Source organism: Varroa jacobsoni, unplaced genomic scaffold (genome assembly GCF_002532875.2).
Source record: "Varroa jacobsoni isolate VJ856 unplaced genomic scaffold, vjacob_1.0 contig00010, whole genome shotgun sequence".
Classification (NCBI taxonomy): Eukaryota; Metazoa; Arthropoda; class Arachnida; order Mesostigmata; family Varroidae; genus Varroa; species Varroa jacobsoni.
In genome coordinates this window covers 167-144,345 of record NW_019214395.1, presented here as the reverse complement: position 1 = coordinate 144,345, position 144,179 = coordinate 167, and the positions used below count along the sequence as shown (strand labels likewise).

The window sequence follows — 144,179 nt, the reverse complement described above, 5'->3', positions numbered from 1 at the left end:
CGCCTTCGAAGTTCTATGTATTATTTTTTTATGTTACGTCAATTATGTGCCATTGGCGCCATGCACCGAGTAGATCAATTATTGTTGCGGAGAAAGAGAAGTGCTCGGTTCACATGCCTTCAATTTGTTGTTGTTTGTTTCCGTATTGTCGTTGCTGCTGTTGGCTACCTACCTGTTGTACCAGTAAACCTTTGTTCGAATTACCTCTTCCTTCTTGATGTGTTTTTTCTCTCGCTTTTCATTTTTCATCACATACATCTCCGCCTCGCAGTTGTTATATGTAATTCGGAGATATTAACCCATCTTCAATACGTTATTATTATTATTAGCATCAACAACGGTATCAATGCATCCAGCAGTTATAGGTGAGAGGTTTGACGGACAACTGCCTATTGGTCCTTTTTTCGTTGCCTGCAGCCCCGATGTACGATAGCAAAAGTGGCCACCGAGTGGGTCGGCCCTCCTATTTTCCTTTGGCCATCACACCGTTCCTACTCGTAGTACATCTACTACCACTATTACGTCTATAATTCCTTCGTCGTTACTGTTTCTAGCAGCGCCATCACTTAATGTATAAGTGACGATGGCACTATTCATCAATCGTTATTTCGCTCAATTTCGAATATATAAACATGCAACTATGCTGAGTGTGACCTGCTTGCTACCCTGCCTGCTCGAATCAAGCAGACGATGAGTACTAGCATAACCAGCACCGTTATCCGAGCTAGTCAGACAGAAAAGGCCTTCAGGGAAAGGGCGTTCTCGGGAAAAGAACGCGAATGAGTTTTAGTAGGATGCAAAAATAGATTAGAGAAAAGGTTGGTTGGTTGTTACGGGGGAAAAGTCGCTTCAGGGAAAGCTGGGGCAGCTGAGGTGGCTGTTAGCGCCAGAGGACAAAAAGGCCCTCACCACTGACAGGTTAACACAACAACACCACGACCAATTAGAGCATGCTGCCGCTGCTGTTGCCAGCGTTGACAAATTGGCCCTTCTCTATACCTCCATTCCTTTACGAAACTAGTTCGTGACCGCGGTTGCAGCCGACGATAGCATACAGAGACTTTTTGATACCAACTAATGTTTGAGGTCTGAGGCAACAATGTGGCTAGTGTCGGTATTTGCCCTCAAGAAGTAAAAAAATCTATAACATCTAGCAAATGGCCGTAATCAATGACAGTAATTTTCGTTAAGTCAGCATACAATTTGTATGCGGATCGGCCAGGTTCGAGAATAATTCAGAGAGAGCAATCGTACGAAGCTTTAACTGTTTATGCTATTTTTGTATCTTTCAATTCTGACCACATATTACTCATGTGAAGATGTGTGAAAAAATTAACATATTTTTTGCTGTATTTTTTAAAGAAGAAAAAAATTGGTATCTTTCACAGACACGGTTACGGCTTGCAACCCTGATTATCAGAGTTAATAAAAGTTGTTTCTGCTTTTTAGATAGCTTCCGTACCCAGTGAAGCAAAGCAGCTCTATCGGTCCGCTTCAATCTCACGCATTGCATTGATTATTGACCTTCGACTTAACCCCAGTCTCCTCAAATTAAAAGCTGAGCCTTTTAGTGGAATACTGTCGTATTGCCGAGTGCTATCCTATAAACAGGAAATAGACGCTGAAATACTATACAATAAGGGAAATATTCATGCTCTATTCTTACAATAGAAATGCGTCTTAACGGAGGACGCACAACCAGCTTCTTCTTCGAAGAGTTCGAGGGATGAAAGGACCTTTTGGTTAATAGGTCAGACTGAAATATGTTTCATAGTTCGAGTCGCGTTAATAGTCGTATACGTCATGCTACCTACGGAAAGAATGGAGTCAAAGCAAAGCAAAGCTATGCTCAGCACTATAGAGTGTATACAAAGGCGCCGCCTCCTTTAAGATTACCTAACGATTCGTCAGCTGTTTGTGAAATCTATATAAAGATCAACTCTACGGTGCTAGTTCGAATTCAGTGTTTTTATAGTTTAGTATCGCATATCTTACCTAAACGCTTAGTATTTTCACTCAATTTTGTGGTGTACATTTCTTGCTGTAATAGAACCAAAATATGATGTCACCATTTGCAGCATTCGGTTCATCATGAACCCAACATCCCCGTACTCGTGGCCTATATTAGAGGTCCGACGTAAGCCTTGCATGTCCGCAAAAGACCCTAGAGATAATTGATATTGATGCTGAAGTTGTGGTAGTACGGTAGTGCTCGTAGCGAATGAAGTGGTTTACTGTGTAAGAGATAGACAGGATTAATCGGTTGTATCCAAGCTTTCTGATTCCCGGTGAACAGACACCAACCAGGTATCTTATAATGAATTGGACGAATAGATGGAAGCCACTTCGGCTTGTGTTCACTACGTCAGATCCAACCCACACTGAGTGGGATACGTGCTGGACCTTACAGAAGCCACGTACACGCGTATCCGTCGTCCTAGATCGGCAGGTTGAGTTCGACAGATTGGCGCTGCCGTCGTGCTGTTAGCTGCTCCTTTTCAGTCGGCCAACTAACAGCTTGATGGCAGAAAACCAACGAGACAGTGGTACAAGATTGGGTTTCAGGGTTCACCCTTATTTTGTACGCAGTAGGCCACCCGGAGACAACTTGGCAGCCTATCCCAAGTGAGCTTGATGAGCTGGCTCGTCCATACAGACACCAACTCTTTAAGCACATAACTCCGCAGATACGTGGAGGAAGATTTCACTTGATGGGCATCGTAGCAGGGCCTTCGGGCGTCGCATCCGTCACCTGTCGCAGTATTGTCAGTCGTAATTGTAGACATCAGAATACTTACGGCCAATTGCCCCCACTGAATTGGCACAGTATTCGCGAATCTTGAGGAGAGCGATCTCGAAAAGTGTCAGGAAAAGACACATTTTTCATTGAGGGGCTTTGTTTAATTATTGAATACGTAAGGCTAAGCGTTAGGTTCTCGACTCTTATTTCATACCAGGTCATGGAAATTGACAGTGTTACTATATAAACGAGAACATTAAACCATACTAGTGTTTCATTATTAAAATAATTAAAATTAATTAATAAGGATTAACAATCTATAATTTTTTCTTCCGTCTACGGTTGTATTGCACACATTGCCAATTTGTATTTATTTAATTATATTTAAGTAATGGTTACCCAAGTACCCAAATATAGTACAAATAAACTGATTGCATAGAGTGAATGTAATGTGAATTGCTTCTTATTTATATCATATGCCCCGTGGGTAATCTGGAGCACTCCTTTTTACTCTAAATTTTACATAGGTAGATCATTCTAAAAGGAAATAAAAAGTTTTGAACATGTATAATTCATATAAGTAAGAGCTTGGATTGGTGTAAAAAAAGCAGGCTTATGAGAATACTGTAGGGTCAAAAATATAACGAAGTAATTAACTTAAAAAAATGCCTATGTTAGTATTGATATTATTTTAGAAACCATACAAATATTTTTTTTTATTTAGGATAATAGCCATGTAAATACCATAAAGTCAATTACCATCAAAAACTATTTATCAATATTATATACTTAAATACAACGATCTTTTTAAATCTAAAAATTTTAATTTAAAATTTAAAAAAATCTGTAAAAATAAGGAGTCAAAGGCACAGAAGGTCGTGGGACCAGTTTCGATACCCATATTTTCAATGTGTATTAGAAAATCCATGGTGTAACCAAAATTTGTTCCCTTTCTACCTCTATTTGTTTTTTTCGAAATAGAGGAGGAAACTTATCTGTGGAGGCCTTTTAGATGTAAGCAACTAATTAAGCAGGTGCGGCCCGACACTTAGAGGTGCCATACTTTGTACCATTACGTGTACTGTTCTAACACACACACGCCTTGACATTGGACGTGAAAAGCCGTTCAGAAGGAGTAGTTCCTTGTCGCATACGTTTGCGTCGAAGTCTCGGCCAACGAATGAAGGCGATCTGTTTCCATGGAGAAAAGAGCGAAGATGTAAAGCTGACTGGGCCAGGCTTGAATTGAGATGTTTCGCGTTATGAAATGAGAGCTGCCAATACAACCTGGCACGGCTGAGAAAATAGACGAAAAATCCCAAAGCCAACGAAGACACGCAGCCGGACCTTTGTGCGGATGCCTGATAAGCTTCCCCTGCGCTAATTTCAATTAGATCAGCCAGGGGGACGAGCGGGTTTAGAGTAGTTCAAATGGCTTGAGCTTCCGGAGATTCCGGAGAAATAGGAATCCGGGCAAAAGGTAAACTCATGTGGAGACATCTTTGCTCATTCTGGAGCTACAAGCAGCCGGCTTGTACTCTGACGTCATTTGGAAGGGAGCAACTAGAAAGGGATAAACCGAGCGGTAAGAAATCCGTTGGGGGCTGTAAACAAAATCTAGCGAATCATTGCTGGCCTCCCTTCGTTCTGTCGCGTAGTATCCTACTTTCCCTCTCTTTCGCCACTCTCCTTGAACTTTATCGGGACCTACTTTTGTCCTTCTTAGGTTTTTCTCTCCCTGGCTTACCTTCATTGAGCCACTGTTTAGTCATCGGGGTACATGGCCTGAACGTTATCCTTTTTCTCATGGGATCAAATTCTCAGCAAAAAACCCAAGTAACTTCGTGGGCTTCAAGTTCGAGCACTGAGAGATAGAGAGAGATGATTTCTTTATTAGCTTAGGACAGTTGCGTTCCATTTGAACTCGCAAAGTTTTCAAACCGAATTCGGATAGCGATCGGCATGGTGAATGAAAAACTGATCGAGCTAAAGCTGGCTGGGTAGCGTGCTTTTGTGGCAAAAACGGCTTATTCTTTAAACTGGCCCTCCTGAAGCTGGTAAAGAAGGTGGCAAGGATCGAAGCAAAGAAAGGTCTCTCAACGCGTTTTCAATTGAATAAAAGCCGTAGAAAACAAGAGATTCAGGTACGCTGCGCGAGTTAATCTATGGGTAAAAATGACAAACTTGCACAAAATGCATACCTTGAAACTCCAATGAGACCCTGTAAAGCGTTAGACTTTTCAACCATTTCTGCCAAATGTTTTACATCCGTCGAACTCAATGGACAATTTTTAAGAAGCTATTGAGATTTAATTTAAGGGGACGAATTAACACGGTTGCCCGGTGAGTATTCTCAGTATGCCAAGACCTTTAGCCAGATGATTCCTGCATTCGCAGATGCGTGGAACCCAAAAACTAATATAAATGCAAGGTTCCCCTCACCAAGTAGTACTGCATCTAAAAGAAGCCTCCTTTGATTTTTAGCTTTCTTTGCTACAGAGTACTGTCGAACTGATAGCCCAGATGTTTAGAAAATGAGCATGGCAAGACCGATGGATGTGACCCCTGCGTACCGACGAAGCAATTTTTACCTCGTGAGTCTTCTACAGCTATCTCGTCGCTATGTGGCGGCTATCCTGTTTCCTTTGGTCGCTTTAGCTTTTTCGACTCCATCACAGATCTTGTAGCAACCGCCATCGCTGGCCGAACAAATAAATGGCTTGGCCATTTACAATTGTTGCATCCATGAGACCGTCCATGGTCAAATGGCAGGATGGCTTGGAGGAAAGCCGTTCCTTTTTCCTATGTCATCGTCGTTGACTACTGCTGCTGTTGGCTGCTAGGCCGGTCATCTTTGGCCACAGATACACATTTCTCGTTTGGTTGCCGTTTGGTTGTGTTCTATGTAGAAATGAAGAGAGAAGGGAGAAAAACGAAGACTCACGTCGTCTTTGATGTCTGCATCCAACACTGGAAATTGGTGAGTCTGCTAGACGTCCTCCAGTTCAGGCAACGACGCCAGCAACCTTTTCAGGTCACTTGCTCAGTGATTTGCTTCGTGTACTCGCTGGCAGATAAGCTCCGCCGACTGAAGTCGTGCCAGTGTTGGTTGGCTACTGGTTGAACCCCACGACGATAACGCCTTTGGCTGCCATTGCGTGTTTTCTTAGCAATAGTTGCAGCGGTAGGCAACGGCCAGCAGAATCGGGGAAGAAATCTTGCGTCTTTATTCGGTGGCTAAATGTGCGTCCCGCAGATACAAATGGTAGTCATAACGGGCTTTCGGAGGAGATTTCCAGATGTAGAAGACTACCACAAAAGAGTTTAGCAAACTTCTGTTTGGCTACGTATGTGTGTAAGGACACTTTCATTTAGCTCTTGCCTCTGTCCGTTTGCGTAGTTCCAGCCCCATCGAAGATCTTTCTTTATTATCCATTCACTAGTCCACATCCCAGCATCGCCTACCCTACACGAATCTACCCTTTGTCTGGTAGCCCTTGGTCTTTTGGTCGTAGTGTCCATCCGACCTTGCCAAATTGCTTGTACAACAAAAGAAGTCTTTTTTTTACTTGGCGCGTCGGTGTCACCCAAAGGGAGGCCGCGACCTAAAGGGGACCTTCCCTTGCCCTAGTTCTTCCTCTCTATCTATTGTTTTTCCCATTTCGATGTGCAATTTTGCGTTACCGCTGGCAGTGAGTTCGTTGCTTGAGCTGCTCCTACTATGTGAGTTGATCAATACCCGTTGCCAATAGAAATCCCTATAATTCAATGACCGATGTTTAAAACATCGACTCGATACCGTCCTGAGTTTTCCTTGTCTTTCTTCCGTTCTTCCTATTACTATCTTTTTGATTTATTACGTTGTGAGCTTGAGCCTTTATCGTTGCCCGGTCTCGAATACTTTCAAGTAGCGTATACTGATTGTTATGGTGCTTTCCAGTCGGTTTAGGACCCGCCACCGAGATATACTACCATACAGCATGTGTGAAAAAATAGATTAACTTTGTATGGATTGATAGAAGTTGTGCACAATGGCCTTTGCGTACATCATACAGCCGGATAACTGAAATCGACTAATATATATGTGTATATACGATGGGTGTCAATATATGAAAATACGCCGCTACTGAGTAAGTACACCAAGAGTGAACAATATTATAACCTAGTAACTAGTGGTAAAATGACATCTTTATTAAATAAGTTTGTGTGAAAGCAAAGATATATCAGTTCCTGCCGTTTCAGTTTTGTAACGTCGAAGGCTGTACAGCTCTTGAACCAGTTCAGACCACAGCAGGATAACCGGGAATCGCGTGAATCGATTTGCGGTTTTTATTTATAAAATACGAGTGCTCATTATTCATAAGTGAGTTTCTTTGAAAGGTCAAAGCAATTTGTGACAAAACAGGATCGTACAAGGCAGCGCCATGAGCATCCGTTGTGAATTTTATTTGTAACATTGTTGTTAGGCCTGTTTGAGGTTTGGATCCCAGGTCTCAGTGTGGTGCTGGCCATCAATAAATAACTATGATAGTAAAAAGAATTTTTATACATAATATGTCTATTTACAGCAGACGTTGTATAACATTATGGACAGTGTAATTTCAGAGCCTTCGAAAACAGCTATAACTATGTTCTAGAATATGACGGTAACGATTAAGGGTATCGCATAGTTAAACTTATTTTGTACAGTGTCTGAAGTTCGGTACCGATGACGGTTAGATGTGCCCTGTTGCTAGCTGCAGACTGGTAGGAAATACGGGTGCAATGATATTTGTAGTAATCAAATGCAAAAAGCCAGTTACAACTAGGAGTCCAAGCCGGAGCCCCATAACTGCTATGCTAAATGCTCTAATCGTTCGTCACTACTTTGTATACAGTTCGGTGTTCCTGTTAACCTTAAATAGACAATATAGGGTATTGAAGCAAACCTTTTGGCTTCATTTTTATGTTCACATCAACGTGTTATACACCACGGCTGGAAGTATTCCGGATGGCAAGACTGCAGAATAGTTAGAAGCCCCCTTATTTAACTTTTTGTTATGAAGTGAGTTAGGCGTGGTGCGACTAGAAGGAAGTTATTTGTCTGAATATATCTATGAATAGATCTGTTTCCATAGCAACAATTTTGAGCCACACCCCAAGTGAGAAAAATATTACCCGTTAAAACAGAATTAACTACTATTATATGTCGTCAACAATACTGCAAGTATTGCGTCATCAATAATTTAAAATAAAAAAAAATGAAACGCTATTTTTAACGATGCCATTGTTTGCTTCGTTTCTTCTCCAAAGAAATGACTGAAGTTACATTATCAGTATAGAAAGTCGAAAGCTCACAGTTGCTCATACTTGCGCTTAACATTAACGTAACGGCTCGTCTACGATATGCCACGTGACGTAAACAGCAAAACGAAATCCGTTGCGGAGCAAAACTTGTCCAAATAGCGATTCCCCTTCCTTGCGAGGGTACAACCTTCGAATAACTTTCGAATAAGGATATCTATATATTTATTAAAAGCATCTAGTTGGCAATCAGTTTGGTGTTTGTCGTTTTTGTTACTAAATATTTGGTTCTAGAAGTAAGGAACTGTAGTTGCTATATATTGCTGCTAGTTGAATTTCGGGATCTATACACAATATTTTGTTAGAAAAAGGTACTCTACCCAAAGGAAAATGTACTTCCTGATAATGATCTGCTAGGCTCTTTTAGAATTTGAGGACCTTTCATGAATATATGTTTATTTCGCTACTGTATATAATCCTACGCTTTCACTCCGTTTCGAATGTCTGCGGTTCGATTCCGCTTTGCGGCCGAGTTTGCCTGTTCTAGTTGTGTTGTATTGCTATCTTGATGAGGCAATTGGGAAAAGGCTGCCTATGGTTTATGTATTGCATTCTACGTCGAAATTACGGTGGTGTATAACAGTATTTAATAGACGATTACGTGAAAGTGCTCTTGTAGAGTCTCTTGAATTATCGGGCTGCACCCATTCCTAACGTTGGATAAACTTACTCTTCGAAGCCGGCTTGTATCTATTACCATGAACGAAAAAGATCCAAGTACGATAACGTCTAGAGTTTTATACCGAATACACAGGTAAAGACAGTGGTCACAGTACAAAAAGCCAATTTTGTTCCTTTCGTTAGAATGGGTGGCCGCCAGTGCCTGCCGTTCACGCATAACTCTGCCCAGGAATTTTTTTGCGGTGGTTTTTTAAGTTTTAAATGAGGTTTCAATTGAGTTGTACCATTTTAAGACTGATTATTATGAATCGTATTAGAGATGTATGCAAATTTAAATGGCTGCAAGTTAGACGGTAGCATTTTCCACATCTACAGCAATAGTACAGAAGTACTTGTTCTGTTTTTAAAAAAAAAACATCTGCTTAAAGACCGTTGTAGTAACAGTAGCAGTATAATAATGAATTCTTGACTTCATAGCGGCCAAATATATCTGAGGAAATTCTATGAATTAGTGATTAACGAATTGCTATTTCCTACGAGTTCCGACGTAAATACCGGATCTCTCGACAACTGCTAACTGTTTATATATACATCTAATCTAAGTTTAAATAATGTATGCGTAAATATTATTGCTGCTCTGTAATTCATAAAAAGCAATACATAACTTGCGTATGACATCGAATTCTTTACCGCGCAAAAGTCTGTTGAGATAACAAAAAGGGACTGGCACAAAACAACGTGGTTCTCTTACCACAAACACTGCGCAATTCGCCCGGGACGAAGGACGCAAGCGAAAACAAACTAGCCCTAACGGCAGCTGTGTCTGAAGGACGACTTTAGCAGCGGCATTTCCCATCCGCTCCCACAATCGCCCCTTGTATCAGAAGTTCGTTACCAAATAGCTGCAGCAATGCAAGCGTCTAAGAAGACGACAACGCAATTGCTATAAGTCTGTGCGACGTTCACTTCGCGCGGCCCTTGACTCGCTGCTTCTGTTCTTCTATCTGGCGTAGTCCGTTCTAGCCCTGTAATAGCGCTGAACCTAGGAAAGAAGTAGGCACTATAGCATGTTCTCGCTTCCCGCCCTCCCAATAGTCCCTTTTTATGCTTCTAAACCCGAGTCCTTAACTCCATCCCGCCTTTGCCCTCAAAGTGTACCCCCTATGTGTCGCCCGAGGATGCTAGCCTTTCTTAGATCCCTGTTCGCAATTGCGCGCCTTATGAGCCTCAAGGGAATCGTGACGTTCAAAAAGACCAGATCCTGCTTCTCGTCGCTAGTTCAGGGCCCTCGAATTTAGGTAGTCGCCAAAAATGAAGCCTTCCTCCTATCCGACGTCGTGTATCCCTTCGTTGACACTGCCTGTCGTACTGGCGAAATACATACCTTGTACATGACGTTACAGGGCGCGGGACTGGGTCGGCAAAAGAGAAATCAGAAGACGACAGGGGCAGACCAAGCGAATGACAAAAACGGGCAGGCGAATGAGCGGAAAACGGTCACTGGAGGAAGGGAGCGAGGGAAGAAATGACAGAAAAAAAACTGTGCAATAGAAAACACCGGCGGCGAAAGACCGCCCAACTCGTATTTTAGGTCCACAAATTTTATTGTTGTCAAGCACTAGCATGTTGTCGCGTGCTATATATATATGTGTGTCACCATGTAAAGACTGTGTACCATGTCTGCCTCATTGCGAGTTGCTATGAATGCCTACGTATACTTCGGCTATTTTTTCGTGATCTTTCTCTCCCTGTTTATCAGTTATTTATTTCTTTATTCTCGTTTGTTTTTATGTTCTTCGTTATCCTCCTACTGCTCCTGCTTTCTTCATTTTTCCTCTTCGGTTCTTCTGCTTTCCATTTCTCTCATTTTGTTTGGCGACTCTCTTCCACGATCACTGTATTGCTAACCGTATATGTGTGTGTATATAAATAGGTTATATGTCCTTGTTTTGACAATAAATTATTCTGCCCCTTGTTCTGCCGCCAGTCGCCAACACAGGTCATTCATCGCCAGTGATGACTGTACGGATGAACTGAAGAGGAAAGAAAATGGGCGGCAATGTCTGTTTCGCCCATCTTCTGCTGAAAGACAGCTGAGATTTTCATGTATGCTTTGGGGTAAAGTTGAGAGCGTGAAGCTAAGGCAAACATGATAGGGCAACAACCTCTATACAGGACGGTAGTGGCGAACTGGAAGATTGCGTAGGCTGCAATATCATTGGAAGGTCAAAAAACCAAGGAGTCCGCGCCCCATCCGAAGAAAAAGTAGCAGTGGAAGGCAGCGCGGTAACTTTCTTTCATCTTGGTATATATTTATGTAAATTTGTGGTAGTAGGACATAAATTATTAGAGGCAAATCGAATGACGAAAACCACTGCTACTATGATCCCACAGCCGCTATATTCTTCTATGTGAAAAAGTTCGCATTTTAGCAAAAAAGATTGCCACATGCGAACAAGGAGTAGTAGGTGAGAGTAGCTATCGTAGTGTCAGAAAGATACTTCGATGGAAAAAAGAATCGGTGGCATGGATCAGGTGAAATTTAAATAGGAAAATTGGTGCCGAAACATTTTTTCAAAGAGATTTCAGTGAAAGTAATGTACTTTTAAAAAAAAAAGTAGGGATTACTGGAAGATAAAGGCGAAGCCGTAGCCTCATTGGTGACTTCTAGTAGGATACTAAGAAGAGATGATATTGAAAAAATCAAGTTCGAAAATGAATTCAAGAGATTGGAGGATTGCTTGGCAAACCTCTCGGATGTCCGTCCTTGTCGACCTTCTGTTGTGCGGAGATTCGGTAATACCCAATTACCTAACTAGATTAGATACTGGCAGCTAGGTACCAGCAGCGAAAATTTGGTCCTGAACCCCTTTAGTAAGGGCTGGACCGATGGGGATGAACCGTATTACTTGAAACTTTCTTAAACATCTAGGTAAAGGTTCCTGCACGTTTTAGTGAGATCCGGCTGTTTCCGTTTCGCTCAGATGAAAATTTTCTTGTCGCTCGTTTCACTGCTCTGATTGTTTTCAATCAGATTTCTAGAAGAGTTAAAATTTTTATAATTCATAGTCGATGCAGCGGTAAGTGCTATTGTGGATTCCGTGCTGGGTGTGACAGGTAGGGTTGTTCCTTTTGACTTTTCAGTCTCGGACTGAACAACGACATCGTTCGATTCCTTATAATCCTCTGGTTTCATAACAGCATTGCGACATTGCTCACGAGATACATTGATCGGCCAATTGCAAATGAGTTTATCGGTATCCCACACTGTTTTGCTGGGGCATTTCTTTAGCTCTGGTTGACCGTGTACGCATAAATAGTACATCGCACACTCTGTAAAAAGAGGGGTGCATATATTTAAATGTTAGTACATTTCTATATTACTGAACATTGGACATACATGTAAAAAACACAAGAAAAATCAAAGATCGCTAGGTAATTGACCGTCCAGTCAGGTTAGCATCTTTCGCGACGTTTTGCTGTGAGACTACGGTCGCTTTCTTGAATGTATATCATACAAAAGATCAAAGTCGTGCATCTCCCCTTAGACATCTGTGAAACTGACTTACGTATGCGCCTCTTCGAAATGTCGCCTCTAAAAACGTATATTATTGATATGGCTCCGCGCATATAAGGCGTCCCCGTCTTCCGCTACAGCCACCTGAAGCTTACATCCATCGTACAACCTGCTACCTAACGCTGCTCCCAGCCATAGCCAACTGTCGTTGCTATCAGTCGCCTGTGGGCGAAGGGAGAGAAAAGAGAAGAGCAATCCGCGAGCGCAAAACTGACGCGGTTCTGTGGACTCTCTGGAGAAATCGTGACAGCTCAGTAGAATGTCAAGGCACACTCAAAGACGAACATAGGGCGATAAGGGACGACAGCTGCTACTATTAGAGTGTCTGTATAGATTTTCCTCGTTCCCACTGAAACTGTCTGTCAGCCGGCACGCAGGGATGCTCCTCTGAAAAATTTACCGCTAACGCTGTACGCAAGAGGCTTGACCAGAAAGTCTTGCTGTGTAAGCTTCCCCCATTGCAGCCGTCACTGTCAAGGAATGCAGCGGCGCACAAGAGTCCGCCATGGGTATACGTACCTAAAGCAACCAGAGACTAGTTACAACCAGCACAATGCGATCGGTACCCCTGTAAGCTTTGCTGGGCGACGGATTGAGCCCACGCAGTTGAGAGGCGGTTACGACGCATTTTTACTGCGCTGATTCGGCAGATGCTGGTCGAGATAGGGCGGTGGTAGGTGTCAGGTGAGACAGCTGCGTGAATGATTTACCTTTCTCGTGTGGGTAGAACATGAATTGCGGGTCCCTGCAGACCTTGGAGTCAGGCGGTAGGACGGGTCGTCTTGTCGTAGTCGTGGTGGACGAAGTTGACTTACTTCCAGAGCTAGAACCAGAGCCTTCGTCCATGGGACGTGACGTTGTTGTCGTCGTCATCGTCGTCGATGGAATTTCCGGCGGTTCGAAACTGTCCATAACTGAACTAATCATGGTCATAAGTGGGTTTTTCATACTATGGCAATCGGCACGGTAGTCGTCCATGTCGACAGCCCAAACCATTGCCCCTCCGTAGCCTTGCTTAATGATGAAGTCAAGTTTGATAGCTAGCGATTGTTCATCTTCGTACCCTACCCACTGGTCATCTTTATAAGCGTAGGGACATTTTCCAATATCGTCCCACTCCCGTTTCCATCCGTTGTCCTGAACGTTTTTGCAGATCTCGAAATAGGCGTGGAAACCACTGGCGTTAGTGTAGGGACCGGGCTTGCCACCATCGGTGTCCCAACGGCGGATGCCCGCGTGCAGTCCGTGATTGTCTTTGCTACCTAACGTATAGGTACGACCATAAATCGGAATACCAACGATCAGTTTGTGTTTGGGTGCTCCGCGCTCTACCCAAAGTTGGAGTCCGTCGCGCTGTAAATGAGGTCATCACAAAAGCAGCAATATAACTCATTTAGCATCTTCGCTTATTAAACGCAAATCTTCATCGCACAACTGACAATCCCGATTTCAGGTTATTTCGTTTGTAGAAAAACTATAATTATGCACACGTTCAAGCTAGTTTTCCGGTTTTGGTTTTATATATATATATATATATATATATATATATATATATATTCTGAATTCGCTTGGTTTCGTTCAAAAATTAATCAAACAAGCACAAGGTATACAAGCAAGACCTTAGTTACATTGCGCACGAAAGGTCTAAATCTATATTCCGTATCATCTCAGATCACTCTACACGAAAGAACTTTCTATACGAATTTCATAACCAAGTAACAATGTACATAAATAAAAATACTGCCATACCACATTGAGTTTCGCATAACCCCAATCGTCAAACGGTCGGGGGTAAAGCGGACTGTGAACATCGGTGAAGCCGGCCCAGTTACCTCGTAGATCGTAAGACATAACGTGAATATGATCGAATAGTTGAGCAAGGGCTTTGACCTCATATCCTTCATCTAAGCGAAATTTGGCGATTGGTACAGCAACTGCAAGCAATAATGGATTCACTCAATTATACAAAGTTTCACCGATAACACGTTCGCTCAGATGGGTGGGCTGGCTCTAACTGATCCTCGAAGCAGCTTTGGTTGGTTGGGGCATTCTAATAAGGGTCTGTCATTCTTTCAGAGAATGGCTTGCGCCGGGTGAGGGGACCCGTCTCGAGCTGTCGCCTTTTCGACACTACTTCCTTTCAGGCTCATCTTCCTAACGGATGTCTCCGTATCGACAGCCCATCTCCTTGCCAACCAGTTCAGGTGGCAATCCACTCGGCTAGCTACTATGCTCGTTCACTCGTGGTCTGTCACTACACTGTTTCACGTATACTGCCATTCTTAGTCTAGCTAGTAGAGCAGCATTCTCCAAAGAAGCGGTACGTCAGCAAGTGAATTCATTGCCCGGGCGCTTGAGCTTCGCCAGTCTGTCACAACTTACATCGTCTACCAATCTCATCTATTTTCAAATGACTCACCGGTCAGAAGGAGACGAGGTTCCTGCTTGTCGAATTCAGCGCGTAACTCTTGGACGAGTTTGAGGAAGTTCTCTTTGTCAGAATATTTGCCTTGGCGGTCGGATGCTCCTGGATACTCCCAGTCGAGGTCAAATCCATCGAAATCATGTTCCTTGACCCACTTGACTGCAGACTGCACAAACGTTGCACGCCGTTCTTTCGAGCTTACCATGTCCGAGTATTTTTGGCCACCTTCATCCCAGCCACCAATGGCTAGAATTGTTTTGAGATTCGAGTGCTTTCTCTTAAGATCGTTGAAGCGTTTATAACCGTCTGCAAAAAGAAACGAAGAGTATTGAAGAAAGGATAGGGGAAACTCAAGAGTGAACAACTTACAAAGTATGGAATTAGTGTAGAGTTTTTATTTGTCGATAGCGCTGCTCGATGCAGTTAGTACATTCGCCGGCGAGAAGTGCGTTTTAAATCGAAAATCTCGAACAGCCGCAGAATGAGAGAACGAAAAATGTCCCCGCCCATTGGCTACTCTCAAAACGCCTAGGCCTCTGGCTAACTGCAACTACAAAGTAGTATAATAATGTGACAGCGACTCGAAGGTGTCATATCCCTTCTGTCCTTACCACCGTCTCCTTCGTTGACTCGAATGACGTCGTTCTCGTTCGTATTCGTTTCGTTTCGTCGTTCGTATCTGTGTCGTTGTTGGCTTGTTCGTTATATCCTTCCCTTTGCCGTATTCTGGACTTAGGCATCCGACCGTCCGTTTTTGCCTTTGCACCCGAACCTGTAGCAGCCACCGCGCCACTGTTCAGTTTTGCCACCTCTTTTCCCTCGCCTGCACTTTCGCGTTTCATTTCATTCTTTCGTTTCAAATTGCTCGTTTCTTCATCGGCTTCATTCTCCGCTCATTCTGTGCGTTTCATTCTTCGTCGCCTCACTCTTTTTATGTCGCATTCTCCCTGTCCCATTTTTCCCCGTCCCGCCGGTTCGTTCATCGTTCACTCTTTTTCCATTGCCTCAAGTCTCTCAAATGAAATAAGACGAGGGAGCGGCAACGGCAGGAACGATGGAGGCTGTTTCTCTGTATCTTGTTGACTGCTTCTCCTGCTACTAGCCGTTTCGTTCAGCTGACTTGTGCCTGGTCTACCCCTTTGCCCCTTCCCCACTTTCTCCTATACATGTGTATATCCCCGGCTGATGTCCGCTGGACGTAATAGCGACGTAGCTGTAGCTGCTCTTCTTGGCAATCCCACTTCACGGCTGGTTGGCACAAGAGAATTTCGATGCCGTTTTGCTTGACGTAGTCGTCGGCCTTCAACATCGCTGCATCGCTGTCGCCAACACCACGACCGCTGCTGCTGCCACCTTCAGCACAAGCGTCAAATCTCATTATGTCATCGTCATATTGATACAAGCAGCCCACAAACAGCAATAGATGCTGCTTCTATTACGGCTGTTGATAGTAAAACGCTGCCGATGGCGCCAACCCATGCACTGCCGGAATGCATCCAGTGGAGGAAATAGGGAGACAGCGCTCGTTTTGAAGTTCGTCGCACAGCATACGGCCATCGCCACCGTTTCAGCTACTCCCGTCCATGTCCGTATCTCTATACCCTCTTTTATCTATACCAACCAGCACCGACTGCCTCAACCGACCGCAATCGAATAGTGAGTGGCTGGTTGCCCCTTGTAACCCTCATCCTTCCCTTTCTACAAGTATCACACTTGATCCGCTCGTCGGCTTCAGGCCCCCCTCTCGCGATCCGAAGCTTCTTTGATATCCCCTGCTATCGCCATCGCCTTTTCTCGTCTTTATGTCACCTTTCTCCCCCTCTCTAGGAACCCCTAGAATACTCATCCATATCAACCAGGCTGTTCTGCAACTTACCCCTCCACATGTTGTCTTTCCATCTCAACAACAGTAGTAGCAGCACTAGCACTAGTATAGCCTGCGGGCCTGACTCACCGGCAAGCCTAGTCTCACCTGTCTTCTGTTCGAATTTCGAAACGGTGACTACTGCAGATGCAGGCCATTGCAGGAAGGTGGGGTACACTCAAGCCAGTCACGGCTAGGTGGGAATAGTCCCTGTGACTCTTAAGTTCGGCCAAAATACGGTATAATAGGACATTTGCGTTTTACAGGCGCATGTGCATACCCTCTTGGCCTAGCTAAGCGGGCACCGTGTGCTGGTTAACATCTAGCCATTACAAAAGCCGAATGTACCTAAGCTTTTTCGACCATACAATATATCGCGGCTTCTTAGTATTGGTCTAAGGACTTCATTGTTGTCGCAAGAAGGATATGATATGGCCAATGGTGAGAGACGCTGTAATGGCTATAACGAACATGTATCTCACAAACGAGATATAGAGTTGTACAATGTAGTGAGTAAAGGAAAAAAATGTCTGAAGTATATGATGCTCTAGGGAACGAAATCTTGGCACCGTTATATTGTGGTCATATAAACTTTTTGATGGTGATTAGACCTTAGGGAACACCCTCAGCTGAAGTTGACTGGGAAAAGTTTAAAATGGACGACATCGCAAAAAGCGATAGACTCGTACATTATCAATTTCTCGTACGTTTCTGTCTACGTAGCCGAGTAATCAACAATACTGGGAAAAATTGAAATAGCTAAAGATAAATTGAAATATTTTTCATCAGGGTACGCATCGCATATATATATATAGTTTTCACGGTTTTATGGATGAACAAACGCACTTACTTTTCTCGATGTCCAAATTTGGGTCAATTGCCATCACCTCCCAGGTTTTGTTGCTCAGCCCAACGAACGAGTAAATAAGATGGGTGCACAAGTCTGCAGGAATATCTTCAATGTCGTAGCTATAAGGAGACGGTCGGTTGTATGCCCACGTCTGGTAGTAACATACCACCTTACCACGACCCACCGTTTGGCCTACAAGTCAGTAAGCATAATTAAATTGGAAAATACAGTTATTATCAAGGATGGCTTTTTTTTCAGTAGTGCGCTGCGTTCAGATAGCCTTAATATTACTTCGCAGAATGTGGCCTTGGGGCTTTAAGCCCTATATCATTTTTCTATATGCTGAGAAGTATGGTTTAGATGGGCAACTATTTATTGGAGAACAAATTTGTATTTTTTACAATTTAAGCCAAACTGCCGTATCTATTTTATTGTTAGTTTTCGGTTTCGAACGTGATTACTAAGAATTAGTAGCTTGACTATTTTGCGCAAGCGACATTACTCATATATTATGTAGAGCGACGACAGCGCTATTCAGATTTTAAATTTGTATGTGAGATATAACCCCTATGTGAAGATAATTGATATTTGTTTTTTACTTCTCTAGAATCTATTGATGCTCACACGATCTACCGACGTATCTCGGGAACTTCGCAATATAAGCATCTGAAAAGTTGGCCAAAAAAAGAGACAAATGCAGGCACTTTCTGGGCTTCATGCAAATGGGCTTAGATTTATTTCGATGCATACTGCTAGCGCAGGGACTACACGTTAACGAGATTCGTCAGACTCAGATTGAAAATGCAGTTTAGGTACATCCAGAGCAAATAAGTTAACATTATTTTTTCCTCATTATTTTTTTAAATCAGTCTTCTTGCTTTTTGTGTACGCACTCGATTTAACATATGTGAAGTCAAATCTGTACTTATCTAGCAATCTTCACGAAATGAATAGTGGTTATTAATCAGCACACATTCTCGCCTGTGATAAATCAATATTTCTTGGTAATTACCCCATGTCCAAATAGCTATATAAGATTTGGCCAATGTTTAATATAAATCAATTGCAATTTGTATCTCCTAATGAAATATTTTCTTCATATTTTATCAATCGTTATCCGACTGTATCTCCTATTGAACTGTATCTTTCTAATTCTGCAATTTTTCGCTATACTGATTTATGTTAGTAAGTTTATTTTCGGTTAGTGAGCACAGCTCAAAGGTATTAACTGAACGTTTCCACTTAGCATCAAGTCTCGACTGGAGTAACTTGGAGCAATAGGCATCACGAAAAGTCCCAAATGTCAGTCCACGCCTTTAACTCTTAACTAAATTTCAAATGAAAATCGACCTTGCCAGTTTTCATGCCTGATCCACGGTGAGGTAGCGGTGCCATTCACCCGATGGCTATAGTAGCGTGGCCATATCGTGCGGGCCCAAACACGCTAAGTGACGCACCATTGGAGTAGAAAACAAAACGAAAACCACCATATTAACCCCGAGCAGCTGTGTGAAGATTTAGCAACATCGAACAAATAAATCGAAGCCTGGAGGTGGCCAGGTCCATTGCTATGCCGTAGGAAAACTCAAAGTTATCCAAATATACCCAGTGATTCAAAAGTCCGCTATCGACATTTTCGTCTATTACTATGGTCGGGAGCTTCATTTTCATTTTTCATAACTCACCGTCAAGCTTGGACTCGCCGACTACTGCTGAGGAAACGATTCCTGGAAGGAGGAGAATAGTCAGTGGGGCCAGAATTTTCGGAAGGGCCATCCTAGCAGGGAGTCCAATGGCAGGTCGTTCAACGATGGAGAACATAAACTCTAAGACACGAGACCCTCTGGAGCTACGCCACTGTCACACCACTGCAGCGGACACGAGCTTAGCAATGGTTATATATGGAGCATCTGCCATGGTGTACCTCGCTCGCGGGGTTCATTCTTTCAGCTGTAGACCAGCCTTGCCATACGAGCAGTCCTTGCCTGGAAAGGGAAGAGTTGTGCGGGGAATACTTTAAGTCCATCACGTACCACGGCGTTGACTACAACGCCGTAAGCTGTTGCTGTTATTGTAATGAATGTTTTGACTTTACAACACAGCACAGTCTTCAGTAGTTTTCTGTTCCGCTATCCCGTCCAAAGTAAAGCTTGCCGTATCGGCTACGACATAAAGCGATTTTTCGCTCTCTTCACACATCGCTCCGGCTCCTGCTTATGCTATCGTCTTTGTTATTGTTTTTTGTAGTAGTATCTGCTGTTAATCATAGTCATCATAGTTTCAAGCGGGCCTGCTGCATAATTGGGTCTGCATCCATCGTTAGCGATTTGCTGCTCTGTGCTGATACAAACGATAACCCAGAAAACGACTTCCAATTCAGTAGAGACACAGCATCGAATCGGTCAGTTAACGGAACGTAGAAACAGCAGCAGCAGCAGCAGCAGCAGCAGCGTATAATATAGAGGGAAAAGATGAAAAAGGACAAAAGCAAAAAAAAGGAAACGAGAAGAGAGTGCGCGAAATGGCGTAAAAAGGGTAGCAATAGCGGGTTTACTCGCCGACTTTCCTGGCTGACTAGTCAGAAACGCGCATAAAGGGAGTGGATATTGGCAAGCAAAAGGTCAGAAATCCAGCGGTGGGTTCTGCAGACGCGGAGCCGACGGGCCGATTAATCCGTCAACGGTTTTACTGCATCGAAAAGGCAGTCGCAGCTGTTACAGGCAAGCATTGTGCGTTTCGCGCTGCTGCCGCTAGAGAAAACATTGCGGTCACCATTTAGCATCTATACCGTTTGTCCTAGCATTTTCCTGCGTTAGGAGGTGTTACCCCAGACGCAAAGCTTAGCGCAATTTCCTCAACGATCTTGGCCGCAAATCACATAGCCGTCAAAGACGTCTAATGTTTTGGTACTTATTATTATTGTTCACTAAGGTTTACTGGGTTATGTGATGCTTGCTAACGATGGGAGCTGAATGAACCTTTCGATATTCTAAAATCACAAAGCGAGGACGACAATATGGCAAAATTGTTTGGACTCTACAAGAATCTAGTGGTAAATTTTTGGTAACCAACGCGTTTCTTAAGCCAGCGTCGTCAGAGGCTTCGAATGGTCCACATGATGCTATTAATGATAAACAACTGGAAAAACGTGCTTGTTAAATCTAGCAGAAAAGATTTAAGCTAGCTAATGTTTGTTTCTTTTTTAGATAACAGCAGAAACGACGAAGTAAAAGCCAGAAAATGGCGTAAACGATATTCTAATTGCTTTTCAGTAACGCACATTTATTACGTGGTAAACACAAGAGCTACCCTTGTGTTGCTTTTTGGGGATCGATTTTATGTAATCTGCGCCACCTGCGAATTGGACACGACACTTAAGTTCGCACACCGTTTTATGTGACCTGGAACTATAGCTCAATCTGCATTACGGAAAAAAATCTCTTAGCAGATGCATTTCTATATTCAGTGAACTTTTGAAATACAACTTCTCACGTAATGACGTTTTTCATCGAGGATCGGAATGTAAAATAGGCGTCGACGATACAGAAATCTACCGCGATCTGCTAAAGCTGGTGACGCCCAGGAGTCAGCGATCAATCCTACGACTTCCAGAAAATCATAGAATATTGGTGTCGGCAGTTTCTTCATCTTTGAGAAAGTAGGGCATTGTAGCTTTCATCGAAATCATCGCCCTACGGCGAACTTCATCTGTGATAAGGAATAGTATAATAGGCATCACCGCACAACGATATTTAACCCTTCGTATTGGAGCTGAATTTACGCCCGTCATCGTCAAGTTACTCCCTAAAGCCAACCGGTGTGGGCAGTAAGCTTGCCGTGCCATTTCAATAGACGTCGACGGTGCTGGTGGCAGGATTTTCCGTTATTCACTTTGACCGAAACTCGCCCCGCTGCACTGGGAATGTCCCAGACTTTCGCTGGATTCATCTTTCGGCTGCCGGAGGTCGACCCATTTTCCAGAAAGCTTTGTTGTCGCAAAACGCTAGCGAACCCGATAAGAACAGCCAGTAAGAGCAGTTAAGAGACGCTTTCCAAAGTCAACGACGGATTTGCTGCTGTCTGGACAAAGAAGTCAGTTTTGTACAGCTCGCTCACAATCATCATTCTGTAGAAAAGTGTCTGCTTCCGGAAAAAGGCCACGGTTATTTGTCTAATACACGAATATGAACGAAGACGTGTAGAATCTGCTGTTTTTTTGTCTTTTATTGCTTTTATCTGACCTTCTTGACATATTGTGAATGGTTATGGTAAAATTGTGGCTAGGGAACATAGCTCAAACACATTTATGAAGCTATGACTATTTACTGGATTCTAGATATGAGAAAGCCTTAACATGAGCTTGCTATCGGCCTGAAAATGTATACATTACAGATGAATGTTTGATTGAAAGAGATATACAACATAAATTCATTCGGTCAATAATAGACAAATCATAATGGACAGTTTAATTTAACGACATGGCCCTTAGTCTTGCAAGCCGGTAATAGCTAAATACTTTTCCAAATTGTTCACTGCCTTTACTAAGAACCTGGCCAGTAATAATAATAAGTAATAATAAAAATACGTACTTTTTAAACGCTATTAAGAGGTTCCTATCAATTCAGGTAAAACTGAACTTCTCGAGTGCACTTGCATGAGTAGGACAAGGAATGACCAGACACAGTGTCGCCTTATAGAGCTTCAAATGCTTTACCAGGGGTAATAGTATCATAAAAGAATGGCTGAACTCAAATATTGGTTTAACCGCTGTATTTTCGAGTCAATGCTCGAATACAGAAGGTATCAAGCAGAAAATGCTATTGCGATCATTTACGACATCTCTATAGAGGAACGCGGTAGAGAAGCGAGAAGCCTCGTGTCGTGAAAGAATAACTAGATCACAAAGCAAGGGCCGCTGTGTGTCAGATTAAAAAAAAAAAGTGCAATATTACGGTGTTCTGCTGCGTTGCGGCAGGCAGACCTATTTTAGCTGTGAATATTACTTTAGCTGTGTATTTATTCTTCAAATCACGACCTTTTATGAAAATAAACTTCTATTTCAAAAATCAAACCTCTTACTGGTTTTCCCGTTATCACAATGGAGTGAGCATATTGATATAAACGCCTTACCATCTACCCAGCAGTCGAGGCAATAGGTCCAATCGACTTTGCAATTTTTAAGATACTTTGACTGTCATGATCTGAGTTTGCTGTTTTCGTTTAACGTTTCACAGGAATAGCATTCCTTTCAAAAGGGCAGCTATAAGGACGAGCTGTTGTGTATCGACAGAGTTTCTCTGCTAGTGCCGATGCTGCTGTTACCACAGGCAGTGACGAACGTTAGCAGTGGCGACCGGGCACTACTCAACATTTGTCGATAGAATCGAAATTGACACTCGAAAAGATGTTCAACTCCATAAGTTTTGCCATGGGCATGTTCCTGTCTCAGAGGCAGCACTAGGAATCGAACCTCCTACAATCACCCCGTTGTATCATTCTTTCCATATATGCCTTACACGAAAGCCAAGCTGCCAAGAGACTAGCAGCAAACGTTTGAATCCCCTAGAGGGATTCCCGTATTGTAGCAATTGGTCACGACTGCCTCCTCGTCGGCCCTGGGCACGCTTCTAATGGCCAGACAGCTTCCTCTATTTCCCTTTAGTCGTCTGTCTCGGGGGTGTCGGTCTCAATATATCAGCTAGACGCGAGCACGGCGGTCACTTTAAATCTTAATGTGTGGCACGGGTCGAAGCTTCACCGAGAGGCGACCAGAGATCTAAGAGGTGTTCCTATTTTGAGCAGACAAAGCTCGTGGGTTGGCTGGCCGGACGCCCACAGGTCCGGCTATCTTATGGTGGCGATGGTTGGATCAACGGGGTCTTCTATACTGCTGGTTAGATGGCCGTGGCGGTAGCATAGATGAAGGGATGGCTTTAGGCAACCAAGCAGATAGGCTGGCTGGCTCAGAACATGGTAAGGAACAGCGGGTCCATGTCGGGCTGTCTATTGCTTCTGTATGGGCTCACATGGTTGGTCATGTGGCGTGGTAAAACGTGGATATGAAAGCCTTGTGGGATAGGGGCATCTAGTTTAGGGTTGTGTGGAGGAAAGCTCTAGCAGTTTGTGGCACGTGATGAGGATAACGAACAGATGATTTCGGCGGAATCTCTGTGGCTGCTCTAAGTTCCTATTCTCGAACAAAAGCGTAGCGTTGCATTGGGCGATCGTTTAGAGATTGTATGTAGAGGGGGTTAGAAGAAGCTGAACTGAGAGGAAGACTTCAATCAAAGGGGACGGGGCAATCGTCTTGATTATTCGTGGTGATTTTTTCAAAGAGATCTTGCCCCAGCTTCCGAATTTCCATTCTATTCTGCTTGCTTAGCGCATTCAACTCAACGAGTCCAGCGCATTCGTTTGGGCAGCGACCACTCTTATAGCACGCTAACCCCAGCTTGGCTTCAATCTTGTTCTGTGTCCTGCCAGAAGCCGAGCCCCCTCCCCTGCGTGCGATCATCAGCTCGCATCATTATCAGCGTCGTCATCACCCTAACCACACCCATAGGACGGCAACGCAGAAAGGGGGAGAACCGCAACGCTTCCATGCACCATCGTATATACAAGAGAAAGAGCCGAGTACGTGGAGTCGGCCTTCTTTATAGTCGGATGTGGTCTTAGATATTGGCGAGGTATAAACACGCATGGAAATACCGTAATTGAAGGATAGAAGCGGAAGAAAGGAAGCCGCTGCGTGGATTAGGTACGGATCGGTGCTTAGGGTTGATCGTCTGCGGCTAGGATTTGCGGTCCAGTCAAAAAACGCTGTCTATTGGTCTTGTTTGGTTTGGCATTACCAGCTATATACTTAAGCCGCTAAGGCGACGGCTACATGAACGTACTATTGTGTTGCCGGGAGCTCGAGAACGCTTCTCCCAAAAGTTGTAAAGGATAACAAGAAGAAGAACCCCGAATAGTTGTCATGATATCCGTACTCAAGGTCTGGATGGAATTCTTTGCAGCAAAATTGCTAGCTATATTATAGCTATATATACCAGTCTATCCCACCTCCTAGAAAAGTGGGAAAGAACTCGGGTTTGATGAGTCTGCGAATCTCAGTCATCGATGACGCATGTATAGTTCACATTCCCGAAACAAAAAAAAAGTCTATGTCTAGTTCCAATTAGCGGGACTTCGGATGCTCGCTACAAGTACAGCAGAATTTCGATCTAGTACTTTTTTTTTGTATGTGAGTGGCAAACAAACAAGTTCAATGGGCTAAGATTAAAGGCATACGACTATTGAATGTCTGTGTTTTGAATATTCTCTAACAATTAACATTTTTCCAATAATAGTCCTTTAATTATACATACCATATATAAATATTAAAGCGTCTATACGCTGCGCGTCAATTGTTTATTACAATAGAAAGTATTCCAAGGCATCTTAAGTGGGAAACGCCTTATGGCAAGCGTGTTAAGTTGACACCAAAGCCAAAGGACATAGTGGCTGTGAAAAAGGACAAACCGAACTTCAGATTATATCTACTTAATAAACTAGTCAGCAGGGTATGGACTAAACTATTCTAGTTTAGGGTCCTGTTTTGTTTGTGCGATCTACAGGGGTAAGACCAATCTTACAAAGCAAAGTGTTGCATGTCACACCCTTTAAGGTGCAAAGTTGCAAGTAAATGACGCGCTAATCTCTACCTAAAATGATCTGTCCAGGTTTCTATTGTTATCGACGGCGGTCGAGTGTTACTTTTGTAGGTCTGCTGCTCATAGTTGTCATTTGTTCGAATGTTTTGCCAGATTTAACAGTAGAACTCGCACATTTATATACTGTGTAGCAGTAACCCGTATTACCTATCCGCGGAGCATCATTATCAGCGTCGTCTTGATTGAAATTGATCGCCGTCGCCTGAAACATAGCGAAACAGCAAACTTTTTTTTCCATTCTACAGACCATCAAGCATTTTATACATACAATAGTAATACGAACAGAAGTCGAATGATTTCTGTTCTTTCTGAAGTATCAGACATATTTAAAGGGCTTCGAAGCGGAAAATCAAAGCTGAATTGACAATGTATTTGTGGCTTACGGTAGTAAAATCCAGCAACAGTTTGATGAACTCTAAGACCCCATATCACGGTGTCATCTGTATGGTCTCCATGATGCTGGTAATTTTATTCTGATTGAAACATTGGCGGATCCGCCTGAGGTTTCATCCTCGTAAATTTATTCTATGCAAGTATCATAAGCTCTAATTCTCATCGATATCTTACCATACAACAGGCATCCTGCTGACGGCTTATCGACTTCACTCCGACTCCCGGCCCCATCGCTACTGAATCGCTTACTCAATGCTAACAAACTAATTTAGAACTGACAATGACCACCTCCCAAACTAGAATTTCACTCTAAGGATTATCATGAAGCGCACTTACGTCATCATGATGCGCCTCTTCCCCTTTTTCCCTTCTTTGTGTATTGACTTTTCTCTGCAGTGAAAGCTATTAGACTAAAGCGACCGATTGAACCTGTTGGCACAGATGGCCTACGAGTGCTACAGCAGGCAACGGCTGGCGCCTGGCCTTTTATTTTTCTCTGCCTTCATATACCTCTACTTCTCTGCCTTGTTCAAAAAACATTGCCAGAGGTTTAGGCTCAAGTTTAGCCGTCCATAAATTCGAGTGTCATAATACGCTCCTTCTCGTTGTTCGGACTTGAAGATGAGCTCCAGCAGCGAGCGCTAGACGCACTAGTCCGTGCTTTGCCTCTACCCTCCCCCCCCTCAGTAAAAACGAGGCTGCTGTTACATCATTTGAGGCCGTTGACGGCCTGCATCTATTCCAGGGATTCCCTTAAATTAGACGCCTACTGACTGAACGCCCACCGACCCGGGTACTTTTGCTTTACTTCTTCCTCCTGATTTTCTCTATGGCCCTCACGGTCCATTCATCGAGGTCGACTCTTACTACGACTCCCAAGAGCCGATTTTGTGACACATACGGGTCCACTTTTATTCACACACACAAACATACATAGAGTCACTTAGCTAACATTCGTCCAGTATCCCCTTTCACCCCGGAGCGCCCCCCGAAGTCGCCTACCATTCTCGCAGTCTAGTTTCCCATTGCTCTCATTGTAGAACAGTGCTGCCGCTATTGCTATCCAAACTTCTCGTAGACGTTCAAGTGCATTATGCTCCTTTTCCAACCGGCCGAGTTCTTTCTCTATTTTCATCGCTTTAGATGCCGCTGCCGCCGCCTCTAGCGTCATTCAAAAGCAAAGCAAGTCTATGCGTTGAAACAGGTCTGATTACCGCCCGTATAGCACTGGATAGCGTATGATCTTCGCTTCTTTCTCTCCAACCTCCTTCTGCTTTCCCATCGTTCCGTCAGTCTCTGTCCCCTGTACCCATTTCCCGCAAACACATTACAGACAGTCCCGTCAAGATTATGTCGGAAGATTGTTTTCTCTGTCTGTTGACTCTTCTGCATTTGCTCCGTTTTGCCTGCTGGCTGTTATGTTCTTCAAATAGGAAACATACTGTGGGGCACAAGAAAGATTTACACTACTGGACCCGGACTTTTGTGATTACAACGAGAACAATACTCTGACTGGAAATCGCTGGTAGCAACAGCGGCAGTAGCAGCAGCAATAGAAATCAAACGGAGGGAGAAATAGATTGAGGGCTGGAGCGTGGCGCAAGTTCGCGATCTCACTATGTGCCGTTGTTGATAGCAGAGCTCGATGTCTTCGAATGATTTGCACAGTTTCAAAAATTTGCGCCGACTTCAACAAGAGGAGGTTCTAATCAGGAGTCAAGAAATCATCGTGACCAATGTGTATTAATAAGTCAACAAATACCACTATTAGTGTCACACTGTTCATCGCCTATTGTGGTTTCTCGGGACAAAATTCATCGTATTTTGTTAGTTCTACGGACTATCCCGTTGCCAACGTTCTGACAATGTTCGTCATTCTTCGCGGATTAAGAGGAATTCGTTTTTCGACCCACAGGCGGAGACGCGCGAAAAAAGACATGGCAGTGTATCCGTCCATCCACCTCTTCCATGCTTTCACTTACCGACCTTTGCAGCTGCGTCTACCTTCATAAATAACGACTGATAAAATATCTGGCGGTGGGAGCTAGTACCGAGTCTCAGGGGAGGCAAAACGAGGCGGACCTCGTTGATGCAGCCTAATAGTGATGTGCAGATGCAAGCGCGCTTGTTAGTCGCGCTGCCAATATTTGGTGGAAAAGGGAAACAAGACACCTACGAAGCCAAACAGCAACATCAACTGTGGCACACAGATGAAGCACATCGGAGAGCCCCCCGAGGCGCGTTCTTCGTACCGACAACATAACATCGAGCGACAGGCGTGTTAGTGTGAAGTGCCAAGTCAGAGTACCCTAACTATGGTTTGTACTCGATACTGACCGCTACCATCGGCCATGGAAATCCGACTCAAATGAACGGATTATCTAGAAACATCGACAGCAAAAATGTTGATAGTAGCTATCGAGTCAAAATTAATTTCACCTTTTTATATCGATCGATCGACATGTTAGGGTTGAGCAGTATTGATAATGTAAGGACGAGTATGTTTCTCACAGCCAAAAAGCTTAACTATATCATTGCTCAAAGATTACATTGGCTGCCTTAAAGGTCGATAGCAGATATAGGTGCCGGCTAGCCAAAGATAGTACGTTTCCACTAAGTTATACATTGATAAATTTAGACCAAGATATTGATATTAGTAACGATTTGGCCAAATACACATTCATATGTGCCTGCTTGACCAGCTCGTATAGACCGATCGGGAAATATTACATTTCTCTTTCTTTTCCTGACTAGTAATCTATCAGCGGTTCAAAGACGGCAGGTATTACGGCAACGAACGGTAAGTCTACGATGACGAGATAAGTCTCCTTAGTATCTCTTCGTTCTCTTTCTTTTACGCTCTTTTGGTGGTAGCTAGCGTAGCGGCGTTCGTTTGCCGCAGTCGTCGAATAGTCAGTGCCAGGATAAAATCAAGGCCGTACGCGGTATCGCGCCGGTGCCCATGTCCGAGATTATTGGTCGACTCACCAACCGCGCGATCAATTCTTCATTCAGATATCCAGTCTAGAGAAAAGAGAAGCAGGACTGAGTTAGACCTCACCAGGGTACCTATACTGACTCTACCGCTGACCAGTTGCCAGCACGACGATCACTACCAACACCCACGATACGAATTGCGACCCTGCAAGACCATTATCGAATCAGCTCTATACTACTGCTGCTATTATCATTATTATTACTATTATTTGTATAGGGAAGACCATGAAAGAGTCAGTGAAATAATTTGCTATCACTAGGATATTCACCCTTATTTAGTACTAGCCGTATGGTGGGGGAAGTTACAAGATGGACCCGTATTACCTCACGTAGATTACAAGAGCTCTCTGTCCCTTGTCCACTGACTTCGTAACCGTTGCATCTTTGGGAGAGCTACATCATGTTTTATCGCCAAGCGCCGCTCAGGATCGTTTGCTGGTGATACGATTATATATTTATTTTCGAGCTAGATCGATACAGACTAATGTTTCTTTTGATGATCGGGAGGTAAGAAGGCTTTTACCTAGGCGAGCGAGAAATCGAACAAAGATTCACTAAAGCATTATACCTAGCAAGAGCGAGCCGCCTGAAGCGGAAACGCGAGTTGAAGTAACATCATCTAAATGCCGTCAAGAACGAAACTTAAACTAATAAAATTAGTAGATAACTGAAAGGTAATAGATAAGCAGTCATTTTCGCTTAGTCAAACTGGACACAAAAGAGGACCCTTGACAAAATGTATATGTCTACATAGCCCAGATACTTATGCCAACTTCTTGCTGCATCTTCACTAAGAAAATTTTATAAAACGAACACGGTACAAAAAGTGCGAATTCGTTTCATAGCATATTGTATGGCCGTCGTTATGAAAAAAAATTGTCCTATCGATCAAAGAGAAACAGTTATAGTGGATGCTAATAGCTAAGAGTAATGGTCCTCCACCGGCACTGCTACTACTAGTAAATAATCTCTATGTATAAGTCCCTAGAAGACCGCGTCCTATGCTTAATCTGTGACGCCTGTTATTGCCGAGTTCACAAATGTGACAAGGTCCACACGACGTTTAAAGGCAGCCTTCATCTTAATTTGCTTGGCGAGATAGAAGAACGGCGGAAAGAAAAGAGGAGGCCACGTTGAAAAACAAAACAAGCAAAAAACTTACGAAAAACCTTAACATAAACTGTCGTTGGTGGTCACGGAAGCCTATTCGTCTTCCTCAATTATGTTGTGTCACAGAAACTTGAAGGGAGAGAGAATGTGCTTGAAAGAAGTGATCAAGTGACGGCTTATTTTTCGTTTATTCATGAACGCTGCTTTTAATGTACTTACGACAACTCATATAAAGACGTGGTCAACGATAATAACGCTGAGTGAGGACGACATAGGACTGAAGCAAAATCGCAAATTAAATATAGAAAGGAATAGTAACGAGTGATAGAAAAAAGAAAAATAGGTACTGATAAACTTCGCTATGCTTACGTCTGTCGTTGCCGCTGCTGTTGTCGTTATCGGCAAATACCGTTGCCCTTTACGTTTGTCTGCCCGAAAGGCCAGCCGGCTTGGCTGGGCCTTTCGGGCCTGGCGAAGAACCATATGCTTCGGGAGCCAGTTCATAACAGCTGAAATTAAGGCGGAGGACTTATTAAATATTATGGTTCAAGGAAACGGGACTTGAAAATTTGAAGAACACAACTCGACGACAACCTACTCGGCGGAGCTGGAAGGTTGTCAAATAAAGTCGAAGTTTTTCTACTTCTCAATTTAACCCTGTCTCTTTAATTTCTTCCTACATGACTCCGATTTATAACGGGCTTTCAGCATGATCAACACCACACTCAGCTGGTAAAACAACAATTATTGTGTTGGCTATCATAGCCGTCAACACTATTGAGTCTGTCGGTCGCACGGTCGCAGTAAACAGGTTCCTTTTTTGGGCTTTGACAACAGCCAACCCAGCGCAACACTGGCCTCAGCTGCTTACATATCGGCCCGGCTCAAATAGCTTAATCTCGCAGCGCTAGAGGTGGTGCCGTCAGCAGTGGTAGCCGCCGTGACTAGCGGCATCCGCGGTTCCGCAGGCCGTTCAAGAGCGACCAGCCCTTATTGCACGATGGTACGCATCGTAAGCGAACGAGTTGGGAAGCTAAAATACCCAGTGCTCGCAAGAATTCTAGCCGTATCTGAGTTCGAACGCACTCATTTTCCGACAAAGTATTTTTCTACTGTAACGTTTTAGCGTAGCCTTACGTAGCCTGAGCGTAGACATACGTGAAAATCTCGGTGATGAGTTTCGACACCAATGCACTCGACATTCACATTGGCCCTTGTCGAACGGGCTGGGTCGTGATCTGAGTTCAGAGCTTTCGCCGCAGACCATTTACCTTTTCAGTGGCTGTCTCTGTTCAATGATTGTAGACGATCGTCAATGCTTTAACGGACAGCTCTACAAGACTATTGTATGTACTACAATTGATAAATGCGACTCGTTTATGTTGATCGGCTTCTTGACTCATTTGTCTGTTGACTATCTATTGCATTTGAGTATCTAGCTATGCTAAGCCTGGTTAGACGCCATGCTAGTTAAAGCCACACAGTAAAAAGCTGCGATGAAAATATAAAGACTAAATAGAAGCGTTTTCAGCTTCGAGAAAAAATTTACTACCCCAACATCCCAGCTGACGTGCGTATCTGCGACACCTGTAACTCTCCGGAGATCGTCCACATAGCAGTTAGTGCTTTCTGTGACAAAGAAGAAATAAGCGGCCTACTCGTTAGCGTTAGTGTGATGTATATACTATCTTGGCGTTGACTCGATAAACCAAGAGATTTCAGCTGAATAGTATCGTACAGCGATCGTCGTGACAATGCTTGAGCGCACCTATGGAGATACCAGCCCGCTGTGGGTTGAAGAGAGTGCGCAGTTATTGGACATCCTCATTCCAGTACTGCACTTCACTGGAGTTCTCACGACCATCGGTGAGTCACCCTATCTTGTCTCGGTTGTTTAATAGCCACTGGGGAGCCATCGCACCACACAGCCGGTCTCGACTGTTTCTGCCAAGATACTACGAAACGACTACTACCATTTCTATCTAGCACAACGTGAAACAGACATTCATTGGATCTCTTGTGACAGACGACAGAACGCGCCGGTCGGAAAAGCACCTTTCCAGAATAGCCTCCTTTGGTTCTTCACTCAGTATAAAGTCGGACTAACTACATGTGACACAACACAACAGACAAGAGATAATTGCAGTCTATTATGAAAAAAAAAACTTATGAGCACCTTGTAGATAGAATCTGTAAGGCATCCGTGCGGTAATGTATCTTTCCCGTAATATCGTTAGGAGGTACTTTAATAGTAGTCACTAATTAAGGATAACACGTAAGAGGCGTACATAATTTAGAGTGTCACATTAGACTTCTCGGTGCAGAACCAGGATGCTTCGGACGTAGGGCGGCCGAACTAAGACTGCGCACCTGACTTACAACAACCGCACGAAGGGACCGTGCACAGCTTTTGCTAACTTCGTTAAGATCAAATGAAAAGTTAGAAATCCATTTTTTATTTGTGGTCAAGCGATGAGCAAATGCTGATAGCTGTTCCAGGCGGTCCTGCATTAATTCTGCGCGCCCCAATAGCAACATAGAAGAAACGCACCCGAGATGCAGTGCCTGCGAAGTTCGTTATAAAATTTTAAGTGTCTTAACACTTTTTCATTAGCTTTCGAAAGTGTAGTTTCCATTAGAAGACATGTGAAGTTAGCAGATGCGACCCACTTCAATAACAGCTCTCTATAGTCAGGGCAACTAACTCTAGACAAACGCATATAGTATTCCAATTGCCCTTAAACTGCTGACGGCATCGAATAAGCTTTTCTAATTTTCCCTAATGAAGAAATTTGGTGGGCACTGTTGCAACTTTGAGGGTGTCGCAAAAAATGCATACGCGTTTCAAACGGGTCTTTGTATTATTTCTATTGTAAATGTAATTCATATTTGAGTTGTCTAAGAATCTGTATATAAAATATATAGCTTTTCCTCCTATCGTCTAAGTGAAGCATTCTGGTTAATAGGCTGCTCGCAAACGCCGAGCTATTCATTCATATGCTTCAGCAAACACTTTATTAGGTGTTACAGCGTATGCTTGCTCGATTGCGCCTCTTAAACGTATAGTTTTATCAGTCTTGTGGTGTTGGCCTTCCCCTTTGGAAGAGTCCCATCAAGACATGGTCCAGGATCAAGGTGATCGTGCGCAGGTGTTCCGTCCTGTTCGAAATTAACTTTAAGGTTTTCATCAGGGTGTTCGCGAAGGCGCGCTGAGAACAGACTACTTCAGTAAACTCAAGAAACTGTCAAGAAATAATGCTTCAATTAATCCTTTACTTGAAATACCACACCACACTGTAACTCCTGGTCAGTGTGCATAACGTTTTCGCATAACGTGCAGATTTACAGCTTTTTAATAATATAATTATGTCGATTAATCGTGCCATGTAAATGAAAAGCAGCTTTATTGTTTCGGACAATCTTATTCAGAAACGGTGCATTGTCTTCGCGTTTTTTTTACTACTATTCGTAAAATTGGTCTCTTCGGTACGGATCGTCTTCACGGATAGCATGTATCGTTGCTAGAAGGCAGCTTTTTTGCTACAACAAATAAAAATGTGATAAACACTTGATTTGATCGTTCTAGTCAAGTTCACGACCTAACTGTACAATGGAACTGAGTCAAACTGTCGAAGGGTATTTGCCCCTCCTTCATAAAGTTACCATATTCTATTAGCATTCTATTTTTTAGAACCCACATCAAAAGCAAAGCCTATTCAGAAGGCAACAGCAGGTTAGAGGCCATTTAGGCAAACCCGAGCGTCAGATTCGTTTCCACAATAAAGCGCCTCACGCCGCTAGAGTGAGTCACATTTACAGAAATATTTTACCACAAACAGTGGCCACGCGCCCGTGATTGATAAGTTTATAAAGCTCATCCTTAGTTTATTAGCGACAAAGTCCGCGTTTGATTATCGGAAACAGGGCCAGCGCGTTTGAACCTGAGAAAAAAAAGCGAAAGATCAGCAGAAACAGAGAAGACGATGCTTTCGTATGGTAGGCAATTTGTTGTAACGGTATGATTTGGTTTCGACCATTTTTTCTTCTCTTAGTTCTTTTCTTCTTGCTAAGCAATTCAGCCCAAGTTGCGTTCCTCACAGAAATTAGAGGAATTACGTAGTAGTGTAATACAGTCAAACTCCAGTCCGTCTGTTAATTGTTTTTCAGTGTAAATAAAATTCTTCATTATGTATATACACGTTACACTGCTTACTATACAAAACTATTAAACGTTAGCTCGTGAGTTTGAGAATGTAACGTTTAATAAGGATATTTTGTGTTTTCTAGGTCCATCGGACACCTAGGTAGTACTTTGACATAGCCAAATGCTCTGCGTCTCTTTGTTCGAACTCAAGAACATGCGTAAATTGTGTCCAAATTGAGGTACAATATAGGTTCCTGTTAATTTGAATATATGGTAGTGACGTTTTAATGTATAGTGTAGGAATACTAGTAAACAATCTGTCCTAATGGCGAGAAATGATGGAAGCTTGCTGTAACCCATAAGCAAGAGCGTCTATTTAGCCCGAGCCAATAAGCTAGCTTCTAGTGGCACGAAGTATGATCATTAAATCGTCACAAATTGTATTAAATTGCAAAATATTCATAGTGTAATTCAATTTCTACATATTCAATACAACATATAACGCGCAGCTTTGTTCAGTATTTTTAGGATTGCAAATCTGCGTTGGCCTATCTATACACTTATCGTTTACTGTTTTTGGTACTTTTTTTAAATACTAAAATAAACACGATTCTATTGCTACATCCAAGGTCAAGGCATGTGAGAACCACAGGAAGCGCAATATAACGAAAGCCGCTTTTAAACTCAAGGGACCTACTAGTCGCCAATATCCTTGCCATTGTAGTTTGGTAACCGGCTCATTTAGATGTGTATTATTAGACAAATGCTCGTCTGGAACTCTTGTAATGGACGGACCTGCGGTAACTAACTGGGCACTGTCGATAATTAAATCAGCCTTGGCCGAATTAAATTTTGCAGACAAAGGTTTCATTATATTTATTTGAAAAGGATCCTATGAGTGACCGGCTGACGTGACACAGGCAATTATTATCCCTATACAAAACCTTTTTATAGCAGTTACAAACATGGGCAGAAGTCGAAGACTATTGCCTTGCAGGACTCAATACTAGGCATGTGGACATTTCTGTCGACACGGTAAGCTTGTTCCAACAACAAAGTCATCAAACCTGTATGCAACTAGGCTTTTCTGAAGCATCGACAGACTTACTGCTTTACAAAAATAAAGTAAAATTGCTATCAGTTAATCTCTGGAACATGTCACGTACTTAAGTTTATTGGATAACTTCGCTATTGGGTAAGTTCATATTGTTTATTAGATTGGATTTAAAGTTGGTTGGAATCCTTCAGCATGTGCGTTTTTCATAGCACGCATTAATGAAGCAGGGCCAGATAAAGTTGGCAGAAAAGATTGATCAAATATTTTCCCGAACGCTTGGTTAGGAAGAGTGGAGATAGATAAGATGAGACGGCAGCTCGGAGCCTGTCAGCCCTCTCATAAATTTAGATAAAACAGCTCTTAGAGCATTAAGAAACACGCCACATTTGAATAGGTAGAGTTAACGCTGTTGGCATATAACTACAGACATCACGAATCATCTCAGCTAAAGAAGAAAATACATGTATCTCTATTTACTCGGATGAATAGAAGTAAAGTGGTCGGATCTGTGTCGCTGCCTTAATATATCGGAGATCATTTGCAGTTGCTGCCTGCTTGGCTTAGTCATACCGACCTCCCCATTTTCAATGCAAAAACTCTTTTCGAACGCCTTCTGAGAAATGGTCTCCGGCACACCTAGCAATTGGAGACAAGTTTCTCAGTTGAAAGCTGCGTTAAAGGGTGAATATGTGACAGTTAAGCTATAAGCTGCTTTCCAAATGGAGACTACTGAATACAGTAAACCGAGGTGCCGGGTTGAGCTGAATTTCAGTCCTACTTTCAGCTGCATGCGCCCTCCTCTGGAGAACCTTCGTACATCGTAAATTTCCAACGTTCTTATATAACTCAGCCAATGCATATATGATAGACATAGACACTTTCCGACTTTCGTGGAGCTAATTCGGGTGCGCAGAAAAGCACCAGAATTAGCACCAATGGCGTCAGCCGTTGCAAGTCCATTGTAATAACTATCCGCATTTAAAAACTTCTTCAGCCTTAAAAATACAACAAATATATTTTATTTTTCTGATCACAAATGCAACTTGAACGTTCTATGAGTCTCACCAAGCAGATTCTAATATTTGAACATAATTAGATATTAATGATACCTACTTGGCCATTTGCAGTTCTATGGGGAGTTTCGATTGAGCTGATCGTAAGACACAGTGCGCTGGGATTCTTCCTAACGTAAGTACCTTTTTTTTTTATTGCTCATATTTTACATAAACTAAAAGAGGTTCGCGGCAATACCACAAGTAATTCGTTGAAACATTTTTATGACTTATCACATAATATATATATATAAAACACAAAAGCAACTTTTTCCTGAAGATGTTGTCAATTTTAGTTGAAAAGACCAGCGAGCCTTTAAAGATTAATTTGATTTTCTATTTATTATGCCTCCCAGGGGTGCAATTACCATTAAGTTTATCCACTAAACCAGCCAGTTTATGCAAAAGGGAACAGCTTTTTATTTAAATGAGAATGCAGTCGTCCGTACGACGTCGTGACGTCCTTTATCATAAAGATAAGTCTTTGCATTATGAGCTCATATCTATTTGTAGGCAAAGCATGTGAAGGTAAGGAGAGCTTTGTCTGAAACGAATGAACTTAGGTTTAGGTAAAAAAAAAAATCGCGGAAGAATTCCCTTCTCATGTCCACACATACATTACTAGGCCAGATCTTACCAAGCAAGTTACTCTTGGTTTTTATAAAAGGCTAGAGAGCATGAATTAGTACGGTTGCGTAACGGAAATGTGTGAAGAAAAATGTCGTACCATGACGATATTGGAGCACTCGAGGTTACAGGGTCGAATGCACACGTACATAATAAATGTGTTCACTGTGGTTTACCGAACATGCTTCACGATTGCATAAATCTACTCGTTCTTATATATATATATATATATATATATATATATATATATATATATATATATACATAAAGAGAGAGAGAGAGAGAGAGAGAGAAAATAATATTTGAAGACACTTTTGTCGCTGACGGATTAAAGGATTTACAATCAAATTTTCACAAATTCCAAGGTGCTAATGGGCGGAAATTTAGAATAACTTGATTTTTTCTTTGAGCAGATTTTAAAAAGGCAAGCTTTAGTGTATGGCTAAGTATTTTTTGCATTCTATTGAGCTGCCATTAAACGATGAAGAAACAAAATAATGATAAATATAATTTTTCTATGATTATTTTATTTGTCCCAAAATTAGATTTTCAAAAAAAGACCAAAAACAAGTTATTCTTTGTAAAAATTGTACGATGGGACCTTAACAGCTATCGTTGAAAACAACCAATACTACAAGAGAACAACAAATCTATAACTAACGGTTTCGTCCAAAAAAGCCAATCCTTCAAAGCCTCCATAGAAGGAGCTGTCATTCTGGATAGAACAAGTGATGCGTTATATTGATTTACCGCCAAATTAGGCATGTCAAATACTATGATTCATGATCTTCATGAAGTTCTGCTGCGCAGTATGGGCCAATTATTGGCAAAATTCGAAAAATGAAGAAGAAACACAAATGACTATGCGTACACCGTTCCCCAGATTCAACTTAACCTTAAACTTATATAAATTACAATTAAATATAAGAAATTCCGCAATATGCCGGCAGTATAATCTTGTCCGAGTGATACGTTGTCATTTTTGTCAAAAGTAATTACTTATAGACGTTATTGATGATATGCGGTAGAACAACTAGGAACGTAGGTGATTAATTTTACTTAAAATATCAGCTTGTTGTCAAAATTGGAGAATATGTTTTGTTTTTTCCGTTTTAAAATAAAAATCCGAAACCAACCATGCACTATTTTGATCGATTATTTCTTTTAGACCATAATTCTGTCATTGTAAAATGTCTATCCTTTTTAGAAGAAACATTGTAAAAGTGACTTTTGCATTTGCATTTTGTTGAAGCTAAATGAACACTATTAAGAAGGTCCTGCTGAGGCCAAAGCGTACGATAGTCCTTATGGCGTAGGATCTGGGCTATATAACAAGTACATTCTAGTTCTTTTTATGTTTGCCGATCAGCTGAAGGAGTATGTGGTCTGGCATTGTTACAGCAAAAAACGATGTCTTTTTTTCTTCTCAGATTTGGATTGATCTGTTCCGATGACTTGCTGTAAACTTGTGAGTTATGGACAGTAGAAATCCAGGACATTGTGCACAGTTTTTAGTTTCTATCTTATCTAACACATTAGAACACCTTTTTATAAGCGTCAGCGTTGGTTTCGCTAGCGACTGTGGAGCACATTTTTGTTTATTTACACGTTATTGTTTCATATGCTCTGTTTCTCATCACCCGTGATCGACCGTTTTAGAAATAGCTCGATCTCGTTTCAGCTCTGTAAATTTACGTAGATGGAAATACGGTTGACTTATTTTCTTTGCATCAATTTACGTGACGCACAGCTTTTCGTGGCACTTTATTTAAAACACGTGATCTCAAGCCCAGCTAGGTAAAAAACGGTTAACACTTATTCTGCAACCCAAGATAACGCGTATGACCCGTCCTACAAAAGTCGAGTTGTATTCTGAGGCCACCTATTACCTTCAGTTACTCTTATAGAGTCAGTATCGACGGCAATTGGTTTTACACATGCTTCAAATGCAATGGCCAATATAAACCCATCCCCCTCTGGCTAGATGGGACAGCGGAGTATTTTTTTTTTTCATTTCATCGAACTTCTTTGTTGAACGATAAGAAAGCAAGTATAATATCTCTAAGAAACTTACTTCTGAAGACGCGTTCGTGCGAGTTACTCTCATCCTACTCAATACGAGCAAGGTAAAGTAAGATAGACCCATGTTCGCAGACAAAAATAATCAACTAAATGCCAACAAGGGCTTCACTGTATTGTACTTGCCACCCAATCACCGAGTTTCGGGTCTGGCGAACAGCTCTGAGAGGTTTTTTTATTTCTGTGGTCAAAGCAATAGACTATAAGATAGGTTAGGTTAAGTTATAAGATAGTTAGGCAAACTCTGGATTAGCTCACTCTTATTTTAGTATAAACAGGTAAATGAAGCTTCTCTATTTTTTGTACCTTTCGCACAACCATATCAATGGAAATTACCCTATATATATATATATATACATGTATAATGGTATTAAAAAGAAGCAAGAACTATCTCGCTCTTCTGATAGACGCAACGAGCCGAGAGAACAAAGGCAATTAGTATTCGTGTTTTCGGCAACCGCTATATACTACACGTGTTGAGCTATTAAGCTTACAACGTAGGAGAAAGCTAGCACAATCTGAGCAGTTAAGGATAACATTAGAAAATTAACATTAAAACAGGTCTAATTTTGGATTTGTTCGACGCGTTCAAATAGATAAATCTCATCGATCACATTAGAATCTAAGTCAACGTTATAGCGAGTGCTATGGTCTAAGAAATAAGGCCTATGGAGCGGACAGTCAATAACGATTCATCCCTTTCCGATTGCCGCTAAATGCCCCAACGGCCTTACCCTGTGGCAAAGTGTGTCGGATTATCGCTCCGCTTTATAATTGTACTGATAGGAAAAGGTAGAGCTGTTTGCAACGACGATTTCACTTTTATCGTTATTTGAGTTAAAGATCAATACAATCTTTTCAAACATTTTGGGAAAACATCAGCACATGATAGTATTTCTTACGTATCATCTTTTAAACCAGCTCAAAGAAATGAGTCAAACTTTTCAAAGTCGGAATTCATAGATCTAACGAACCCTTTGAAAGCCCTTAATAGATTCGAAATAATTACACAAAACCGTTACATCTACATTATGGGCTCTCATTTGTGCGTTTGTATCTGTTATAAGTGCATGTGTTAGGGTCGCTGTTATTCTGGCAAATTTTATTGAACGCTTTTGCCATTGGACCACTGAATACGTTCCCCTCACACTCAATTCCCGAACTTTTCGAACACATGCTGAGGTTCTGCTGAGATGATTGACGTTAGCGTTACATTTAGAATACATTAGTGAATATGGAAAAAATGCGCCCCACTTAAGAGACTGATATTTGTATTACGGTTTAATGAAAAAGACGCTGTTTCGCGCTGATTGTCATTGTGCTTTGTTGAGAACAACTATCAGAAACGGCGAAACACTCGGAGATGATGAAAGCGTGCTTCAGGACCGGCCAACTGCATCCGCTTAAGATGCGCTGCTTGACGCGATGGTAACTTTAGAAAAAAAAAAGAAAAGAAAGAAAGAAAGAAAGCGAAGTTTGATATTGAAGAGCTTGGGTCGCGTAGACAAGGGACAATCTCTTTTGAAGGGCAAATCTATTATTAGTACTCTATGATTGATAGTTAATGCGCAAACTCACTGTCGAGAGGCGAAACAATTCATGTGTGGTAAATAACAAATTAACTATTTTTTAAATATATCATTGCCAGTATAATGGAATTAAATGAGCACAATTGAAGACAATTCAAATATCGAATCTGAATGTGCTAGTATTTTACAGGTGGTGTACATTTCAACCGTAGCCGGCAAAATACATGTTGACTGTAGTTCTCTAAGGCTTTTGAGCTCATCAGGTCTGTCTGTTGATCGATCACATAGTAAACTGGACCAAGCCCCGCTAGTATTAAATGTATCTACCATTGATAGGTATTTGTCAATCGAGATATGTATGTATCGTTCACGTGTCGTCCCATAGAGCTGGCACGAGGTCGATGACTGAGTCCCCTTGAGATCAGACGGTCGCAAAGAAAAAGGTCTATAAACTGCAAGCAAGCTGCAGCAGAAAGCTTCATTGTAATCGCAGGGATAGGTACAAAGTATGCACACTTTAGCTTCTTGCATTGGTACTTTTGAATTAGCGCCACTCTTTTTTCCATTTCTGCCATTTCTGTTGAGCATTTCTGCCACTAATGTCATTTCTATAAAGCTAGTAGCTGGAGTGAATAACTATATGATTCGTTATTGTACAGAGTTTGTGCCCTGCTGACGACGGTTTTCGAGCTGGCGTTCTTCGTCGACTTCTGGTTAGAGATGCACAATAGATCAGAGGCCTGGCGTTGGTGGAGATGCGTCCGATGTTTAGATTTCCTCCCGAAAGCCGGTCTCTACGCAACGCTGGCCATCCTCTGCTTTGTGTACCAGCATGGAGGCGACATATGGCTCCCCATACTAGCAGGCGTAATGTCTATAGTACTTGCCGTGTAAGTAATCTTACATATGTTATACTTTTATGCGCAAAGAAGCACACAATATATAACTTACGCTATATAATTTTACACTAATAGCTACTGCTTACATGCAGTGCGTTACTTTCTGAATAATTTTCAAACTAAAAAACAACCACGAAATGCGTATTATTTAAATTTTATTGCTTGATCATATATCTTAACTTATTCACTATAATGATCGTTTTGAATAGGTTACTATCATTGTTTTGTAACTTGACCTATCTGTTTCGTTCAGAAATTACCTAATCGTTGGACTCCTAATCTATGCTCGCATCAAGCGCGAGCAAGACTACCCGGCGTTTGAGGTCGACCTATCGTTTCCCGAGCCCGCATCACTCATACAACAGGAGGAAATTATTCTTCTCTGATCGACAGACGCGAGGACTAAATGGGCAAGCTCTTCATTCTGCATCAATAAGTCGAAAAGCCGCGCGTCGGCGCTGCTTCCGCGCCTGCGAATAAACCGTTCCCCTTCGTGCTCTGACTTTCGCCTTGACACGACAGGTTATCTGGTCAACCTCCATCAGTTTACCAAGGAGTTTCTCCGATCACTCGCGCATCTCACCTTCAAGAGCGATGGTGGCAAAATCAACGCCAATGTTGAAACTTTATTTCAGTGCACTGCAAAATCTAAGCGATTTGGAAGGCAACGACCGCAAACTCTTCTTTTTTCTCATCCTTATGCATTCATCTATGTAACATATGTAAATATAAGCATTTCGTAGGCTAAACGAAAGGTTCGTCTTTTGTATTCTTCATTTCAGCCTCTCTCAACGTGCTTTCGGCCTTTTTTGCTTCTATCTGTTTGTCGAGGCCAGGTTTTCTTATTCGTTCCAGTCATTGTAGATTCGTACACATGGGTGAATGGTTCGTGTTTTCGTTTCGTTCCTGGGTGTAGTACCACGTAAGTGCGTTAGTGCCTGTATGTCTGTGTGTGGAGTCATGCGCTTGTGTGTGTACCAACGATGCAGCAAAGTTCGTTTATCGTCAAGAAGAATGGGAGCAGCCGTCAAGGGGGTTGTTGGAGCTGTCGGGCCTTGCCAAGCCTATCTTCTTTGCTATATACTCTTCCCCCCTCACTCGTCTCGCACTTCTTTCTTGGTCTTCGTAGAAGCCAAGTTACACCGCTCTCTGCTTTTTTCCTTATACAACCCCAGCACTGATTTTAAACCAGCCAAGGGAAGCCACCGTTGCAGGGACGGGATTCATTTTACCCTTTCCTTAGTTTTCTTCACGCGCTCCCTTTTATCTCGCATATAAGTCAAGGCTACAGGAGGGAGACCGAGAGACAGAGAATCACGAAGCTAGGGAGGTCGGAAAAGCAATGGCGGGGTCGGGAGTTCAATCCTCAGCCTCCCGTTAACTGGTCCATCCGAGTCGTCCTCCCTTACTAGCCGTTCTAGCTTTGTTTTGCCGGTTTTTTAGTCCCATCCCTCCAACCTACTCTTTTTTGCTTATTTTTTGAGCTTCGCGTCTTTCTCTCCGGAGATGTTTTTCATCTGCTCGTTATGGCTTTTTTCAGTGAAGTGCCAGGGACCGAGCAAAGGCGTGAATCGACACCGGCACCATCGTTTTGGGAACTTACCAAGCTGACTTCCTTTTCCATTCACTTTCTATTGATGGCGCTAACGTGAAACGGGTCGTTCCAGCTGCACGCATCCAGTCGCAGACAAATCTGAGGAAACGCAGGTGGGGTCACACTTTCAGATGCACACTAACGTAATAATTTTCCATACTCGTGCGTATTATACATGTACCCTTTTTAAGTACTTGTACACCGAGAAAAGAGTGCAGATACCCACCGTTCTGTCATTGCTACTTGTGCAGCCACGGCGGCAACTAACGCCGCCATCGCAGCTGTATAGACTGTGACTGGCTTGCAAAGACCTCTATCGCGATCAGCGCAGAAAGCGGCTGAAGAACGCCAGTGGGCAATGTGCAAAATAGTTACAGCTTTCACTACCGTCGGCTCGTTTTACAGTCACGTCGCCAAGGATTCAAAAAGCAAGCGTTGGCAAGAAAAAACTAGGAAAAAAACTCGAAGGGACTTAGGTGGCAAATAGCAACGGCAACAATGCGGTCTACGAAAGGCGCGGGCCGCGGGCCAAAACGGATGGATAATTAAAAGTTTAATGTAACGCTCGTTATCCCAAAGCGTTTGTGGTAGCGGTGTTGTTGTTCTTGAACTAAGCTACAGCCGTTTGTGCATTGTGTTTTCGCGCAACCTGTTCGACACTCTAGTCCTAACAGCAGTAATATCTATCACTATTTCACCGTGTTCTCGTCTCCGTCGTTTCGTCCTATATAAGGTTTTTCATCGCAGTCACATCCCTCGTTTAGTTTAGAAAACAGCGAGCACAGACCAGCATCGTCAGATATGGGTCGCCCGGACCGGACCCGATTCGGTCGACAACAGTATGCCGCAAACTCAGGCTTTCGTCAATGCTGCTTCGTCCAGCCCCCAATGAGTGGTTTTGATTACGAATTAGTCTTATCTTGTTGCTACTGCCTTGCCATATTCGCGGTCCACTAGCAACGACAGCACCACCCCTTTCTTTCGATCCAGTTGCTTCGTTTTATTGTTCCTTTTCGTCTCTCCGTTTCCACTTTTTTCTGTCTTACCCCACAGCCAGTTTTACTGCTACAAGCCGACTGCTATCGCAAACTCCAACTTTCTACATCCAAACAGCAACAACAACAAATACGGCCACCCGTACCATCACTGCCATTCCACTCCCAACAAACGTCCTTCTTTCTTGGCAACACCCAATTTCTTGGTTGGCAACGGCTTGTACGTCGTTGCGTGCTTCTTTTAACTAGTTGTCTTTGCTCGCCCTCAACTTAGCACCCTCAACCCATGCACAGCTCCATGTATTATGCTCTATTTCCTATAGGGGGGCCAGACCAGACAGGCCGTCCAGCCGGCTAACAAAACAGCGAGCCCGAGCTATTCGAGGCCCTCATCTTCTACAGCGTATCGGAACACGCTATATAAGTTACCAAGTGGGCGAATGGGCTTACTGCAACCAGCATCGGGAAGCATTGGGGGAAGCCAATGGCTGGCATCAGCGGTCTTTTTACTGTTGATGGTTACGGTGGCGTTGGTAATTAGATGCTGCTGGTGCTGTTTAAAGCGTAAGAGAGGCGCGGCCGTGTCTGGGCGCTCTGTAAAAGCTCACCCCCGCTTCCAAGTCTTCCGAATCTCTTGTGAGTCGAAACCTCCAAAAAGCTCAGCTGGCCTACTTGGTCCTAAGATACCGAATCCTAACTCGTCGTCCAGTGCAGGCAAATCCTGATCGTATACGCTACTCGTTACAACCTGAACCTCATGTGGAACAACGACGTAGGTGATATTAACGATAACAATAACAACAGATAATACTACGCAAACTGCACCCTGTGGAGGCTGGTGCTTCCAATAACGCCAAACAGTTAGAGAAAAAAGACGCGAAACTCTAAGGGTACGATGTACGTAGCAGTATTAGGCCTATATAAGTTTCGATAGAGCTAACAAAATTCATGTCTTAACTAGATTTATATTTGAAATATGGTAGTAGGTAAGACAGAGACGTTATTGGGATGATGCGTCGTAATTCTGAGACAAAATCGTACTGTATAAACGTATTTGCTAGCGTCAAGGGAACCGAATGTATTCTATTGCTTATATTCCTCTCTGTGAGCATCCTCTAATTAGTATTTGCCGTAGAAGAGCTGTACCTTAAAACTTTATTTTAAGAAAATCTCTATTTAACTAAATATAAATTTAGGTGTGCTACGCAAAGTGAAAGTAATTCCCTTTTATAATTAAAACGATAGTGAACCTTACGAGTCGTCAACTTTCTGGAGTCTGTTTCTCATAGGCTAGTACTGAGATTGTATCTAAACGAAACTAAATAAATTGTTTGCATTTATTAGAAGTGTTATTCCTGTGACCAATGTGAACTACTTACCTGTTATATAAACATGTTTTATTTAATCCGCAAATTACTATACAAACGATATTGGTAGCTTGTAAGCTTATTAGAATATCGCTCAAATGTGCTACACGTAAAAAAAGATACAAGAGTTCAATTGACTGTTTATATTCTGTTCTTCTAAACGGTTTTTAATTTCTACACAAAAGACCGAAACGTATCGAAAATGTTTTTTTGAACCATTTTGATGCATTTTTGAACTCTTTAATTCTACACTTCGTTGAGAAGCTTCCGATTTTACCGCTAAAAATAGTTTCGGATCCTTCAAGAGCCATACGAAAATTGGCAATAACATATCCAGTCGATTTGGAAAAACAGGAAGTGTATAATCTTGGCAGAGGTCTGTTTTGTCTGAACGCATTGAATAATAGTTTATTTTCGCTCAAATTGCAAAAATGCCACCGTGGTGGGTTTATGATTTGGTCTAGAAAAGGGTAGCTTTAGTCTCGCGCCAAAAATAGTGAGTAAACACACACACTTGGTACAACAAACAATTTACCAGAATTTGTCCGAATTCGAACGCTCTATCCTTTTGGTCAATGCACATATATAAGATGGATCTCAACGGGTTGAAGTGTCGTCATTCTTCTAGATTGTGAAGCATGCCAACTGGCTGAGATGTTTGTTATCGTCTGTAAAAAAATATGCACGCCAGCATGTGCGAACGCAGGACCCTACTATGTACCAGAAAAAATTTACAAGAAAACTTCAAATGAGCCAAAAAACATCCCTATAGACCCGACCGCTCCTGATTTCATTGCCACCAGAGTTAGAGCAGCTCGACCCACTAGGTTGGGAAGCTCTAGTTAGAAGAATTACGAATAAACCTCCATCCTTAGTTCGTTTTATGGTAGTTTGAAATTAGGTGGTCATATCCAAGTAGTTAAATGATTGAACCCAGCAGATATCGAACAATGCCTTTATTGTCCAGCCCAAATTAAATGTATATTAAAGAAATAGAAATTTCGATTTAGCCAAAAGAATAGAACGAGATCTCATTAAACGAAGTTTATTTTTGCTTGAAATCAACTCGCGCTCATTGATTATGTGCTCTAATTGACGTGAGAACCGTTTCGATAACTTGCAAGTTAGTTGTAACTACTCGTTTATTGCACGAACAAGCCAGCTAGCATTGTATAACTAGGCAAGGAGCCCACTTGAAGGGCAAGCAGCCACTAAGCCAGGGCACTAAAGTCATTGTGCTTATTACAAAGGTGCAACAAAACATCGTCTCTCTCGCTTAGGAAGGCTGATCAGTTTCCTTCTGCAGCCAGTACGCTGAGTATGCGTTAATCGAAGATTGTATTAGTCACTGGTTATGGCCGATCGTTGTCTACTGGTCACGAATAAAAAGTATAGACGAAAAAAAAAAAACGTCTGCAAACTATGTGTCCATGTTTGTGGCGCTCCTCCGCCTTCCAGTTGTTCTTTCACAATAACTATAGTAAATGGAGTTGTTCCAGTATGTTAAGTTGACAGTTTTGTTTATACAAGTGTTCACCACGACGAATAGAGCTCGGCTTCTAGCAGAAAAGCACAGGACCAAGCGTACCATGACGCACTAGACGTTGTTGTATCCTGACGGATAACAAGTCTCGCGGGACCTGTTAACCACCGCTGGCATACACACAAACACGTATCCACAAACATGCATGGACACCGAGGCAGAGTTGCATACGCACCATGGTCGATATACGTTGTATTCATGTGCCTATGTATGTTATACGCCTCTATTCTATGTATATTTTTGTTACCATCGAAAGCCGACTGATGAGAACTTTTCCTTGCAGATCTTTATTTTCCCAAGCGGCCACGATCTCTAACTACAGGTCCTACAGTATCCTATAGAGAAGGAAACGAGGCCAACGTAGTGAATTGCTTGAGAAACTCAATACGTTCGCCTCGTATCTGGAGGAAGATCCTTGCTTTTATTGATCAGGACAAGCTGTGCAGTGTTTATTAGGTGTACCTAACTAACGAGCGGATAATATGGATCTACCACCGGCTGACCGACTACAGCGAAAATTCATTTACATTGTGTCGAAATGGCGTTGTTTATTATTACGGATTAATAATCGTAGAGCCTTAAACTCATATGAATATAACTGTCTAGGTTATTTCTCTGTATGGAATAGCAATCCGCTCGGACACCAGAAGCAATAGTCGTGGCATGATGTGCATGAGCCATAAAAGTCATTTTTGTGCATGGAAGGCTATCCTGGTGGTATCAGAATGGCAACGTCCGCTCTTTTTTTAGAAATAAGTTAATTTATGATTATAATTATAGTTAAAATGGCGCTGATTATTTCTATGCGCTTGCGTGTGTAACTTTAAGCACGACGTTTACGTCCAACGGTCAAGAAAAACTGTTTATTTGAGTATACGTTCTTTAAAATATTTCAGTGAGGACGTGATTGGCGGCATAAAAATCATGTGCATAAAAACTGTAACTTTGAATTCGATGGCCATTAGAGTGATTCTCGTGGAACAAGGGATTTTGATCAACGGACGTATGAGACGAGTCTTGTTTAAGAAGGTACCTCTGCTGAAAGTCTTTGAACAGAAGTTCCAGTTAGTAACTGAGCGATTTAAATTTATTTACTTAGTGCTATTTATGGAGGTAGCCTAATATTTCGCTGAAACCGAATGTGATATGGCGTGAATATTTAATATGACCGATGATCGTATATTATGCAAATCGGGCACAATTTAATCCTAAAAGTATAAATATCCGTCTGTGTTGAGACAGCCTATTATAAAATAAGCAGCCGACGCACTTTCAGCAAATAAGTGCAACGATGTGGTAACGCGAATACCTCCGTAGACAAATGCTCGACAGTGAAAACTCTGCCATCACTTTATGATCAACGCGTTCTCACCAGACATGTATCGCCAAACGAAATTCCGAGTGATAGTAACCCTTTGCCTGTTTTTGCCTTTCACTTCCCATCGTCGCACCGAAGCCACTTGGCTCTAGCCGTCTCTTTTTTGTCGCATGTCTCCCTAACTGTCGTGCGGAACGAATTGAGCTTAAACGATAAGCCAGCAGCATCACACTACAGGCCCGTTGGGGAGTGTCCACGAACGAGTCGACCTGATGTCAGTGCCGTACTGACAGCCATAAGATTTTCGGCGTCTACTGGGGTCGGTGGAACAGGCTTGCTAGGGTGGGTGAAGGCTTCAAAGACTAAGTCCTTATGGGCGCTTTATGCAGATTCTTCGTCGTATGGGTCCCCGGTTGCTGCTTACTACTGACGCTGTTCGTGATGCTGCTGTTGCCATCGATGCGCTCGTTACCTACCCTGCGCAAGCGCCGCACTCGAGTCCCTATGACTGCTCCGTTTTTCCATCATTCGCGCTCCACGGGGCTCCGAAGGCGATGTTCGTCGCTTGCAATGGTCGTCTCGCTCATGGCCTGTCTATGATTACCACCACGATGTGGGAGACGACAACGAGGCGTTCATCCGATGGCTCCTACTGGCTGACGGCAGTGTAGTCTGCGACCGACAGTAGTAGAAAGGAACGGGACAGAAAACGAGCACACGGTGGGCTGGATAGGTCCTTACCGTGCACTGCGTCTGGCTAATAGGCTCCTTTTCCAGAGGGAACGATCGGCTTCAAAAGCACCAGCCGGCCGAGAGAAAGACCAAGCAGTAGGCGCTGCGTCCTCGTTGGCTCTGGACTCCCCCTGTTCTTCTGCCTCGCCCCGCTTGGCGTCGTCTTCTCTACCACGGGTCCTACTCGACCCCCGACCGATCCCGCAGCTTGCCTGTTTTCCGTCTCTACACTTCCTGTACTACCCTACAAACGCTGCTACCGTTGGCTAAGGCTTCACTGCATACGTTTAGCCTAAAAGAGCTGGGCGGCTAACCAACCGGCCAACTGGCCGGCCTTGCGTACAACGTATACGATACGCAGCGCGACGCAGTATACACTAACGGCACAGCCAGTGATACACCAAAGAAGCAGGAGGACGAAGAAAGCGGGGTTGGCGGCTATATAAGCTGGGCCTAGCAATGGACCCAGAGGCAGCCTTAAACCCCCAGAGCAAGCCAAGGATGCGTCTGAAAGGGTTTGGAAGAGGACAACGTACGGACCTCAAGAACTCCTATCCTTAAACCGCCAAGCCTCAATCACGAACAGCCCAGCAGTATCAACGTCGGCGGCATGCGCACTGACCGAACGACGACTGCAGGGACAAACATTGGCTATGCAAAGTAGAAGTTCATTTCGACTTTTCTCGACCTGCCGCCAGCCGGTTGGGCCGCTTGTCGAAAACTTCCGATCCAAGCAGCAGCAGCAGCAGCAGTAAGCGATACCCCGCAAACTGCAAATCAGCAGCGAATGGTGGCGATCCCCGTAGCTAACTAGGAAGTCGGCAGAACCGACCGTCGAAGGTTGGGTCCCGATCGCATGCAGGGGCAGCAATAAGCGTCAATACATGCAGACGACTTTGCAGCGTTCGTTAATGGCACACACGGCTTCTACATGAGCGAACATTTTGGTTTTACTACTATTACTATTACTGGTATCAATAAGGAAGATAGCGATACGTTAGAGAATATGTTATCAAAAAAGGCTTTTTTCATTATACAGCAAACTTGTGCTTGTTTTTGCTGGGGCTTTGCGTCGTACTGTATACTGTAATAGAAATAGTAGCAACAGTGACAAAGAGAAAAAATAAGCTTCACTGTCGACAGCAGCGACGGTATAGAAATATTATTAGAAGTAGCCAGTGTCATGTTTAAAAGAGGGCTGTATTTGAAAATCCCTAATATTATTACTATGCCCTAACGTCATCATTATTATTATTATTTTTATATCAAGAAAGTTGCAAGTCATAAATCGACATGTGCTCTGCCGAAGGACTTCACAAGTAGCCGTGACCCAAGTTCATGCCTGCACTCGATTAACGAGCCATTGTAAGATCGCGTGAACTTCACGAACACCTCCTCCGATTGCTGTCAGCTTCCAACCTGATATGAAGGTTTGCGCTCCAAAAAGCACCATCTTGACAAAACGCAGGCGAAACAGGCACTTCTGCTACTTCCGAACGTAGAACCTTTTCTCATTGGTATTGGCCTATATACGGGTCCGAGAAGCGTACTGTGCCGACAAACCGCGCGCCCGGGACAACCGCAGTCAGTTGCAAAACAGAGCTGGAATCAAAGACATCGAAGCAAATCAGAATCGCTCAGGACAGTCGCTTTAGACAAAATAGCTATTGTGCAGTGCGATTTAAAGGGAGCAAATTGAGCCTTGTTGCCCTTTAACGTGGGTGGTAAAATCCTTCGACCTGCTTCGATGCTTATGTTGTTCATTCATCCGTACTTCTGCACTGGGCAAGGCCCACCTAGTGGCGGGATATCAGTGCTTTACAAACAAGAATCATAGAAAATAAGTGTGGCACCTTCCGAGGATAGTATGTGGTAGTGCTGAAGAGCAATCGACGCAGAATTACAACAGTATATGAACGTGTTCCGAATAGCGAGAACATTATGATGTTGATTGGTATAATTATTATTGCTATATATACCCTTTCATCGCTGGCGATGCCTTTGGCACTTGCTGGCGACCTAAACATGGTAAATCGGACGAACCTTGCATGCACACATTGCTTGATTTGTTCAGCGACCTCATTTACTCTTCGACACGAAGATAGCTATGTTAGGAAATTACGTGGAACGATCGGTAGGTGACATATTCACGTGAAACTTTCGAACGAACAGAAAACCCAGTACATAGGTAGAGCTAATTGACTGAGTCGTAGAGCGCTTTGAGATAAAATATATCGGTCGAAATAAAATTTCATTCCAGTGAGAAGCGACTCTGCAAAGAATAAACGCCAGCTGCTTAAAATGTCGGGTTCAAGCAGACCTGGTCCCGAGCTAAGAACCCTAGTTCCGATTCCACACAACCAAGCCCTTTCCATTTGCGCCGAGATTCCTACCGGTTATTCGTAACTTACCTGAAGCTGCACCGACAACGCCTGTGATTGTCATACACACAAGCTGTAAGATGTCCTTCGGCGCATTATGCTGGAAAACTGGCCAAGCGTCACGTATGTATGTTCCCTAAAAAGCTGACATCGACAAATAATCGAGTAGGCTCGTCGGCAGTAACTTGCATTAGGGGAGGACAAATCAGCCATACCTATATAAAGAAAGCCATATAAAGAGGTAGCCGAAGAAAAATTGGTGTTAGAGTTAGTTTCACGGTATTAATCGAACACTTCAGAAGTATCTGCGCGGCGATGAACACCAGGTCCTCGTACGCTACTGTATGCAGCAATCGTTGGCGATGGAGTTCTCTCTGTTTGAGCTGCCGCGTTCCCTAGACCAGCTTCACTCCGGTTAGCGGGGCTAGGGCGGACCTGGTCCACGATGAAAAGTCCGACTGACATATTACCGTGCCGGACAACTATATCGAAGTTTTACTTATAGCATGAACGCCTGCCAACGAATGGAGATAATGCCCTCTTAAGCGTCATCCCCAAGGGAAAAGACAATCCGAACAACCCATCGAAAGTGATGGCAAGTGGAAGCTGTTGCTACTGCTGCAAGTTTTTTTGTCTATTTCATCATACCGGGTTTCTGGAAGTTTGATAATGCATTCTGACAGAGCAGCACCGATTTCGCGAAGGACGCTCTATCATTAAGTTATACGACATATTACTTTAGGTACACTATGTTTGTTGACGACTACAACAAGTGCTTCACAGAGAAGTTATGAACAGGATTTTAGCAAAGCTTGCAGCATGTGCAATCCTTAAAAACATTCTGCGTGCTATAAACGCGATTCTACAAGAAAACTAGCTTAGCATAGGTGATGAAGTTATTTATCTCAAATGGTTCGTGTTATCAATTTGCATAGCATGGCCTAAGTTAATTGTTCTTCACTCTGCTGCAAAATTATTTATGTTCTCGTGTTCCGCGTTTCCGGTGAAAACGCAGCCTTGTGGCGATGATTTTTGGAAAGAGTTGATTTGATGTCCAGCAAGCTCGTGCAAAACTCTCGCCATATACATATATATATACGCGGATAAAACGGGATTTGTGATGTACATGAACAGGACGAAGGCCGTAAAGTTCCGCCGCGGAAGTTGCCTTGCTGCTATCGACAGGTCCCCTGTAGGTGGAACGGCTTTGAGACAGGTGACCAACTTCAAATAGCTGCGTGTTGTTTTATCTACAAACGATAAAACCTAAAACGAAAAACAACGAGTAATAATGGCGAGCGTAGGTATACGAACTTTGTTCAGGCCTTCATTACGAGCGGCGCTAACTCTGTCTGAAATTAAAGTGGTTCCAATAGCTTCTTATGTAATCCAGATAGTTTGGAAATACTTTTCGTCGACGCAACTTGAAAAGCTTGACTGAGTGCCGACATGCGCCATGGGATTGCGTCGCTCACCATTGGATAAGCATGCGTACCTTCTAGGCGACACATCGCTATACGTAGGGAATCTGGTACGCAGATTCAAACTTCCCACTACCTTTGATTATTCGGCGAGGATCGATTCCGATCTTTACGATAGAAAAGCGTTCAGCAAAGAAGCCTGAATAGTGGCAAACAGAACTAACCAGTCCGCAGTTGTGAGTGTTGCCACGTTCTATGTGGTACGCTGAGTTTTCACCCGCCAGACGCCGCGTGCACTCGTCGGTAAAGTATGGTAGAATACTTTCCAGGTATCATGCGGCGTCATGCGTTGTACTACGTTGCCTGAGCAGCCTCTCTAAGCAGACGTATCAACTAGACAATGTTAAATATTAACTTGAAGAGCTCATGCAATATCGTTGAACACATATAATAAATACAACATTATTTATGAGATGAACGGACTTGTTATTGATATAACTTCTTGGTCCGTTTTAGTTGGCGTAGCACTCGAAGCACTGCTGTGGTCGCTACTAATGCCCTTATTTTGGGAACCGCAGCAGCAGCAGCAGCAGCACAAGCCTCTCGGGCAACCAATAATTGGGAAGGAATCATTAAGAGACGATAAACAGAAAGCGAAGGGGTAAGGGGCAGCCTTCACGGCAGTAGGACCACCGTGCTGCTTATTATTTTCTCGAAATCGAGTTAAGCCTGGTGAAGCAGCTGGCCCGTCCACTGGCGCGTACTTACACGAAAAATAACAGAAACGAAAACTAGGACAAGAAAGGTACAACGAAGATTAAATTCATATCAAATGGACTTGATTTGGGGAGCAGGTGGGTAAAAAATCTCGATAGGTTTACCGTTAACTGTGTACACCATGTACGTGTGTTGAATTTTGCTCATGATGGCCTAGAGTCTATAGGCCAAGTAGGAGATACAGGCGAGAATCGGCGATTAGTCTCTTCTTGATTTTATAGTGTTGAAGCTGAAGCGCTTCGATCTAAAGCGCATGCCTATGTGGAACAAAATAATGAGATAAAGTTTTAGAAACCCAGATTCATCTTTAGAACTATAGATTGTTCCTGTGCTTCGTAATTGGCGCGAGCTAAATAAATAATCAGCTAAAATAGTTATCGATACGATATTCCAAAGGTTCTTCTTCATTCAGCGACCTATCATACTATGTAGTTGCTTCTATCTTATATCGAACATTTTTTCTTTTCTCTTTATCAAATAGCATTATGCGAAATACTGTAAAATCATAGTCATTTTTCCCTACAAGCTGGCGGTTCGAGGTGCAGGCACGTATTTCGTTCGGCTTTGTAAATCTCTATCATACAAATAGATTAGAGTTTTAGTTTGTGGGCAAAAAAATAAAAGGTCGAGTTGATGTCGCGTGAAAAGATCTCTGCTCTATAAAGTCCGATGAGCTATTCCCACGAGCAAGTATTTCAATAAGCCAGTCTGTGGCTGATGATCTATTGAAAATACAGCTCTGTGCCCATAGGCAAGTGGGTCACGTAGCTGTCCCATAGTAGAGTTCATAGATGTACAATCAGCAGAATAGAAAGTGTGTCTAACGAGGCAATTAGCCTTACATTGGTTCATTTGGCGTTGCCGCGAAAAATACGTTATGCTACAGAAAAATTCACGGGATAGCCATCAGTGTTCCAATGGTTATTATGATTTCGTAGCCGAAATTATAAATGGGACCGAAAACTTAACTGAATTTCACAGTGGCATTACCAGCTCTCGGAGTTGTCAGGACTGAGGTCGTAGAAGCATTTTTTCTATAAATATAGAGTCAGAAGCTCTAGTTTACCAATAGGTACTCATTCGTTTGCAAGTTGACACGGTAAATCCTGTTGAGTGCGCGAGTAAAGCGGTTCTAGCCACTCAGTTCATCTGCTGAGAGCGTAGTTCTCTACTTCATCACACTGACGTCTTTAACACCGCGCTGAAAAATAATTTCCAATGTGAAGGAGTGAGTACATATTTCGAATTTAATGTATCGTATAATCACTGCTGGTACCTCACTATAGTATATAGCAAATCGCATTCATCCATTGGGCTTCTCACTTCTGCACTTACAACAACAAGCCACTCTAGCTATTGCTTTTATCTGTATCGGATTGCAGGCGTATGTTTAGCCTTGCTACGATATACATATTCCGGCTTCGATAGTGTAAGGCAAATTGTTCAAACGTGTTCTTCTTTTACAACACCCCAGAGCATCTCGGGCAATCAGATGTCATGACGAAGATACACTACGCAACTATGCTTGTACCCCTCGAATATCTATGTATGTGCGAAGCGGTAGCTGATTGTCGGTTAGGCCAAGAAACAGCAGGTTTAGGGAAACGCAGAAAGATCGATCAATATGGCAATGCCGCTCCCCCTAGCGCGAGCTCATCCTCTGAGCTGCGGCTCTCCTGCCAGAGGCCTGTCATCACTGCCTCTGACATTTGATCCTCTATAGCATTTGCTGGTTCGTTTCGCGCTCTTGCTTGTCCTGAGCTCACCATTGGGGTCCTCAAGAAGAAAGGACGGTTTAAGGGAGCTGAGCGTTGGATGTTGGGGACGCAGCGTCGCATCAGCAGCCAAAGCAGCAGTGGCAACAGCGATGAGAAGGGCAGCAGCCGCCAGTCGCCCAGGGACACAAACAACGGTGATGATGGCGTCAGTGGAAGAGATAACATTTTTATTTGACGGCGAATCACATTGCACGAACACGCATGAACCGGCAGCGCTCGAATCGGCCCTGTCGGAGAGGACAGCTTGAGTAGGACGGATAGCGGTCGGAGATAGTGGTAATGCTTTTGGCCGCTCTAGTCACGCTGCTGCTAGTGTCCGTGGTGATGTAATAACGATGCAAAGAGGAACTCTCGGCGTCCGCTGTGAATGTCGACGAAGTGGGCGACTAGATCCGTGGAAGAATGCAATGCATTTTGGGCTGGAAACGAGTTAGCCAATAGGGTGGGTTGCGCTGTGATGCTGAACCGTACTAGAGCAGGCCTAGGCCGGGGTCACTGATCTAATGTACGTCAGCCCCTCCCTGTTTCTGCTTCTCTAGCAGTCAATTACTTCAACGGTGGTCACGATAGCCCCCTTATAGCGGTCTACAGCAGAGTTTTCACGCTATAAGAGAAATACTTGAACGCTTTGATTTCGATATTCAATGAACTTGGAGACTTCTTCTAGTTGCTGAGCTAGTAACATTGACTAAAGACATGTGATGATTATTATCCATAACGGTCAAACTTATACAAGAACTACAATCTTATTCTCCCTTTACGTATAGATATTGCACACAGTAGATAGGTATACGATACGCAACTATACATCTTTCGTTAGCTGTAAATGGATAGGCACGAAAGCGGCTACTGTCGTCTTGTATCCTCAGAATTGTGTTTTTTCCTCTCTCCATTCTTTATAAAGCTGCGACAACGATATAGCACTAGTTAGAATTCTATGGTAAACTAGTGCTACTATTTGAAACAAAATTCGCGTAGGCGGCGGGAGAAAACAACTTAGAGCAACTCTGCCGGGATTCTGCTTGGCGACACAAAAGAAGCAAACGTTTGCACACTGCCGATGGCGCTGCATCCTTCGCTTGTTCGGTCGGTCTCGTAGTGCTGTCGAGGTAAGTATCTCATTTATACACATAGAATGCTGCCGCCGCCATAGCTGGCATTTGGCTAGTGCAAGTCAGTTGGACGAGCCGCCACCATAAAGGCTTCGCGAGTTCAGATGGAATCTGGAGACGGAGCCACGGAACAGGCTGTCAGGGGTGATGTCGTAAGAACCCGGGTAACAGCCGCATAGCCCGACCGTCGGCATAGGGACACAACGGCGACGCGAAAAAAAAAAGAAAAACGGACGGCAGCAGAATCTGGATCCGGAAACATCCGGGGAAACGGCAAGAGGGGAACAGGCGGGCAAGTCAATTCACTGATCGGGCTACGAAGGGGGTGAACAAACGAGTGAACAAAGAACACACTGTCCGCAAATGGCGTGAAAACGGAATAAAAAACAATGCGTTGCCTATTTATACCAATACGGAAGCATCGCTGCAGGTCCGCAATCCATGGCGTGCGTTGGCTTTGAAACCGCGCCAGCAGTAACAAATAGACGAGGCAATACGCCTGTTTCTTTTTCACCATACGTCCTAATATAGGTCCGCGTGAAGCATGTGCTTACGTATGAGATTCTTCCTAAGTATTCGACCCTGTTTGTATGAGTATGCCTTTCTATATCGCCTTTAACTGTCTCATGCCATCATTGCTGATGCTGGTGCTGCTGCTGATTTGGGTTAGAACAGTCGCTGAGGGACGAACCATCGAGCCCCGTGCGTTCCCATTTTTGGACTTAGTACACGAGGTGAGCCACTGTAGAAAATGATTGTGTCATCTCGCAGTTGGTACACCTTTGGCGATAATTGAGAAGAAGTCTCGTACGGACGACAAATACGTCAAGTGCGTACATAGGTATATAGATGCGAGACTTAGGCCGGCATAAGGGGAACAGTGCTCCAAACGAACGAAATAAACACCGCTACCTCTACTCACTTCCGGACGACCGCCAACTGGCTGTCCGGGCAAAAGAAGAACAAAACGGAGAATCAATGGCACCAGCAGCTGAGGATATTGCATGTCAGATATGTCTCTTTTACTCGTCGTATGTAATCTAATTGGATTCGTAGGTTGGCGACAGAGCAAGCCTGTCAAGTAGGAACAGTTTTGCGCCGTTCGTTGGCCAAGACGGATGAGGTTGTCATCTTTTCGGTTTGTGCCACCGAGAATGACATGTTCTCTACTCTGCTGGCAAGCAAAACGGCTTTCTCAGAGTTTTCGCGGAAAGCCGACTGTCAAGAACGGCGTCGAGGCTGATGAGACTTCTTGGCGCTGGTTTTCGTTTGCTCTCGAACTAAGACGGCAAGCTCCTGTTAAGCTCTTCCGTAAGTCAAATCATGGAGTCTGCCAGAATTGCGGTTACCGTTTTCAGTCGCTCGTGCTGACTGCTGTTATGCCTGTACAACTGTGGAATCGTCCGCTCAACGGGTTGGACCATTATTTGCTACATGTAAACGTCGAGCGTGTACCCAGCTTGCAGTGTTGTAGATGTTTGTGCTGTTACTTGTTTTGCGTTGTCATTGTTGCTGTTATTATTGTTATTCAAGCACAAGAGGCAAAGCAGTGGCGAAACAAACGATGAAGCACTTTAGCGTCCTTCACTTGTCATCAACAACTCGCTGTCTCGTTTCACTCGTCGTCACCGTTGTTGCTGTCGTTACTGTCGTGGGACTTACTGTGGGAGCGCGCACTTCCCGCAAGTATGCCTTTCTCATAATAAATCATTTATGTTCGTCCACGACTACTTGCGTCGTTATTTTCGGCGTTGTTGCTGTTGTTCTTATGCCTGTCGTCGTTCCATCTGTTACCATGGCTTCTTGAGACTGCGGGATGCGAAAATGCCCGGCGAAGAAAAATGAAGAAACCTTGTTCCTACTCCAAAGTGAGTCCCACATAACTCCGTGTTTGACGACACGACCAATGAGGCCGTGTTACAGTCGGGGGAACGTACACTTGGCCGCTGTTGCTTGATGCTTGGCCAAATAAACATAAGGTTAGGGAGGTATGTCTGGGATTAGTGCAGGATAAACAATTTAAAGCACAGGAAACGTTTTGTGACTAGGTGTTATCTTTCTTGGCGATCAGCGAACGAGGCTGCCAACATTGACTCTTCGCTGGTTGTAGGGGTGCGCGGCATTTCCAGAATAACAACTAGTTGACAGATATTCATGCTTCGCTAAATAATCAGCTGGGTTAGATCCGATACATGTTTTATGACTAATTAATTGAATTGTGCAATAAATGCAATGTGTAGTCTTACCTTTTAACGTTGTGTGGAATGACATCGCAAATCTCGTCCGACCCTTGATTTCAATACAGTGACCATCTGCTAGGCCTCTTTAATAATTTAGCACGAAGTTTGTTTGTTTTCCATCATACATTATTTTATGTCGCCTTTGAGCTTTTAGCAACACTAAGAGCGGTATGTATTTTGATCAGAAGGTCGTGTTGGTTATTTAGTATGCTATTAATATGTGTACCTTAAGCTACATTCATAAACATACAGAGTGATACCTTAACTGTTTAAAGTTTAAGTATCGTGTTCTGCGACCTTCTTGTTGGCCTTTGCACTTTTAAAAGGACAGCAAGTATGTTAATGCCTATAGCCTCTTGCGCAGGTTGCTACCTACCGTTTATTTCATTACTGTCATTGCAACCATAAAGGCAGGACTGTATCAAGGATACAGCAGTTGATTCCTCTGTTACTGCAGTTATCGCTGCTGCTGCTGCGATCAGGTACGACCTGCTTGCTTGTGAATCCTGCGAAACGACCATTTCACAAGTAAAAAAGAAAATCGAAGTGAACTCCCACCCATTCACTTCTTTTCTCTCATTTTTTATAATTCGAACTCCAACGTGTTGAATGACCAGGGAGTTTCGACAAAAAGTGGTCCCGCCCTTTCATAATCTCCCCAGCTCTTCTTTATTTCGTTTCCTTTTCGCAGGTCAAAGGAGAATGGCGTCGATGCCTGGTTAACGGCACGGCTCCCGACAGCCGAGCTGGCGGCCTAGGGACGTCAGCTCGACTGCCGGGCCTCGAAACCGGCCTAGGTTAAAGTGGTGCTAAGACCAGGCCCAACTCGTGCCGGATTTCGCGGAAGAACAAAGTGAGTAGACTGTTAGGAAATCAAGTTAGTTGCCGCCGCTATTGTCGGCGCAGCAGCGGGGCCAGCGCCGGCTACCGAAGCTAATGATGTTGCTGTTGCAGCTTGCCTCTGTTATTGCTGGCTTTGCAGTTGCTGTTTCAGGCCACAGCTGGTGAGTGGGCGCCTGCCACGGGAAGGTGATTCGGAAAAGGCGGAAAAGGACGCGGATCAGACGCAGAACGCTTTTAGCGAGGAAGGCGGATGAGGAACCAATGCGAAAGATATGTGAGAACGGGAGAACTATAAGCAGATTGTAGATAAACGGGGAAAGCTCAGTACGAAACGAAAGGAGAGAGGAACCCGGCTTTGCCAAAGAGGTCTTTTAGAACCATCAGGCAGCCAGCCGAGTAACTGGCCACACAAACGGTCTGTTCAATGTTTCGCCAGCATAGCGCGAGGCCGTTTGAGCAACGCAGCAGGCCAGCGACGGCCGATAGAAGAAGGGAATGGAAAATGGCCAGCAGGCGGCAGCTTCTCTTTACGTTGTGAGGTATGAAGCGAAGCGCAAATGGCCTCCTCAGACCAACGTCTTTCTTGCCCACCTCTCAGCTTTCGATCTTCCCGTATTCTTTCACCCAGCTGCCCAGCACCGATCCTCAAATCCCCTGCCATCACACTGCAAGGGTTCACTAGTTAGGCCAATAGGCGTGGATCAGCGATGTTGGGGGAACAAGGTGGGCTCCATACCAAACTATCATCTGAAATATGAGTCCAAAGGCCCTCATCGTAAGCTTTTGATGGTACGAACTTGTTGACCAGGGTTCGAGTGAAGTGTGGGGCCCCGGGAAAAAGGCAGGAGGAAACTACCTCTATTGCAATTCGAAAGTGGTGAAAATCGACTGCAGGCCGGAGCAGGTCGATTTCTCTTTTTTGAAACGCATGTTTACTGCACGTCAAGGGATGTCGAAGTATGACGGCGGATTCCAATAGCGACCTAACACATTTGCATTCAGCCTGTACATCATGATAAATAGTAAGAGTTGTTTTAAAAGTTGTATACATTGGTGATCTCTATGATCTGCCTAAAACTACTTTACTTTGAAAGCACTATTACCATGCTGATCGAGAGGCATAAGCACGCATGTAACTTGCACACTATTTTTTGAAACTTTAACTAGTTTAACATTCTTATTCGAGTTTTTCTGCAATTAGCAGGGGCGCTTTCAAATGTCGAATCGGTTGATTTCTAGCACTTGATGTACTAGTGCCGCTATTTTTTCGTTTACAAGCACGCAGACAGCCGATCACCGAAGTAGTCACTACCTGTAGTACTCATTTCAAAGCATGTAGCTATAAAAAGATGATGAATGTAAGCGTAGTATGTTAATATGTATACCTGCCGCCATTTGATTCGTCGGCTTCTTCTCGTTGAGTAAACTGCGGCCATGTTGTCACTTGTGAGAAAACTGTTAATCACTATTCGACTATCTGGTTATTCTACCGGCTATTGGAATAAGCTGAAGCCGGCCAGACAGGACAAGTCCATTTCCACGGGTTGATTTTCCGAGTCAACAAGCCGACGGCACAAATGCAACGAATCAACGAGTCAGCGACCAGCAAAATAACAGTCTTTACCATAGTTCTATTCTAATTTCGCTGTAGCAAGGTCTTTTCGTAGGACACTAGCAGGAGCAGCAACAAAAGTAGTAACGCAGCCTAACTTGCCACAGCTGCATTGAGCATTGTTCTGCCTTACATCCTATGTGTTATGTGTCTATCAAAATGCTAATGTGTTGCTTCTGCTGGGATAGAGTGATTCGCAAGGGACATGCTGATGGTCCCTAAAAGAAGGGTAAGGAAAAGCAGTAGGTAGAAGAGGTTAAGGACAAACAGACTAGGTCGATGCAGTGATGTCGAACACCAAAAGTAACTATTCGATTGAAACAGTCCTAATCCATTGAAGTTGGGTGGCTGAGCGGTGCCTAGTGTTGCCTAAGTGCACCAAAAACCGTTCCTGTTCAATCATCTTTTTCGCTTAAATAAAGAGGTGACCAACTATGGAGGAAGATATCGGGGGCGAAGGGCAAAATTCGAACTGTACGAAGCGGAGTACGTATAGCTGCTGAAAATGAAGTGATACATTTTTTCCAACGCCAAGTAGATGCCACTGTGATAAATTGAAACGCAGACACAATCTACACGTACGGGCCTACCAAAATGTAAATGAGCAATGATGTTTGCCATGTACCTGTGTGACAGAAATGTACGCGGGGTCCAAAAGGTGTTTTCTCCATACGTGGCAGTTATGACGCGGCTATTTTAAGCGTGGAAAATTAATACCGAAACTTGAATAGAAGAGAATTCATTCGTAAAAGGTAAAATGTTTTACTTTATTTTAGGCTGAGTCCAGTGCCTTCGGCGTACAAACGTATTGCCACTAAGCCAAGATGAAACATAACTGCAAAAACTAAGAACCGTGTCTTAAATCGTGCCGGCTGATTGATGGGGTATCTACTGTATTGAACGCTTTCAGGTCACCATCGTTCGCGCACGCACTCTTATCTACCAAAATATAAAGAATGATGAATTAATAGCGAACTCGAATAATATATTGGAGTCTAATGTAACCTGTTCAGCAATAGTAGACCTTCATCGGGATTGATCGTATAGATCACAGTTCATTGATGACTGGCATTATTTTATAAACCTATTCTTTGTTTTTGGTTATTCAGTTAACAAAACCGCTGAAGCTCGAGTAGTAAGCTGATACAAAAATTGCTTACTCGTACACATGACCAACCTAACTAATTTAAACACTCTGCAAGTATTATACTCTACCGAACCAGTGAAGAGCCGTATGCACCGTAATACGAGTACGTTATTCGGACTGCTAGACAAGTTCGCCCACGTATTTTCGTTTGTTTCTCCCAAAAATAAGGCTTTATCTGGCTGGTCGGATTCATCGACGAAAACATGCCTATCGAAACTTGTCCTGTTGTGATGAACCGTCTTGATAGAAAAAGTAATTATAGTAAGAAAGGATCGTTACGATCGAACGCTGTTCCCGTGTTGACGTTGCAGGAAATAATGACGCATTACCGTGACCTGCTCAACGGGACTGTAGGACGCCGACTCGGCCACTTTGATGTGTGAGTCAGCGCGTATCGCCTCTATGGCTGATTTACGGCCTATTTTGTTTGTGCGACTAATAAATTGATTGGTTTAACAATAGATCTTTATTCGTTTGTTAGATGATGAATAGTCAAAAGGATGGGATGTCGTCAACGCGCGATACGGTCACGCAAACATACACACACATCTATAGCAATTCAATTTACCCTGCTTAAATAATAATGAACATTATGATTGTTACGAAGTGTTCATTATCGGTCCGGAAATCAGGACCACTCTGTGAATGGTCAATGTTGGCTAATGAAGCTTAACGAACGCATATATGTTTAGGTCCTACCTTATCTTTTACATTTTAAAGAAAAATACATGCAATATAGATCTGTTGATATTATACATGTAGATTTCGACCCGAAGCTACCTAGCACGGATTTGAAAACGCTCTTAAAGTACATGTGTTCTTTGTAGAAAAGCTCAGAACTGGCTATTACGAGACGGAACATAGCTACTGGCACGTCATCCGCTAGACAGACAATGGATAACACTTGACTAATCATGATCCTAAAAACACATTTATCTGTTTGTTGGATGATCGTGAGCACCTGCTCACTTAATGCTGTTACCTTAAAAGCAAAGTTCCTGCAAATTATCAATAGAAGTTCAACGGTTGCCGGACTGATAAGCAAGTTCGAATTGAATAAACGCGTAGGATGCATGTCTACATGTTTATGACCAATGAAACATTACAGAAACATAAAGAGAAATATGTCTAGGATCACGAAGGTAGCCATTCCTCTTGTTGTCTTAGCAATCGGTTCGCTAGGAAATGCGTGTACGGTTGAAAAAGTGTGAGAGTAACGCGAACATGCGACCCAGTCGCACGATAATAGGGCGCTCCTAATAGGGTGTCATATGCACCCAGTCATGTACGACGCTTTTTTCGACAGCTCTTCCTAAATCGGCGAATGTTTTGAGTGTTCTGGAAAGAGCATCTGGTCAAAGGTGACAATAGAGTATTATCTGTTTTTGTCAACAGCTTATTTTGTTTTTTAATTTTAAAGCAACTTTGCTTCGTTTCGATGTCGAACAGAGTAATCGTATGTTCACTAGTAGAACAGGATTATCAGCATATTTTTAAGTATTCATAATATAAAAGTTAGTGCCAAACCAAAAATAGTTTCCCCAGCCTTACGCTACCTTGTTCATACTCTGCCTTAATGATGTCACGTTGATTTTCTAGAAGTTGGCCTTGAAAAGAATAGGTCGAAGGGATATATTGGCCAGCAGGATTCGTCCGCGTTGATCAGAGCACAACTTACTGACTGTGCGAAACCAGGGTCGACTCTTGGCGCTAAGGTGAAATAGCACACCTTCTATGAGGCCCGAATAAGATACGAATAGCAAAACCATTGCATAATCTTTTCGAAGAAAGCTTTTTTTTTTATCCTAACGAGTTGTGAGAAAGATTAAATAATTTTTAAAAATTTCAATTAACAGGCAGTGATAATACCCGAAAAAGTGGCTCAGCAATAGAGTAAACAGCTTCTAATATTTTAAAGTGAAAGCCATTGTGATGTACTATTTCGTTGTGCAACAGTCTCTATTTTAGGCCCGTTGATTCGTATGCTTAATGCTTACTCTCTAAGACGAATCTACTGTTGTGGAAATTTGACGCGCAAAGGGCCGGAGACCACTGCTATCACCAATCGAGAAGAGAGGAATCAATACTTTCTGAAAACGACCAAAACACTGATTCTGTCTAAACAACATGATATTTGTGCCAGCCAATAATCGGATATGCTGTACCGTTAGAAACAGTCGATTGTTTTTTTGACGTTTACTGGCTAGATTCGTCGAATTACGTGTATATATGACTTCAGGCCGACGGTGACCTTTGGATCGATTTTGGCCTCCGTCGCCACATGTTACAAGGAAAACCCGGCATTTACTATTACAGTCCGTTGAGCTTACTAAGTATCGAAAAGTCAGACTAAGGCGCTACGCTTCTGAAAAAGAAATAAAAAGAAAGTCGACGAGTCTCAAACAGATGTTGGCTAGACTGCCGTGCCACGTATGTCTATATAAATGCGTAAGTTTTACGTGGGCTCGTAACGCTGTAAAGCAGCAAGATCTTAATGAAGTCTATATAATAGGATACCGTATTATTCCCTTGCGCTATACGATAAGTATCATTTTAAAATGCGAAAACTAAAATTTACAACGCAATTAAGATATATATTGATATAAACAATTGGGAACAATCGTTCAGCTATAATACAGGCCTTGGTTAAGCGAAGTATCGCAATTTTGAAGCATCTGTCAACTTGACCCCTACAATTTGCTAATAAAACGATAGGCCGATTTCTATTAAAACGCCCCGGTGAAATGGTATTCCGTGTTTAACGTGTTAGCATAGATACTAATAATTTATTTACTACACAAACACTAACTTCACGAACATATGTTTTCATGGGGCTCACTGCCAGGACATAGCTTGCCTCTAACGGTTTCCAGCCGGTCAAACGTTTTCAGCACCTTAAAGACGTCCTCATCTGATTGCAGATATCTGATCTTGACTTCGGCAGGCCATGCTTCGAATGTTAACATCCTCACACTTCCTACACTTACGGTAGCTAGTTGTCTTACTACATCATCAACAATACTTTTATCAACAATTATTAGCGTGAACTGCTGAACGACGGTTTCTGTTTCTGGATCCTCGTTGGTACCCTCCGGTGAGAGGGATGTGAACAGCTTGTCATACACGAAGTCACGATTATGAAGCTCTTCTGGTACTTGCTTTACCGATAAGTCATCTTCGGCGAGGGCGCCGAGCTGTAGCATGATTATTTCCATTTGTTTGCGGGTGTCGATAATATTTTGGTAGGCAAACTCGAAGTCTAGGTTCGGAACGCGTAAAAATTTTCTATAGTTTTCGACAAGGTACCGGGCATCTGCTTCAGCATTTGTGCCGGATACGGTGCTTAGTACTACCATTTTGGCTATTTTATCCGACCGATCTTCTCGGCGGACGACCTCGCCACCGATGGCCACAACGAGCAGGAACGAAAGTCCGGCAGCTCCGATTAATACCAATACGGATAAACAAATTTTGACTGATTTTGAAGCCATCTTTGTTTACTGTTCAGTGGTAAGCCGTCGTGCAATAATGGCGTCTCAGCTGATAGATTAGACAATAAGTGATCGATTTGAGGTCGAGGTTGAGGAAAGCCAGGCAGTTTTTAGACACGTTCTATAAACGATATTTCAAATTAGTGAGAATGAGTAATTCTCTTGAGGAGATATGAGATCTTTTCTTGTATAGCTGTTCACATTCAGCTCTGCATTGAGTGGACGATGATCCTCGTTGCATCGAGAAATACCGGTCCTGTTAATCGCTATCTTATCAAATTGTACACTGACTCACCAATGAAACCGTACTAATGTCGATTGCTGTCTCTGTGGATGTTGCACGGCTGCTGCCGAGGGCGTTCTTAAGTCAATCCGTTATTGCAGTTGTCCATATAGATACCTGTCGTAGTATCCATTGTCGCTGTTACTTTAGTTTGCTATCACGTCACAGACAGCTACTTGGCAGTCTACTTGGCTGTAGTTCGTTGAATAGCACCACTCTATGGGCTCTTCTAGCAGTTTGGCGGATACAGGATGCAGTCACTGATTCGACCTTTCTGTCCCGCTAACAACGACAGACTGACGGCGAGACGAGCACAGTTAACGTCATGCATCACCTCCACTGCTGAGCTTGGGCTTACAACCCACTTTATACTGGCCACCAAGACACACCCACGAGCACACGGAAAAATAAGAATTAAAAGAAAAACAATAATAATACAGTTCGTGTATAGTGATATACGATTGTGGAGATACGTTTACGGTTATCGAGAACAGCCAGCTACTCCTGGAAGTTGATGACTGCCAATTAAACCAAGCGTTACTGCGCCTTCTGTTAGCGCTGTGGCAGCAAATATTGTGAGCGTTAAGCGGTTTGTTAGAGAAAGCGATCCGCCACATTCAACTTAGTCTTGCGAGCAGTGGTGAGAAGTTTACTAGCAAATGGGTTCGGGCAAGTCGGTTCGATCTGGATGAACTCTCGCTGAAGAAAAGAGAAACGCCTGAGCGTTGTCTGAATTTTGCCGCTGGTCTCCTGTTTATCATATCTATACCATGACACGCAAGCACTGCTCGAGGGTATATCGTCACTTTATCAAATGAAAGAAGGAAATAGCTTTACGTCCACGCTTTTGCTGTTAGAGGAGGGTAGTAGTGACATCGAAATTTGGGTATCGCTGGCGCGTGATGCTGTTTACACGCAGGCCAGACAGACGTACGAGCTTTAGGCAAATCTGGTTAACTATTTATTGCCGCGAACTATCTAGTGCTTACCAAGCTGCTAGAGGAGGAGCAGCCGTCGTTGTCGATAGATTAAAAGAAGCAGCGAGAAGCTCGTCATTTCTCGCGAGAATATTAAACCATAGATATATATATATATTCACTGAACGGCTGACGATTACTTATGCTTGATAATCAATCGTAGCCGACACTCTAACGCTATTTTATCGTGCCACAGACGACGAAGCTACTTGAGAGATTTGAAGCGCGCGGTCTGTTTGTAATGCTATGTTCATTGAAAATAGAAGGTTAATGGAAAATACTCGACCCTTGGAAACGGGTTTGACAGTATCTTGTGAAGAAGATCAAGATCGTTCTTTACTATAGGATCGGCTTTCATCCAACTGTAGCATTATTGATATGCATCATCATTGTAATTGGCGTATATGTTAGACATACGCTATATCGACGGTGCAGGATAGCACGCGTTACGCGGATAGTACGCGAAAGAGGCGTACGTACGCACTAACGAGGGCGAGCCAGAGGAAACAAAAGTTCGCATTGCGAGCGTGTTTTATTTACTGGCCCCTGGGTGTACTATTGTGTCATTTTATTTTTAGATAAACAATGCGAGACAAACATCGTACGAGTATATCACTGCCATATAGTTTCAGCTCTCTTTATGTTCGTAATAACGACGCTAATTATGACAACTATTTTTATTATTTCGATTTACATTTATCTTCAGTTTCGCTTGATTGCCTATCTATCGTTTGGCTTTATTTTAGAGTACAACAAATAAGTCCATCCTTCTTCATTTGAGTTTTTTTTTCCATCAGTGATTTTTTACTTAACCACTTTTTTTTTGTACGATGCTCCCAGCTACAGGTAGCCGGTTACGGTATAGATTCGTCTGACGCACTTGTCCCAACAGCGGGCACAGCACAACTACGAGATTTAAGCCTTATATTTTTTGTCGATTGATTTATCATCACAAAACATGCAGATAGCTACGCTTAAAAACATCATGCATGGTCTCGCTAAAAATTGTTGACTTTAATAGAGTAAAACTTGACTGCTTAGTTACGTGCTTACTTAATACGGAAGTTTTTGCAATTTTTACAAAAAAAAATATAACGTCCTTTAAAATACGTTTTTTTGGAATATCTTTTTCCTTCTGTATTGTAGCGTTAATATTACTGTTTAGAGAGATAGTTGTAAAACAATAAAAAAAAAAATACAGATAATTACCTTTAAGACCGACAGATTCCCTCAGTTTTCCATACATTTTTTAATACTTACCTTGCAGCATTATAGCCGGGCGTAGCTACCGAACCGTTTTCGCCCATTGGTAGACCCAGTAGAAGGTGCTTAAAATGCGCAGAGAAATGACAACTATATACTGGATTGTCGAAAAAGCATCTGAGCCAAACTTGAAGCACATATTTTACTTACTGTTATGTATTTTTTTAAAAGTATTGTTAAATTAACTATGCGCCATTTTGATGAACGGCCTTTTGCCATTTGCCCAGTAACGCTATAGCCATATCACTTGTATGGTTTGTAGACAAAAAATTGTGTGACAGGTGAGTTTGGATCCTTCCATTGAGACTAAGTTAGCATCACTAGGGAACTCAGTACTTTGAGGGTGCAAGATCTGCACTGTATGACAACTGCGTTACAATTTCAATCGTCCAAGCCCTCGAGTTTCGCCGGGTAACTAAAAATGTATGTGGTCTGGCATGCTCATGATTGAATATACAGCTCTCTGTTCACTAATTTCAGTCGATTTTTCTCAATGGCTTGTTGCAACTTCGTTACTTATCGATCGGAGGTAATCTTTTCGTCTGGCAGCAGCAACTCATAATGCGCAGGTCCTTTTTAATTTCATTTAACACCTACTTTGATGTCAGCCCGGCTTTTGCCAAGGGTCATGGGGCATATTTTTTTCATTTGCATGTTATATCCATAGGTAAGTTACTTTCCATTGTTCATGATCAACCTCTTCAAAAATGTCTGGATTTCATTGCGTTTCTATGCAAATTATTTTGCCTTAAATTGTACGTCACTCAAATATTGGACTTCTTTTATAACTAGTCTATTCGAATAATTTAAAATTCTTTTAGAATAGATGCCTAGTTATTAGGACGACAGTGTTTCGTAACGTTGGTCGACAACTACGAAAAGGATCTTTTATATTGAAAATTCCCAAACAAAACGGTCAGAACGATCTTTGGACCGTTCTCTTGTCGATAACGCATCTTATCATAAATGGCGCACATTTTTTTTATCGTAATAGGATTGTAAAGTACAGAACATACATTTTTGCCACAGTTCTGCTGAACTTTAAAGCGCTCGATCTTACAACTGAATTAGTGCACTCCAACAATGTTGGCAACAAAGAAAAGAAAAACTGTTTATACATTATATTCATGATAACTAGACGCGACTCAATATATATATATATATATATATATATATATATATATATATCTAGGAGTACGACCAATATTTTTCAGTTCCAACGTAATATTATATAATATTCCTTAACCCGTTCGTAATGGAAGCATAGAAATTCTTATCGTGAGAAGCTTGTCGAGTATGATGGGTAAACTGATAAAATGATTAGATCACAAACTGTAGTAGCAGTCATTGATGTGTCTTGTGTACGGTAACGATGGGCTGTTCAAAGGGTTGTTAAAGGATAATATGTCAAGGTTGAAGGCGGATCCTTGATCTATACTATGCTCTCGTCCTGGAGTTTGAAGACAGTCATCTGAAGGCTCCTTTAAAGGAAGATGGCCAATAAACAACGCTGCAGTCATACAGTTGACACAAAAGATCCTGGAAGTTGAATACCTCATTGACTCACTGATTCGAACAAGGAGTTATGGCTCAACGCTGCGTTTCAGCAACCTGCTCGGGCGCGGTATACGGCCTTGAGGACCAATTTTTAAACAAAGTCGTCGTCGTCGTCGTCGTCAGTGAAGAAAAGTGGTGTCTATATGCCAACTCGAATCAGAGATCATGAATAAATCACGAAGGGAGGCCAGGGTCGGATTTCACCACAAAAAAGGTTATGCTTTGCGTTTAATAAAACTTCAGAGGCCTGGTCTACCGGTAATTGCTTCCTACAAAGGAGGCAGCTTTATCGGAACGTTTATTCGGCCCAGTTACATCGAGTCAACCGGGCTATCAGCATATATGGTCCGACAAAGCTGCCCTCCTGGACTTCGAATGCGAGGTCTTGTTGCGCCCCCCGGGTTCTCCTGACCTTGTTGATTCTCACTTTCTTCGTTTACTGCCAATCTCCTTTATGACTTGATCTTCGGTGCGAATCAGGAACTCGAGACATAATCGTAAAACTTCTCCGAGACGAAGCCGTTTTTTTGAGACGGCGTATATTACTTGATGCGCAAAAACCTAGTATATGATGAAAATATGATATTTTTTTATTTAGAAAAGAATGGGCGGAATCTTTTTTCCGACCCAATAGTTGAAACGAATTTCGGATGTTACATAAATCAACTATACAACTACCCTCAGTCTATGTTTATTTAATGAGAACGTCATATTCGAGCTTTAACAGCCCTCTTGTCACCTATTGGCAGGGCAAATATACGCCTATCAGTAGCTAATGATAATTGTCTCCATGGCGGCGAATGCAATTCGAAATAAAAGACAAGTTAAAAGGTAAAGTAACGATTTGTATGCGAGTCATAACTAACTGTAGCGAGACTGATACCACCCCGTAAGTCAAATATTTCGAAGAAGTCACCACGTGCCCGCTGGCGGCCCACCCTACAGGGCTTTGCATACGATATCCTCCCCACTTCCGCGGTGGATCAACCGATCTATCGATTAGCGCTATTGGATTATTATGTACATCTTGAAAAAACCCAATTTAATGAATCAATTCCGTGCTCGACTTTCTGTTCTGTCTCCCGGAATCTAACGGCGCACAATTATCACCAGCAGAGCTGCTCCAATCGCTCATACACGCTCATAAATTGTTCATCCACGGTCCGAGTACTATCGACTGTGGTCATATTTTGCGGGTGTTTAGATCCATAGCACTCGCCAATTTCTTATGTATAGGGCGGTAAAATGTGACACATTGCCTCATTTCTCTCTAGAAGGCCAGTATTATCGCCTCGTTCGTCCGACAGAAATATATTTTGGCTCAAAATTCTGTAGATATGCTATGTTATAACAAAATAAACTAGTGGACTATAGTAACGATAGAAAAAAAAAAGCTGCGGCAGTAACAAACACTATATAATCAGGAAATATAGACTCGCCTGCCTAAGAGTCATTTTCGTTTACAACTGGTTGAAGGTCGTTCTCGTTAAACTCGAAAAGTCTAACGTAATACATAGATCGAAATGTTCAATTTATAAAATTGACACACACTTTTCAATCTTAACTGTAGACTTTTCATCATAAACGCCATCTCCTGCCAATGGCTTCCGCAGATTACTGCCACCAGAATTATTTCCTTTTTCACCCACAGTCACAGCAAAATTGTGTAATCTTGTAGAGTCGACCTCGAATCACTTTCTAACGAAAAAAAAAAAAAACTAAGCATCAATTAGTGGCAGCCATTGCTTTGCTCGGAATTGAACAGGACGACCGCATTTCAACTTCTACTTTTTCTTAGTTCCCTTTTTCAGTCAACGTAGTGAATAAGTGATACACTTGACAAGAATATATACCTCATATTTTTTAACACTGACGGTACACATTGTGAGGAGTGTTTATAATGTATAGATAATGAACTTTTCTGACTATCAACGCTTAGCTTTGCACAAAACCACATATAAACAATAATATCTCTCGGACACATATCAAATATGTGTGTAAATAGTATTCATGAAGAGCTAGCTTGATCCGCTTTATATATAACTTACTGTTGTTGTTTCTGTAAAGATCCTCAGACAATAGTGTGTTGATCTGGGTCTTTTAATTGAGATTACTCAGCTGGGCGTTATCACCGTAAGGTCCGCGTTGACTTCTGCGTTGAAAAGCGGTCTCGTCGTCGCTTCATTCGGGTTGATTTTCATCATTAGTGCTTGAATGTGCCCATCGCAAAGTCCAAATACGCAAACTATCTTTTCTGAAACGCTTGTGCACATGCAGTAGCTCCCTAACGAATGTTTGAATTGGAAGCATAGAAAATGACGCTAGGCAAAGCTGGATAAATCGGTCTGGGGTACGCAATTCTTTGTACAAATTAACTTGAAGGTTAAATTGGGGCAGCCCCTGTATCCACGCTGTCGGCAACTAACACGCAGATAAGCAAATCCATTTGCCCCTTGAATAATCGAATACCTGCTACGAAATGGATTTAAAATGCCCATTATTCCTATGAGATTGCTACTGACGAGGTCAAACAATTGGCTGATGTTTGCGGGATCCTCGATGATAAGTTCGGGATTGTCGAAGACATTTGTGAGATCTGTATCAACGCATCTCAAGTTGTTTCAAGAGATGGTCTATGAATAATCTTAAGCCTCACCCGTACAATGATCGTATTTAGCGGCCCGTTTGAACGGCGCTAAAAACTATTTGCTTTCTATAATGCGTATTGATCCGACATATTATATTGGTTTTCTTTTTATCCCTTATGATTTATCGCACATTCTTGTTGAACAGGACATGGGTGAGATTTCCCTGCGTAGAGAGAAAAATCCATGAGATATGACTGAGGACGTTTCAACAGATTTCGTAAGTTATGTAACTAACTTGTTATCTCTGCGACCCCGAGATATCTGCGAATTAGACATTTGACCGATATGCACGCATGCATACTCCGAACGCTACCAATGATTACGTTGAATGAAGCAAAAATGAGATCCTCGTCAAAAAAATTTTAAAAAAAGACGACGCAATTCGATCTTATCGTTAGTATCGTTTCCTCTATCAGCACGCGTATACTCTTTCGGTTTATGCATTAAAGGATATTGCATTTAATCGACTATATAAACCTAAAGCATTAAGCTCATAAATTCTATCGACCAGTCTGGTTCAGTTTAGATAAACATATGCACCTTCGGCGGTATTTGGCAATTTTCCGACATTATGCCGCTGCTGTATATTTTAGCTTGCAGCAGACAAGTTAGTTGATTTGTTCATTTTAGAAATGTGAAATAGGCTATAAACTAGGATAAGTTTTGATCTTGCCCCATATAAAGGAAGCATCGTTGCCCCACTTTTATTCATTATGTACTGCTGTATTAATTTGCGCAGTACAGGAATCGGCGGCATCTATATTTCGCTAACATGCTTGACATGGGCTTTTTAAGGAAGCAATACATATACAAAAAGCGAGTTCAAATTTCGAACGTAAAATATTTTCTGTAAATTTCTTAAAATCTACTAGCCTTTTAATATATATATATATATATATTTTTCTTTTTTTCTCAATATCTTGTCCCAGGAACAAAGTCGAACAGTATCGTGCATTTCGCCGGTTATATCTCGAGTCCTCACTTCATCCTCCCAAGAACAATTTTTATTATAAACGATCGCGTTGAATTCAGTTGAGTACACGCTTGCTCACTGTTATTCATGTCGCTTTAGTGCACGCATGTTTGTACGATGCGTATGTGTACAGAAAGTCTTCAAATTTTACCGGGCACAATCTCACTATATCAAACGCTGCCTATGCGTTGCGTCTATCAACATACCCTTATCGCAGTTTGCTAAGTCCAAGTAAGTAGCATGAAAACGCTCTGTCAGCTGCCGAAGCAGCACTGGCATTTGCAGCCCCAACAAAACTGACAATGTTTACAGCGCTAGGTATGTAAAGACTGTCTACCGTTCCGTTGGCCTTCTACCTTCAATAGGCCATTGTCGTGTTTCTCCAAGCAGCGCTTGATTGCTTAGTCACAACGCCTTGGTGCATGTACGATCGTGTTAACCCAGTCCTTACGGGCACAGCATGAGCCTATGCGTGTCTGATTGTGCGTGTGGACAATCAGTGCTTTACGTGGTGTTACTCACATTCTGCGTACACGTAATTGAGATCGACTTCACCTGACTCCCATTTATGACCGAATGTACGCAAGTCAAATTGACCCTTAGAGTGGCTTGCTGAGATCGATGATGGTCAGTGCAAGCTGAAATGAAAGCAAAATTGTTGAAGGTGGCAACGTCAGCAATAATGATGCTACTACCGTGGTTCTTGCGACAAAACAGCTGGCATGAGTCGAACCAATTTATTTCGCAGTAACAATTATTCGTGATTATTAAAACGATATTAAGATGAAGTGGTTAAGAGTTACGGTGGTTCTGCTGATGTTACTCGCATCAGTAGTACCCGTACGAAATGCTCATCAAGAACGGAAACATGTATGGCACTGGATAGAGGCAGACCTATCGACCAAAACAAAGACGAGTCGAGCAATCGAGTCCTTGGGTGGGCCGACCACCGAAACATCGCAGTCTTTCACTACGACCCCAATTCCCACTGAGGAGAGAGGTTAGACATACAAAATACATATAGGAAGGCATTACTTTTAAGCGTGTTCATACTGTAATGTAGAAATGCTTTCGTCTTAGGAAAAAATTATCTGCTTTTTCTCGGAACAACACAATCAACATGTTTTTATAGCCTCTTATACAGCTGACTGGCTAGTGTGCTACTCACGTGTACTAACTGTTATTACAAGGCCATTACAAAATTATATCTAGATTAAGAAAAATATCCAGCCCATGTGTATGTTTTCTACCGAAATCTAATTTACTATGAGTCGACTACACGTTAATAGTACTTATGTACTTCCCATATTTGAAGCATATTAATTAACACGTTTTTGCTTTTCTAGAGACGGGTAGTTCTAGTAGCAGGGAATGAGGTAAAGTAAATGAATCCTACAGCATTAGCTTACGATGATACTGTAATTATATCGGTATTTGGCTGTAAAGCACACATTAAAAAGGAAATACAAAGAGGTAAATAGGCATTGCTTGCATTGAATGTGTGCCCTCGAAAGCACAGGCTAAAACAGGCGGGCAAATCAGAGCCGAATGTGTCTTGTGTACTCACAGTGGCCTGTAACATAAGTGGGACAAAGGCTGGCTGAACACTCGCCTACGGTAAAGAACGAAAAGGAAGCAACGAATAACTCGAAAAAATCAGCTGATCATCAGGGTCTTGGTGCTGTTGTTGGTCCAGTTCGACTGCGGCTTCAGGCCTATGAAAATGAATGAAAAATCCCCTAAAATACGCTGGAAATGAAGCAGAAGCTCATAAACTGTTATAAAAGCCTTAAATAACTTTGGTAATGGCCATACTATACGAAATAGGGCGGTGCATGAAACTTGCTCGAATCCAGCTCTTACCATGCTAATACAAACAGATGGTATCATTCTAGGTGTGACCCGCCACCACTGGGGGCAACCTTGTACGACGGCCTGTAACTTGACGCTTGGCGAGATTTGTGACCAGTCGCTCAGAATATGTGCCTGTCCTACATACACTTTTCGATCCCGCAAAACAGGACACTGTAAAGGTGCTATATTTTACATTAAACGTTTCTTATTCAATGTGTGTATCATATTGGCAAGCGTAATGCCCAGAAACGCAATGAGGATAAGCTGACGCACGCTAACACCGAGCCCCTTAGTACTTGCCATTATCAGCTATTTCAGTAAAACTTCGGCTCGAAAATTTTCGCAAACGGCCACACAACATTCGGGTAACTTAATGATTTGAAAGGAAACCATTATATTTCTATTCGACGATAAACGAGCTTTTTTTTGCAGCCTGTAGTAGAAAGCCTTAGCTACAATGAAGCAATAAAAACAAAAGACGAATTTGCTTTCTTGGTAAACCTATTCTAGGTTCTCTCTTCGAAGATCATTTCCTCAAAATGATAACTCAAAGGTGTCTCGATTATTTTCAGCCCAGATTGCAGTGTATATACAACTCAATTCGGCGGATTTCGTGGCCCCGTTCAATGATATCCTGGAGAGGTAGTGTAAACCATATTATTACCTTCTATATCCAAACCTGAATACCACACTGCGCTCCAGAAATATCTATATATATACCAGCAATCTATTACAGAGTCCCTTGAGACAAATTCTAGTAGGAGCATTTCAAAGAAGGTTTTGGTTAACTAGGATCTTTGGTTCAATTGGATATAATAATTCCCTCTATGGAATAGAAGTTAGTAATAATATGCGCACGTACAAATAGACGATAACGGTGATATCGAGGACATTTTCCATTTGACCTAGAGGAAATTATCCTAGTTGTTTATTTTTATTCGTGTGTTGCACGTGCTGCATCTATAAAGAGGTGTTTTCCGTCCAAATGTATGAATGTAACATGTGTACCAGCGGTACAAAAAAAAACTGCAACATACATTACGCAGTTTCCAGTATAATAAACAAATAAAAAATTCTATTGAGTTAACTCTATGAAGAATAAACCTTCGTTACGTACTAACCTTTATTAGCTCAATACTGATAAGCTTATCATCACATTAGCTAACACCTGCACCTGTATAACGCTTGTTTGCCTTGCAGGTCCGAGAACATCGTAGAAGTATCACCACATGTTCTATTTGAAAATCAGAATGGAAAAGCAAGCACTACAATCTTTGTTGATGCCGCTGAATTCAGTAACTCCTGGGCGGATGACGAAAGAAACCTGCAAAGCTTACTAGGTTAGTTCCGACTAAATAAGCTATGTCTTCGAGAGCATAACCTGGTCAGTAGTTAAATTGGTTGCATTTTGTATGGAACGATTTCTTTTAAGTAGCAATAGAAAAGGTCGCTTAACAGCAAATTGATAGGGGTCACAGACATCCGGAGAGTAGAAAAAATTTGTTTAAAACTAGGTGTTGGTACTGAAGAGTTGGTAAAGTGGAATAAGGAAACCTTGTAGGTGCCTGAGCAAACGGAACGATCGTTTGAAGTAAACAGTGGCATCTCAGGTTTGGCCATCATTGCTTTTCCAGATAGCTCAGAGTATAAGAACATCCTGAATCTCACAGTGGCCCGCAATCCTTGTGACTCACCGAAAACTCGGCCCTGCAGCTCAAATGCACTCTGCATTACCAACCGATATAGGTATGTGTTGTAGAAAGAAAAGGTTTCTTCGAGTAGTCACGGTATTTATTTTTCTTCAATAAAGTAGAGAACTTTTTTTTTTCACTACGTAATCATTAGAATAGAATACATGTCTTCTGACACTAAAAACACAAAAAAATAATATATATCTATGATTTGCAGGTACCAGGTGGAATGCTTATGTCGTTTTGGGTATGAGGACTTATCGACCGGTTCTGGCCGTATATGCGCCCGTAAGTGGCTTTGACCGTTACACAAGAAATATTCTTGTGAAAATTATGGGAATTGGCTTTTAGATATGAATATCAATACATCACATTCTATCAATTAACAAAATCATAATTTTTCTTTCACGGCAATATGAGAACCTCTTTGGCACCTAGTTTACTAAGCTTTCTGGAACAACAGATGCTACACCAATTCGTTTGTCTAATGATTCAACGTTTGTTTATATCCTTTTATCTTCTTTCTGGATATTTATTTGCTTCAGTGTCGCACGCTCTCAAGTCCAAACCTGTGTTACTGTTTTCATCGACACTCATTATTTCAGGCGCACGATACACAGGTACCTAACAGCTGGCCTATATCATTGTCCCACGCTTTGCTTCTTCGTCTCGTTTCTTTTCTTCCCTACCGACTTTGCTGCATAAACAGTCCCTGCTTTCGCGTTCAGTGACATCTTCACTCGTCTTACCACTTTTTCTTTACCTTTTCTATACGATTTCATTACCTTCCCACCGTTTGTCCATTATGCACACGCGCCAGTACTCCACGTACATCGATGTCGCGCCCTTCGGAAACAACGAAAGCTCATTGAACGGCCGTTTCATAGCAAGGCTTTTGTGTGAGTGTAAGCCCATGTTGCGCTGTTGCACCGATTTTTCCCAAAACGTTACCGGACCAACATTGCCATAGCCGTTCTACGACTAGCTATCGCTACCTCTAGCATGTGTCGGTCCGATGATGGCAGAGTGCTATCTCGGAGAGGTCCGTCTTGCGCGAAGGCTTGATCCCTATCGCTTTTGCTTTCCTTGTTTCGCATACTGGAGGCGCATAGCCGTCGTAAGCCTCCCGGATGGGGTCTTTCGAGCGGACCGCCTTTCTATCACTATTCATCTTAGCCACAGCTGTGGCCTTCACTGCTTTTGCATGGGGCACGCTATAAGAGTCACTGCCGTCAGAGAGAAAGGCAGTACAACCTTAGGGTAACGGGAAAAAGCCAGGCCGCGTTCTTGTCCGTCTTAAAGAGAAGGTGTTGCTTGTCCACGACGAAAACACTGGCCGTTTGGTGCAGCAAATTAGCTGCAGTCCCATATATTACTACAGCAGCCCAACTCGCCGCCACCTCGCTCCGTCACAATATTATGCCGCTCCAGTTCTCTCAAATACTAACAGTTACCTAAGTCATGCGTTCCCTTGTCATTGCTCACACACCTCTCTAAGCCAGGGTCACCCATTCGTGTTTTCATCATGGAGACTAATTACCATGCCTTAATTTTTGCTGTTTTGTCTTTGCTTCACGTTCGCTTTTACCTCGTTGCTGTTATCTGCGATCGCTTCGCTTATTTGCCCATGGCTGAGGTCCTGCTACTGGCTTATACATGCAACTTTACTGGCGTGTCATGCGCTGATACCCAGGCAAACGGCGTTGTCTCAATGGAGGCCTGCCCTACCTCCTTCAAGACAATTTTGGCATAGAACAGTTACATTGCCGCTGTATGTTGTGGTTCGCTGGTGAAAACTGCGAACTGGATCTCGTGAGTGAGTAGAAACTATAATTTTTTATTGCTTATCATACTTCGCTAATACGCAAAGCTGTCTTCCTTAACACCATATCTCTTTTTATTGTTATCCCTTTTATGTTACGTTTTCAAAGGGGTACTCTATTAAAGCTCTCATTTTGTGTCACTGATCCGTAAGCCTGTGGATCACCTTGGCTGGTCTCATGGAGCTTGAAATCTCATTGAGTATAATCTTTCAGGACTTCTGGCCTATGTGGTAAAGTGTTAATAGATTGTTATCACATATTTCAGAAGTTGGTTTGACGGGCCTGACCATCATCTGGTTTGTTGTCCTTGCCGTTTGGTCTCATCTTCCGCGTTTCAGGACCTTATTTCATGGGTCTCTTCACAGTAGTTCAAGCGAAGTAAGTATCAGCATAATATCGGAAATTAGCGGGTCACCACAAGCGTCGTAAAATCATAAAGTCACTGAAGCATGAACGTAAACAAAGCTATTGCTATTATTATTCTGTTACATATCTACATTGCTAACATATACAGAAACACATGTATTTATCAACAATAACAAGTTAAATAGTGAGCAAAGACGTTTACTCTAAGGCTATACTTTTGATTTTGTTGTAAAGCAAGTAGAACTTTGCTGTTTGATCGTATGGAAACTAAGATTATTCTCTTTATAGTGGTTTCCTAGAAAAAATTTATATTGAGCATCTGTTTCCAAATGTCAATGTTTATATGGCTTAAGGGTGTTGCGATGAGTCAATAGTTGTTCTACCTACTCTAAAATGTCCTTTTGTGACGTCGGTATGACGTCGAAAAAAACAAACTTGTTACAATTTGTTATTGCTTATGAGAAATGTGATTCCAAAAACAACCCGTAGCTATTTGCCATGTGTTCTTTAACTTTTCTGTCAACATCTGTTTTCGACATAAGAGGATCTATTAATTGCAGCAACCGTTTACGGAAGTCATGATCCATTAACATACTACGTAGCATAAATTAAACTTTGTAACTTGCCGATGATTTTCCGCCATATTGTAACACGGAAGTTCATCCCCCCCCCCCCCCCCCAATACAAAATTTGTAGCTGACAGCGACCTTTGTGTGTCATTAGAAATGTATCCGCAACACTGGTAACCAGAATAAACCTATATATTTCACAAGCATATAAAATATTTGTTTTAATTTTGCCCCAGCATAGGAATATTTTTTGTTTTATTTTTTTAAGAAAGATGTGTTGTACTGGTTTACTTCAAGAATTTTACACGTGGCTAGCGTCTGTGAGCAGACTTGATATAGGAGCAACTGTCTCAACCCTTCCGCTTCGAATGGAAACCACTATGATTAGTGAGGCTAGATGCAGAGTATGTGCATCTACATACTATACATTCATATTGTGATATACAGTGGGCAGGAGAAAGACAGGGTCTGTGGGCAAACTGACGAAAGACGAACGGCTTGCCTTCTACGCTTACATCGTGGGATGTTTTTGTAGCCACAATCGGTATGAATTTTGTATTCTTTTGGTGGCACCCATGTAAACTCGAGTTTCGCATGAGCGTCTGTAAGAACGTACCTGATCTTAGACCTGTGCTAAGCTGATATAAGTTGCATACGAACGCCAGATCGGGTCGGAGGTCCCTATTTCTGTCTTGTTTGCCACCTCTATTAGCAGAATGCATTAAATTTATATATACATTTTGAGGACGATATCGACTGAGGAGAGATTAAATGCTAGATTTACATGTACGCATATATTATGTAACGGGTGTTTGTCTAGACTAATATATCAAAAAATGTGAGACGAATAGATATTCTCTATGCAGCTGCATCGGTAGTGATAGGGCTGGGTTATTATCCGATAGGGCATTTGTTTAGCACGCAGTGGGGTGTCAAACATTATTGGCAATGCGATAAACGAGCAGCAGGAATAACAGCTAAACGTCTACCCTTTCCCCCCCGTGACGGTTTCTCAGTCTCGAAGAACCTCTAAGCTTTAGGAGCATGAAGAACAATTGGAATAGGTCTGAATGAGAGGTTAAGCTTGGAAAGAAGAGGAACTCACGGTTCACTCATTGAGGACTCTCAAGAAGAGATGAAAAAGGGTTCGTCAAGTGGGTTAAAATATCCCCTACTATCAACTTTCTCCTTCTTTGAAGCTGCATCTGGTTAGCGTCGAGGAAAGCTTCGCAAACGGTGACGACAGAATAGTGGCTCAGATTTGCATACAGAACCGATTAACCCCTATCCCTTTACGAGATGATAGAAGAACGCGCGAGCCGAAGCGACGACGGCGTGGGCGCAAACAATGAAAAAGGTCGTATGGATAGTCTCTGGGGGTTGCGGAACCGAGCGATCTGTAGGTCTTAGACATGTGTGTACGAAAACTCATTGCAGATTCCATCATTTAAAAAAAAAAAAGACGAATTGTAGTTCTATATATTCAAATAAGTACACAGCGGAAGTTATAACATAGTTATGACTTGACTGAAATACGCCTCGGATCTGTTGAAAACAACGCAAACAGTCTCATGCAAAGCCATACAAAATGAATGAAGTTGTACCTCGAAATAGGAAGGTAGAAAACTATATGCTATTTGGAAAGAACATATAGAATAAAGTACACAACGAATGCCGAACTATAACGAGATGTACATGAGTAAGCTTGTGACAATATAGTATCTTATTAAGTCTTCGTGTGCGCTTTGTGCTGCAAAATAACAACCAATTTAATAATTCTTTGTAAAACAAGCCTTCATGCGCATTTTAATCCATAATTTCTTCAAATTCAATACGAACTAAAAGCAAGAAGTTCGCGACTATCAAACACATGCGGTTTTCATGTTCCGACTGTTGCATGGCAAGTTGACTCCTGAGGTATATAGCAGAGATAACCACGTAGTTAACAGGCTAATTCAACAATGGGGGTGATGGCCTGTGGATATTACACGTACCAAAGTACAGTTTGAGCACATTGGTACGGTCGCAATCTAACAAAATAACCAGCAATTCTTACCGTCCGCCTTAGTCATTAGTCTAGTACCATGGAATAAAGTTTGTAGATACCCTCCAAAACCTCCTGCTGAAAACACCAACCATATGTTAACATCTTCACGGCGAAAAAAAAACGCTTTGAAAACGGGTGCAGCCTTTGTATCGCAATCTAACACTTTCCTCCAGAAAAAAGTCGCCCAAAAAGAAGAGAAGAAGCAGGCAAATAAACTGTTTTCGTTTCAACTTCCGAACCGCTGCCAATTCTACTATCCACACCCACTTCTGCGCCGTTAACCCCTCCCCATCCCATCCCCTACGAACTTTTTTTCGTACCCCACGAAAGCTAGTGCGTTGTGGCTTCCTCCGTTGGCGAAAATGGAGTATTGTGTATGTTCGTTGCTAGAAACGATGCTTGGCTCTTTGAATTGAGACGGCGGATCTTTGGCATGTATAAACAATGAAACCGTGCCGGTCTACTGAAGGGGCAAGAGCGAGTATGTGTGAGGAGAAGAGGTAGTTCTTTTCGCAGCAATAGTAGCAGTACCGAAAGAAGGGAGTTTTAAAGCGTTGGAAAAAACAGCAGCTTTTTTTTTTTATAATATTGGGGTCATTTAGTGCCGAGAGGAGAGGAAAGCCATCAAGGCAACAGGCAGCGTGGGCAAACGAACCCACGAAACTCAAACAACAGAAGTCGAGATAAATAACCCGGCACATACGACGTGAAGAGTATATATAAAAGAAGTCTATCCTACCGTTGCTCCTTTTATTACCACTGTATAGGACAGCGGTATTTGTACTACAATTTACCAGTAGCATTCGAGGAGGAAAACAACGGCTGCAAAGGAGCTGTACGACCCGCTCTAGTCATAAGACTTAAACGTTAGGGGAAGCAGTATGACTGCGGCAGAAGTGGCCGACTAGTCACAAGAACGCAGAGCGCCTTCTTCTTCCGTAAGAGTGCGTATCGGGCGAAAACAAACGGGAAACAATCGGGATTATGCTAGAAGACCAAGATCTTCATGATGGTTACGATGCTGATGATTATGTTTTAACGTGTTGCTCGTTTATCTTCATTTGGTGATAATTTCCTGATATGTGCGTAGGTCTAGAATAAAAGTCAAATTCATTACACAACGTATGTGCCTGTTTTTAAAGTAACGTGTTGGTTTAAATGAATAGGTTTGGAGTTTGCAAGAAATAAGCATGATATTGGTACACCTATTGCACACGTATACTTTGTGACTATGAACTCATTCATGGCCGTGAGTCATATGTCTATATATTATATATTGCACCTTACAACAAAAAAATTTAGCAGTAATAACGATGTTTCATGCACACACAATGGGCGCGTGGAAGCCAAATGTGCAAGTGGGCACTGACAATAGTGAGTCATGATTTGATGTCTCAGAGTTGTATATTAACCCGTTCATAAATACATTGCGAAAATCTTGTTAGCGATGACCTGTGCTAGCTCTTAGAATAGGCCTCCCTGGGTATCAGAATCTACAGCTGAGCTTTATGCAATCCTAGTAGAAAGTATTGGAAGTATTTTATCGTTTCTGTGGAAGTTAATATCTTAACTTGACCATTTCGCTTTAGCCTTCGCAATGACTGGAGAGTTGAACACAAAGTACAATCTTATCCAAAGGTTATCATTTTAAGGGGGATTCAATGAATAATGTGTTTGATTATTCGAATTTCCATTACCAGTCTCCCACTGAAATATCTTCGACTCACAATTACGACACTCATATTCGTTGCCTCGTATGTATTATATTGAAGTTAATCATCAGGCACGCAGTAACGAGTAAGAACGTTTTTTGAGGGAGGCATTAACGTTAACGTTTTTCAGAGCTTCAGACAAAGGTTTTTAGATACCATCTATTAGGCTTAAATTTGCATAGCAATCTTTTAACCACTTTATGCAGACTTTTAGAATTTGATGTCCGGTACTGCCGTAAAGTATTATTTTAGACGACAACTGGCTTCCGCTGTAGAATGAAATGTGTCTACGCCCAATCTCGAACGTTGCGTGTTTCTAACTTTAGTAAATAAACACGTTGCCGCTGCGTTAAAACGGTGATGATTTAGTCATTTCGTTGAGGAAAAGTTGTAATAATCATTGATATCATTCAGTGCGTATCCTCTCGAGTACTCGTTCGAGCTTATGGATGACTAGAAAGAATAGTTAGTTTTTCTTGTGATAAACAAAGCATCCGTTGAAAAGTGGTCAAACAAATGCAAACAAAATTTTACTACCATGGACATCTCCTGCCTGAAAAACTGATCAGGCAGCATCTTGTCTGCGTATAACGAAATCCCATACAACTTTCGGCACTTTTCGTTTTCGTCCTACCATTCTTCCTTTTTGCCATCAGCTCTCGCAAGAAACGTATACTAGATATATTGGCTATCCGTCATCCTATTGAGCATTTCACATTGCGGTCAGTCCTTAAAAATATCGTCCCCTTTTAACTTTCGTCCTTCCTTCGGCATCTTGCCAAAAACATAGAAATGTGCTAAAGTGGCCTATGAGATGGCTTTGCCGCCCGTTGTTGCAGCCGTTTGTTGACGAAAAAGAAGAGCGAAACGTTAAATCAAATTGTGTTAGTGCACCCGAGGGAGTTACAGATACATTTGTGGTAGGCAGAGCTATCCGGTATCTTATGTCGACCAACAGCGGCTGCGGAAACACCATAGGCGCTATCCTTTGTGCTGATACTTTCATTGTGTCATCGCGATGACGGCGAATGAACGCCGCGGTAGATGGAGTGAGTAAGCGACCAGCAACCGCCCCTTGCTTGATGGAGGAGCCGGCTTGACCAGCGAAACTGTGGGGGGTGATCATCTTGCCACTGTTTGTTGCAATGTCTATCGTCATTTTCGTCATCTCTTGCCGCGTCTAAGGAGTTCTTGCGCGGCTGTCGACTAGCGTTTCTCAGATCCAATGCGACCCGCTATGGCAGCACTCATCAGAGATCCAGCCTCAGTGATCGTAGTTACAAAGACAGCAGTGGAAATTGTGGATCTATACGGGCAGCTCATGGTGGTGGTTGAGCAGAACGAAACCTACTACTAACCACGAATGATACTGGGTTGCATCTTTTTCCTCGTCTCTTAATAGCAGGGTAATATGATTTACGAAGCGGCGTCCCATCACGGCTTCGTGCGCGGTTCCAAAAGCCATCCAAAGCGTCGCAGGACCGCTGACGGGTAAGAATGGCATCGTGTAATGTTACTTTGGCTTTGTTGTTTTTAGTGCTAGTGTTTCTGTCGTTATAGTTCCTACAAAGATAAAGTTATCGTTGCCATCCAGCTTTGATAAAGTTGGCGTACGGGTACTGGTGGTCGGTCCTATGGCATCGCCGGAATATTCTTTACAGCTTTGAACCTTGTGCTTCTTACAGGAATGGATTTGTGGAAGATACACATACAACGGGCTAGTCGTTAGACGGCAACGATTGTAGCCCATCGTATTTATATTTATGATATGAACGTTGTCTCTGTATGTAGTTTTGCCGGGAGGTGTCCGACATACGAGGTAGCAATGTGTTGTCAATACCACGAGCCTGATATTACCTCGTAAAACGATACAGGCTAAAACAAACTTGTCAGCGATTGATAAATGGACGAGCGAATAACCAAGCTTACAGGCTTATGCATGTATCGACGGTACTTACATCATGTGTACACAGGTAGATAACGAAAGTAGTTCAGACAGCTAAAACGATTACTGAAGTACTTCCCTTGCCTAATATGAGCTACTCACTATATGGTCTATATGCTCGTACAGACAATCTGTTACATTGTACTGGCGGAGTGAAGGTCGTAAGGTAGCTAGCCAACTGCCAGAGCCATGTCTGCAACAAGAAACAGAACCAGCAGTAGAATTACTAGACGATGGATGCAATATCGTATGTAATGGGTAGGGTAAATCACTTAAATTCCGAGTTAGATGGCAAAGTGGAAACAAAATGACGGAGTGTTACTCCTAATAAGGCCTGATCACGTAAGCACTTCCTAATTTGCAAGTTCACTTTTGCGGTTGTTTTGTTTCGATGAGCGTTTGGAAGCAAACCCTTCTCATTATTTTCCGTACAATGTGCAGGGAACAAAAAAATTTCAGAACATCTGGGCGCCGTTAATTTCAGGTTGCTCGTTCTCACGACTCATCGGGTGTATCAGCACTCGTATGTTTTTAAATTCTTCATTTTCCCTTCGATCAAAAAGATCTTTGTTTCGTAGGTTAAAAAAGGACAAGACGCACACAATAACGAAAGTAGTACTAAAACTACGACAAATCCGCAGATTTGACTAAAGAAACATAGTGACGATCTTTACGTCGCCCCCTGCACATATATGCAATGAATATAATGCGTCGTTTGCAGGCATGCTTTGTAGTGTTCGGGCAATCCTGAGCAAATCTCGACACTGACACTCCGGGCAAAGCACTTCAGAGCTTATGTGTGTGCATCAATTCCCGTTTAACAAATCCTTTCATCCACTTTCTGTCGCCTTCGGAGAAACTTTTCAGCCGAACGCCATACGCGCGGAGGATTGGCAACGTGCAAGCAAACGCTGCGGAAGTACCGCTACCTATAACCTGCCCGACAGTGCTCGCAGGCCAAACAAAGGGTCCTCACAGTCAAGCAGATTCCTTAGTGCGGCGTTGCTTGAAGTCACGAAAGCTGAGCTGTTGTCGTTCGCCTAATCCGGTTGATGCGAAGCCCAGTGACACTAACTTTGGCGACGACAACCCTGCAACGGCCATGTACTCTATCCCTCTGTGATAGCCACGAAACTATTCCGAGTCCGTGACAGACCATCCACTGCATTTACCTAGTACCATTCTTTCAGCAAAAGAAGCCGACAGCTAGTCCCACACATTTCCCGCGTTGGTTTTCCGCGGTCGCACGCAACACCGCTTCTATTACTAAACGAACTAATATTTGGGATATGGCTCTTTATAGCACTGACGCAGACTGTGACCAAGGTCAGCTTCTTTTTCGATTAATACTATTGTATTTGCGACTGCAGACACGGCCAGTCCCAAATAAACGATCTAACAAAGCGTATGAAGTAGACAGACCGCGCTCACCTCGGATAGCCAATTTACTTACGAAGTTCACTTGTGCCAGACTAGGGCAATCTGTACTATACATTTGTGTTTTACTAAAACGATGTCGAATATGTTGCTTATCAAGTTTCGTTTACTCACGATTTCATACACAGTCCGTCTGTCTGTTCGCTCTGGTGTCAATTGATCAGAAGTGGTTCCATAACAACTGATGGTCCTAATGATCGTTCCAACGATCCTGATTATCTTTGCTGGAAGCTTCGCACTCTTTTTTTTTTTTAAATATTGTGCTAGTTCATGACCACTCGTCCTTCCTCCTGTTGGCTTGAGAATCGACATACCGGAACCATAGGTCTCGAGGCACGCTTTGTCCCCAATGACAAAGCCCATTTCTTCTATATAGAGTCGAGTGATTGCGAAGAGTGGGTCTTTTGTCTATTTGTCGCATTCTCCTTGGAAGTAGTCTTTGGATTGCGTTAAGCCCACGGGAATGTGTGGACATCAAAAACTTGCATTCTTCCTATGATGGACCGTTCCTCTATCCCCTGGCCTGTATGCCCAGCGTCGATGTTTTGCCGATGGGGGTTCATCGGCCGTCCATCCTGCCGCAGGCCGAAATACGACCACTTGTCAGGCTCAGCAGCTTAGCACAGCTCTGCTTCTGACCTTTCTCATTGGCTTAGTAGTGGCTGATGATTACCCAGCAGCTACTCACATGGTTAGATATCCTCTTAGCCTAATTTTTCCTGGACAATACTCTCCAGCACAGCCTATGGGTCCGATCGTCTCTTGAGTTCGGTTCATGTGTTCAGCTATGCTTTGTTCCCCAGCCGGCCTACTTAATCCCTGAGAGATCTCTCGCATTGTCATCGACTGCTCCATGCGGTCACCGGTCAGTCTGGCAGAAATTACAATGGGTCAATTAGTTGTGCGAGCTTTCGACCAATGTTCTGGATCTGAAACGTCATCAGCGATTTTCATCCTTCGCATTTAGCCATTTTTCGTGCCTCATGAGCAAACGACACAAAGCATGTCATTTGCCTCTCCTCCGCAATCGTGGATCGGACGTGATCATAGGTGGGCGATTGCTGCTCCTCCCGCATGGTCTGCAAAGGATACCCCGCATATCGACTTTGTAACATAAAACAGAGCGATCCGGTTGAAATGAACCCGTTGCACCTTCAGAAATAAGAGTTGCATATTTGAATTTAAACGTACAAGGTCGCTTTGCTAAAGCATCACCCCACTCTTTCCTCGATCATTTCCTTATATCGTAAGGACCATCAAACGACCTAGCCATGTTGAGTATCTTCTCTCGCCGAAGCGTTCGTAAAAACCAAAGTGCGAATTTTTTTTTCAAATATCCGTTTTGGAAAGCCCCACTGCACATACGTAAGCGTTCGTACACCGCGCTAGCCGATGGGCGACAGCAGGATGACATCCGTGAAGACGAGTGTTGTCGGATTTCCGGAGGTATTTCCGCTGCTGGCTGCGCTATCCTCTTCCGCCGGCTCCTGCCGATATACTGCTGGCGTTTGCCGACCGACAGATCGGGTCCACAGACCCACGGTATATTCTCCTTGTCCCTTTCTATATATATATATATATATTTCTCTGTTTCTATATTCTTGTTCTGTACTTGACTTCTTTTAGTTGCGCGCTTGCACGCCAATTCATTCTTAACCTCCACTACACTGACCTGTCACGGTAGATGTCGAGAGTCCTAGACAGCAAGAAACGGGGAGAGCAAGCAAGGGAAAACGTAGCTACACTAGATGGATTATGCCTAGAGACCCTTTCCGGCTTATGCTCAACGCGCTTTCTGTACACTTTCTATATAAACAGTTTTTCTTTACGCTTATTTCCACACTGAGCATTAAGTCGGTAAAGCCAGCTTTCTGCTTTGTGACGCCGATATGAGCAAAATACGACCTCGAGTAAGTAACGTACTATATACAGTATGCTATAAATATAGTTAGCGGGTACGCAAAACGGACGAAAGCGGATAATTTCAGCAAACCCTTCGCGAACCAGTACTTTTCGCGAACTAGGATGCTTTGGCTGTGTTTTGTGTGTGTACTTTTCACTTTAACGATTCGATCCTTTTCCATAGGGAAGTACGAAGCGTACGCGTAAGAAAGACTGCACAGACTGAATAGGGATGAGGGAGAGGAAACCGTCCAGGACAACAACCTGGAGAACTTGATTTTCCACCTGGTGGGTTCTTTGCGTCGATCCGAAAGGCGGCATAAATAACGGTAGCGGCAGAGAGCGGCCGTCGAGGTGGTGATGGTGGTGTGCATGTCGTGTCGACATGTTCTTACGGGTTTTCTTTTTCGTGTTCCTTTGACCTGCACTGCTGCTGCTTCTGCTGCCTTTTCCATCGTCTTCGTCGTCGTTTTTTGCTCACTCACAGTCGGCAGCGTTGTCCTTCTTCTCCAGTCTTATTTCCTCCCTCGTTGACGGAGGCAGACAAGCCTGCAGCCAAAGCGTGCATTACGTGCCCACTCACCCAATCAGGATAGCGACCGTTGGCAGCAACAGCAGAAGAAAAAGCAGCGGAAGCAGGCAACGGTGGGCAGACGAGTGTAAGGCGATAAAAGGACGACCGACCAATCGAAGAACGGCGACGTGCAGCGAACTGCGGTGGCCAAAAAAAGAGAGAAAGGGAACTTGCCAAGAAATGGTGAGCACGAGAGTCGTGGCTGCCTAAAGCTTGGGTGAATGGGCAAGCGAGTGGGAAACTGAGCCATTTCCAGTGGTGCTAAACGTTTCCCGATCGAATTGTCGATAAAATATGTGTTGTTAGATCTTCCCTGTACCCCCATCCCCTAACCGGCTCTATTCGCCTTGCTGGCACTGCATGTTCAAACATAGACGCATTGCTAGTACCGAGGAAAAATGTCGTGTATTGTAGGGCTACTCGGCTAACTTGGAGAACCAGGGGGCAGGCGTCATGCGCGTCTAAGTGTGTGTGTGCGTATGCGTGACTTGTGCAGCAGCTTATGAGTGGGTCGAATACTCTGCAGAAGGAGACACTGAAGAAACCAGGGGAATGCGCCTCTACGCAGTTTAGTAGTCGAAGTGTGAAAGACAACCAGTAAAGTACGAGTAACAAGCAGCTCACAATCGCAAATCATGGTGATGTAGACACGGTTTGTGAAGCAGATCGGTATTTGGACAGAGGCGGGGCACGCCAGTAGCAATATTAGCAGCAGAACCACTGTATCGGTAAAAGCATCATCGTACGCGTACCAAGCCCGTTTCCACGCCATCGCTGTTATCGGCGTTCCGTTGTTGATATACGAACGAACCTCTGTTGCCACGATGTCTTGCATGGAAAAACTTTAGCTAGGAAAGAGAGCTAAATACATGTCGGTTCGAGACTTGTCAATTCTTGGTCTTTTAGTAAGTCAAAAGCAATTGAGCCCCAAAAGCGGAGGAGAATTTTACAGAGGTAAGTGCCACTGAATTTCACGGCATTTGATTTAATTTTCGATTCGTTACTGTGAACTACTAGGGAGACATCAGGCTTTTGACGCAGATGATTTTTTTTAAGGATAAAAGTCTTTCAACATCAATGCATGTACGACGGGGACAAGATCGTATCTACGACATCAGCAAAATGCAGCAATATTAACGGCAAACGTGATTGCTTTATGGGCTAATATTAAAATTCAAATAATCTATGGACTAGCTTAGATCTCGAAATTTTACAACTGTGAAAATTTTCCACCCAAAAAAGGCCTGCATATATTTTTATTGTTTTTTCGACAAACTCAGGATTAGTGCTTTTATATAATTTTATATCACCAATATCAAATTATGTCACCGATTGTTTTTTGTGTTAAATATAATTGGGAATTTTTTTTACTAGGTCTTTCTTGCAGTTTCTCTTAACGTTCGACATACGACGTGATACAGCCCCATTTGGTTCCCAGTTCAAGGGCCATGATGTCCTTCTAACTACGAAGAAAAAGCACAGGATAAACAGATACAAGCGCTTGTCTATGTACAGCTCATATGATTCGTACATTGATGTTCACTGTAGCCGCCCAATACGTGTTCAATTTCTAACAGTGAAGGTTCGACTTTAAAAATACAGAAACGTTCATTTTGTCGTGGAATCTAACCAAACTCTAACCGTATTAGAAACTGGAAACTTAAGATTAGTCTTCCCCCCTGTCTTCTCTGCAAAAGAGCACCGTTAGAAGAAAACTGACAGTGTGCGAAATATAAATAACAATAAATCTGCGCAAAAACTATTGCTATTAACATACAGTGTATAAATATCACAGTTACTAATATAATCTATGTATAATTATTAATACTAATGATGTTTTACTATTCATTACTGTTGGCAGAAACCTCGGCGCGTCATAATTTTTTCCGCATTGCGGTTATTTTTAACGAGTTCTTGATCATTACTTTGCAGTAACTTCAAAAAACTAAAGCAATTTTCAGGGAAATGAACATATGAGCGGGGTTTATGAATTTTACACTAGTGTTATATTGCGCGCCTTTACTATAGCTTAGCATCTGCATTTCATCACGTAAAAATATAACTATCACTATAGCGTTGTTGCTCGCTAATAAGGCCATTAGATCATAACCGTGAAACTTGTTTTTCTAAACGATTCGTCCAAACAACTAATGCACGGATTAATTTTACGACGAGCATCATTAAAGCGTATACCGCCTACCTCGAAAGTTTCTCAACATTGAAAAGTCCTGAGTGTGTACTACATCACAATTTATGTCGAACACATTTTTCGGAAACATGCTACGTATGATCAGATAGAAGACGCTTTCGAATAGGGATTCATAGGTCCCTGTCATAGCGTAGTGCGTAACCTATTTGTCTGCCAATTTTAGGATTGAATTCGGGCGTAGACACAATTTGCTACGTGTGGGAGCCAGCCGTCCGGTGGAATGCCTGACGGCAAAACCGCATGTAAAACGTAGTTCCGTTAATAGGTAATTGTATATATATATATATATATATATATGTGACACATTAATATGCTATATACAGGCTCACATGCATCACGCATGCCATGTACTGTGTTTGCCGTTACTAGCACTGTGATAGTCGTGTACGGCCGCCTATGAACTGCTACCATGGTGGAAGGACGCCGCTTCCACGAAGGTTGTGCTTCCTTGTCTTACTATCATTCAGCTTTTGTACAGGTGTGTATGTTCACCTGGAGCAATGCGAGTCGATGGCCGATGGCAGTATATCGCCACTAAAGCCACTGCCTTAGCGGTTTCGCATTTTCATTCAGATGCAGTGAGAGCGAAAGATCCGGGTCCCGGGGCCTAAGAACGAGCAGATCGGGCTCTGACCCCTGGTACTGCGGCGGGGAAAGCGTACTCAGAAAAAGGTGAGCAAGTTCCTGTCTCTAACGAGCTAGCGGTGATTCTGCAGCAGCTTGATGCTCCTCCAGCAGCGTCATTTGAATATCAATAAAGCCCAGACACGTAGGGTCATAGCGGCCACACTTTGGCCGGGGCGAGAAAAATGAGAAAGAAGCTTCTAGTTACTTACCGAAGGGTGAGTCACATTGACTTCGTCCATGTTCATCGTATCATACACACTTCAACCATAAATTGCCCACTGCAATAGCAATATAAGTAGCAAAGAAAAACGAAGCAAAAGGGTATGTATGCGATACTGTATAGGACTACACATACGCACTGTACATGATGTATGTATCGATACATCAGTGTACATGTGCTACTTAATCCTTAACCGTTGTGGTCATTAAACTGGTCGACATCAAATAAATACGTCTTCGTTGTATCCTATCTGCGGACTTGTCGTCTTCTTTCTACTCACTCATTTCCAAAGCTTTAATACGGGCTTCTGCAATTGATGTGAGCTAACTAACTCAATGAAAGGAAGTTATAAAGATGAATTGGTTTTGGCTCAGCCAGTTGCTTTTTATGGAATGGACGAACAGGAACTAATAAAGGGCAGGCTAAGCTGGACTAAATGGTAGCCGAGGGCGGTCAGGTTGGGTCGACCTGAAATAGCTGGTGCTATATGCTAGCGGTTTCCGGGTACTGCACCGTTCATGCACAAGGCACGATAGAACAGTACGAAGACACAGATGTCTGTGGTTAGCTGGTCTAGTGATCTGTCCCGGTCCCGGGCGGTCGTTCATGTAGGAAGAAAATAAATAACAAGATAACAACAGGACATCCGACATATGGAGCCAAATGACGGTTGTTGTGCACGTATTAGCCCGCCCACAATACTCTTTGATTGAAGATCATTGGACAAGATAGGAGGAACTTAGAGGTAGAGGGGTGCCGTATGTAATAATTAATAAATTAGTATAAATACAGCAGCAAACCCATAAACCTATTGCCAGAAACACCTTAACGAGACACACCGTTTCTATTATTCCCTTGTTGTTCTGTAGGAATCTGCGTGCCTACTCGAAACGTTTTATTGTTGACATGTGCATACGGTAACTATGGTCCACTAGCATCAGCACTTGTGTGTGCGTGCATATATTTTCATTGCAGGTTGTACATTGGCTTGCGCAGCTATTTAGCAGGGCGGATCATTTTAGTTACTTTCTTTTAAACTATGCGCCACTGACAGACTTCCTGGAAATTATATACCTGGTCTTCGACTACTCACAACTATATACACCAACTAAATGTCACGAGAACGTCATGACTATATCGTTTAGCGCTAAAAATCAATGCTGAGTGATTAGGTTTCTGTTTTTTGAGGTTGGAGGCACTGTTAAAGCATATGGAAAATTGGCAAGGCTACAAGATTGTTATGAAACTGAATGAAGAATGGGAACAAAAGGTTGTGTACAATCTCGGACAAACATGATGCATTTTGTTGCTTTTCTTTAAACTGTGGAAAAGCAATTAAAGATTTTCCTTTTAGACTTAGACGCTACAATAGATGCGGCCATTAGCAACAAGTGCCGATTGGATAATGGTGACAGATTTGGCTTTCAATGCCCTGACACTCTGTCTTTTTTGTTTTATGTTAGTTCTTTTGTACTTTTAACTGACTAGTTACTTCCTAAGTTGATTAGTTTAAGTTTGATCTAGCTGCTCATAAGCATGAACCACCGCTATAAATATGACTAATTCTACAATACTGGCTCAGCCTGCTTTAAAGCAATTGTTCTCTAATCGCCGTATCGTGAGCGCACGTAATAATCTATAAACTTGAAATACTCCAAGTTGACATTGCATCAGCTTTTTAAAACAAGTATTGTGTTTACGCCCAATATCTAACGTCCATTTTACGTGCGCTACCAGGATCGTAGGCCTGGCACGTTTGAATTAAAGAATATATATATACACATCCTTCAATTCGTGTAGTAAGACTCGAAACATCTATTCAGTTATTACCTGTAAAAACAAACATAATACACGATATCAGTATGCGCCGCAGTCTTCTTCACAGCCTCCCAAGATCGTTTCCGAAATAGCTGCCAGCAAACGTTGATGAATAGTTTAGTCACTGCATCAGGGTAGCGTAGTAGAGTAAAGGAACACCATAAAACATATTATATTTGGCCTATATTATATCAGATACAGCTATGTAGGTATATCGATCAACGTAATGCAAAATAGAATTTGACAGGCGCTACTGCGATTTAGTTTGTTCGTCACTTATCATGATCCCGTGCCATTTTTAGCAAAATAACCATCTTCCACTATTTACCTCACCGGCATTCAATTCATAGCGTAATTTTATTACTCTATAGCTTCGTGCAACAATTTTATTGTCTTATCTATGTAGAGGTCTTTTTTCACGCTGGCTAAAAAATACTGAATCGCTGACAACATAAACGAGTTGACGACGATAGGTTAGACGGGACGCGCCATCTGAATTCAATGCCTCCCGTATCATCAACGTGTAGTTTCGCGTCACCCCACACTTTCGTTGTTACTAAAGGCTGGTTAGCAGGCAGCCTCTGTCTAAATTGTCTGTGGTGACACATCCGAGGTTGCCTCGATGGCCCTTATTTTTTGTCCCCGCCGCATTCCCTTTTACACGAGTATCAACGGTATGTGACAAAATTTTCTTCGTTATCTTGCAACGGTCAACCTACAACGACAGGACCAGCGGTTACCAAACCACTGACTGAGCGGGGCCTGGTTGACTACATGATGTTCACTAAAACTGAAGCCTAGACAATGGTATCTCAACATTTTTCCCATTCAGAGAAGGTAGCGATGCTGTTGGCTGCTGCCATATTAGGCTCGATCGTGCTCGGCATAAGCGACGGCTTGGCTCCGACCGACTGGCGTCCGGCAGCTAAAAATTGACCGGCTCGTTGATCAGCCGTTCGTCGTTTTCGCAACGAATCTATGCCGCCTCTTCTCCGCGCCGACTCGTCGTCGCCTGTTCCTGTGTAGCTCTTGTCCCTCAAAAGCCCTCTCAGTAATATCTTCATGCCCAACATTTTTCCGTCCTGTAGCATGTACTGGTTTTATACTATTCTCGTTTCCTTATGGCTCCTTAAGTTCGTTTCCCTTGCGTCCTCCACGAAAGATAGGAAAACTATTTTTTTTTCGTGGTTGTTCTCGTTCGGGGTTCTCATGCTCATCTTCATCTCACGTTCACGCCCACCACAGGCAAATGACCACAGGAAGACCCCTCATTTCATTGACTGCGACATCAACTACGTAAAGATAATCCTAGAATCGAGCTCGGTTAGCTCCTTCCAACGTCGGCGTGGCCTACGTATGCTGTTCGCAGGCAGCCCCTATCTTGTTTAGCTAGAGCCTCGAATCCAAACCGAGAAGCTAGTAGAAGACTTTAAGCTCGGAGGCAGTTCGCTGGGCGAGCTTGTCGTTATGAGTCAAGGCACGCACCCTCGGTGTCTACGAAGGCCTGCGAAAACGATGGACAGCGGGCATACAACAAAGTAGGGAAGAATCGCAAGAAAGAAGCGACAAGCTCACTCCACCATCGCTATAGACCTTCAGGCCTACAACGTACAAGCGAAATGTCGGCGAGGACAGCGATGGCGGCCGCCGCAATGTTAAATGTTACAGATAGTGTTGGACGACATACGACGATGCCGTGGACTCATCTTTTGGTTCTTTCGACTTCTCCGCTTGCTGAAGCGACAGCAACCCTAAATATATATGAAGTCACGGAATGCGATTTCACAATGATAAAAATAATAATCATCGTAAATTGAAGATAGCCCGTACTCTTGCTGGCAGCACGTTGTCATAACATTATAACGCTATTCCTCTCAACAAACACGTATCATGATAGAAGGAGACGTTGTCTCAGGAGCGTTCAGAAGAACTCTCCTGTACGCCTAAATGGTTTGTCTGGTTTTGGTAGATTTTCATATATTCCGATTGTAGCTATTTCAGTCACAAGGAGTAACTTATTTGTATATCCCTTAAAGTATTAAAACCAATACATGCAGGAACTTGGTTTGATTTCTTAGAGCTCGATCCGTAAAGATATCCTCCCGATTTTTAGAATTCTGTACTTTGAAGCTCATCATTAGAGGTGTAGATGATTGTAACATTTTTTTTTTAAACCTAGTCTGTACTTTTTAAAATACAGACGTACTGACAATGCTATTTCGGCGTCATCTTCAAGAACCATTTAAGAAATGAGAAAATTTTGCTACGATAAATATTCTGGCATATATAGAGGCCAGGTACATCAAAACGGTTTTTACGAAAAACTTAAAAAACCATTTCTTTAGTCTGCTTATGCTGAAGATACGTTAAGGTATTTCACCAAACATATTAGACCCTGATAGTCTCTGACTCTGATCTGGCCGAAAAATCGCGCTTATTATTGAAACTTTCACACCTACTAAACTCCTATGAATCAATAATATGAAGATGATAATACGGACCGAAAAATTTTCAATATGTTGGAATTACCTTAGCTTTTTTTTCTCAGGTCTTAATAGTTAGAACCCACAGACAAATGTCATTTGTCGACGCGGTGGCTTGAACGATCAACCTTCTGGACAAAAGAGACCCGGGGGGGGATCGCTGCTTAAAATCTCGCCAACAACGCGTACTAGACAAGCCAAATAAGGTGGCCAAATCAATAAATACTATCAGGAGTTGATCTACTAGCCAAAGAAATTGCATCTTTCTGGCAATTGGCGAATGTACCCATCTAGCGATCCTAAATAGCTAAGTTCATTTACAATACCAACAACAAAAGATTTGAAAAGCTAACATTGTCAACGGAAATGTTTGAAGGATTGGGCACATACTCCTACATACAGATAGCCAACACAATGTTGTCACATTTCTGTTCTAGATTGTTCTGTTCCACGGCTCGACACCACCAGACGTCAGATAGTAACGCCTTTTTTCAAAGATAATACTTGTAGTCGAATGATTCCACTTACAGGTGGCAAAGCAGAACGCAAATTCCGGTTGTTTCGAGCTGGGGTAGCTGGGTTTCTTGCTATACCTCGCTGGTGAACGGGTGGCGATTTCAATTTAAAAAGACATCACTCCAGCCCGCATCTCGTTTAATAACTGAAGCCAACCATGCGACTCGTTGGCTGAAATGCCGGCGTCTGTCCCTCTCTCACTGCCTCTACTACCGACCACCGTCGCCTTTACTACTGCTACTGGTGCAACAGACGGGCACCCAATTTCTAGCCAATGAAGCTCTGCGCTTCTCCTTGATTTCATTCCTTGATGCCCTCAATACGGCCCCGTCCCTCCTCGTCCTTCTCCCCGATCTCCCTGTTGCCTTACTACTAGCCTCTTTCACCCAATGTTGGTGATATAACTTTTACCGTCTATAAGGGAGCCCCACTAGCCTTGCTATAACCAAGCAACATTCTACTGGATCTTTCATCTCATCTACCCGCAGCTCGTTGTGCCTGCTAATGAACAAACATTGAGGTTGTGAGAACCAAAAAAATACTTGCGAGTCCCACCCGCAAGAAGGTTTTATGTTGTTGAACACAACACTGCCCCAGGATTACTGCGTAGAGACGGGCTTCGTTGGAAGAAAACTATGGGTTGGTTTTAATATTGCCCATACGTCTTACGTCCAAATGCTAAACCGTCACCATCTCGGCGAACAGCTGAACGTAGTAGTATGTGTGATCAGGCGAATTCTCCTGGCGGTTCAAGGATGAGGGGACGCTAGACTTAGGAGATTTCGTGGGAATGCCCTGTGAGCAAACCCTAGTGCAGGGATCCTGTAAAGCAGGGGTGGAGAACGAAGGCGAGCACTAAAATCGTTTCCGGGACTTGTCTGCGTCAAGCGTAACCGTGCGTCCAAGTCAGCTAGGGCTGCTTCTTTGGATTCAATAAAGTTATTTCGCCATCAAGCGAATTTCCCGCCCGGTCACCCGCTGCGTCCGTCGTCTGGTCCGAAGGGGCAAAATTAAAGCTTTGCTGCCTTTTCATCCTTAGCCTCGTCGTCTGTATCGTGGATGTGTTTCTAAAGTTCGGCCGGAGCCCCCCAACGAAACGGTAAACGTTTTCAAAGCTAGTCATTTTCTGGATTTGGCTGAGAAGGTAACTTGGTTTAGAGACGTGCCCGTGTGTCAGCCGTATGATGTGTGTGGCTTCTGGTGGGTATGGCGATGGACGAAAAGGAAGCAGACACCAACATTACTGGGCCCGAAACTGATATCCTGAAGTAAATAGAATTTAACAAAAAACTATTGAAGGAGCTAGTGCTACGTAAGATTTGACAACGCCTCGCAACATCTTTCCAACGTTGCCACCTTCTCGCTGCACTAAACAGAACTTTAACTAAATAAGAGCTCATGCGGGTGATGACACATGCCTTTGTCTAGATTAAGTAGTGCATGACATTAGCTTACATGATAACACGAAGCTTACCTCCAGATATAATAATTATATAAATAATTTTTAGATGAAATAGGTCCGTGATTTGGTACCATTTTCGGCGCAGAGGGTACTGCATACTCTAATTGTTGGAGTGCAATAAATAAAGCCTACGGTACTAACTGGACCTCATTGAAAAAGCGATGCTTTTGCTGTGCATTACCTGCAATTTAAGTCAGCATAAATATCTTGTTTTTTTCAGCTTCATGTCCGCTCCAGCAAAGTTCTGTTTAAAATTTTCAAACGAAAATCTGAACTTTCATTTCGTGGAAGTCCTTTACTATTACGGGTACCATTAAGTATGAAGAGTATATAAAAAAAATCGTATGACTATCGTATTCGTTGTTGTCGATGATACTGGAAATGTCTCATTTGCCAGCCCAATGATGCTGGTCTGCTCCGGCGTCATAGCACTTCTGTTGGATGTTATAATGACTTGCTATTTTTAATAGCGCGAGCGTTATGTTGAGACTAAAGCATATAGCTGGGGGCTGATATGTATCACTTCTCCTTAAAGTCGGTCTTTTCCTTTTTTTTTTTTTTTTTTCGCGTGAGAAAATATTACTTCGTAGCTTTTGAGAGAAATCAAATATTATAGAAGTTAATGAATGATGACGCGTTTAACACACATCAAACTATTCGATTGATAACGGTGGAATGCCTCAAGATGCGTGAAATTGTTGTAAAGGAATGAAAAAAAAAGTAGAGTACTATTCTGAACGAAATACAGTTTAACAACAAAAGGCTCTTTTATATCAGCTTAATTTATCCATATTAAATGAGACTCTAGAAAAATCGATTATAGGCCAAACTTGGAGTAGATGATATCGCATATCATCGTAGTATAGCGTTAAATACTGATATTTTTTTCTTGAAACAGCAAATATGTACTCGTAATTCACAACATAACATTTGTTTGACCTTAGCAAAGCTCTGTTTCAACGAAACGTTACTGAGGTAAGACATTCATCTCAATATGAAACTTATATATTGTATATTCATTCTCTTGCCGATTAAGGCGTATGGGTAAATGTAAAAGCGTGCCAACGATGGGGTTATCAAAATTGAGTGTGTCGCTAATTCCAGCATCATCCGTTGAAATGGATATTAATGCCTTTGTTTATGCATTGTTGGCATTGGGCCCATGAGTGGCAGTGAGGGTCTCCCCAATGTAACGAAAGAGAAAATCAACAAACTGGCGACAAAATAAGCTTCCCTTCCATTCCTGTCTGTGTCCTCTTGCCGATTCTGCGCCGTCTGGTTCTCTTTTCCTTTTCTATCAAAATACCGGGAGAGCATTTGGACTCCAAGCAAGGACTCCAAGTCGAACAAAATCGTTATGCTGTCTGGTGGATTTACGAAGGTCGCCGTTGTAGAAAATTGGCTTTTTACTTATGTTTCTCAACGTTGGTCGTGGTATTTTTTCGTTCTATCCTTTTGTTTGGTCAGGAATCAAATAGTCCGAGAAACCCCGGCAGCGTCTTTCTGAGCCGTTAGCCGCGCCCCTACTATTGTTCATCCTAAATGCGGTTGAAGTTCAAAGTTCAGAGCTGCTCCATTGGATTAGCGGAAAAGTGGCCAGTCAATCAGCTGCCGAAGCGGTCGGCCAATGTCGCAGATGTCACAGGTTCAACGGAGGGAAGCGATAGCAACAACCGGGGGCAAAAGTGGCGTCTGTTTCGGTGCAGCAACAGCAGGATCAAGAGCGGGCAAATGGACTGCTTGTCATCTGACTATGCGATGGGAACAGCCGAACAGCGAACCTACTAACTGTGTTAGGCCCAAACGCCAAGCGAGATCAAATTAAATCTGCCAAGTAGAGGGCTCGAGAAAGGATGAAACAAGATGTTGAGGTATGAAATTGGAAAGAGGGCATAACCGAAGAACTCAAAGTGGCCAACGATGTTGTAGTCTCTTTCAAAAAAGCAGCTCCGCCATCGACGCCTCGAACTCAGAATGGAAGCGGCAGCGGTTTGGAGCGGTATTTCGACGGGCAGAGTAGCGAGCAGCGGGCGCGGCGATAGAGTCAGTGGCTGTAGTAGCCTCATCACTACAGTTCTTTTGGCACTCCGTGACGTCACCTACTGTTGTTGTTATACTTTTCATTTGTTATTTCAGGAGTCCGTTGTGGCAGCGCCGGCGGCGGCGACAGGGGCAAAGAAGGAACGAAAAAAAACGCTGAACGGAGACTAACTGGCGGAGATCGCGCAGGAGAGCGAACAGGGTAAAAAGAAAAGGGGCCAGCTTTTGGTAATCCAAACGGCGTTGTTCTGGCTCGCGGTTCTGACGCCGCTTTGCTGGAACCATTTGCCTCGGGGCTCAATTACCGCCAAAAGCGGTTCTTTCTATTTTAGCTGGGGATGCAATACGGGAAAGTGGGGAGCACGGACGAGATGGCACCGAGGAATAAGATAGTCAGTTGACTCCACTGGCACATCGCAGTGGCAACAGGATCGTCCATAAAAAGACGAACAGCTACCGCTAAGCTGTAAGCTATGCCACCTCTAAGCTCCGAACTGTAGGCCGTTCACCTTCTACCGCAGGAAGTGAACACCTCTCCCTTCTTTATCAAGGTGTTTTGGCTGCGCCAACCACGAGCGGAACCTGGTGGAAAAGACAACAACCCATAGCCAGGGTAGCTAGCTTACTACACTGCCAGTTAGGGAACTGGAATCTAAGCGCCTTTCGTTTGAAGACAATAAAACTGTCTTAAAGGCGCCTTCCATTCCAAAGTCTTCCTTTCAAATGTGCCAAGCTTAGTGAAGCCTAGAATGAATCAGCGCTAGTACATCTATCTATAAAATCCCTATGTGCCATTCCTTTTAACTTTAAGACAGATACGTTTGTTAAACTCTCAAAACGCGGCTGACCTTCTCAATCTTCTTGTCTTAGAGTTGTGGGTCGGCATCGGCTTGAATTGCCTCTATCTCATAAGAAGAGACCTAACTTCGATTAGAAAATGAAGGCTTTACATTATATGATGTGCTATACACGCCTATTGATCAGTAAGAGAAACGTGGAATACTAAAGAAATATGGACTGCTAAGGAAACTCATGTTCAAAGGAAGTTACACTGAAAGGATTTAACAAGAGTAGTCTTTCATAAAGATTCCGCGTTAGTTTTTTTTCAGATTATTTTCACCAGGTATTAAGGGGCAGGCGCTATACACAGTATAGAATTTAACGATAACTCCCTACCGATCAACTTCAGATGTCAGTGATACTTTTAGTTGTTGTGGAGCAGTCAAATCGCTTTTAAAATTTACTTTTTAACACGTAGCGGTTTCATATAAATTCGACACAGAGATAAATGCGACCGACGCATTTTCGTACGCCTGAACAGAAACTACATTAGGGACTAGGTACAGTAAGGCGCTCATAAAGTTGCTTTACGTAAAGTATCTTAAACTGCTGAAGCAGAAGCTTATGTCACACGACATCTTATTGTCGATAACCTTGAAGGACGAAAATCACTTCTATAAGATCTCTTAAGGTGGACGTTGTGGTGAAGATCATACATTATCTCTGCAGTAGACTTCACGACAAAGTTCACATGAAGTACATTCAGATACAGACCTTATTTCTCTTTCATATTCAGAGAGCACGCCTATGCAACGTCCGGATACGTTCGCCATCTGAATGAACCCGACATGAAATGAATGTCGGCTCTGTGCATAAGGATCATATCATTCATTATCGACAAGACTGGCTTAGAATTGAATAACAGCGATTTTATAACCGGCACTCACTTCTACATCCTAATCCCCATCGTACGTATAACCCATAATATGTATAATCGCATTAAAGCAATATATACTAAATCTCTTATTATATGTATAATAGGCCATGCGCAATTTCATGCAGTCACTCATACTTACGGTGAGTACACACGTGCTGCCTAAATTTCTCGTCCCTTAAATTACGAACGTGAAAGAATCTGTCTCCTAGTGACTACTACTGCTAATAACATATGAAAATATACGGTTTACGGTCAGAAGTAAGAAGCTCAACAATAAATAGGCATGTGCTTCAGGGCATGGAGAGCTAACCGCTCATATACAGCACGGATATCGGGAAAACACAAATTAAGCCAACATTTGGTTTGTCCGTAGATCTGGACTATAACCTATATCACTAATTCAGATTCGGCATAAAGAAACATGCACATATTTATGACCTCTTTCGTTCTACGTCTGGCCAATTATACTGGCCAACTTGATGAAATATAAAAAACGACGTAAATTTGCGCCAAAGAGAAACGCGTTTTATTTGTCTTTAGATGACATTTTGAGCATCACGACCATTGAGATTTAAGGCACGGGTCACGTCGATCGTTTTCTATTCTCGAATAATTATTCACTAGTAAAATGCCGGTATATACAGACTAATAGTGTTGATACAGTCCGGTAATCATTGACCTTTTTTTGGTGCAATGGGTCCAGTCATAGATTTGTCATTCCTTAAATGGCTAAAAGAAACAAGTAAAATCTAATCATACAGATCGTCGACGAGTGTTTCGCGCCTCTTTTTTTTCTTGAAAATCCTATACTTAGTTCTTTTTTTTTCAATGTTCTTTCTTTGTCCGTTCACTGTAATAGTTACTGATCTCTACGGGAGCTGCGCTTGTCCTTTCAAAAGTGTTTTTTTTTTCTGTCAAACACAACAACGCCCCAGAGATTAAATCAGTTTAGGAACGGATTCTACACAGATTGCGCATAGGGTAGTCGATGTGTATGCTTAAGCGTTATACGTCGACGATGAAACGTTCCCACCGGTTCCTGTCCAATTCGTATGTACGAATTTACCTGGAGCGTTCTCCAGCTCATAGGTGTGAGCTCCAAAGAAGTCCCGTTGGGCCTGTATTCAGATTTTAAAAGAGTTTTAGGCCAAGGTACTAGAGGCGTCCGTTTTGGTAAGTCATATCGACGCTTTCCACAAAAGTATTATTTAATACTTGCAAGCTTCTACGTGCTTCCATAGTAATCGAAGCCGTGATATCTAGTGGCAGATAAGTTCCTTCGCTACCTATTCTTTTCATGTTTCACGTTTTCGGCACTAATGTTCTGTCTGCGATTTTTTCTCACATCACTTCTATGAGACACAATATGATAAGGCTGCTGAGAAATATTAAGAGTTATATACGGGGTGCTCTGTGAAAAGTAGGAATATATAGTTCTTTCATTATTCATCATAACCCGGTACTGATCGCGATTACAGATCCAATTTAGAAACTCCCCTCTAAAATGTTTCTTCCTTAAGCCGCAAGTAACTAATGGTAACCGTGCGTAGCCAGCTTGACAAATGCGAACTCGTTAGCGTGTCGTTCGTAAAATATTCTAGCGAACTAAATTCAAGGCTAAGGGTCCCAAAAATGTAACAGTCTCCAAAAGGCTAGTCGTTCGAGTTTCTCTGAGCAACTCCGGTGGCAATTGGTACCCTCATCTTCAAAACGCTACGACAAACAGCCTGCAAAAAAGTCGACCATTATTAGTTGACGTTCGCGTTAATATTCTTACTTGAATTAAGTTAGCTGATACACGCGCCGAACGGAAGCCGTCATAAAAGGCCAACGCTGTCGAGAAACAAGGTGTTGGAATGCCAAGCTGAACTGCGGTAGCTACGACCGTACGCCACGACGATTGGCAGCGATGAATGGCTTCGGTAAAGAAGTTATCCAGCAGAAGGTTCGTCAGCTCAGAGTTCTTGTCGAAGGCCTTTTTGATATCTTCTAGGAAACGACTGCGTGAATAGTACAGTACACATTGTTAAAGTTACTTAAGGCATCGGGCAACTGCGTTATCCTTCGGGCAGAGTATCCATATCATAGCCTAAACCGACCCGTTCACGCTGCAACCACGATAGTTGGAACTCGTACGGCAACGTAAAAATTAATTGGCTAGAATCTTAATTTCTGTTTTATATAGTAATTGATGTACACCATGAGAGATAAGTTACTCTTTTGCAATTTAGTTCTCGGTTCGCGTACCTGCGAATGATGCATCCACCGCGCCACATGAGAGCGATTCCGCCATAGTTAAGCGACCATCCATAAATTTTAGCTGCTTCGCGGAAAAGCATAAAACCTTGTGCATAAGAAACAATTTTCGACGCATACAGTGCCTTTCGAATGTTCTCAATGAACGCAGTTCGATCGCCCTCGTAAGTAGTCGTAGCGGGTCCACGCAACAATTGGGACGCCTCAAAGCGCTCACTCTTCAATGACGACAAACAGCGCGCAAATACGGACTCAGCTGTTCAAGCATAAAAATGAAACGAGCAACAATGAAGAAAACTGTGAACATTTCAAAAGGGCCTAGCTTTCTAAGTAGGTGATAGTTTGGCCTAAATTGTATGGCAATGCAGTATCCCAATATCTTCTATTTAGTTATTGCAACTTATCTTTACGTATATTTAACTAATTAACTTTCTCCAGCCAATGTAAACTGCGCTGCTTGTGTGTTAACAAATTTTCGTATAAAAACTAAAGTCTCCATTGATCTTTCTGTACATGTAAAACTGTCTTCGTGAACATGGCTGCTGTTCCCCACTGCGTTGGAAAATCGTCAACGGCAATCGAGGGCCGTCTCGTTGAACACAGATCAGCCGGAACACACATTACGCCAAACAGCCAATGGTCATTTGAATTTGTTTAATCGGCCAGTGATTAGTTATGCTTAGCCTTTTCGGTAAACTGATTTTCCCAGTAACTCGGAGCTGGCGGGGTTCATTACCTTACCACTTATATACTTTACTAAGCGATCTACAATGTTGACAGTCATCGAGATGGCCGACAGTTGATCGTTAATCGCTTTACAGTCTACCAAACCGTGCAGGTAAATGCGTACCAATGAGGGTAACAGGAATTCCTTTATCGAGTCCAGCAATTGCGGTCCATTTCCCTGTGCCTTTCTGGCCAGCCGTATCGCGAATTTTCTCAACAAGCGGTTCTCCTTTTTCGTCCTTGTAGCGAAGGATTTTACTGGTAATCTCGATAAGGAATGAATCGAGCTCTCCTTTATTCCATTCTTCAAAAACGTCAGCTATTTCATCAGGAGTCATATCTGGGATTAAAGGCGGAAATTAAAGTCGACACAAAAATACAAGCAGCGACAACGGCGATTGAGTGGAGTAAAGTTTCCATTAATCAAGCTTGTTAATACGCTCTCCAAATCGATAGGCACACATAGGAAGTCAGCTTCTAAATAACAGCCTAGCCACTCATGATCTAAGGTTCAATGTGAGAACACGGTTGAAAATTCCTATAGCAGTAGTAAAATAGTTGCAATAATTTATTTATTATAATTACCAAGGGCCTGCTTCATTATCTGATAAGCTTCACAGATAAGCTGCATATCTCCATATTCGATGCCATTGTGGACCATTTTTACGTAGTGGCCCGAACCTCCGTCACCAACCCAATCGCAGCACGGATCCAACAGGTCGGCTTTTTTCGAATCACTCACCTGTACAAGTCACAAGTATAATAATGTTCAATTAACTGATGGTCCACAACGTGGCCGAGCATATACTTCTTTTCAAAGAGTTGACCTAGCTGTTTTCATCGAGCCTAAGTAAGTAAGCAGAGCTAAAGTTGTTCGTTACATGTAAAAACTTATTTGCTTATGGACAATAAAGGACTTGTCTAATATGATGTATTCTGATTTGGTTTCATACGTACTTTAGCGGCAACGCTTTGGAAAATAGGCTTGATATGGGGCCAGGCGTCTTTATGTCCGCCAGGCATCAGTGATGGGCCGAAGCGAGCGCCCTCCTCGCCACCTGAAACGCCGGAGCCCACAAACAGGATTCCTTTCTTCTGGCATTCCTTCACTCGACGCTCCGTATCATTGTATTGCGAGTTTCCACCATCAATAATGATGTCGCCCCGTTCCAACAACGGGATAAGCTTCTGAATGAAATCATCCACAGCTGATCCAGCTAAAAATAGATTCAGTTTGCTGTTAATCAAGCGCATCGTTCTGAAAATGATCTATACAAGATGAAAGCATTTCAGGAAAAGTAATGTGTTCTCCTTCATTTCATATCTATGTTGTACGAAAGCACATTGTCTTTCTGGGTATCCTGGTCGAAGCAAAGATGCAAACATTGTTTTGGATAATGCAGCTTCGCCTCCAATTCATTTACTTCAATACTAAAGCCCTTCAAAAACTGAGACAGGCCATTCACTCGAGTACTCTACGGTAATACAACTCGCAAAAATGATAACACGGGTAAATGTAAAACCTACCTTTGACCAGGAGCATGACTCTTTTGGGTTTCTTCAATTTGCTGACCATATCCTCAAGACTGCAAGCTCCAATTACCTTTGTTCCTTTTGCTTCATTAGCAAGAAACTCATCTACCTTCGCTACGGTACGGTTAAATGCAACAACCGTAAACCCATGATCGTTCATGTTCAGGATAAGGTTTTGCCCCATTACAGCCAGACCGATCAGGGCAATATCTCCGCTGTACGATAAAAACAGCAGTTAAAACTATAATATGTGTGACGAGCTAGCATATATATGTACACTCATGTATGAAATACGCTCAATCGGATCTTCAGCGATAACTGAATCCGTTGCTCGTTTAAGCAGTCTCATTTTAATTTCTGCATGAGATCACAAAAAAATGTACGTCATTTGTCTAACAAAAACAAAGCACGTGAGTATGGATCTAATACTGACTCTATATGTTTAGCTCTATATGTTTAGCACTCGGACAGAACTTATTTCTATGGTATACAAGAATATATTGTTGTCATCAATGCTGCATATATGCTACATTCAGTGATTGTATCAGACTGATTAGGATGTGGTCATTCATACGTCCTCAATAGCGTCGCACCACAATAATTAATATTGTTATTAAAGGAACGTTCAATATTATATCGTGGATCAGATAAAGATATCATTAGGGGAAATTGTTATGGCGTCGTTTAGAGTACAAGGGGCTGCCCCTCTTCGAAGCGTTATAATCGTGTCTTAAACTTATACGCAAATATTTGTGTAAGCGGGGGCAAGGTACGCCGATTCAACTTCTATTTTCAGCTCTTCAGTTTTTTCTTTGTCTTCAGCCGTGATTGTTCTAACGAGATACTGTTATTATCTATTAATCTTATAGATGCGCTAGTGTCTATTAGATTAACGGACGCATCGGTCATCGTCTATTCTACAATCCATGTAGACAGAATTATATAATAAGCCTGATTGTGTGCTATGAGCTTGGGTGTAACTACTAAGGAACAAATCATAAAAGGCAAGTTTATTTATTATTTAGTACCTCCTTTCATCGAAACTCTAATAGAACGATGTTACGATTCATTCTCTTGCTCGAGTCCGGCCCACAATAACGTGGTTAAAACAAATATATCGTAGCCCATACACTATATACAAGTATTTACAAAGTACTACGATAAAACCTAGCAAACTATAAGATTAAGTGTGCAAACAATATAGCGTTTTAGTGTTAAATTCTGAAGCTAACTATATCGTGGTTTGCATAAATTTCTGTAGTTGTTCAGGGCCACTCTTTGCGCGCCGGAAGCCGACGTGTCACCCTTTCGTCCACCGTACCCTAATCCGAAAGGCTGAAGGAGTTTCAAGCAAACACCACACAAGTTCAAGCAACAAGTACATCCAGTAACAACTCATTTGGTTCTCTTCGCTTGAAAAGAAGTTGTGAACGGAACAATAGACGACCGCAACTCTGTCGTCTGTTAACTACTATAACGCTAGCTCAGATTCTGGATTTTGGTTCCGACCTTTCTAGTCAGCGCTGAGCAGATCATTTCTATTGAACGTTTATCACCGGTTGCATTGTTTACTGTTCAACGCTATAATGAGAGCAACAGTTACGGCGATAAAAGTCTCGCGGCGTAAGCGCTTAGGCGAACGCGCCGCGCGTATAGCTAGCTATACCGGATCGTCGAATTTTCGTCAGTCACAAAACACGCTGCACAGCGACTCTTGAGACAGCCCTCTCTGGTGTACAGTTATGATACAAATGCAATGGTAACTTATCAGAATTGAAGTATGTATGGCTGGTGGCATTGGTCAAGTCTTAGCATGATGCGTGCAGGTCCGAATGTGCATGTTTAGACGATCGAATGAGGTGGTATATTGATAATTTTGTTTGGAAAAGTATTGATATACAGATACGGATTAAAGTGGGTAGGGCGATTGTAATTAAATAGTATCCGCAACAGACCGAAAACACTTTCTTAGGTGTGACTATAAATTTCATACACACGACCGTTTTGTTTTTGTATTTGACAAACACCGCGAAGGGCTTGTGCTCATCTATACCGGCATTGCCATTGTAGTTAATATTAACGACCGCTTTAATTAAATACACAATCGATCTTTTGTTGGACTATTTGCAAAGACGCTTTTGACATACCTGTAAAGTTTACTCTATTAACGATACAAAGAACTAGTTTCCCAATAGTGGCGACTAACTGTATAATAATCGTTTCGATAGGTCCTTTATTTCAATTATTTAGTGATATAGAATAATATATATGTATATAGACACGGATCCAAATGATCTATTCCATTGTTTATAATTTTAACATACCCACATTGTGAATCCACGCACGCGGCCTTCTCGTCTTTTGTACAAAGCGCAGCCCCCATTCCTTGCTAATAATCTAGGCAAGACTGACTGCGAGCTTGAACTACACGTTTGCTCAAAACGTCCGTTCGTTATAGTTTATTAGATTAAATCACGCCTAAGGTCAGCTGAGATCACCCGTCGGGTATATCGTGCGCCACTGTCAGCTTATTGAAAACAATGGTAAACGTACCGTGCACGTACAACGTCCATATTCAGATAATCCGCACAATTTTTTTATATGTCATATAGCATTCGACTGAAAACTCTTCTCATATGGTAGCACAGTGTCTTGGAACGCCTCTTTTTCTATATTGGAGTTGTTTGTTGCTACTAGTTTCGACTGCGATGGGAAAATTTTTGGCCTGCAGATAGCTCGTTCCGTTTTGCCTAGGAGCAACGAAGATCCGCAAAATTGCGCAGTCGCTGTTATCGCAAAGGTACGTTATGCTTAGAACGGGTGAGTCGAAATGAGTTAGTTCCATACGATTAGACGAGGTGGCCGCGCTGGCGAGAAGAATGCTGTGCAGGTGACTGCCTCTCCTTGAAGGAAAGAAGATAGCGCCGCAAGCGGACCGCTAAGTCAAGCATCTTTGGCTCGGGTAGCCGAATAAACCAGGCAGAAACCATACGGCGTCTACCAAACTTCGAATGCAGTATTAGACCACTCACATGCTGCAGTCGGCTACTTCTGTAATTTTATGGCTGGCACCGAGTGCCCAGGTGGGCGTATCGAATAATACGCCCAGGTGCGCGAATCACACCCCCTTAGCAACACAAGGTTATTATGTTGCTAAGATCGAACGAACTGCGCTGAGATACAGAAATTAGTCTAATTAACACACAACGGAACTGGCCTTTATCAAACAGATTTGTAACGCTACCTCAGATCCGTACACGGATCTTACTCCACATTAGTCGACACTACAGAGAGTTTGTCGAACATCGTAATTAATTCTGACTGGGCCCCTGATGACCTGTCGGCGATAACGAGGCTTCCGCAGGGCCCACAGTGGTAGTGTGATGTGGTTTCCAGTAATAAAACGTAGGCCGGAGCAGGTCTTAATACTAATGACGCAATAGTTGAACGCTCTGTTTAACCTTGTAAAATAGGTTGACAGTGAGCCAAAGGAAAATGTTCAGTGGGAGGACACCGTATAATTTTCGTAGGGAACAAATCGGTGCACTGACCACTAGCAAAATTTACTTGTAAATTGCACAGGTGCCTGTTGATAGCAGAGAATAAATAAGAGGCTAATTTAAAAATGGCCAGTAGACTAGCACCATCGAACCCCATGACAACTGGACCACAATCCCCCCATGCTAGCTTCGTATCTTGGGTTTACCTGTGATTATCTCTGAGACAGCACTCCATTTGTCGTAACTAGCGGAGCATTAATATATAATTAAAAAGCCTGGCACCAATGTTTCTACTAATAAGCCTGTTCAGACAGAAAATTTTCAGATAAAGACACTTTGCTATGAGCACGCGTACATTTCCATTAGGCAATCTTGTTATGTTCGTCCACGCTTTAGGCAATCATTTATACAACAAAAATATTTAAGAAATGGTACGATGATCTACGAAATCCTTGTGCGCTTCCTTAAATTGAATAGAAAAAAAAAAGTTACTCAAGCTGGATCGAAGAGAAAGTTTTACATAGGCAATATTTAATATCATACTTAAAATCAATAAACACTTCCTGTAGTTTGAAATTTCATTTCGTTTCTGCTAGCCGCAAGAAGATTAGGTTCCCAAGTTCTACGCGAATCCAGACCTGACACTAAATTTTTTTTAATGACACCCCATCTATAGCTGCCTTATCCCACGTTAGCCCAAGGTGGTTCTGTGACCATCCGTATTTATACGCTGGTTGTCCAACTGCCTAGGTAAGACCTATTAGAATGTGATCTATGGTCTAAGTCATTTTTCCTTGAAAAACCGTGAAAACAAGCGTTAAACGAACCGTATCGGTAGCAGTCGTAGGAAAATTAAAACGACCTGGCCATGCCTCTCGTATTAAAAATCGCACAACTAAGAAAAAATATTACCCACATCGTTTGCGATTTTAAAATTGAAAGCAAAACAATAACCTAAAATTTTCCATGTACGCTGCACGAGGACGATATGAAATCTTGTTTTTTGAAGCAGAACTATCCATATTCCCAGTGTATCCAGTGTACGACACTAAACAAAGATCACTTTCTAAAGAAAATGGCCAAAAGTTGTAACGGAACGACAGACGACGATCTATCTAAAACTTGCTCGAAGAGCTAGTAAGCCAACAGTTCCGTACGAACAAGTCCTGAGAAGGTCACTCTTGACATACTAATTTTCCTATCATTGAATAAAAATACTTATAGCTTATCACAGTCGATGCTGAAAATTAACAGCCATGTGGGTAGGCTTGGAAGGGATTCGTTAGAGCTGATGACCTAAAGACGCCTATTGTTTGATGGACTGTTAACCATTTGTCTAGTTCGCGCGCGACAAGCTCTATATGCAAATGTCAATGGTCTACTGAAACTGATTTCAGAGCCTCATCAAAAAATCATAGGAATCGTTGGCTTATCAGATAAGCTTTTGTGAGGAAGTTAGCACAAGCCACTGGCTGAAACAAAATCGTAACGAGTATGATGAGGTGTATTGATAATAGAGACGGTTTTAATAACCTGGCCCATAATTCCAATAAACTGACCAAAAACATAACGACGAACTCCTGCAGTTAGTTATATGGAGCAATCGTCGAAGTCAATAAGCAAGGCTGTATGAGATATGAAAATGCAAGTGCCGGGACAACGCATGGAAAAAAATACCGGAAAAAGTATTTTTGATACAATTTGTAATAATAGCTAATTGAGAAACTCCGTACAATTTTCTCCAGCGGTACGATTCGCTCTTCTACAATCATGATCGGTGTTTTAGGTAATATCATAGAGCATAATTGTGACATCCTGTTTTGCATGCTATGGAAGGAGACCAGCGTCAATTTAATTTCCACGCACGAGTACTTCAGATTTTTCGCTTGTATCATCTTAAAGTGCTGTAAGTATCTGATAAATTCAACACCTTTCCGACAATCCAGGTTCTCCATTGTCATGTGACATTATACTTCACCATACGGTAGAATATTATTTTAGGCCATTTAATCGAAGACTTTTAGAAGAAGCCTTTAGTGGTATTATAGGATCCTAATAAATATAGATCATGGCTGATTAGTAGTCTAAATTGAAATTGCATCGAGTCTTGGAATAATGATTGCGAAGCTCGCACGCATTAAATACGCCAAAAACTTCTACACAGGCTTCAATTTGAGGACCATAGCGACGGTTAAATGCAGATACTCCATATAAACGTGCATTCGCTTACGCATATTGTTATAAGAAAAAAAAAACAAAAGTTCATGCAAATTAACACGCAGAGTTTAATTTTCTACACCTCTGTCCGTTGATATACGCACGACGCTGGTGACGCATGCATTAGCTAGACTTCCAAAACGCAAACGGCCAGAAACGAAATCATATTCAGCAAATAAATATATTACAAAAATAACTGTGACAGAGATCGATGTCTGATTATAAAAACACGATCGATAGAGCAAATGTATATGCGCAAACATTCTAAGACTCTCATATAAACAAAGTCCAGATGGCCAAAAGGTATTCTGTTTTTTGAGGTTACATCTACGAACGCACATAACAACGCTCCGTTTTACATTCGATTGATTTCCTAACGCGAACATTGAATTCGATATCCCATCATCATTCGAAGGAAACAACTTCATTACTGCTGGACTTTCGTGTTCGCGCCGTTTCGATATATATGCTTGTGAAGACCCGCCCCGAATATCAAACAATAGGGAAGTCAAAGGACATTGGCTCTTTAAGAATGGCATAGACGACAGTCTAAGAATACGTCGACTGCCAAACTGCTTCTGTTGGTTTCTATGTCATTCGAGGCGAGCGAGTAGGTGGGTGGGTGGGTGGGTGGGTGGTACCACGAAACGACTAAGTGAAGAGTTTAAACTAATATTTACATAACTAATTGGGAAATCGCAGTGCCATAATTCGACCAGCTAATAGACACAGTGGCAAACATGAAATCCAGTATCCATTCGAATGCCGAAGTGCCGTGTACTTTGGAACTTCATTAATTAGACTAAAATAATGATTTTTCAATATCTGTTCTAATACCTCCTCTATTTTTAACTCACTTCTTCGCTTGCCCTGGCAGCTTCTGGACAGCCATATATATACCTACCATTTGCGTTCCCATATTTAATTGGGCTTCTCGAAGTGAATCAATATTGGATTATACTTGCCCAGAGGACATGGAAAGTTTCGTCATTGCTCGCATCCTTGTCGGGAGGATATGCCGATTGAAGCTGACCTTCCTCGCTCAATTTAATGAGTAACTCAGGCACCGCAATGAAGCCTGACGTTGTGATCAACCTGGTTACTTTATGGCTGCCTGTCGAGATTAAACCATGCCTCATTTATGGGCTGTATACTCCAGGAGGGTTTTCGCTGGTTGAAGTTCCATAAACTACATGTGATATATAATAGCACAAAGATCCCAGCTGGCCCGGAGTTAATTGGCGGGAAACCCATTTCTATCTAGTTTTCGCATTTTCAGTATTTGAGTTATAATTCTTTTATTCGTTACATGTAAAACTTAGAGTTGGCCTGTGAAGCCTATAAAATCCAAGCTCTGGTTGTATGATAAACCTCCTGGATTGCGGTCATGCGACAGTTGGTCACCTGCTTCAACACTTTAATCTCCGTTCTTGAAACGTTTGCACCATTCACGTGCTATACTTTCGCTTATGGTTCATTTGCCTAACGTCTTCACCAATCTTCCACGGATTTACGTACCGCCATGGCCTTCAACGATCAAAGACCTTAGCCCCTACTGAGCATTGATTTTCCGGACTAAAAGTTTTTCGAACGGTTTTGAAGTCATTTTCTTTAACGTAAACTTACCGGGTTTTCATTGCCAACATTCTAGAGCACTTGCCCTCCAAGTTTCTTCTATTGGCGAGTAGTTCAAAACAGAAAATGAAAAAAAAAATTGAAAAAATCAATAATTTCAAGCTCCGCCGGATTCGCTATTCGGATGATAGCCTAATAAATACAGCAGGGGCGACACAAAAATTTATCCCGTAGTCAATACGACGAGCTTCATCCTTTAAGCACGACAGATTTTTTATTCGAAAGCTGTATGCCATTTTCCGCACGCCAATGTATTATTTATGAACTACGTTTTGAACAGTATATAGATATTTAATTTCCGGCAAAACAGCGATATGAGGTAAAAGTCGAGCTAGGAGCACCATTGCTTAACAGCTACTTTGCCACTTACGCGAACAGATAAGATACCTAGCCTGCATTGCCACTAGGACCGATTAGATATACTTGATAATGAGTAATAAATTTTTCATCGACAGCAGTATCTTTTTCAGGCTGTGTTTTCCAGTTCATCAGATAATTGCATCAGAGTAAAATGGTTATACAGATTTATCTATCATTGGTGAAGTTGATTTCATTAATATAGGTAGCCCGCAAGTTCTTTGCAACGTTTATATTTAACGACTCGTATTACTTATAACTATAAAGTAATATTAAAAACTTAAGTAATATAGACCGTCGCTTCCGAATTGTTTATTTTGATTTACGTTTACACAAATACGGTTTAAAAGAAATACGGATTACTGCAATCCTCGATCGCCTGTTTGCATGTGTCTTAAAGAATTACGCTGAGGCTAACACACAAAATTGAAAGGGTATCGTATCGATTGTAGTAAAGAGAACAAACCATTCTAAGTCAATTAGGTATCGATGCCAGGAAGAGTAAAGACCCAGCACAAGATTTATTAAGACGATGGTAACTTTTATTAGATCTAGTTGCAATATGACACATGGCTTAAGCTATATATTTCCGTTTTATTAGTATTTTTTTTTAAATAAATTGTTCTAAATAATCTCGGGTTATCTAACAAACGGCATCTAAAAATAGAAGTGATTCTATCGCGCCAGAATCATGCGAGCGTCCTATACTAGCTGGCGCTGATGTACTTTTGTAACGGGTGGGTGAAATCATGATATTTGAAACGCGGTCTTAGGTCATCTAAGACTGACTAGCTGACTCGCGATTTACATTGTTATGCTGTTAAGTTATGCACTATGCACATATGTTCAAATAGATCGATATAACCTTGAATATAAGTAGTACAAATTTATCTAATGCCTTTTAACATTAAACCCAATTGACGAGCAGTGTTACGGGATGTGGGCTCGTCTTGTGGGTGACAGTTTTGTACCTTTGAGCATCTTGGAGCGTGAAGGAGGCATTTACTATCTCTCAAAAACCCGCGTAGGTTTTCTTTGATCGGACCCATCAAATAACTTAAACGACTGTACAAATTGTGCGATGAAAGTTGCTGTAAAATTGGTTAACTTCCTCTGACTTCTTTCATGGATCAACTCGTGTCCACCACATTGAACATAGAAACTGGCCTGTCATACGCCAATAGGCAAAGCAGAGTTTACTCGAGGCTCTTTCGGTAGGCCCTTTTGCCTTTTCATCTATTGCTTAACGAGTCTACTCTGCCATTGGCCTGACAGTACATTCGCGCATACTGCCGTGCCAGCTGATCGGCAGGTTTGTGCGCATCGTTAATTCTCAGCAGAAATCGATGTTCCAAACAGGTACTGCGGTTTTCGACGCCGGACAGCCTTAAACGGACTTCATATTTGTGTAAACAACAGTAAGACCTCTTATTAAACGAAAAGACTCACTAAATCGTTGTAGAATATTATTTGCTTGGGTACTCACGTTGCTTCCGACATGGCACTAAGCTTACTCACGTCGAACTCCGCCTGTAACAATACACTACCAAGTACTAAGGGCACACGATTTCAATGTTTTTTGTGTTTTGCGTCCGGTAAGGAACATACAATTAAAATTAAATAAACCCGCACTTCACTGTTCCACTGCGAGACGAGTTCGTTTGATATCTACGTGAACAATACAGGAAAATGGTCGTTAGTTGGATCCTGCCGAATAACTCAATACAAGCGACCGAGGCGCCACCTGGCAGCGGAAAGGGAATCGCGCCACAGCCTCGCCGTCACCGGATTACGCGCAGACGGGCATTGAGACAGACTTTCTGCTATTCTACAATAACGAGGTGCTTGTTCGATTTGTGTGCAGTATTCCTGCTAGTTAACATGAGGGCACTGTGACTGATATAACGTCACATCCTATTGACGTCGCTTGACGAAAGACAAGGTGGTCTGCACGGCCGCACCAGAAAATATCATGCGGAAAAATAGTCAAGGCTAGACAACGATGCGTATAAAAAATTAAATAGTGTTTAACGCCTTAGAAAATCAACATGTACGCCCGAAGCAATAAGTAGGTTTTTAAGATCTGGAGGTGCTTTCGAAGCATCGAGTTGATAACTTAAGGGTTAACTATTTAACAAGTAAGAAAGGTTATTATTATGTTTTGAGTGTATATCACATGGAAATGTATGCTTTCTATAGTGGCATATATATATATATATATATATATATACAGCAAATAATTGTTCTATTTCTACCTATTTATACATAAAGATGTCATTAGAAATTCTTAAATTTTTAGGTGAGACACTATGGTTGTTCCGCAATCGCAACCAATAGATCTAGCAATTTTTATAGTTTTTTTTATTTTATAGTGACGAAGCGAAACATTTCCGTGGGCAGTTCACACACGGCAGCAATGGACATGAACCCAGTATAAATATCTAATATTTTCCTCGTCCCACGAAAGCCTTACTCCCACACTCGCAAAGACGTTTTAAAGAGTCCTACTTTAGTAGGAAACAAACACAACGTTTCGAATATATAGAACAGTAATAAGATTAATTTTCACGTCAAGGAGTATCCACCAACTAGACACCGGTGGAAATTACGTGAGAGTGAGTAACTTTAATCAGGCATTATCGCATAAAATACGTTGAAGTAAACTAAGAGAAAAACAAAAATTCTGAGTGTAAAGTTTGTTTGCGGTCAAGCTTCATTCTGGATCCATCAGTGAGAAGCGTTTTTAGGAGAGGCTGGCTTAAAACTCGAAAAGTATATTTCGTTACAATGCATCTGTCTCAAAGCGTAACTTTTAAACAATATTATCTAAAGTAAAGATACAAGAATGGGCGCGTACGCCGATCCTGTATAGCTCGCAAGTTCTCTTTACCGGAGATTTGTTTTGTTAGAAAATCATCCAAGATTTGCACACATGTTTTGCTTTCATAATGTTTACGTTAATAATGTTCTAATATGATATATGTACTAATTAATAGTATGTGTTAATAATAATATGTGCTAAAGTTTTTTATTTGGGTAAATACCTTCTTAAAACCGAACGTGTGACACACACTGAAAATATCCAGTTATTCAAAAGCCTTTTATTAAGAAAGTGAAAGTCAACTCAATTTTTTTTACTGTAGGAATCTCCGCTAAGGCTTGCTTCGATGATTAACGAGAAAATGACCAATTAAACTATGCAGAAGTAAGAAATATTTGGAAAATTTCCCAAAACAATCAATAGCGTAGTCGCTGTTAATTTCAAAAGGGTCGCATGTAACTACTGGGAGTTTACCTTTTTCACAAAATATCAGCTGTGTTATTTCTACTAAGAATGGCAAACTTTTATGTACTAATCGTGTACACAACAGATGGGATCAGCCCTCTTTAAACCTTGACTAATAAATACATGATGAGTCTAGAAGTAAGCAACTTAAGTCAGACTCCTAGCCTATATCAGATATTGTGCGCAATAGAGACAGCAATCTATTTCCGTAACGTGCCTTTAGAGACCTGAAACATCAAACGTATTGGCGGAATACACAAAGCTAAATATCTTGGTATCAGGTACAGACGGGGACAGGCAAAAGGGGTCCCAGTTTTGGTAGATGCGTGAGAGCCAAACAACTTGTCTATAATCTCTTAACGTTGTCAATAAGCCCTCCTCTTTTTAATTAATGGTTGTGCGCAAGTGCTAATGGTGTATGCGGGCTAAATCATTGCAACGTTCTGTCACGCAGCTGAGGTTCGAAATGCAAGCAAATTATTTAAAGCATCCCCTACTATTTTAATTGCACTATTTAGGACTCACGCCAAAGTGTGCATGTAAGAGCATCTCTAGTTCCAGTAATAGACCTTCAACTAAGCAACTTTTGCACTAACTCTATTTATTATTCATATTAATTTAGTTCCCATAGGATTCATAATGAGACCTCATGAGAACCCCAAATAATGTACGCTTTCTTTACAACGTATTTGACTGCTTCTATTGCGTTCGCCTTTTCATGGTGGATCATAAACGTTCGAGTCTCTAACGCTGAGGTGACCTGTTTGCAATGACCTTTGAGTCAACCGATCTCTATTATTAAATTATCTAATATAGACAAGAAATACAACCAGGGGTTTTAGCATATGAATTAATATTGCATACATTACCTACGAGTAAAACTCTTTTGCTTGTTCTACGCAAGTAAATGATATTTTTCACTCAAAAACCTGATCATGATGGAAACGCTACCATTGCGTATTTGCTGTGTTAAACTTCTCGTTTTGTTGCGATCATTTCCATACAGAGGGTGACACGTAATGGAAGATCAGCATTCAAATATAAAAACGTATTAAGCTGCTAATATTTTGTATATCGAATCCAAAAGACACCTCAGCAGATGGTACAGGTAGATTCTTTATGTCCATACGCTGGACTCTAGTTTTATAATAAATTTCAATCGATACTTGATGCATTTGTCAAATTCTATTGCCAACAAACATTGCGCAGTGTGCCACTCTGGTCGCCACCTAGTTCTGTGCACTCTTGAGACTGATTTGAAGCTGTACATCGCCGATATGCTTAGTAAGCTGTGCGAACTACCCAAGGTAAAAAGCCAGAAGGAAAGTAGAAGCTTGCTTTCCAACTTGTAACTCCAGGCCTACTTAGTTCACATTGAGGCCGACTTGTATTCTGAAAAGCTCAATACCTAAGAGTTCTAACTAATCGAGACAAATTAACATAAATATTATTTGTTTTTATGCGCCAATTACCGTATTTACTCGGCCTAGCTCTGAACCACCTTATGCTCTTGAGAAATTTAAAGAAAAACACATGCATATAGAGCTAATTGATTGTGGCCTAATCTTATGATCAAATTTCGATAATTTATTGAAATATCTTACAATTATCCTTTCGCATCTACATGAAAGTACGCTGATAAATAAGAGCCATTTTTTTTACAAAGATCATAACAGCTAGTCCAACCATTTACAGAATACTGTATTAAGGTCTTAATAAAAATAACATGTCAATATCATTGCATCGCTAGCCAGAACCTTCAAAAACGCGTTAGATATGATCCGGGGCATGTGGGTAAGATAAAGTACGATAAAACTTGAACACTATTAGAAAGAGGCAAACTTGAAAATTACAATAGCTTAAGATCGTACAGACGTATGTCAGAGTCATCGCAGTCAATGTAAAATTATCATAATACTACAATTAGAAACACCGTTCTATTGCCTAGACTAGTCGAATTCTAGATGTTCTAATGCAGTCAGTGCACATTTGCCCTTCTCCATATGAATATCTACCCACTGTAATAGTCTTATTGAAAAAAAGATATCAGCATTTAAACGCGGATTCGTCGTGCCAACTAGCGTCTCCTTGGCACATCCGCGAATAGAAGGATATGCACACTCAAGAACAAAAAAAGCCAGAATCCATTGTTCAACAATAGCGTGGTACAAGTTTAGTTGGCGAGTGCATGAAAGATTTAGCAGTGAGCCAATATGGCTAAGGTAAAGAAAAATCATAAGTGTTCGTTAATTTATGTGGTGTGTCCTTTTCGAAAGCGCATTTGCCAGTGCCTCACTTGACCTCAAACGATTTCTCAGTTAGCATTGGTACAATTAATAGTAGCTCGCGGTAGCAGTTTTATGATGCAAGACTCTAACCAGTGAGAAAGGTGGACTTACTGACTGTAATTTCCAGCTTGCTGTCGCCGCATTACTCCTGACAAATGATGAAATTTTAGTACGCCAACCTCTTTTCTTCATCAATCCCTCATAATAATTAGTAGGCTATAAATTTACTAAAATTGTCAGTCGAGCCATAGCTGTCTTAATTAGAAATATCATTGTTGGACACAGGGTGTTGACTCGGCGGTTCGGTAAACTTTGCCCCGGTGCTTCTCTCCTAAAGCCACTAATTGGTAAAGTCAAAAAAGCTATTACAGAACATTTCTCTAATTAACCAAACGTGAGTCGTGTAAACTGAGAAAATTCGCGCTGTTTTGTAGCTAATTGCAATCGTTCAAAATCCAGTCGTCTGGAAAATAGAGCTCGAAAGCATATGAATCCTTCGACAGGTCAACAACATTCAGGCGAATGAAAATGATCAGCAAACGCCCTGCGTATATAGTAGGCGTGGCTCACATGTACATATTATAGAGAAAAAAAAAGAAAACAGTTTTAGTAACAGGGTAATGCATACGAACACTTAACAGGGACGGTGAGCCACTATCAACAAGCTATTACAATAACTTGTTCTATCTAAAAAAGAAAAACTAACAGTGACATAACTATTTGGATTATGCAAATCTACACGAGGGAAAATTTACCTTTTACCAATTTGCTAAAGACGCAGTTAAAGGTCAATGCAATTATGGTTCATAGTATTGATCGACTTTTGTCCGAATACATAAAAACGCGGCTTCTGATCAAAGATTAGTTCGAATTATTCCTATGAGTGCGCGCAGCTGGTAACGAATATAAGCCTAGTCAATGTTAAACAAATGCAGTATTGATTCAGTGCTACCGGTGCTCATGTTTCGAGGGCGTAAATAACGTTTGTCGAACCATTACTCTGGCTGGAAAGGATCGTTCAGTTCTTCGACAATAGCGTATTTTACGTATATGCACTCTGGGATGATTTGGCCATTATTCGAAGATTCCCTTATTCGGCTTTACCAAAACAGCATCGTTTATCATAGATTTGTCTGCTAGTTTCAAGCATAATAGATCTATACCTCTGAAGTCGACATAAAATATGCCGTCATCAAATGCCGAACTGATCAAATGTGGAAAACGAGAGAGCTATGCTGCATGGATGTGTTTGTTGTATTACATCGTGGGATTATGGGCGGCTATGTCTGTCCTAGTGAAGGGTGGAGCTTTGTCAGAGGATCGGCCTGCCGTGGCCTTCTGTCAAACTAGCAGCAAAGACTTCGCCCAGGTATCCTAAGCACGCAGTTAAGCACATTAAAAAAAAACACCACATAGTTACTCTGTCCTATACGGTCCTCATTTGGCAGTGTAACAGAAACTTTATTCTTAAAAGCCGAACGTGGGTTTTAAAATGTGAATCGAATGTTGTTCGTAAGGGCCTTAAAAAAGCTCCGTTATCCGAAGTGCAGTAACATTTAACAACCGCGTTTGTAACGTGTTACACAAATAATCTATACCCAAAAGGTTTTGCAGTGTCCTATGACAGGCCGAGTAATAAAATGTATTACTATAGTTATCATACGAAAGTTTGATCTGTGGAACGGTGTCGAAAATAGCCTATGAGAGACATGGCAAATCTCATCGGATTTAGTTTAGTCAGCTAGTGTGTCAAACCCGGGTACTTCAGTGCCACAGAAGAAAACACTTCGTATGTTTGTGTACTGCTGGTCTACTAGTACTCTAAAATCTCAGAAAATGCAAACTGCTAGCCGATTATAGTGATCCACTGACAATTTAACAAACGAAAACATCAAAATACATGGCGATAGCTTATTAAGTAAAATGGAAGGCCGGCGTTCAACATGGCTAGTTTAACTGACATACGAAAAAATGCTACTTTTCGAAGAAACGTTTTTAGGCCTTTACCGAAGTCGTTGATGTACAACTAATGCTGTTACCGTTCGCGTGGTGAGTTTGATGGAGATCGTTAAGTACCGATAGCAATTCTTTGCCTTCGTTTTTTAAGCTGTGCGTCGTTTGTGACAACTGTATCAATGAATACCCGACCAACGGTCCCTTCGGAAGTTACTAAGCACCGTTGCACACCGTTCTGAAATCCTCAATATTAAAAGCAATAGCGAAATTGGCTTCTGATAGCCGTTACGCAAGGCTTTCCTTTTATGAACTTTTATATTTATGTTTATTTGAAAGTGCCTGCTTCGAGTATGGGTTAAATGCAACTAGCGACAAGTAGATCTTAAAACAGTTTATGTCACCCTTCTCTGATTAATGAAATCTTCTCTGATGAAATAAGATGAATGAATACCTTCGTAGTTATTATGTGATTGATCATCACCCAAGTCAGGTTCCCTTTTTCTCAGGAAGAACAGTTCAGTGATGCGTAAACCTAAATAGAGCGACAGGTATTAAATAAATAGAGCTCGCTTCCCTAGTGTGTTGAACACTGGCTATTTGAACCGGTCCTTTTGAATATTTTATTGTATTTAATTTTATTGTATCTAAAATCGTTCATTATCTATAATTAATAAATAGTACGATTTATGGAGCTCCAATTTAGCGCGTCGAAGTTTAGGTAATATTTACACTGATAGTTCTGAAAGCTAGACAGTATATAGGGTTATATAGCTATCAGAGGCTATTCATCACATCTGTTAGCGTTAGCTCCTGGGTAAATCATATTTCAATAGAGCCCACCTATGAAGATAACCATTCGTTCGAAACATCGTTCGTCTTTTGGCACACCTATAAACCCAATGCTGTGGACTAAATCGTCGATGCACAGTCGATGCCATTAGTGATATGGCTAGGTATCATTTCGGCAGCTGATTACTACCACGTTACGTTCGTGGATCCATTCTATACGTATTTTGCACATAACTTAAAATTGTCAGTTATTCCAGTTGAAAAAGCTATGCGACACATTTTTTAGAGGCCTGCCAGGCATTAGTGGACGATTCGTATCGCTGGCCTTCATATAGTGCCTTATTTGATGTTAAATAAAACCAAATGTAAATCTAAAACTTACCGTGGATTAGTACACAAGCGCAATATAATATATCGCATAGAAGGTATTACACATCATTATGATATTTATGAATTTTGCTATTTGTTCTCACAGCTTCTGATAGCTGGGTTTCAAGCGACAGACCCGAGCAGAGGTGGATCGAATAGCATCACGCTCAGAAACCTGACCATCTCGATTCCGATGTTCAAAATTCGTGAAATTGAATTGAAAAATACACAAAATTTCTTCGTCAATGAAGACTCAACCATCACGTGCGACGAGAACGACATTAAAGTGAATCTAAGTTTTGGTATGAGTGTAACAACGATAAGTGGTCTGATTACCTTTTGATCAGAATGCTCTATGACTGCTGCCTCGACCCTACCTAAACATCACGAACGACAGCTCTGTTCCTAAACTATTGACGTATCTGTTCTCTAGCTTGAACAAATCTATTAAATGACTCGAGCATACACCATATGTGAAATAGAATCGATCAGTGTCAAAATCCTTTTCTCTGTCCACTGTGCTTTTGTTTTCTTTCTATACTTTCGCGGCCTACGTTGCTCACTGTCTGCTGTTTCGAGTCATCTAAATGCTAACTGCACGCTGTGTTGAAGGTATGCGAGATCCTGAAATTATTCTAAAAGAGAAGCCTGGATCAACTGGAACCTTTTCTGTAACCTTGTCGTACTTCGAGGCAGAAGCAATAGCCACGTTGCCGCGTAGAGATACGAAAATTATTGTGGACGCGATCAATATCCTTCGGATGGATCATATCAAAGTTGAGGTAAATCAAAATGATTTTGAGTGGACAGTTAGTTAGGCAACTGTAACACTTACGGCTGTGCATTGTAGAGAAGACTAAGGGACGCGCAATGCATTGTTTATAGTACTTGAAAACACACACAGTACCCACAATGGCTGAGTGAACGAATAAGACTGTCAAACGAAATCATTCGAGTCTCTGTGATTTTAACTTTGTACCAAAGCAATTGTTTCAAATCAAGTACAAAGCAAAAGTTCCTCGCAAGACTGCCCAGTACGTACGTACGTACGTACGTACGTACGTGCATATCATACGCACAATTCAATGTTCAGTGGAAACGAACACTGATCAGTTACCTGATCATCAGATCTACAGAGAAGTAGCGTTCATACGTTTTGGTAAATTCAGACTAACCTGACCTTTCAAGTAACCCGTTTGCTGCTAACGAGCCTCTACTGCCAAACAACAAACTAACAGTAAAGTAACGAACACTTCAACTACTTAACTTGTTAAACATTAAAAAAAAGTATAGATAAGTTGACCTGATTATCTATTGTCTCGCATTTGGCAAATGATATGTAGCTCTGTTATTAACAGATAACATTGATCGTTGTTTTCAGGTGAAAGAAAACAGCAGAATCAACAGTGATACGATAAACAATTTACTTAAAAACATACCTAAAAGGACGCTTACATCAGTGATTTCAAAATACATGACGAAAGCCGTTCAGGACTATCTTTATAGCAATCCTTTCGGGATATAGCTTGCTCGGTGAAGTTCCGCGTTCCGATTTCAGGACGATGCGACTTGTTTGTGTTGGCCCAATTTCACCTGTTAGTTAGGTGATTAATAAAATATTAATGCAAAAGTCGAGGCATTGGCGTATTGTTTACCATATCAGTCTCATTTTACTCACTTAGTGCTAGTCGATTGTCAGAATACGAATATTCAATGCATGATGTACGTGCGGTATCACCTTCCTTTCAAATATTTTCCGTTCATTGATGAAAAAACGCATGAAGCCGCGATGGTCAGGGTAAGGCTTGTCAACCTCCAATAGCACAAGCGTCAAAGGCACCGTTCCAGTTTCATGCCCACCCGTGCATCCTTTTTCCAAAAAAATCTGTGTTTCCACGTTACGACTAGCGTCATAATATAATATAGAAATAACTGAATACCAAACAATGAAAGCTCTCTTACTAAACCAAACCTGTCAGTTTCAATTATTTTTTTTCTTCTGTATTTAAACAGCCTATAAAATGTTTCGGGAGATAATTTTTCGTACAATATATTTAGTACGTACTGGAATAGCCATAAAGGCATGAGACTATCGATAATAGGTGTTCTGATTTAAACTCGTGTTCCACGCGCATTATCATGAAAAGGAAACTAGTATTTCACGGCACAAAACTTGTGACGACGGTCTAGAGTGACTACTTGATAGCAGCTTCCAATTAATAGAAGCACACTTAGCGTAAGCGTTCTTTACGATCACTGCGGTTTCACTGCCGTCACAATCAAGCAAATATATCAGGTAGATACTCGTAACGTAATAATAATATAACGTTAAAGTTAGTTAAGCTTTATATACATACCAATCATCTATTATTGTATTGACACGCGGAAATTTAGCCATCGGTCGGAAAGCGACAGTAACCCTTCACCTTTAATACTTGTCACCAGAGTAAACAGTGGCCATTGCTTTGGCCTATGTGTTGTTACGGTTGATGCGGTATCCAGCATCGTTTGTTTTACTGCATACTCACTGGAGATTAACTGACATTGTCTTCCCTGGGATAGACGGAAAGCGAGCGGTGATATCGTTCTATTTTTACCGCGATCGCTATGTATAAATACTATAGGTTTCTATATGTCATTGTCGTTGGCTTGGACGAGCTACGCATGTAAGAATAAGGCCAGCCGCATCTAAATAACGCCGATAAGCCCTTCAGTTATACAATTTATTGAGTGGCAATAGATTTTTTTCGTCCTTCTGTTTGACGTCGCGGTTCGAAGGACCGTTATTTCTACTATATATTGTAGCTATGAAATGCTGTGGAATAGTGAAAACAATACCTAAAATGTCCCTATAAATTAATGCCTCAACAGGTCTACTGTAAAAAATGCTATATTCCCTTTTTTGAAGAGTATGCGATCGAGTGGCACCGGTGAGGACCGAAGGTGACGTTCCTTAATATCTCAGTTGTATTTAAGGCTCTTTTATTGTACTGCCCTAGAGCTAATTTAAGAATGTAGTGGCATGCCGCATGCGTCCTCAACACCGTAACTTGACTACCAGGTACATAAAGACACATTATTAAAAATGCCCATATTACTATGCTCTGAACGATTCGCTATTACTAGATAGTTTCCTTGGCTGAGTCACTTATACAATGCTTGGAAAAGCCGTCGTTGAAATTCCGAATATTAGATCCGTTTTTAGTTAGCGACTACTGAGTTGAATAGATCAAATGAGAATTGATCAAGGAATACTTTGAAAACGAAGCAGATTAACTATACGTATTTGCAAATCCTTCTTCTAATTATAGATTTGGGCTGTAGGTATTAAAACCAAGTGAGGACAAAAGCCCAATAATCCACATCTAGCTAGACTTACCTTTCACGCTGGAACTCTAGCCTCTATGTTTCGAGTCTTGCGCCCGATATAGCCGTTAGGTATTTTATCGGAATTCCATTAAGATTTAGATATTAAGGTTAGTTAGTAGGAATAACATTACCCACTAAGCGATCACTGGAACCTAAACAAACCTAGGAGTGTTTCCATACGTTTGAAGGTCTTGCTTTTAGTTGATCGGCGTCCGATTGGACTCCGCGTTCTGGAGATTGTCACGGTGCCTACAGTTTCCTCTAGCCGCCTTTGCAAATCAAACAATGGCTGCTCCGGTGTGATCTTAATAATAATAATACTAACTGAAGACATAGTTGTGAGATTGTAACTAGTTATACTCTCTTTGACAAACGACATAGTAATAGTTAAACACTGGCCGAACTGTAGCAGGATCTTTATGCGCTTTTTTTGCTCTATGAAGAGACTACGCTATAATATCTGCTAAGTTATGCAAGTTGTAGATGCAGTTCTGCATGGCTTTTTCTGCAAGATGTGACGGTTATCTTTATGCTGTTTATAGAATTTAAGCAGGCAGTCTACGCTATTGCTTTATTTAGCCTACCTGAGAACGGCCTTCTTCACACGCGATTCCGCAAGGCTTCATTCCCGTCCAAAAATATCATGGCTGAATTTCTATTTGTAGATGTCGTGTGCTGTTCCTACCTTATTTTCCGTCTTCCCCACACTTTCTTTCTCAGGACTTAACTCCCGGTTTCTTGCAGGTCGCGCCAAGGCTCGAAAGCTTTTAGACTCAGACAGCCACAGGCTGGAGCATCCGACGTTGTCACCGCTTGAAGTTGGAATAGGATTTTTACTCGCCGTTATCTCTAGAGCAGGAGACATAGGGCGAGATAGATGAATCGGTCATTCAACCGCTAAAAATACGCTCGTACATGTGGGGCGACCAAACAGAAATGTTTTTTTCTGAATGACGTCATCACCGTGCCGAATTGCACCGCGTAGCTTTGTATGTCACCAGGTAAGAAGAAGAAGAATACAGTAACCAAAAAGACAAAGTCAAAATGGGCAAAAATAGGAATGAAGACATGAATAAGATAGCGAACACGTTATACCTAGGCATCAATCTAGAGGTTTGGCAAAAGGGTCAGATGGTCTTTGCCTTCTGTTTGAAAGCGGGTAAACAAAATTCGTGCTAACATAGGACCCGTTTTTCGGTTAGTGCCACCGAAGCCGCCATCTTCTTGCTTTGAATTTTACTGTATTTTAAATTTCAGCCTTCAATCCTATAAAGATCACCTAAAAAAGCCGTTGCGCATGCAACACAACACGCGAGTCTATAACTGGATTGGCCTAAGTCCTTGCTGCGTTCTTAGAATTCCCAGCAACGTAGTCGCTCGCATGTCTTTCAAAAGATTCGTACGATCTGCTGGAATAATTCAAGCAAACCTTGACGAAATACAGAACTAAGAGATGAGCTTCATTTATAACTGGGCCCTGTAAATAAACAGTCACGCTGGTAGATTAATTTAGTTAGAGGAAAGCTGTTAACTGCCTAAATAATGACATGGTTATGTGCGGATTGTAGGATTCAGAAAGTCAAGATTTTATCAATCACTAGAAAGGTGGCTAAGGCACATTTTAGGACCCCTGTATAACTTCTTCGAGGCGTGGTGTTCGTATGAGTTTATATCTAACTGCTCGTACAAGATATTTATTCCAGACGTTGCAGGAACCTAGAATTGTACTTGTATAGACTTTGACTACAGACTGCAGCTTCATACATTACGATTAAATTTTCAATTCCCGTCCGTATTTGCTGAACATTTTTCATAGGAATGCGCGCGACTCTATATATTATTTATTCAAATCACTGAAGCACCTACTTCGCGCAAATTTAATCGAAAACAATACGAAACGACACAAAATAAAAGTTCAATTAAGATAAATATTTTTCATATCTAAAGAGTTGGATTGCTGCTGCCCCCTAGTGTCGTACTGTAAGTGCATCAAGGATATAACCAACATTAACCTTATGCAGATTACGCAAGTGTCTATCAACACCTGCTCTTGTGTCGAGCCAACAACCGACAGCGCGTCGTTAAAGCCATCCTCTTGAACGACGAAGGCAGACCGATCACAGCTGGAAACACTTCAGCTCGTTGTGTTGGCTATTTTCGCTGACTAAACGCACTGGTGATGGTAACGCTAGTGGTGATGGTCTTATTTCTTCTATTAGTTCGGCCAAATCTATCCCACGACCCAGTCAACAACTCAGGTAACTAACGGCAGTTGTGTCGATCTCATCTACTACCAACATCAGTAGCAGGAGCATAAACCGCCCCCGGGGTCGAACCGTTACCGATCGCGCCGAAGCCGTTAGTGCGTCTCTCCGGTCCGGAACACTTGTCCATCCCAACGACTTGCGGAGCTTCCGGGTAATCCATGTTATCGGAAGAAGGGGAACGCAACGGAGCAGAAGCAGAAAGAGGGACTATGACTACAACGAGAAAAAGAAACAGACGCTGAGAACTTCCAGCCGATCGTAGCATATAGCAGTTTTGTTCAAACAAATCTGCTTAGTATAACTATCCCCGACGCTCTCTGTATTTACAAAGGCAATCCTGGCAACAGGATGATACAATGCAAAGCGTTTCCATCAAAAAAAAAAAAGCAAGAAAAGACGGAAAGTCTCTTTTTACTTGAAATTTAAACCAAAAGCCGTCATTACTAAAAATGCATATGCCGATAGTTTACATTTAGATTAAAAAAAAAATTTATGCAACGTGTCACAAGTACCCTAAGGCTACTATGTTGTTATCCGATTTCGTTAGTATTTATCTAAAATCCAGCAGTTATAACTACTGTAGTCTTTTAAATGGTTTCATTTACTCGTATCAGAGCAGCCTGTAGCATGCCTATAAATGGTGCTAAAATATCTGTTACAAATGTGTTGCGTAAGTAAATCGGCTTTTTACTGCTGTGAAACAAAGACTCCTGAGCTGTCCAGAGAGATGCTTCGGCTACTTCGTACTTCTGTCAATAACTATTCAATGCTATATGTAACTAGCCCTGTTACTGCGTGTCATTACTTAGAGCCTTAATAGGAGCGAACATCATCAGAAGCCATGAGATACTGTTTACCATAAACTTGAAATGTACGCATTCCAGATCCGCTTACACCGAACTGCACCACTAGTAGTCTCATAGCCTATATAAATTGCCAATGCGATACTATTAGGCAACTGGTTAGCGGATCCATGTTACGAAATGAGGCAACTGGCAAACGACATGGACGAGCGACGGGAAGAATCCTCTTCCCAAACAGAAGATCTCGTGCAGCATCTCGCCTTTAGAGCGTATTGGGCGGTGCCGCTGGCTGCGAAAGCGAATGCAGCACTCGTACTGGTAAGCGGTCGTGATTTGCTATAGACGCTGTTTTACTATTCCGGGCGGCCGTACACGACGGGAATCGACTGCGGACTATCTTCTATCGCGTTTTCCAATTTCCGAATTCAATATCGGTGACAAAATTCAGTTTTTCTTTGCTTACGCCGGAGACTAAGTGTGCGCCAGTTGATACGCCGCTCCAGCTTAAAAACGCCCAGTAGTGATGAGCCCATCGGAGCTAATGAAGAACTCAACGTATGCTTCGCGTAGGATGGCCGTAGTCTCGCTCACGCAAAACCATTTGCTTCGAGCAAAAAAAAACGCTAGCGCCGCTGAAATCATACATCTAATATTTAAAATCTAAAGCATACCGTAATGACAACAACTTAACTTGTTCTCTGTTTGCGGCGGGTCTATGCGCAAACAACTGGTCCTGGTGCCTAAATATTTGGTCTAGGGAATCCTGGCGTACATGCGTGTGCAATAAGACAATTCGCGAAAGACGTCTACATTTGTACATGAGCTGATCAGCGTCCCCTAGGGTGCTTTGATGTCGCCAAAAAGAAGGAGCAATAAGCAAAAAGGAAGGAGGAAAATAGCAATGGCTTAAATACAGCTGGAAGAAACTACAAAATCCGGAAAATGGTACGTGACGCGATCCATATAACAGCCTCCATTATCACTCTGACGCACATACTTTCGCAATATTCTAACGTGTGGTTACGTTAGAGGACAAACTTGTCACGTGAACAGCTTCGAGAAGGCTTTGTTTGTAAGTATTCCGGCAAAATTCCCGTATGCTTACTAGTTCATATTCGTGCGAAGTAAACAATTACGTAGCCTAAGGTTACCTTAATTAAACAAGGCAAACAAGTTTTACAGCGCTTCCAGCAGTGGCTGAAGCCTTCCGCCGTTGGGCTATCCACACAACTGACACTGTCGATGATTAGGCCCAGCTGGACAAACGGCACTCACAACGCTATTCATAGCAATTCGTTGAATTCGACTGTTGAGTGTGGCTGCCACTCCCGAACGTTACCGAAATACATATCTTTATATACCCACGTATTTTTAGTCGACGAGGGTGAGTCACTGCCACCAGACCAGAAATAAAAAAACGTACGCCATTACAACTACGTAAAACTACGACGATCCACTGCCATGGGGGTTACGTTGTTTTGCTGTTGTCCAACTCGCTGTTTATGATTGGCAGCATAAAATATTTATGCTGAAACGGCTCAGTTTGCGACTCCCTATTACCGTTGTGTTCCCATTGTATTTGCGATCACCGCAAAATCGCTACGAGTCGCGTTGGTTAACCGCATTTGATCGGTCGAAGCGATAACAGCAGGACGGACACGGCTTTGCTATAGGCCGGTAGATATTCTAGTTTCCGTTTATGTTCAACGTGAGTGTTATCAGTCCTCTAACTCCGTTGAGACGCGACGAGCGTTTGATACTGTCCACCATACAAACGCTAATGGTAATTGTCACTGTTGTCAAGCCTCCATTTTTCGCTCCTAGTAAATTGCTGCTCGATCGATTAATTTGTGACTCACAACAGCCCCTGTTGACGCTGTCAGGATTTTCTCGTCAAGGCAATGGCTTAACTTCGTCAAATTCTATTCTCACAGTTTCTGCGGGCCGACAATTAGCTACTAGTCAGTTGGAGTAACTTGTATTTTTTCTTTCTTAATTGCTGAAAGAAATCCCAGTATCTGAGGGGCTGATTAATGTGACATTCGGCAGCTGACGTGTTTTGCTAGAACAGTTCGCATCTGCCCGTTTAGCTAGAACCCAGCTGGCCCACGCCTAGATGCCCAAGGATCAACTCTGTACAGCGAAATCTTGGAAAGCCACTGACTTTTTGAAAACTATTAGAAACTATTGGAAACTATTTTTACTAGCAAGTGCGATACGGTCGCTTGAGAGGGTTGGACCTAAAATGAAAACGGGAAACAGGACGACAATAAGCATGCTTATGAAATTATTCCCACTGTTTGGATGTGTAGAACGTCTAGAAAAAACACAATGTAAAAATAATATGATGTTAATTTAATTGGTAAGGTTGGCTGTGGACGAGAGTGATCCGCCAACCTGATACTTACCTTTAAATGTCGTTCAGAATTTGTCGGATCTGCCTTGCTAGCAGATTCGTATTTAGAAAACAAATCCAGAAGTAAAAACTCTCGCGGAAGTGATTTAATAACTTTAAGTGAGCCAAAAAATGGCAATCTCTGGATGGCACCCTGATTAGCGTGTTTCATACATACGTCTTGCTTGGCATCTTACGTTTACGCCCGTCACACACAGACGAAATAAGTCTCGGCGAAGAACTTGGAAGGCCAATCTAAGTTTGATTAGTTATAAACTATGCTTAGTTACTGCCAGAATGGCCTCGGTTTTAGATAAGCCAATAAGACATCAGGCTCATGAGTTGTCCGCAATACTTGCGCGAAATTTTGCTAGTAGAAGGAATATTTCCCAGAAAACGTCTGCATTGTGTTTAATATCTGTTTTTTGTTAATGATTATAAAGAAAAACAACCGTGAAACATAACGTGGCCGTTCTAAGGGACGCATCGAATACATCAAGGGGTTGTGCTACTTTCACCTTGTTGCTTTTTAGCACGTTAGATATATATATAAAACTGGTATAACTTTTATATAAATTGTCGAAAGCGAATACTGCTCTATATAGCTCCTTGTGTAATTCGCAGTCTAGCTGCGTACAGGCTCACTTCAAGAGCAGCTCGATTGGAAAAGCTATTTAAGTATTTGAGTTAAGGCCTGGGCTTACAGTTGGCGTTTCATCGTTTTCAAATATCTTAGTCCAGTCTCGTGTGGCCAACAAATGTGAAACTCTGCAACGAAATCAGCTTTTTAATAGGTTTACGCATATGAGCAAAGCGCCCTGTGGGTCTTACCATACCAACCCGCCCAACTTCGATGCACGAATGCCGTCCAGAACCGGCCCAGGTGCTACAAGGCTATAAAGACAGAGCGGTTGAAGGTAGCTCTCGAGTAATTGGGGTTACTGTAGTAGACAGTAGTCGCTAACATTGCCAACAGCTGAAAATTATTTTTATGAAAGCAACGAGTTCATTTCATTATCTGAAGAGTTCACAATGCTCTTAAAAAACGCTAATGAAGATTTTGCGATCGGTAGCTTCCGGGGTCGAAATACATCTCTTAAGACGCAATTTTTATTACGACAAGTTTGCGTCGAAGGTATGATGATCAAATGGGAAGAAAGTGGGTGTTTGTTCATAGTTAATCCTATTTCTTCCTAGTTCTCTAATGAAATAAGTGATGTGCTGCACTTAAGCGTCTCGAATAGGTATACGCCTGAATTACTAATACGTTACAAGATGCACAGTTAATTTCAAACAGGATATTGGGAAATACGAAGGAATGGTATTAGTATTACAACTAACCGCATAGAGTTTCTGCCTGGTGCAAGTTTTCCTACTTAAACTGAATCTTCTTGATGCAGGGATGCTTGGGTGAAATACTACATATCCTTCATTGGAGACTAACTCATGCTGGCAGCTTTTCTAGAATGTTTCAAACGGGATACCGCTCATATAGCAGCCAGTAGACCTATCTCTATCTAGGCCCGGTATAATATGTGCTTAATCGGTTTCAATTAAGGCTATACGTTACCGGAAGTTTATTGTTTAAACGAATTACTAGGTCTCACGGCGCTGATTTCTTCGAATGTTTCATCAGTAAAGCCGGCATAATCTAAAACCCCATATTCAATTAACTGGAATTTAACCAGCCGCCAAAAGCAGTGCCTGACGGTATAAGTATCAGACATTTAAAAGCTATTATCTAACAAACACTCGGTTAAGTTAGTTTTTTTAGGGCCAGTTAGTTCCTGCGCTACAACTTCCAGTGTACTACTTAAAATGACAGGTTAAAGAGATTTTTTCCTATGCCTTCGTCTGTTTTATTTGCGTATCACTATGTATTTTTACGCGGCCTGCAGCTTGCGAAGCAGACGAAAACAAAAAGGGTCTGCCGTCGAAGTTACGTATCGGTTCATTAGTAGCTCCCAGCCGGTAGTGAATGACCTATAACGAGTGGGTTTCCAAGTGCTAAATGCGCGCCGGGGTGCTGAAAGACGTAGAACCATCAACCAGTTTATCATGCCGTAATGCCTGTGTGTATATACCTGTATGGGTGTGTACAACGCAAACAGACATCACCAAAACATATAAAGGATAACTGTCTCTATGCGTTGTATATGAAGCAAGCACTCTGGCAAGGTGTTGTTGGTCCCGCCGATTGGCCAAACTGAAAACGCGTTTTTGCTAGAAGTTCCAGCAGTTCTGATGTGCACGATAACGGAGCTGACTGAGCCCTTTCAACATCAGCGGCCCCTACGGTCGTTATTCCTTCTATCCATTCAGATAGTATGGGCGGCAAGTCATATTTCTCCTCGCTCAACGGTACCATTTGCGTTTGCTCTTTTCGACTTCTTCCAACCATTTTGCTGCAACCACTGCCGCCACCATTGTCGCCTGCTCTGTTCAGGTGACGCCGCGTCGCAGGTTGACACGTTGGACATCCGCCGAACAACGTAGGCGCGCCTTGTGACAACCCGGTGGACAGCCGGCGCTTGCCGTCACAGTTCACTGCAGTGGCAGCAATAATTGTTGCTGCTGCGAACTTAGCGCCCCAGCTGCAAGTAGCCATTGGTGAAACGACCTTTGACGATGCCTTCCTATCGTTAGCAGCATACGTTGTTGCCCTTAGGGGCTCGCTAAGCGACAACTGGTAAGGGCGCAAACTTTGACGAACCACTGCACTATAGCCAAAGCTTGAAACTTTCGACTTAGCTAGCCAACCGTGACTCTAACGGTATATCACAACAGCTGCGAAAGCCAACAGGCCCCAATGCGGCAAAAGCTTCGAGGGTCACAAGTGGCCAGGACACCCGTTGCCCTATTCGATTAGTACAGATACAGCAGGGCAGGCAGGCAGGCAGGTATGCAGATCTAAATAGACTGGCTCGCTCTTGAGCCTCTGCGGGACAAGTTTCGTCATGACTTTATGGCTTCGCGATGGGATAGCTGGCTAAGGAACCATTCATCTCATAGGCGGCGCGCGAGGAGAGTTTGCCAGAGGCTAGACATCGGCGCCGTAGCCAGCAATAGTGGGCCGGCGGTAGGGCTAGTGGGCGAAACAACTTGTTATAGAGTCGGCCGGTGTCCGTTCATTCGTTCTGTACGTTGATGCTAATATGGCCGTCGCTGCAATAGGCGACCACCGCTGATCAGGTTGAGAATAGGGCGGACCGAAGAGACGCTAGCCTCCGTTAAAATACTTCGCTGGCGTTGCTGCTGCTAATTCTTTTAACTACCAAAATGTTAACTATCAAGTAACCAAATGACCCGTTGTTCATACAAGAGCGACTCATCAACAGCTTAGCACGTCTGTCGCGGCTGCCCGTATTGCCTGAAACGCCTATCAAAACCGATTCAGCACTGAAAAGGACTCCGACATCGGTCAAATACCATCTGTGGGACCGCACAAAATATACACGTACCGTCGATAATCATACAACTATTATACTGAGCACCAATAATTCATCTAGGAAGATGACTATTAGACATATTTGAAAAAACTAGGGCACACTTAGCGAAAATCAGGTCATATTTCTAAAAGACTCTGGCCGTAAATCTGCGTGCGTATGAAAAGACTACACGTAACTCGGTTTTTTTATTGTAATTTTTATAGATATAAATGGTTTATTTCTTTTTTTTTGCTTCATCATCCATCTTCGCCCGTCTTCTCCCCAACGTCACTATTCATCACATCGTCTTCGTCTTTGTCATAACCATAATTTATTTTAATTACAAAAGGCAATAACACCTATCGAGTGTATTAAGTGTCGAAATCTTGTATGTGTGTACCGCTTTTATAGGTAACCGTCTTCAAGAGGTTTAGTCACCTGAATCACCTTCAGCTACGACTAACGGGTAGGGACCCGAAAAACACCGCCAGCTGATTGTCTCTGGCTTGGCCAGCTATAAGGCGCCTATGGAAAATTTCATCACGCCAACACGTCAACTTCTCTTAATTAGTGTGCAGATAATTCATCCCACCCTATCACCTGACATACCAAAATCTGCAGCAGTTTGTCCTTCGCTCATCAGCTGTAGCCTGTATAATTAACTCTTTCTTTTCCTTCCACTCGATCCCATCATTTCGCACCAACCTTTCAGGCCTATTTCACTTGCGCAACACTCGTATGTGTCCTACACATCATCAGTTGATATTAAATTACAATTAATAATATTGTATGTAAAGGTAATATTCCATGCTATATCGATCACACCTTTTCGTGGGTACCGTCTTTTGTTTGTTTGTTTGTTTGTTTTATATAAACCCACTTGGACGCACTATTCGCCAAGTGGATGATGCAGAGTAATCCTTGATGAGTTTTAGGCTTCAAAAGAGAAAGAAGCAACCAGGCTAAGTAATCCGTTTATTCAGTGATGACGGCCAATCGAATAAGCGGATTGTGTGGTTTTCTTAATTTTAGTTGTTGCCGTTGTTGCAGTGGTGGTAGATAGTAAGTTTGTGATTAATTAAAAGGTCGGCGTGCGAATAGGGCATGCATTACTTAGTCCTCTTTAGCGACTTGTCCGGGAATCTTGCTTCGAACCTGGCCAAATATAGACCACACTTTGTCGAGCTGCTCGTCGATTTCGGTCTGGTATTCGAGATAAACTTTGGGCAGGGTAAAGAGGCCGATCCAGGACAAAATGACAAGGGTAAGTCCGTTGAACCAAGCACCGATGTATGTGACAAACCAAAGCACGATGATAAGCTTGGCCGACTCGATCAGGTCCTCGATGAGCAGAAGCGATCGAAACCTGCTGATGAAGTTCAGCGTATTTGAGAATAGCGATTCGCCGAATTTTCGCGCACGGTCGGTGTCGGAAAGCGCCTCCGGAAGAGGAGTATCAAGCAGCTCTTGGAACGGATGGGCTTCCTCTGTTTTGTTCACTTTCGACATGACGAGCTTGTAGACGCGGAAGCCAAACGCGCTACAAACAGCAGCCAGTAGAGAGTAGGCCAGCACCGAGATGAGTGAGAATTTTGAAATCGAAAGCAGAATGATGAAACCTAAGCCAAGGGCAAGTCCCGACTTCTGCGGGTCCCTCCAGTAGATAAGGCGCTGGCATGGGCACGACTCGCACTCAGGCTCCTGCGAGCCGAACTTCTGGTTCTTGCGGGGAGCCATTACTGTGTTTGAAGCTATGAACAACGGGCCGGTTACTGTTAACGGAACTGGTAATAGAAGTTAAATGTGTTTGATTGGTCACGCTTAGTTGGTTACTCGCTTCTCTACCTGGCGGTCTAATCAGACTCCGATAGAGACGACCGAGAGCGAACTGCAGTTACTAATGCCGTTCCTGCACATACACACACATGGACCACCGATCCCACTCCAATGAACAAGATTCACTATTGGGCCTCTGCTGCACGCTGCTGCAATTGTTCGGCGATTGTAGCGCACTCACATTTGGCGACCTATGGTACCGTCCGCACGGGCTGTACTGCCAAAGCACGTCGTCGAGTCAGTGTCTGGCTCCGTCGGGTTGGGTGGCTGGTTAGTCGCTGAAACGTGGCGCCGTCCGTTAGTTTTGACGGCTCCTGGGACGACCCAACCGGCTGCTATTGGGTCTCGTACAAAAAAGGCTCTGACCGTCGCTGTCCTGCTGCCTCACTTTGTGCCGACGGCCGTGATGTTATCCGCCCGTTGTCAGCTTCTTTCGCTGACTGCTGATGTAGCTTCCGCTACTGCTGCTGCTGCTGCTGCTGCTCCTCGCCAGCAGCAGCAGCAGCAGCAGCGCATCTATGTGCCGCACTCACTCACCACTACAACCACAGCGGCTACAGCAGCCAGACAGCCGCCATTCAGTCGTTTGTTCGCTGCCCAGTTCGGCCGACCACTACGACGACTATGCGGCAGGGTCTATACGCTCGGTCTGCCTTCTTTTGCTGGCATTCGGCGTTGTGGTTGCCGATGCTGCTGCTGTTGTTCGCTAGACACAGCTACCAGCTGTATTACCTACGATGTCGGTTTCGTCGCGTTAAAACAGTGAGAAAGAAAGCTTTTGCTGCTGACGCCGTTGCGCCTATCCGGGAAAGCAGAGGAGAAGGAAAAAGAAAGCAGGCTTTTTCCCTTCGTAATTCTGTGTCCGTAACACAGCTCTGCCTCGAGGGCTGCTTATCGGCGCGGTGATGCTCAAGAGGGGCGATGGGATGAGACACCAGCTGGCCTAGATATCGTACAGACTACATTACTGCCTCATGTTCTGTAGCGAGTATGTATGGACCGACTAGTAAGGCTGGCGCCTGTTTTTCTAAGTCAGCAGTCAACAGGCCAAACAGCCAGACCTAGCCTGCCCCGAGTTACCGTGCCGTCACCTAATCAGCTTGGTAAAGCAGCCTCTAGCTGGCCGCTATGCTAGATCGAGCCCATTATTTGGCGTTTGTCAGAGGAGGTTACAGGAATCGCATCTGCAGAAGCAACAATACACCATCAGGGTAATGGTTGAGTCAGACTGACGACAGCCTTTGCTTTGGTCGGCTCTGCAATTAGAGAGACTTAGCGACGGTTTGTGACCAACAGTAAACCAGCGATGATCTCACAAATACAAGATATAATCTTCTTTTATTGCCAATCGCAAGATCGTGAGTGGCTTTAATGCGATTTGTTCGCTGTGAGAAAAGCCTCTATACGTGTGTTTATTGAGACCGCATTTAGCTAAGGCCTAAAATGCTATTCATACGTACTGCGTTCATCGTTGCACTCAGTAGTGTTAGCAGGAAGTATTTCTTGACATAAAACTGTATGTACTTTTGCATTCACGGTCAGCCGATGTCCTTGAGAAGTAACAACCTATAAATCCGTGGTGGCGTTCTGCTAAAGATTGTAAAAAGCTGATATTAGAGGGCGTGCAGCCTCTCGGATCCTCCAAGCGGCCTTGCAACATACGAAGACGCGCTTTTCATAGAAAAACAAAAAAAAAAAAGACTTGGATCGCGAATTCGAAATACGGTGATTAGACGTGAAATTTGCGAAAGGTCAAATCGGGATCCAGGGGACACGATGTACTTTATCCAGTACTTACGACGAAACCTTTTTTTGCAGAACGTGAACGTATACTTCATGGGTACGTTGAGAGCTAACGGCAACATATCCATCTCTGCTTGTATGCAAAACTATGACGCTAATTGCGGTTAATTCACGTCAATTTGCAAGGAGATGTGTGGTGCTGTAGTTCGGGCACTAGGAACTTCTCAAAAACTTGCCCTTTTTTGGGATACTACGCTTTCACTGTGAATAACGTGACCTGTTTCGGAAGGTAAGAGGCTATCTTAGACGTAACATTGAGCACATTGGGATAGCTATCAAGCGCCCATGATGTAACGATCTGATTATATTCTGCTGCAAAAGATGTCATCTTGAAAGACATTTTCCTTAAACTTCTGCAGGCGAGAGTTTGAGCACGACACTTTCTGAACCTGCTACCAGGCCGTACTGTCTTAAAAATTCCTCAGATTTAGGATCACAAAAAGCCGATATGGCATAAAATTGCCCCACCGGTTCCAGATTCAACAGCAGAAGATGAAAGTAGGGTTTGTAAGGAGAATGTCTTCTTCTGTTCCCGGAGAAGTTTGGGAGCGGCGCTTAATATTAGTAAGGGCTGGGCAGAGACAGCGGTTAGGTAGTCCAAGAAGTAAATTTATGGAGCAAGCTGGATCATCTCATTGCCGAGGTTATAGGTAAACGCGTACGCATCCCCCGAAAGCGTCCTATGCGAGAATGTAAGCAGCCCGTGGCCAGTGTTTTTCGGAGATTTAAAATTATTTTATGAAGAGAAAGGATCACACGTATAACGCATTCCACGAAATTTGCAAGGTCGGAGGCGGTGGTGATGAAAAAAATTGTCGTTATCTTGACGACATGAGCGCCTTCTGCCCACTCGCGAGAGGTAGACACAAATATGGCACTGCTGCTTCGTACGGTTCCTAATAGGCAGATAGAGACACGCTTTTGGATAACCGAACAAATTAGTAGGTGCTGGCCAAGGTTCATCGCAAGTTATCCGCGGAGGCCTAGCAGTATAGCGCTGACGCATGCTGACACGCTGTCAAGCTAGCAATAAAGTAGCTTATTGTTAGCGACCGCTGTTGAAATCGAAAGTACGTGAAAATATACGTTTAGATCTTATGATAAACAATAGTTTATTAAGCTCCGGTCAGACAAAGTTTCTTAAAGCTGCTCCTTATGCTAGATTTGGCATGCTATAGCAGTAATCCTAATAATAAAAGGCGAGTAGGTAATCAAGCTGATCCGCAGAGGCCGACCGCATTGGCTCTACGAGCACCAGTGCTGCCGCCTGCCCCGCACCTCTTGGGCCATAACATTACAAGCAATTCGACAACGAAGCTTCCACGTTGAAGAAGATATCTACAGCGGCAAGCTCTCTATTCTCGGCGAGCGACGCCATCTAGCGACGTGCGTCGTCGACTTTAGTTAACAACATGCACTCTCATACGAACAGGCATAACACCGTGCGGACCTGACGTCGTACAAAATGTGACATGCTGATGGGCAAGATGGCAGCTGTTAATAGTCAGCATCTTGGCGCTGCCGTCGTTGTCGCTGCCGTCGTCATCATTATCATGAACGTAAATATTGGCGCCCGTAATGCCAACGCAATTACAACAGAACAACTGGACGAAGGTTGGAGGGAGCGAGGAACGGCGACGAGAGATCGTAGAAACTCAGAGAAAAACATATGAAGTTATTTTTTAACTCGATCGACTTACCCATGTTGTAGTGTGCAGAATGAATAAATGAAATAAGCCTGGAAACAGCGGAATAACGGGTAAAATGAACGCAGCAGATTCGAATGAATGCCTCAAAGCAGGCAGTAAGCTAGAAGTTTGCAAGTGACTAATCTGTATGCAATTAAAGACGCCTAGCGGCCATATGTTAGCCATCTAACATGTTTAAATACGTTCTCAATAATCGTTTGTAGAAATAATGTTTGCTAGTCAATGATTAATTCGGCGGTGAAGTTATAGCTGCCTGACGCGTTTGATGCGTTCAGAACGATATATGTGTCATCATTTTGGCAGGGATTTGAATGCAGCCTATGGCATAAACGGAGGAGAGGGATTAATATCAACTCGTTCTAACGCCCAGCGCGGGATCCATCGTTAATTATTGATCAAGCCGAAGTTTTGATGTTCAAGCCGAAGATGTGTCAATGTTAGATTTCGGGTCAGCGTATATGGAATCGGCGCAAAAACAACGAGTAGATTAAGATCAGGTCTTCTTGGACTGAAGGCATTTAATTTATCATACGCTTGTCGAAGCATAATTAAAGGCAACATTCCGACTGCTTTGAGGAATACATGTCGGCCTACTTCCTAAATTCTTAGGCATCTAAAATTATACAAAGTTCCAAGTGAAATCTACTGTCATTCATACAATTTTTGTAAATACGAGCCTTCCGGAATTTCGGTGATACTTCAGCACGTACCCAACTGAAAGGTACTTGTGACAACACTTTTGCAGGGCTGTTTATTGATATGTTCATATTTATCTAACAAAAATATTCTAGTGGACAGTAGCACTTTGGCCGCTGTTGAGCACCGTAGACATTTTGCAGAGATCTCCGCTTGCAGCCTATTAACGGTACGCGAACATGCGGTACCACGAAAAGTACTTTTCGAATCCCTTTGTTTGAAACATCTTAGGCATCTATCTAGGCAAAGTCTGAACGCGCTGTTCTAAAATACGAACGCAGCACGCATTATCAACATCACAATTAATAATCTTAAACGGCGGTAACTACAAATGACTGTATGTAGCTAACAATGTACGGCATACGCCTGCCGATGACATTACGTTTGTTCAGAAGCACGCGCACATAGGGCGCCTCGAAACTGAACTACAAGAATTGACGGGTTCGTTACATAACATTATATACGAAGTGTTTAAACTCGTCTGAAGTCAGTAAAGCAATATTATATAAATTAGGTAGCATTATTAAATTATGTGATACAAGAATGTAAAAATCAAACACAGAGAAAAACACTAGTTAAATGGGTATTTTGGTGAAAAAAGGAAGGTTGGCATTATCATGGCTCACATTCAGCTAGGTTTAGAGAATGTATCAGTTCGGATGTGTAGAGAATGTATCAAACGGATCGCTGCGTGTTGAATATCAATAGAGCTACTGTTTATGCCGAACGTGTTTCATTGTGTCATCACGAAATCCGTTGAAATAGTTTATATGCTACTAACTGTTAAACATAAAACTTTCATCATAGTCAACCGTGATCGTTAACGTATATCAATCAATTATATTTTACCATTGCTAAAGCCATATGGATCAACAAGCCAGTTTAGAACCACATTTTAAGTATTAGTCGGTACCTTTAAATTGTACTATCTCTAAGTGGTAAAAGTCATAGATAACTCTCGACGTAGGTCCGTTAAATGCGAAAGATGGCCACTAAATGTTAAATTCGTTTGTAACGACCCAAAAATACTCCGAAAGGTCCTCGCGAATTTTATCAATGATTTACTGGCACTTGTGACAACTCTGGTTCATTTTGCTGCCGTGCTCGGCCTCCTAAAAAGATTGGGACAAATTCGTTATTTATGCATCTATCTAAGTAACTGCGTCTATTCACGAGATTATACGGATGTATGGAGCATAGGGCGAGGGTTTCGATAAGATGACACATGTAAAATTTGCCGATGAAGGATAAATGTTTATTATCATTACCATTATCTTTGCATAGCAATATACAAAATGGATTCTAGTTTTTGACTTTGCCGATTAATGCCATTGGGGTGTTCGCGTTGCCCTATCATTGTCAGTGTTGCCTACAATCTGATAGGGGCTGTATTCTGTTTTCAAATTGCGATAAAACAATCTAAATACAGTTCTTTTGAAACCGCAATTCTTGATCGGACCAGCAATGACGGACTCATCTCCATCACGCCGCCACTTCTATTCATCTTCGTCATTGTTCATTAGGTTGACACAAGTATTTTGTAAAATTAATCACAGGCATCTCATGAAAACGGAAGAAAGTCCTGTCCCATAGCATGTTGTAAATAGTACATACAGGGGAGTCAAATACGTCGAAACACTAGACCACTGCTAGATTTTTATTTAGTTTGTCCTGGCTTCCGCTGTTCCCGCAAAAAATTCGTTTTTACTTCCCATTTGACCAAATGTGACACCCCTAAAAATTTTGTGAATTTTCTTAAGCACAGTAACTTTAACTATATGAAGTTCAATAGAAGAATAGGGTCTCTGATTTCAAATGCGTAATTAGCCATCCGTAATCAATCGTAATATCTCAACATGGTCTTCATTTAGATGACATACAGATGAGCGTTGGCAGATTCAAGGTTTCGGAGATAACAATTAAGCTCTCCGTCCGCCATGCTGATTCTGGTGAGAAAAGCACCGAACACATAAAACCTGATCAGTCCTATTGACGATGGTCAGCATCACCGTCGTCATCAATCTGATCACACCATGTTTTTAGAATAAGCTTAGTCCTCCTATATACGTATTGGCATGTTAATTCGGTTGGGTCCGTGCTGTCCGTTGCAATTGATCTTGGAATTAGTGAGATGAGACCTCGTGTGAATACTAATTTGAAGGCATTCGTCGTATGTTTGAATTTTTTGTCGTTTAGAAAATCCCTTGCTTCTCGTCCACGTATAGCAGTAGTCCATTCATATGATGGGAACAAATATATAAACTTTTTGAAATTTCGCACTATCGTTCGGAGCGTTCTTTCTTAAAGGCTCCGATAGTTTAGGACGCCTTTTATCCCTTTTCAGTATTTTCCATCAGGTAGTTTGCCCTCGCCGACCCCCGAGAAAAGTTCCATCAGTGCCAAGAGTTGGCGGCACCTTATTGCTTGTCAATGACTACGATTGCAAGTGCGACAGTGACAAACAAACTGTACAGAGACTATGTTTTATAGTTCCATTTTTATTGCCTTGTGGTAACTGTAAACATAATTAATCCCCTTTTTTAGCAATGTTTACTCGTTCATCCACAAAAACAGCATTCTATATCCTGTAGATATTTATCCAAAGTATGCGTTTTGGACCTTGTCAACAATGCTAGAGTCGGTGTATATTATTTCTAATCATTAACAACAATGATAATATCTAGCGTAACAGTACAGTTATATACTAATAATTATAATATACTCATGTGTTTACTGCTAGTGGCTTCTTTTCATCATATCTGTGCTTGTGTGTGTCCAACCACTTGTTAATACCTTCATCTGTTTTTCATTGTTTTACACTCTCGATCATAATAGTTTTTCGCTTACCTGCTCTCTCTTTTTAGTTTTTTTTTGGCAG

At 42.3% G+C, this 144,179-nt stretch overlaps 6 protein-coding genes and 2 long non-coding RNA genes across 14 annotated transcripts; 5 read left to right on the top strand and 3 right to left on the bottom strand.

Annotated features, from left to right (window-relative positions):
• Positions 1-10,284: 10,284 nt before the first annotated feature.
• On the bottom strand, positions 10,285-30,506 carry LOC111270579 (endochitinase). 4 transcript variants are annotated; one of them, XM_022850858.2, is made up of 8 exons: positions 30,231-30,506; positions 30,002-30,141; positions 25,280-25,334; positions 17,421-17,612; positions 14,701-15,012; positions 14,031-14,215; positions 12,992-13,634; positions 10,285-12,037 (listed from the first exon to the last, which is right to left on the bottom strand). In XM_022850858.2, the coding sequence occupies exons 2-8, from the start codon at positions 30,134-30,136 to the stop codon at positions 11,685-11,687; spliced, it is 1,875 nt and encodes a 624-aa protein (XP_022706593.1). In that variant the 5' UTR covers positions 30,137-30,141; positions 30,231-30,506; the 3' UTR covers positions 10,285-11,684. The 4 variants fall into 4 exon arrangements, with proteins under 4 accessions (XP_022706593.1, XP_022706595.1, XP_022706596.1 ...); XM_022850860.2 differs by lacking the exons at positions 25,280-25,334; positions 30,002-30,141; positions 30,231-30,506 and adding exons at positions 18,045-18,864; positions 19,106-19,389; XM_022850861.2 differs by lacking the exon at positions 25,280-25,334 and having other exon boundaries at positions 30,002-30,506.
• A 62-nt stretch (positions 30,507-30,568) lies between these two features.
• Positions 30,569-44,948, top strand: LOC111270580 (uncharacterized). 2 transcript variants are annotated; one of them, XM_022850863.2, is made up of 5 exons: positions 30,569-30,978; positions 31,164-31,498; positions 35,961-36,021; positions 40,780-41,010; positions 41,273-44,948. In XM_022850863.2, the coding sequence occupies exons 2-5, from the start codon at positions 31,387-31,389 to the stop codon at positions 41,403-41,405; spliced, it is 537 nt and encodes a 178-aa protein (XP_022706598.1). In that variant the 5' UTR covers positions 30,569-30,978; positions 31,164-31,386; the 3' UTR covers positions 41,406-44,948. The 2 variants fall into 2 exon arrangements, with proteins under 2 accessions (XP_022706598.1, XP_022706597.1); XM_022850862.2 differs by having other exon boundaries at positions 30,569-31,498.
• A 28,366-nt stretch (positions 44,949-73,314) lies between these two features.
• On the top strand, positions 73,315-79,587 carry LOC111270581 (uncharacterized). Of its 2 annotated transcripts, XM_022850864.2 has the most exons (8): positions 73,316-74,071; positions 74,967-75,104; positions 75,498-75,567; positions 76,126-76,265; positions 76,560-76,671; positions 76,834-76,904; positions 78,310-78,432; positions 78,705-79,587. In XM_022850864.2, exons 1-8 carry the CDS (start codon positions 73,855-73,857, stop codon positions 78,866-78,868), a joined length of 1,035 nt encoding a protein of 344 aa, XP_022706599.1. In that variant the 5' UTR covers positions 73,316-73,854; the 3' UTR covers positions 78,869-79,587. The 2 variants fall into 2 exon arrangements, with proteins under 2 accessions (XP_022706600.1, XP_022706599.1); XM_022850865.2 differs by lacking the exon at positions 74,967-75,104 and having other exon boundaries at positions 73,315-74,071.
• A 9,024-nt stretch (positions 79,588-88,611) lies between these two features.
• Positions 88,612-90,816, top strand: LOC147752112 (uncharacterized). The gene is made up of 2 exons (XR_015314998.1): positions 88,612-89,945; positions 90,366-90,816. It is a non-coding gene; the product is annotated as an uncharacterized LOC147752112 (long non-coding RNA).
• Positions 90,817-102,586: 11,770 nt separating this feature from the next.
• On the bottom strand, positions 102,587-116,007 carry Pgd (phosphogluconate dehydrogenase). Of its 2 annotated transcripts, none has more exons than XM_022850870.2 (8): positions 115,794-116,007; positions 106,593-106,813; positions 106,023-106,282; positions 105,651-105,807; positions 105,190-105,405; positions 104,331-104,595; positions 103,861-104,083; positions 102,587-103,201 (listed from the first exon to the last, which is right to left on the bottom strand). In XM_022850870.2, exons 1-8 carry the CDS (start codon positions 115,805-115,807, stop codon positions 103,082-103,084), a joined length of 1,476 nt encoding a protein of 491 aa, XP_022706605.1. In that variant the 5' UTR covers positions 115,808-116,007; the 3' UTR covers positions 102,587-103,081. The 2 variants fall into 2 exon arrangements, with proteins under 2 accessions (XP_022706605.1, XP_022706604.1); XM_022850869.2 differs by lacking the exon at positions 115,794-116,007 and adding an exon at positions 108,923-109,417.
• LOC147752111 (uncharacterized) lies at positions 106,825-108,567 on the top strand. The gene is made up of 2 exons (XR_015314997.1): positions 106,825-107,083; positions 107,468-108,567. It is a non-coding gene; the product is annotated as an uncharacterized LOC147752111 (long non-coding RNA).
• Positions 116,008-120,698: 4,691 nt separating the features above from the next.
• LOC111270583 (uncharacterized) lies at positions 120,699-124,654 on the top strand. The gene is made up of 4 exons (XM_022850866.2): positions 120,699-121,250; positions 123,102-123,297; positions 123,608-123,777; positions 124,377-124,654. The coding sequence occupies exons 1-4, from the start codon at positions 121,065-121,067 to the stop codon at positions 124,518-124,520; spliced, it is 696 nt and encodes a 231-aa protein (XP_022706601.1). The 5' UTR covers positions 120,699-121,064; the 3' UTR covers positions 124,521-124,654.
• Positions 124,655-135,454: 10,800 nt separating this feature from the next.
• LOC111270584 (reticulon-1-A) lies at positions 135,455-137,805 on the bottom strand. Its single transcript, XM_022850867.2, has one exon. It carries the CDS (start codon positions 136,992-136,994, stop codon positions 136,371-136,373), a length of 624 nt encoding a protein of 207 aa, XP_022706602.1. The 5' UTR covers positions 136,995-137,805; the 3' UTR covers positions 135,455-136,370.
• Positions 137,806-144,179: the final 6,374 nt, after the last annotated feature.

Bases quoted from the DNA above. Each gene is read 5' to 3' on its own strand.
- LOC111270579 (XM_022850858.2), bottom strand. From the start codon at position 30,136: ATGAACTGGCTCCCGAAGCATATGGTTCTTCGCCAGGCCCGAAAGGCC. The intron at 17,613-25,279 runs GTAATACGGGTT...ACTGACTTGTAG, and splicing joins TAATGATGCTCCGCGGATAG to GCCAAACGGTGGGTCGTGGT. The intron at 15,013-17,420 runs GTAAGTGCGTTT...TTCTTTTTGCAG, and splicing joins AAATTTGGACATCGAGAAAA to ACGGTTATAAACGCTTCAAC.
- LOC111270580 (XM_022850863.2), top strand. From the start codon at position 31,387: ATGCTTGAGCGCACCTATGGAGATACCAGCCCGCTGTGGGTTGAAGAG. The intron at 36,022-40,779 runs GTAAGTACCTTT...GTTATTGTACAG, and splicing joins GCGCTGGGATTCTTCCTAAC to AGTTTGTGCCCTGCTGACGA. The intron at 41,011-41,272 runs GTAAGTAATCTT...TGTTTCGTTCAG, and splicing joins ATGTCTATAGTACTTGCCGT to AAATTACCTAATCGTTGGAC.
- LOC111270581 (XM_022850864.2), top strand. From the start codon at position 73,855: ATGAAGTGGTTAAGAGTTACGGTGGTTCTGCTGATGTTACTCGCATCA. The intron at 75,568-76,125 runs GTAGTGTAAACC...TTTGCCTTGCAG, and splicing joins TTCAATGATATCCTGGAGAG to GTCCGAGAACATCGTAGAAG. The intron at 76,266-76,559 runs GTTAGTTCCGAC...TTGCTTTTCCAG, and splicing joins AAACCTGCAAAGCTTACTAG to ATAGCTCAGAGTATAAGAAC.
- Pgd (XM_022850869.2), bottom strand. From the start codon at position 108,981: ATGGGGGCTGCGCTTTGTACAAAAGACGAGAAGGCCGCGTGCGTGGAT. The intron at 105,406-105,650 runs GTAATTATAATA...CTTTAATCCCAG, and splicing joins GATAATGAAGCAGGCCCTTG to ATATGACTCCTGATGAAATA. The intron at 104,596-105,189 runs GTACGCATTTAC...ATGCTTGAACAG, and splicing joins AATTCCTGTTACCCTCATTG to CTGAGTCCGTATTTGCGCGC.
- LOC111270583 (XM_022850866.2), top strand. From the start codon at position 121,065: ATGCCGTCATCAAATGCCGAACTGATCAAATGTGGAAAACGAGAGAGC. The intron at 121,251-123,101 runs GTATCCTAAGCA...TTGTTCTCACAG, and splicing joins GCAGCAAAGACTTCGCCCAG to CTTCTGATAGCTGGGTTTCA. The intron at 123,778-124,376 runs GTAAATCAAAAT...CGTTGTTTTCAG, and splicing joins TGGATCATATCAAAGTTGAG to GTGAAAGAAAACAGCAGAAT.
- LOC111270584 (XM_022850867.2), bottom strand. From the start codon at position 136,994: ATGGCTCCCCGCAAGAACCAGAAGTTCGGCTCGCAGGAGCCTGAGTGC.